Source organism: Leptodactylus fuscus, chromosome 1 (assembly GCF_031893055.1).
Source record: "Leptodactylus fuscus isolate aLepFus1 chromosome 1, aLepFus1.hap2, whole genome shotgun sequence".
NCBI classification, from domain to species: Eukaryota; Metazoa; Chordata; class Amphibia; order Anura; family Leptodactylidae; genus Leptodactylus; species Leptodactylus fuscus.
Genome location: NC_134265.1, coordinates 112,668,949 through 112,794,272, shown reverse-complemented (window position 1 = coordinate 112,794,272; position 125,324 = coordinate 112,668,949). Strand labels below are relative to the sequence as shown.

The following is a 125,324-nucleotide window of genomic DNA, read 5'->3' as shown; positions in this document are numbered from 1 at the left end:
CAGTGATCATAAACCACTCATTCCAATCTTCAATAAAGATTCATCAAAGCCACCCCCACGACTTGAACGCTGGCTACTCCGCCTGCAGAACTATCGCTTTCACTTGAGATATGAGGCAGGAGCTGGGAACCCTGCAGACTATTTTTCAAGACACCCTTCACCACAGTCTACCAAAGATGACTTGCCTGCCACTGTCTTAGCTGAGGAGCATGTAAATTTCATTGTTACACACTCTGTGCCAAGAGCAATGACCCTCGAAGAAATTAAACATGCGGTGGATTCTGATCCCCAACTTCAGTTGGTAATTGACACTGTTCGGTCTAAGAACTGGAACTCTTTTCTAGCTGAGACTCGTATTCAACCGCAGGGCCAATCAGCATATTTACAGGCCTTCTTTAATGCAAGACACTCTCTTTCTGTATCTGACTCAAACATACTACTACGTGACAACTGCCTGGTCATTCCTCAGAAACTTCAGAGTAGAGTGATCGATCTGGCCCATGAGGCCCATCAAGGTATAGTTAAAACAAAGCAATTACTTAGGGAGAAAGTATGGTTTCCTGGACTAGATAAACAAGTGGAAGCACTTATTGCCACATGTATACCTTGCCAAGCAACTACGGTGGACCATAGCCGAGCACCAGTACAAATGACACCTCTGCCAGACAATCCATGGACTGCTGTGAGTGTTGATTTCTGCACTTTGCCAGATCATTCCTATTTACTGGTTGTCATAGATGATTTTTCTAGGTTTCCAGTCATTGAACCCGTTTCCACCACCTCTGCAAGAGCTGTCATACCAAAACTGGACAAAATCTTCTCTGCATATGGCATACCTGAAACAGTGAAGACTGACAATGGGCCACCTTTCAATAGTGCAGATTTTCAGTCTTTTGCAACTTATCTTGGTTTTAACCACAGGAAAATAACTCCTTACTGGCCTCAAGCCAATGGTGAAGTGGAGCGCTTCATGCAATCAATCAACAAAACTCTTCGGATTGCTACCATGGAACACAAGGATTTGCAGCAAGAATTGTACAGGTTCCTTAGACAGTACAGAGCCACCCCACACTCTGCTACAGGAACTCCGCCAGCGACTGTGCTTTTCGGCAGGCCTTTGCGCATTAAGCTTCCAAACATCCCAGTAGTTCACGTCCAGACTCCATTGGTCCTCAATGATTCCCTTGCCAAAGGCAGGATGAAAAGATATGCAGATAAGAGAAGTTGTCGCTTCAAACAGCTGGATGTGGGAGACTGGGTCCTCGTTAAAAGGCTGAGACCCAGTGACAAGTTATCATCCCCTTATCATCCAGAACCCTTTCAAGTCACACACGTCAAAGGTACCATGGTTACTGCTCAACGCCAGGGTCATCAAGTGACACGAAATGTCTCCCATTTTAAAAAGCTTCGTGACTACAATCCAGGAGCAAGTACAGAGGAGACAGATGATGAGGAAATTTCACCAGGTACAACTGGTTCAGCAACACCAACAAGAGATACCGAAAATTCACAGACTGTTTCTGATAACGAGATGTCTCAACGCTACCCGACAAGGATAAGTCGAAGGCCACCAACGCACCTCAGGGACTATGTTCTGCAGTAAAATTTTCTTTTCAGTTCGGACCTTTTATTTATTGTTCATTTATAATAATTGCATTTTATTTTATTTTTTTTATAAGAAGGGGAGAGATGTGATGTTGTTATAAGTATGTTCTGTATGTTCTGTTCTGCTTACTTATTCTGCTTTGTCTGCCTAGCAACAGTGAGGTAGTAATGGAGGAGGGGCTGAGCTTAGGGGGAGGAGTTGTTAGACAGGGAGCCATGATGGAGCATGGAATAAAGTGTTCTGATCTACAAGAGTAACCATCTCATAGTGGAGTTATTCCAGAAGACCTGCATCCTCACTACAACACTACACAAGCGATGTGCTTGCAAACACAAAACAAGAGTCCACAGCTCAATGCATCTTATCTCATTGTACTCAGTTGCGGTTCTGTGTGCCCGAAAAAAACTTCCTCCGGTTAAGGTCACGATACAGAATCATACCTCCCAACCGTCCCGATTTCCGCGGGACAGTCACGATTTGGGTGACATGTCCCGCGGTCCCGGTTGGAGGGAGGTATGTCCCGATTTCAACTCAGATCTGCGTCCAGAGGACGCAGATCTGAGTTGAACACATATGCGGCTGAAGCAAGGAGCTGACACAGATCAGCTCCTCGCTTCGCCGCTGCCCGCCACTCTCCCTGACACATGCGGCTGAAGCTGCTCGCGTGCTCGCTTCGCCGCTGCGTCTCTCTCTCGCTGACACATGCGGCTGAAGCGAGCGAGCCGCTGCCGCCGGCGCCTGGCTTGTAGACGCAATGTGGAAGAGATGTGGGGACATGAATCTGGGGGCAGAAATGGAGAGGACATGAATCTGGGGGCAGAGATAGGGGACATGAATCTGGGGGCAGAGATGGAGGGACAGGAATCTGGGGGCAGAGATGTGGGGACATGAATCTGGGGGCAGATATGGAGGGACATGAATCTGGGGGCAGAGATGGATTGGACATGAAACTGGGGGCAGAGATGTGGGGACATGAATCTGGGGGCAGAGATGGAGGGACATGAATCTGGGGGCAGAGATGGAGTGGACATGAAACTGGGGGCAGAGATGGAGGAGGGACATGAATCTGGGGGCAGAGATGGATTGGACATGAAACTGGGGGCAAAGATGTGGGGACATGAATCTGGGGACAGAGATGGGGGGACATGAATCTGGGAGCAGAGATGGAGGGACATGAATCTGGGGGCAGAGATGTGGGGACATGAATCTGGGGGCAGAGATGGAGGGACATGAATCTGGGGGCAGAGATGGGGGGACATGAATCTGGGGGCAGAGATGGAGGGGGGACATGAAACTGGGGGCAGATGAAGGGTGTATATGAAACTGGGGGAGAGATAGAGGGGGGACATATAATTTACGAGTGACTGTAGGAGGATTATACTGTGTGCGGGCACATGAAAAATTAACGAGTGGGCGGAGTCAACACAAAAGTGGGCGGTGCTAAATTTGCCGCGGCTCCATGTGCTTACCGCGCACTGCCCGCACGAATGAATGAAACCGAGTCAGCCACGGCGTCCGCAGCTCAAGACTCACTCCTGTTTAGTCCCATTCATTCGGGCCTAATCAGTGGGATGCCGCGATGGAACGGCAATGCACTGCATCGGCATCCCGTCACAGCTAGTCGCGTGGAAGTTTACATGGTGGAAACCATTTTCTGTGAACATACCCTCATGCTCCTGTGATGTCACTTAGGAGCTGTTCGCATTATGTCTTTCAGTAGGTTCACACTGGTGTTGCCTAAGGATTGTTGTTTGGCCCATTGGAGGACCAGAACAACAGATAGGCGGACTGCATAAAAAAGCAAATATACACGAAGTCTGATGGATTTCACTGAATAAATGATAATGGGGTATGTCGTTTTAGAACTGAAACTGGTGGAGGAAAAAGTTTTCTGTGCAGGATTTTTCCTCTTGATTTTCAGGTGGACATTGAGATTCCGGCGCAGATGTGAACATAGCCCTAGCAGAGCTGCTGCTGTAACCAAATGGAAACAGGTGACCACTAGTGATGTTCCGGTTCTTTCAAGTGAACAACAGGAATCGGCTCCTGGCTGAGAACCAACTCTTTTTACTGCTTTTCTTGCTCTGCAGCCAGCTAACTCCGCCCCTATACTGTTAGTCCCGCCCCTTTTATCGGCTTTCTGCAGAACACTTTTTATTTCTTTTGCTTACTTGTATATCGCCATCTTATACAGACCTCGCCAGTCACGTAACAATGTATTAAATAAAGAGCCAATGGAGTTGTCTATTTTCAATGAGCAGAGTCGGATGATGCAGCTAAGGGCTTGTTCACATCTGCGCTCGTACTCTGTTCTGCAGGTTTCCGTTTCCTGCACAAAACAGGGGCAGAAGACGGTAACCTGCCAGCATGTTTCAATCCCATTCATTTGAATGGGTTTGAAAAGTGTCCAGCCGTGAGCGTTTTATGCGGTCCGCGGCGAAACAGTTTTTTTTAAAACCGGACACAGAGTCGGACATGCAGTACTCCGTGTCCGGTTTAAAAAAAACTGTTTAGCCGCGGACCGCATAAAACACTCACCGACGCTCACGGCTGGACTTGGCATGACAGGAACCTGAGAATGGAGTGCCGAACGCTGGTGTGATCCCAGCATCACTGTTTATAAGCTTTTTATGTTGCGACAAATGTATAGTATACTACACATACACTCACCGGCCACTTTATTAGGTACACCTGTCCAACTGCTCGTTAACACTTAATTTCTAATCAGCCAATCACATGGCGGCAACTCAGTGCATTTAGGCATGTAGACATGGTCAAGACAATCTCCTGCAGTTCAGACCGAGCATCAGTATGGGGAAGAAAGGTGATTTGAGTGCCTTTGAACGTGGCATGGTTGTTGGTGCCAGAAGGGCTGGTCTGAGTATTTCAGAAACTGCTGATCTACTGGGATTTTCACGCACAACCATCTCTAGGGTTTACAGAGAATGGTCCGAAAAAGAAAAAACATCCAGTGAGCGGCAGTTCTGTGGGCGGAAATGCGTTGTTGATGCCAGAGGTCAGAGGAGAATGGCCAGACTGGTTCGAGCTGATAGAAAGGCAACAGTGACTCAAATAGCCACCCGTTACAACCAAGGTAGCCAGAAGAGCATCTCTGAACGCACAGTACGTCGAACTTTGAGGCAGATGGGCTACAGCAGCCGAAGACCACACCGGGTGCCACTCCTTTCAGCTAAGAACAGGAAACTGAGGCTACAATTTGCACAAGCTCATCGAAATTGGACAATTGAAGATTGGAAAAACGTTGCCTGGTCTGATGAGTCTCGATTTCTGCTGCGACATTCGGATGGTAGGGTCAGAATTTGGCGTCAACAACATGAAAGCATGGATCCATCCTGCCTTGTATCAACGGTTCAGGCTGGTGGTGGTGGTGTCATGGTGTGGGAAATATTTTCTTGGCACTCTTTGGGCCCCTTGGTACCAATTGAGCATCGTTGCAACGCCAAAGCCTACCTGAGTATTGTTGCTGACCATGTCCATCCCTTTATGACCATAATGTACCCAACATCTGATGGCTACTTTCAGCAGGATAATGCGCCATGTCATAAAGCTGGAATCATCTCAGACTGGTTTCTTGAACATGACAATGAGTTCACTGTACTCCAATGGCCTCCACAGTCACCAGATCTCAATCCAATAGAGCATCTTTGGGATGTGGTGGAACGGGAGATTCGCATCATGGATGTGCAGCCGACAAATCTGCGGCAACTGTGTGATGCCATCATGTCAATATGGACCAAAATCTCTGAGGAATGCTTCCAGCACCTTGTTGAATCTATGCCACGAAGAATTGAGGCAGTTCTGAAGGCAAAAGGGGGTCCAACCCGTTACTAGCATGGTGTACCTAATAAAGTGGCCGGTGAGTGTATGTGACTGACAGGATAGACACATTATAGAAGTGACACAATCAGCCACCTGCAAGCATCTACCGCATGGATATTGCAGAGAACACAGATCAGCATTACACGAATTTATACACAGCCATATCCTATCCCTACCCTGTTACAGTGATACTCAATCTATTTTTCACCAAACAAGTTCAGTCTCCGTAGAGACTGTCAAAAATTGCCGGTGCCGGCTATATTTCAAGCCGTCACGGCGGGGTATTGGGAAAAGTTTTCAATTAGCAATAATCGCGCCTCGGATAAACCTCATTGGCTACGATACTGCCACTGCGCAAAGCTAATGATCAGTTGGCGGAGCGAGAGCCCAACTGCCCGGGGAGTGTGTTTAGATTACTGCGAGCCCCACTATACACTACTCTGCTACTGATTCATCTACTGCTACTCCCCCAGCCCGCCCGCTCGGTGTGCCGCACGAATACAACATCTAATATATCGACACAGATGATATAAAATATTATAGCGCCTTGCGGTGCATGATGGGTATTTCATGCAAATCCAGAGCCCGGCCCATGACGTCATCCGTCCCTCTTCCCGGGATTCACACGACACGGGAAGTGATAGCTGATATGGCTGACTCAACGAAATCCTCTCCACAGCGTATGAGAAGCGTGAAGACCATAATCATAGAGACGCTCGGCGCCGAGTCCGCTCACCAGAGTGTCTGTCTCCTGAATTACATTGCTGTTAATGTATGACTCTAGTCCGCTAACTAGCGCCACCTAGCGGAAAGTCAGAACACTCACCGCTGCGCGCTGCAAGTGGTTACATGTCACACAGAGTCTGTATAGATGGACGATCATTATGTAACCCGTCATAGTTACTGGATAGGAGAAGCTGGATCATAACTGGGCTGGGGTTTTACCTTTCATCTATTCTGTTATACAGACAAAATAACTAATAACTAAAAAAATAGAACTAAAGTGCTGGGACATCAATGGACCCCATCAACTATAGTAACATCAGTCTTATTCCCATTAAGGTCCTCCTTAAAGATCCAGTTAAAACCTCTCATATAGCGGTATATAGCTGAGAGCGGTGACCACGGTCTCATCGACATGACATCTTCACTGCAGCTACTCTGTATACAGTGGTGATGGTCGCCCCAGTGCAGGAACTGTATATATGAATACATTATATTCTATCCCTCCCCACCACCTGCATTTAGATGAATGATATTAATTTATGGGGGGGTCCACTTAAAGTTTGAACAGGGCCCCTTAATATATTAGAACGACCCTGTTGCTGTATTATCATATTTTATAGTAGAGCATATATCCAGGCCAGGTATGGAATCCATATGTATAGTCATATTACAGCTCCATTTCGTACAAAGACAAAATCAGGGTGTCATACATTTACGTGAGGCCTCCCTTGTACCTCCATATGCCTCCTGTTTCATACAGAGGCTTTTACTGTAAAATCCAGCAGAAAATGAGCCATTAAATTCCATATGCGCAGAGATATTCTCTAGAATTGTTTCCAGGCAAGACGCATACAGTCTAACAGAGACTATACAGGTGTGTTAGGAGGCGCCACAGAGCAAAGCATTAGCCCTAACACGTAGCTATCTATCAGTGCGGGAACTAGACGGGTACCGATGGGTAACAGCTCCACTTTTTGTCTACACAAATTGTGATAAATGAAATGTGTCTCATGTAATAAATGTCAATGGAAGTAAAAAGTGTCATGTGTTCATCTACGGTTTACAATGCAAATGCTGAAATCTAGTACCAGCCACCCAGCAATAGAGGCCGAAAGCTGCAGAAAAAAACAATGTTTTTGGCTGTTTTTCGATGCAGGTGGGCCTGTAGCAGATATCCTACAGTTAGCCTTATCCTGGTGCTTTTCCCATAAAACTATACATACCGTATATACTCGAGTATAAGCCGACCCAAATATAAGCTGAGGCCCCTAATTTTACCACAAAACTCTGGGAAACTTATTGACTCGAGTATAAGCCGAGGGGGGGAAATGAAGCAGCTATTGGAAAATTTCAAAAATTAAAATGGTCGGAGTTTTTGGGTGCAGTAAATGCTGGGGAAGGGGAGGGGTGTTTTGGTTGTCTGTCTGCCCCTTCCCTGAGCTTGAGGACTGTTTTGTTTTTTCCCCCACTTGGAATTCAGCCTGGCTGAATATAGGGTATCTGCAGTGCTCCTATTTACCCCTTCCCCACGGAACAGGAGCACTGCAGATACCCTATATTCAGAAGACCGGGCACTGTCAGGTATCACAGGATACCTAATGTGTATGTGTTTCACAGTCATTTTCTGCTTTTATATGTATTCCAGGGAAAGGAGGGATTTACAACTTTTATTTATTTATTTTTTAAATCTTTTTTTTTTTTTGCACTATTTTATGGGAGATTCTATACATTAATATTGTGGCTGGTCATAGACCCCTCCTCCAAAAAAAAAAGATTTTTTATTTTTTTTTTGCGGGCTCTAGTATTAGACGAGGGGGGCTTTTTCAGCACAAAAACTGGGCTGAAAAATTCAGCTTATACTCGAGTATATACAGTAAATCTGCTCCGCCCCTCCTGCTCTGTATTACACTGCCTGCAGATTGACTACATAGTCAATGAGACTGGATGACGGGGTGAACAGACCAAGCACTTAAGGGAGTTGGGACATCATGGGGCCACAGGCTGAAAATTGTTGATAAGGGTTTCTAGGGATTTCTAGGTATGAAAGGTGAAATGGGTTAGGGGACGTTCACACTACCGTCGGTGTCCGACATGTAGTGTCCGCTCAAAATCTGGCACGGACACTAGGAGTGGACACTAGCTGTGTCCGTGACACCTGTCATTTAATTAAATGGGCATCGGGTGCGTTCTCTTGCACTCCGTGCCCTTCCTTCCCTGTCTGCAAGTGAAGATGTCCGACTTCTCAAGCTGACAGAGGAACCCTGCATGTCGGGTTTTTCTGTCCGCTTGAGAAGTCGAACATCTTCACTTGCGGACAGGGAAGGACAGGCACGGAGTGCAAAAGAATGCACCCGATGCCCATTTAAATAAATGACAGGTGTCACGGACACAGCTAGTGTCCGCATCCTAATGTCCGTGCCAGATTTTGAGCGGACACTAGGAGCGGACACTACCTGTCGGACACCGACGGTAGTGTGAATGCCCCCTTAGGCAGTGGCCTACATATTATTTACTTGTGCGGAAGGTGTGCCATAGTGGTGGAACAGATGGAAAATAGGCTTAGCTAGTTAGTAAAGATGTGGTAGGTGGGGAGTAGTTGTGGTGTAAAAAGTAGAGGTTTGCTGAGGTTACATTCCTACTGGAGTATGCAAATGTTTCCCAGGAAGTAATTAGGAAAACAGTGCCAATGTACGCTGCCTCTAGGACAGCCCGCTTACATCATGCATGACTTTTTCAATAAGAATAATAACATGATGCGGGGTTATTGACAAACCAGTATATCCATTCCAAAAGGAACAGAATCCCAGCTGTGGACAGCGCTGTTTCTATCTGGTTGGATCTATTAGGGATAGTTCACACGGGGATTCCGTGTGTGCACATTACTTCGTGGCCTAGTCCGGAGGGTGGTGTCGCGAGGCGGACGCCAGGGCTGAATCAGCCACGGAATCCGCCTGAAGAAAGGGCAGCTCTTTTCTTTTTTCCGCTAGCAGGAACAAACCGCTAGCAGAAAGAGGAACGCTAGCGGTCTACATAGACCTCTATTGTGAGGGGGCGGATTTTGAGGAGGATTCTGCGTCAAAATCCGCCCTCTTTTGCCACGTGTGAACTAGCCCTTAGACTTATTGAAAAAGTCATGCATGATGTTAAAGGGGCTGTCCTAAGAGGTAGCGTACAGAGGCCCTGTTTTACCAATTAGATCCTGGGACACAGATTTGCATATTTCCCATAATTTTTTTATTTTTTTTGGCGCCGCCCCCCTGAGGGGCTTGGCTGCCTTGATGCAGTGCTCCAAGCTGGGAGCAAACTTTTCTTTCCTTTTCACTCTTTTTTCTCTGTATCTTCAAGAATCCTGTAACCAAGCAATCTAGCACTATGAATTAGCAACTATAAATTGAATGGAAGACCCTGTGGAATATTTCGTTCCTTTTGTTTCCATTGTAAAGCATGGACTCAAGACCTGGTTCAGCTGGTTTCCACATGTGCCTGTTACCATCCCCCCAGCTAGGACAGCATGGCTCACCATGCGGCATGGAGGAAAACCTACATGGAAGTGTGGACTTCTTCTTCAAGGAGATGATTTTTGGCGTCAATTGCTGATGTGTGAAGATGCTACAGCTGACTGGTATTTCTTTCTTTTTATTACTGTGGACACGTGGGACTCTGCTACAGCCTGGGAACCTACCATCACCCACCTACCCCAGGAGTTATGGAAGCTTGGCAAGAGAGCAGCACCATGTATACCTGGATGGTCTCTGACTTCCTTGGGGCAGTAGAACACTGTGGTAAGAAGGAAGGAGGAGGAGGAGGGCTTGTGATGAAGGACATTTGGGGCATTTTTTTGTGGTTAAAAGGACAATAGTGCTGATACAAGATACCGAACTATCAGCTGTGATCAGGAGATCTCACTACGTACCAAAGAACTGCCACATGTTATCATAATAGCTGACCATGTCCCCCACTTCTGCAAAATTTCTGCTTGTTATATCTACATGCTGTGACCCCCCTCCTCGTGTCCTACAACCAAGTCGGCTGTATTATTATTATTAACATCAATCCGCACAGAGAACTAAATGATCCTGCAGTGTGTCTGTGTTTCTTTCTTTTTTAGTTGCTCTGATTCCTAGGATTTCTCTGCCATGGGCTGTATGTGTTTCTCTCCTGTTATATACTACTGTACCATCTATGAAACTGTATCACTGAAATTTCCCCATTGTGGGACTATTAAAGGAATATCTTATCTTATCTTATCTTAATCTCCTAGTGGAGCGAATATGGCTTTATAAGCCTCCATACGTCTGCAAAGGTGCCCAATCCTCAAGGATGACTACTGGAAGTTGCACAAGACAATCCCAACCCAACCCCAGTTGGAGGTTTTTTGCACTGCTGGTTTGGTTTATTAGACTGGTTGGCCAGTGCGCAGTGCCGCTGGTGGTGACATCATACCGCCATAGCGAGTTTCACAAGCCGTACAGTGAGATAACTGGCTGGCTGGAGGTTACAAACACCACAGATGACCCCCTGGAATGTGGTTTGGCCCAGGTAGTCACTAGCAGCATCTCATAGATCCTCTTTACTATAGGAGTTCGGTGACAAGTTCCCATAGATTGGAGAGTGTTATGTTTAGGCCAGGAAAGCCGCGATCAGTGGCATAAATGAGATATTCTCACATTTTCCTATTCAGGGTGCAGGGTTGGAGAAGTGTGGCTCTGAAGATTGCAGTTTCCATACATGGGAAGGATTTGCTGGTGATCTCACACTGTCCAGTATTAAACACAATGAACAAACACTCCCCATTGAATGCATTGTGCATGACATAATTATTTAGTGGGGTGGCTGGATCCCAGCAGCTATTTGGACGGACAATATTACTATTACACCCACTGCATAGCGGAATGAAAGCTGTAATGTTTGTATATCTGTAATGATAACAAGAGACCCCCGTCCTTGCCCCTGGTGTAATGCGGCATCCCTGTGAAATCTGAGTAATTGTGTATTGAACCTCTTAACCCCATTATTCTGTAAGGGGATTTTGGATGTCTCTTCCTGTTGTAGTAAAATACTGTATATGCACTAACAATAACTACAGATGTAGCAAAGGTTAACAAGACGCAGAACACTGACACAGAGCGGTAACTGAACTCTATCAATGGCTTTCAATGCCTTCTGAGATAAGATATCAGTCTGCAGAAAGCCAAGTAAAGGGTGCTACATCTGTACGTCTGCACATAAGAGAATCGATCCTTTTTTTCCCATAGTACCACTTAAATGGAATCTGTCGCTATGTTTTACCCCACAAACCTCTGTAATGTCTGGAACTGTTTAAAAAAAAAAAAAAAAAAAAAAAAAAGACTCTCTGCAGTGCAGGACTTAGGTGCCCTCCCCATAATTTTCCCTGCTTAAAGGGATCCTATCATTGAATACCCTTTTTTTCTGACGAACACGCAGGAATAGCCTTAAGAAAGACTATTCCTCTTCTTCTTTTAGAAGTCTTCTCCGCGCCGCCGTTCGTTAGATATCCCGGTTTTCTTCATTATGCAAATTAGTTCTCTAGCAGCACTAGGGGCGGTCCCAATGCTTCGAGAGAAATCTCCAGCGACACCTCCATCTTCTTCTGGAACGCCCTCTCCCTGTGTCTTCTTCCGTCCTGGGTTTCAAGCTTCTAGGCATGCGCAGTTGGGTCTGCCATCAGGCCTCAGGCAGAGCCGACTGCATGTGCCCATGGCCACAAGAAGATGAGCATTCTTCTTTCTGATCTTTCACGTATATTTTGTATTCCATCTCCATTGTTTTCCAAATTTGCCTTAATTCATATTATGCAATTTTTTTCAGGGCATTGAATTGTATTCTGTGTGGCAGAGAAAAAACAGAGTTGACCTCTTAAGTATTTATGCAGATTATGCAGTATGGTAATAGAACTATTCCATGTACAAATTTCCACTAATTCAAATTGTAAGCCCACCATGGCAGTAGAATTGGACTTGGGGCTTATTTTGGGTCAGGTCATGACCTGTCCTAAGGAGAGGTGATGTAACGTATCTGCCTGTTCAGATCTCTGTGCCACCCTCCGCTCGCACGCTGCGGTGCAGGAGGCGTATTCAATTTGATTCTTTGCTTAGAGTTTTTTGTTGCTCTGTGTGAACACTGCTATATTTCTTCTCCTCTGTAAGTGAATTTCCACCACACCTGTCTGCTGCACCTTGTTTCCCTCTATTCATCGAATAGTTAATCTTAGCCTTGCCTGTGTGATTGAAAGCCTATCTACCAATCAAGTCTGGCAGATACTGACTTCCTATATACGGGTCATCAGCCCACACGGGTATGCTGGCTATTGTGACTCCGTCCTGTGACTTTGTCCTCACTAGCTTCATACTTACTATTACTATTGTATTACTGACCTCTGACCTCACTTGTGACTACTCTTTTCAATTATAATTTTGTATTGCTTTGTCTCTCTGGCTTTGACCCTTGGCTTGCTGACTTCAGTTCTGGGTTGTTTTGTTCTGTGACACTTATTTCTAGGAAGGGTTTTGCTGCCCAGTTGTCATCTGTTGCCTAGGACAGTTCTGGTAAGTATGTAGGGACAGGGTCTAGATCCAGTTTAGGGCTCACTGTCTCTCTCTTCCCTTCTTTCTGGTTTCACCAGTAGCTCAAGGGAATTGCACAACTAGCAATTCCCTTAGGCTTGGTTCACATCTGCATTCGGTATTCTATTCGGAGAGTCAGCTTGGGGACCCGCCTAAACGGAATACCGAACACATTAAAAAGTGGTGAGCAATGAAAGCACACAGACCCCTTACTCTATAATGGTGTCTGTGTGTTTTCCACGCGGTGTCCGCATGAATCATGCAGAGAGAAAAGTAGTGCTTTAAGTACTTTCCTCTCTGCATGATTCATGCGGACACTGTGTTGAAAACACACGAGCCCCATTATACTTTATGGGGTCCATGTGCTTTCATTGCTCACCGCTTTTTAATGCGTTTGGTATTCCATTTGGCAGGGTCCCCAAGCTGACTCTCCGAATAGAATACCGAACGCAGATGTGAACCGGGTCTTATAGGTGATTAATATTTTGATCCCTTTAACGGAAGCAACTGACTAAGGTGGGGTTACAGGTCTAATAAAGCTGACCTAAGAGTTAACATAGTGTGACCATGAGCTGATAGGTCTGTGAGCTGCACCGGAACTGATGGATCTCTACTGAAAATAATATTATTATTAAAGCCTGCTGGCTGTCTGGGTAACGACCCATCCTGTAGATGTGGAGGGCCCTGTCACTACCGCCCCCCATGCATCCTCTCATCTTCTACATAACGACCCATCCTGTAGATGTGGAGGGCCCTGTCACTACCGCCTCCCATGCATCCTCTCATCTTCTACACCACGCGTATATATAGTTGAACCAAGTCTCGAACGCCCCCTCCCCGCGCAAAGCACTGTGGGAATTGTAGTTTGTCGCTCCTATTGGCTGTCGGTACTGGGGTGAGTGTGTACTATAGGGAGTATGGTGGAGAGTGGTTGCACCTCGGGGAGAAGTCCCGGTGCAGGGTTGTGGTCGCAGGTGACACGCGGCTGCCAGGGTTCAGCCTGCTAGCATTATGGCTGGTCCCTGAGGTCGGAAGCCATGCTGACCTCTGAGGCTTTGTACGGCATGTCCTGCGGTGTCCTGTATGGTAGATCCGCGCCTGCTGCAGGGTGGGAGCGACCCCCGGAGCTGTGCAGCACGGGCCTACATGCTAGGATACTACTTCACCGCAGACCTGTCTCTAGGGCTCCTAATGCCGCCCACCAGTCTAAACCAGGAAACCCAGATACCATACAAGACCGGGAGGTGTGCAGGTTACCTCAGGCTTTGTCAGTCCAAGTACTGGACCTGTGACATTTCTCAACACGGGAGTAGTGGAGAGGGTTTCTCTATATTGCACTAGTTGCTATGGACCATCCTCAGTGTGATACATGTCCTCAAATGTGTTTTCCAACTGATTCCTGGTTTATGCGTTATAGTGAAAAACATGGTCTGATGGTTACTGACATCTCACCCTCCAACCAGTTACACCTACACTATGCTGCCATACCGTACACCTGAAAAGTGTTAGGCTATAGTCACAGAGAGAGGTGCAAGTACGATTATCTCACATTACAAAAGTAAACAAACATGACAGAAGATCGTGTCCGCCATGTTGTTTACATGAGCGTCAGTGGGATCGGACAAAGAATTAGGGGACATTCACACTACTGTTGGTGACCGTCACAAGATTTTAGCAAAGGACACTGGCTGAGCCATCACAAATCTGGTAAACATTTCAGTGGAATTTTATCTTGTGTCCTACATGTAGGACTTTTGTGTCCGTTAAAAGAAACTATTTCATGACAGATGTAAAGGGTCCGTTATCTTTTAACATTTAAGTTTATGGGTAATGGACGAGTGTCCGTTATACTGTCCATTATTACTGTCCATTTCACTCTGCGCATGCTCAGGAAGCAAACAAAAAAAGAACAGAAAAAAATGGACAGTAAAAAACGGACATTAACTGATACTAATGTCTGTTCTTTTTAACTGATCCATTTAACGGATCAGTTAAAAAAAAAAACACATTAACATCAGCTAGTGTATGTTAATGTCTGTTATGATAGGTGTCCATTTTTTTAATTTCTTTATTTTTTTTAACAAACACTATTGGATGGATATCCAATGGTAGTGTGAACCCTGTCTAGGTCTGTGACCGTTCTCTGCAACAGTTTAGGGTCAATACAGACGGAGTTTTATGGCGAGGATTTTATCGCTGAATCCACCTCAAACTCTATTGGGAGGCTTTTTTTTGGAGGTTGATTTTGAGGCGGATTCAGCGTCAAAATCCTCACCAAAAACTCATTGACCCTTAATGTCCATTTCTGTCATCCTATCACAGAAGACAGCAATGAACATTAACAACGGTAGTGTGAATGTCCCCTGTACTAGTGAAGTAGTATATTATACTTTACGTGCATTGGCACAATAACAACATAGCTCTATGCAACTGTTTGGCTGGTGTTTGGGAGGAAGCTCAGTAGCAGCAAAAGTGCTGGCCCAATTAGTCAAAGACAGGGACATAAAATATGCAGAAAACCAGTTTATTTAGAAAATAAACTGGAAAATAAATAAACCCTCAGTTCAGGCACAAATGAGCAAAACACAGCCTTAAAGGGATCCTATCATACAACACCTTTTTTTTCTGAGTAACACGTCGGAATAGCCTTAAGAAAGAAAGGCTATTCTCCTACCTTTCATTGTCTTTTCCGCGCCGCCGTTCCGTAATGCAATACTGTGCAAGCGGCCATTTTCTCGTGGCCTATGGGCATGCGTAGTCTGCTCTGCCCAAGGCCTAGAAGTTACAGGCCACCGCTGGAAGAAGAGAATGAAGAGGACGTTGCTGACGAAGATGGAGGCGGCGCTGGAGAGAGTTCTCTCGCAGCATTGGGGATACCCCCAGTGCTGTTTGAGCGCTGGGGCCCGCCGCCAGTGCTGCGGAGAACTCATTTGCATACCGACAAGAACCGGGATTCCTACGGAACAGCGGCACGGAGAAGACAATGAAAGGTAGGAGAAGAATAGCCTTTCTTAAGGCTATTCCAAAATGTTACTCAGAAAATAAAGGGGTTGTATGATAGGATCCCTTTAACTTCTGGCAAAAAAATAAAACAAAAACCTGCTCATCTGAGCAACTAACTAAGCAGAAATGATAACCTAACTATACGTGTGGCTTATTACCCGCCACATGAACAAAGCAAGAAAACAAGCACATTGTCTCACTAGAGTCAGAGTTACAGGACAGACCCCTACACCTCCTTTCACTCCCTGGATCTGCACTGGAGTACAGGATCTGCAGCCTTTTTCTGGCCTAGTAATGAGCCAAGGAATCACATCTAGAGTTGAGGCTTACTCAAGACCCGCTTTGGACCACACGTAAGTTAAAAACCAGGGGGAGATATAGCGTGATTCCAACACTCTGCCTATCACCTTCTCACACAGGATATTATCTTCATACATATCAGTCCCTGTCCCTACTGTGACTCAGTTTGATTTCCCAAACCTGGACACATATACACTAACCTACTAGTATGTTTTAGGATTATGGAAAGAAACCAGAGAAAAAATTCACAAATATGGAGAGAAGTCTTAGTCCATTGTATATGTCTTGAAAAACATAGCACTGAAGGCACTATGTACACTCACCGGCCACTTTATTAGGTACACCTGTCCAACTGCTCATTAACACTTAATTTCTAATCAGCCAATCACATGGCGGCAACTCAGTGCATTTAGGCATGTAGACATGGTCAAGACAATCTCCTGCAGTTCAAACCGAGCATTAGTATGGGGAAGAAAGGTGATTTGAGGCCTTTGAACGTGGCATGGTTGTTGGTGCCAGAAGGGCTGGTCTGAGTATTTCAGAAACTGCTGATCTACTGGGATTTTCACGCACAACCATCTCTAGGGTTTACAGAGAATGGTCCGAAAAAGAAAAAACATCCAGTGAGCGGCAGTTCTGTGGGCGGAAATGCGTTGTTGATGCCAGAGGTCAGAGGAGAATGGCCAAACTGGTTCGAGCTGATAGAAAGGCAACAGTGACTCAAATAGCCACCCGTTACAACCAAGGTAGCCAGAAGAGCATCTCCGAACGCACAGTACGTCGAACTTTGAGGCAGATGGGCTACAGCAGCAGAAGACCACACCGGGTGCCACTCCTTTCAGCTAAGAACAGGAAACTGAGGCTACAATTTGCACAAGCTCATCGAAATTGGACAATTGAAGATTGGAAAAACGTTGCCTGGTCTGATGAGTCTCGATTTCTGCTGTGACATTCGGATGGTTGGGTCAGAATTTGGCGTCAACAACATGAAAGCATGGATCCATCCTGCCTTGTATCAACGGTTCAGGCTGGTGGCGGTGGTGTCATGGTGTGGGGAATATTTTCTTGGCACTCTTAAGTCCCCTTGGTACCAATTGAGCATCGTTGCAACGCCAAAGCCTACCTGAGTATTGTTGCTGACCATGTCCATCCCTTTATGACCACAATGTACCCAACATCTGATGGCTACTTTCAGCAGGATAATGCGCCATGTCATAAAGCTGGAATCATCTCAGACTGGTTTCTTGAACATGACAATGAGTTCACTGTACTCCAATGGCCTCCACAGTCACCAGATCTCAATCCAATAGAGCATCTTTGGGATGTGGTGGAACGGGAGATTCGCATCATGGATGTGCAGCCGACAAATCTGCGGCAACTGTGTGATGCCATCATGTCAATATGGACCAAAATCTCTGAGGAATGCTTCCAGCACCTTGTTGAATCTATGCCACGAAGAATTGAGGCAGTTCTGAAGGCAAAAGGAGGTCCAACCCGTTACTAGCATGGTGTACCTAATAAAGTGGCTGGTGAGTGTATATGGCACTGTGTGTGTTTTGTACTGGTACTGTATAGCTCTATGCCAACATATTCATACATAAATATGGGCATTAATAAGATAAGACGTTTTCAGTGTCTTGTATCTACTAACCGATGCTTTGCTTCCTTTGCAGATGTATGGTCTCTAGATTTTTTTCTGCAATATCGAGTAATGTGGGTCTATGGATTGAAATGCTCCCCTGTACTTCGAATACAAAACATTGGTTTGATGAGATACAGCTCCCACCTTAGTGGGACAGAGTATGTACCAGCTTGCCCACCTACAGATGCAAATGAAGTGCAGAAACTCCAGGAGTTTGTACATCGCTCTCAGCGACTGTTTGTCATGACAGGCGCTGGAATATCTACAGAATCAGGAATTCCTGATTATCGCTCAGAGGGTGTAGGACTTTATGCCAGGACTGAACGGAAACCCATCCAGCATTCAGAGTTTGTCAGGAGTCACACTGCACGCAAACGGTACTGGGCTCGCAACTTTGTAGGGTGGCCACAATTTTCTTCCCATCAGCCCAATCTTGCACACTTGGCTTTGGCTAACTGGGAGAATACTGGGAAATTGCACTGGTTAGTGACACAGAATGTAGATGCTCTACACACTAAGGCCGGACAGCATCGCATGACTGAGTTGCATGGCTGTAATCATAGGTAGGTGTTTTTTCCCTCATGCGAATAATCACTTGCATGTTTAACATCATATGTTATCTTTCTCATCTATCCTTCATCTAACATGATATACTCTTCTTATCAGTACTCACCATGACGTATCTGCATCCTTAGGGTGGTTTGCCTTGGTTGTGGCACAGTGATTAAGAGATCTGAACTTCAAGAAAAGTTTATAGCTCTGAATCCATCTTGGAATGAGCAGGCGTATGGCGTGGCACCAGATGGTGATGTCTTCCTTACAGATGAACAAGTATCATACTTCCGTGTACCACCTTGTGGTAGGTGTGGAGGTATCCTGAAGCCACAAATGACTTTCTTTGGTGATACAGTAAGCCGTGAATTGGTGTACTCACTTTATGAGCGTCTAACTGAAGCAGATGCAATGCTTATTGCTGGATCCTCACTTCAGGTAAGTGTCAGTTTAGCAGAGCATTTGTGTACACACATGTATACTCATATATACACATAGAACTTACACATTTATTCTTACTGACTTCTCAAATTTTCCAAAAGTCTTTGTTCATATGCCAGCAGCAAAATGTCCATAGTGTTGATGTCACTAGGTTCATAACCTGACCACTAAGGCCACATATATATATATATATATATATATATATATATATATATATATATATATACAGTCCTATGAAAAAGTTTGGGCACCCCTATTAATCTTAATCATTTTTAGTTCTAAATATTTTGGTATTTGCAACAGCCATTTCAGTTTGATATATCTAATAACTGATGGACACAGTAATATTTCAGAATTGAAATGAGGTTTATTGTACTAACAGAAAATGCGCAATATGCATTAAACCAAAATTTGACCGGTGCAAAAGTATGGGCACCTCAACAGAAAAGTGACATTAATATTTAGTACATCCTCCTTTTGCAAAGATAACAGCCTCTAGTCGCTTCCTGTAGCTTTTAATCAGTTCCTGGATCCTGGATAAAGGTATTTTGGACAAACAATTCAAGTTCAGTTAAGTTAGATGGTCGCCGAGCATGGACAGCCCGCTTCAAATCATCCCACAGATGTTCAATGATATTCAGGTCTGGGGACTGGGATGGCCATTCCAGAACATTGTAATTGTTCCTCTGCATGAATGCCTGAGGATTTGGAGCGGTGTTTTGGATCATTGTCTTGCTGAAATATCCATCCCCGGCGTAACTTCAACTTCGTCACTGATTCTTGAACATTATTCTCAAGAATCTGCTGATACTGAGTGGAATCCATGCGACCCTCAACTTTAACAAGATTCCCGATGCCGGCATTGGCCACACAGCCCCAAAGCATGATGGAACCTCCACCAAATTTTACAGTGGGTAGCATGTGTTTTTCTTGGAATGCTGTTTCTTTTTGGACGCCATGCATAACGCCTTTTTTAATAACCGAACAACTCAATTTTTGTTTCCAAAATGAAGCTGCCTTGTCCAAATGTGCTTTTTCATACCTCAGGCAACTCTATTTGTGGCGTACGTGCAGAAACGGCTTTTTTCTCATCACTCTCCCATACAGCTTCTATTTGTGCAAAGTGCGCTGTATAGTTGACCGATGCACAGTGACACCATCTGCAGCAAGATGATGCTGCAGCTCTTTGGAGGTGGTCTGTGGATTGTCCTTGACTGTTCTCACCATTCTTCTTCTCTGCCTTTCTGATATTTTTCTTGGCCTGCCACTTCTGGGCTTAACAAGAACTGTCCCTGTGCTCTTCCATTTCCTTACTATGTTCCTCACAGTGGAAACTGACAGGTTAAATCTCTGAGACAACTTTTTGTATCCTTCCCCTGAACAACTATGTTGAACAATCTTTGTTTTCAGATCATTTGAGAGTTGTTTTGAGTAGCCCATGATGCCACTCTTCAGAGGAGATTCAAATAGGAGATCAACTTGCAATTGGCCACCTTAAATACCTTTTCTTATGATTGGATACATCTGGCTATGAAGTTCAAAGCTCACTGAGGTTACAAAACCAATTTTGTGCTTCAGTAAGTCAGTAAAAAGTAGTTAGGGGAATTCAAATCAATAAAATGATAAGGGTGCCCATACTTTTGCACCGGTCAAATTTTGGTTTAATGCATATTACACATTTTCTGTTAGTACAATAAACCTCATTTCAATCCTGAAATATTACTGTGTCCATCAGTTATTAGATATATCAAACTGAAATGGCTGTTGCAAACACCAAAATATTTAGAACAAAAAATGATTAAGATTAATAGGGGTGCCCAAACTTTTTCATAGGATTATATATATATATATATATATATATATATATATATATATATATATATATATATTTATTTATTTTTTATTCTTTTTTATTTTATTTTTTTCGGGTCATATTAGCTGAAATGTAAACAAAGAAGGAAGGGGAAACGTGTCTGTTTTTCACATGATTCACTTTTTTTAAAAAAAAATTTAGTACAAGGTGTGATATGGGTGTGGTATTTCCGTTTATTAATTTTTATTTATTTACACTATTTGGGAACATTTTAACATTCTTTCTTTTTGCTGATTATCCCTGTAACTTGAGCTGATAATTTATCCCCAATTACAGGAGGAATCCAGCCTCCTAACCTGAACTAAATAAATGATCTGAGTCCTCTAGAGCACTGCAGCTTCTACAGTTTCCAGCCCCTGGCAGATGATGTGACCATGGGCCAGAGGGGAGTTGTATAATGGCGACTCCCTTAGCTATGTACACCACACTCAATGGAGCACTGTATACACATAGCGATTTGGAAGGCAGGGACAGTAATAAACTGTTCCTGCCTTCTCTAGAGAAGCTTCAACTATAGTAACAGCCAGCTTCCCTGTTCTGCAACTGCACAATTTTGTCCTTGCAGGGTTACGAGTGGACCGCCCAGATATATAATCAACAGGCAGAACGGAAGTTGTTAAGGAAATTGGATTAAAGAGGAACTTTCATGTCTGTGGAGATGTTCAGTATTAAGTACCTTTAGAAAGCTGACCGTGCACTGTCAGCTTTGCTGATACACCCCACGGGTGCTGGAGATATCAATGCCATTAGATTCAGCACCGATATCCCTCCACTGTCAAAAGGGTGGGCCTTACAGCTGAGCATAATCACTATTGTCAATGGAGGGGGTGTTCCTCACCACCCAGCGATGACGCTGACCTGTAGGGCCCGCTCTTCTCACAGTGAAGGGATATCGGTGCTGAATCTAATGGCACCAATGTCTCCAGCACCCAGGCGTGTACCAGCAAAGCTGACAGTCAGCTTTCTAGTGGTATATAATATCGTTGATGTAAGAGAACATGAGAGGTCCTCTTTAATTCCAATGAAAAAGTTATACACATGCTGCTAAATCTTTCTTGTTTTTCTGAATTACTGTTGGGTTATACAAGTATTAAAATTAGTTTTTGGATGTTTTGGAAGAGAAAGTAAAGAGCACAGACTGTTTACCCAAAGGGATATTACTATATTGACAAATAACTGCTTAGATGGCAATAAATACTGTTCATACCATATTCCTAAAGATACCTCTGTACAGTTCTGCTTTATGGCAAAGCTTCTGCAATAAGGTGTCTGGTGTCACAGTGCAGTTATTATACCAAATCCATACAGATTCAAAAAAACCCTCTGTATATAAATGGATGTATACAGAGGTACACTAGTGTCCCACAGATACAACTACATAGAATTTGGGGTTATATGGAGCCATAATATGGTACTGTGCATTAGCACTAATACTAGGTCAGCAAGATATCTTTGAATTTATGTCCTGTTAATAATTGAGAATATCATAATGCTGGATGAATCAAGGACTAATGCTTATATCTGTGGCCAGCTTACATGTAATGATTATAAGCATATTTTCTTAGCATTTTTAGTGAATTCTATTAATGTATGTGTTATTATAGAATAAAGATTAAAGGTACTGTGATATACACAGGAAAGGAAGCTGTTCTGTACAGTCATTGGTGTATGCACAGTGACACAGAGTGCATCCACCTTCTGTTTTAAGACCTGGCAAGCGGGCAATTCTTTTACAAGATGTTAATTGATAACTAGTGATCTTGTTCTGATCTATGACCATCAGCTGACTACAGACTGTATTTTTTATCACACAAGTTATGCACATTGTAGCTATCTACTTTCAAAAATAAGTCTTCAAAACTCCAAAAATACTCTTGTAAACTTTTAAAATATTATTGACTTTAGACATTCACTTTAACCAAGCTGCAGTACTCCGGCGTGGCCACTATGTGGTGAACAGAGCTCTCTGTGTACAATTTCAGTGTTGGTTGCTTCTCAGGACAGCCGATCAGAGAGGAATGTCAGATATTGGGCCATTGCGGAAAAGCTTCTTTATTGCAGAATTACAAGCAGTTTTTCAGCCAAACTTAGGAGTAGCCACCAAAGGAATAGAAAATATATATAGAAGCTCTTATACTTCTCCCTTATGCTCAATTGACTCTTGGCTTTGGCTCAAAAAAGCGCAGCAAAATCTGCAACAAAAAAGCAGCTTTTATGCAACATGAGCCCTTAGCCTTAGGCTGAGGCCCCACATTGTGGAAACAGTTTTTTGTTGCAGGTTTTGCCTTGTTTGTTTGTTTTTTAACTAAAGCCAGGAGTGGATTGAGCAGAAGGAAGACATATAAGAGCTTCCTATATGTTTCCTATACCTTTTGTAGCCACAATCAGCTTTGTCTAAAAAAAACCTGCAGCAAAATCTCCAACAAAAAAACGGTTTTTCTCACATGGCGTAAATGGCACAGTTTGGCGGTGGCGGAAATGCCGCAGAAAAAAAACACTGCATTTTACAGTTACTGTAAGTTGGATGGTATTCTATCAAATCTTATCCACACCTTGCAGAAAAATATACACGGCAGACACACTGCGATTTCCATAACCGTTGTGGCTTTAGAAATAGCAGCATGTCAATTATATCTACAGAAAAGCCAGCAGTTTCCCTTTAGGAATAATGGGAGCAGAAAGTCTGTGAAATGCAGTGAGGGAAAAATTGTGATGCGTTGCTGCCACAGCCTTTTTTGGGCTTTTTGTTACTTCCTTACTTACTGCCCATGTTCTTTGTTTGTTGAATCTTGGGCTTCTAGACTGGTTCTGACACCAGGTCACTTGATTGGAACCAGCACCCTTCCCTTATACCCATATTCAGTAGTATGACTTGTATACAAGCGCTGATTTGACTATTACACCTAAAACCATTGAGCACAGAGAGTAGAAAGTAGGTTTTGATCATATGATCTATGTCTGAACCAGCTCGGAAGCCTGAGGTTCAACACATAATGAACCCAGCAAGGAAGTACATAAGAGTCCCCAGAAAACCGCTAAAATGACTTCTTTTTTTTTTTTTATTTGTCTAGGTTTATTCTGGATATCGTTTTGCACTGAAAGCCCAAGAGAAGAACATTCCTATTGCTATACTTAACATTGGAGCCACAAGAGCCGATCACCTCTCTTTGGTTAATGTTAAAGCCCGCTGTGGAGATGTTTTACCAAAAATTATGGCACTGGATCACCAGCAGAAAGAAATAGGAGTCTGAATATTCTCATGAGACTCTCCGCCTTTTACCATTGTGTTATTTTCAGGTCAAAAATGTAAAAGATAACATGCTGTGCGGCAGAGTCCACAGAAATTCGGCAGAGGATTCTAGTAATTAGTGATTCTAAGCCACTTCCTTTGCTAGGACGCCATGATGTCAACGGATTACTAAGTGTACCGTAGATGGATACCACTGTTAGCATAAAATTATATTAGACAATCTTACACAGAGCAAATAATAAAAAAAACACAAGTATGCTGAAAAAGGGTTGAAGACATTATACACAGAAGCTCCTGGGGGCGTTTTATATCTAGGATTGTAGACCGCTGATACATCTTATGTATTGCTGAAATCCAACTACCTCAGTTACTGTGTGCCCCACTTGTCTAGTATATGTCATTAGTCATAGGATAGTGATAGGATGTGACTGATATTATATTGTGAAAACATGAAAGATATGGTAACTCAAATAATATATAATAAAGGATATTCTGCAGCTGTGGATATTAGATTTGTAAATGTGTGTCTGCTTTTAATACATTCTCACGCTACATTCTGATCAGTCTGGAAGTGTAAGTTCTGCAAACATTAAAACTTCACTGGGTACAGGAAGACACTATAAAACCCCTTTCTCACATTACATTTATATGGTGTTACATGAAGGGACATAACCCCTACCAGCAGTCATATGTGGCCACATGCATATTTGATGGTTGCCTAGACAATATTAGACAATTATAGGCTACATTAATAATCATTTGTCCCCACATAGGTTTGCTTGGGACTGTGTAAAGGGCTTTTTGTTGAATGCTGATCAGCTTGTGAAAGGAGCCATAGTGTGGCTGGATTGGATTGCAGTACTGGAGGCAGGCCTCTGTTTGTGGGGAAAAAAGATTATTTGCTTTTATCTCATAATGCGCAGCACGTATCCCAAGGTGACTCCTATTGAGACTATATATACAAAATCAGGCAATAATATTAAGATGAGTAAGAGTGTAGTGGTGTAGAGTGTATTGTGTAGCTGTCATTCATTCTGTTACTTCTAGAGGATGAAACTCTGACCATGGTCATGTGATTTACGGTCCATGGTCATGTGACGAGTACAAAGGTGCAAAGCTCGTTACAGTCACAGCACAATAATCAGACATCTGCCTGGTAATCAGTTGTGCGCCTGTGTGCTCATCACATGACCATGGACCATAAATCACATGACTATGGTCAGAGTTTCATCCTCTAGAACAGGGGTAGGGAACGTACGGCTCTCCAGCTGTTGCAAAACTACAACTCCCAGCATGCATACTGGCTCTGCTGTTCTGGGAACTCCCATGGAAGTGAATGGAGCATGATGGGAGTTGTAGTTTCACAGCAGCTGGAGAGCCAAAGGTTCCCTACCCCTGCTCTAGAAGTAACAGAATAAATGACAGCAAGCAGAGATCTAGAAAACCGTGAGGAATTGATACAGAAAGTATATTGGAAAATTGTATATCTTTTTATTGTACATTTGTTTGTCAATATTTGTCTGAAAGCGGCCAACCCCTTTAAGGAATAACAGAGAATAATACATGTTATTATATGAGAGGATAAGGGTAATTTGATTAGGTCCATCAAATAATAATTTGTTTTAGAAATATGTATTTACCTTTAGCAGAAAATCTTACTGGTCATCCATGGCAGAGTTGGTAAACAAGGTGTTGGACTTACTATTCTATTAGTATGTGACATTTTATTTTATTGATGGAGGTTATTTCTAGCAATAACTGTCATGGCTTCTGCACTAACAATGGTCTAATGGACAGTCATTAACAGCCACAGGTACTACAGAAAAGGGGCTCTATACCTGTCCTTGTAGTCATGGACACATCTGTATTTCCCTCACTCTGAGTCCTATAGTGTGTTAAAAGACTGTAACAAACTCTGGGTACGTAATGGGGCTGGTGAAATGATGTCATACTGTTTCCTGCACCAGAGACTTCACATGGAAAAACCAGAAGAAGGTTTGTATGGAGAGACTTTGTATTTCATGTCCTTGCATGGGCAAAAAGTGGGAGCTGTGATATTCTGCCACTTTCACAGTTATATGCAGAGCATTTCATGAAAAATTGAACATTCTAAAGTAGTAAAAAAAATAAAATAAAACACTCTGAAAATGGGTGAAAAGCGTACTTCTTTGACTACCTTCTTAGCTAATTTCTTTTGCTATTCCTCTGTCTTCCATACAAGGGCTGCCGCTGCTACATATGACCTTGCTATCTTTTATTTTTCTTTGATAGTTGACAATATAGGTTATAACTATACCCATAACTTATAAAAAGCTGTGAAGTTTGGGTGTGTTTGCTGCAAAGATTTCCAGACTTTTACCCGGGAGGAGCATTTTAACCTCGTAAAAGAATCAAGGCCAGACTGGAAGAGAAGCTGGGGGTCAATGCTCTTAGATGAAACAAACTCTGCCTGTGGTCACATTACAGACACCAGCAAACACTCGTCTTCCAGCATGGCAGGGATAAAGCTGCTTTCCTCTCTGGTGATAGGGCTCTGTGCCTATTACTTTTACAGTACAGAGACCATAACACCTGGTGAGTATGTCTATATACAGTAGTATAGTGATAGACAACACATATTGGAATTGTAGTGTTCTATTTACTATGTCACAGCAGTTTCTGTATTCAGATAAAGGTTTATTGTAATACATTAATAGATATAACATGTATGCTGCAGTCGAGTACTGTATACATTTTATAGAGTACTGTATACAGTAGAGTACTGTACTTCTTAACTTGCAATGTATACCTCAAAGGAGATGTGATCTGACCTGCTCATGCAACACTGAAATATCAAAGTTAACGTCAGGACTTTTATGGACATTGCTGTTATGGTGCTGAGGATGGCAATTTGAGTAATTTTGCTTGGTTCGTTTAGAAATGGTAAAAGGGAAGAGAGTGCTGGTGACTGGATCAAGTACTGGAATTGGAGAACAGGTTGCATATAAATTTTCGGAAATGGGGGCTCATGTGGTGCTCACCGCCCGAAGGGCAAAACAACTAGAGGAGGTATGTTTATACAGATTCATCTTGTACATTTCATCCTACATTTTTGGTATTAAATGAGCCTCCCTGCTGACTAGATCCATTCATTTGGGCTGAATCCGCAGCTGGAAGCCACAACGGAATACCGATGTACTGCATCAGCATCCCATCACGGCTAGATCACGGGCGAAATTGCCGGTGGCGGAAAATGAAGAGGAAATCCTCTTCATTTTCACTGTGTGAACACACCCTAACATAGAAAGGTCAAGAAAAAAGACAGGGATGTACAATAAGGTAAATATTGATAGCCAACCACTGCGGTCTCAGAACTGGTTCACATCTGTGTTCAGTATTCTGCTCGGGGAGTCCGCTTGGGGACCCCTCCTGAACGGAACACCGAAGCATTGACAAGCGGGTGCTTTCATAAGTACCGCTTGTCAATGCTTTCGGTATTCCATTCGGGGGGTCCCCAAGTGGACTTCCCAAACAAAATACCGAATGCAGATGTGAACCAGAGATAATCCACTCACAGTAGATATCACCTGAGGTAACCAGGGAACAGCAAATATCACAATATAATGTTATATGTTTTATAATACCCAACCAGAGAAAATCTGATCACGGCACAGAGAAACATCAGAATTCACCTGTAAATATATGACATTATAAATCTCTATATATTTATAAACAGATAGATTATATGCCCTAATACCAGAGTAACCAGAGAGTACAGCAACCAAACCAACAGAGCATATGATACTGCATGAGAGGACCGGTTACATCTATTATAGACCCCATAGACTATAATGGGGTCCGTGTGTTTTCTGTGCAGTGTCCACACAAATCATGCTGAGAGAAAAGCATTTTTCTCTCTGCATATTTCATGTGGAAAGTTAGTGGACCCCATTATAGTCTATGGGTGTGTGTGGTTTCTTAGGTAACCACTTCCGTTCGGGAAAGGGGGGGGTCCCCAAGCGGACTCCCTGAATGGACTACCGAACACAAATATGAACCAGGCCTCACACAGCCCTGGATACAGACATAAGTTTTATATAAAATAAAAAGGACTCAGAAGAGTGAAACCTGAGCTCTTCATATGCGTAGGAAGAGACAAAAATAAATGTGAGGAGTGGTCTCTCCAGACTTATATAGGCAATTAATTAATTAATCTTAATTACTGTTTATTAACCCTTCTCTTCTGATTGTTTCCAAAGACATAATAATCCCATGTGTGTGTTGCCGATAGATGACCGGGAATAATATATTGCACATTATTTTTTGTCATGTTTTCTAGGTGGCAAACAAGTGTATGGAGTTAGGGGCAGCATCTGCTCATTATGTGGTGTCGGACATGGGGAATTTGACTTCAGCTCAGAATGTGGCCCAAGAAGCAATTGAAAAACTAGGTAAGATATTTTATATATGAACCAATACTGACTTACAATTTAAAGGAATTATTCACTTTCTAATATTGACGGCCCATCCTTTGAATCATCATTTTTAGATATGCAGGGGTCGCTCTGCTCAATTGCTGTACCTGTGCATAGGTCAATGAGCAGGGAGGGTGAGTAAGGGAATTATGATATCACCTATTGTCAATGGTTTGATCCTGACTTATCTATATAGAGGTGTTTCCTTTGTAATCCTGTCCATGATAATAATGTCACTACTGAATAGTGATCTCTACAGAATAGGATGTGTCAAACTATTTTGCTTCTCAGTAGCTGTTTGAGAATGGCAAGATTATACGGTCGGAATTTTATAATATAGATAAAACATACAATTAAATAAAAAACATTGCCAAGTAGGAAAGTATACATGCCAAACCACCGTCCCCTGCGCATTGGGTGACTTAGAGCCTTACAGGGAAAATGGATCTTGGTGTCTTCATTTGTTTCAGGATTTAATAGAGCTCCCAGAGGTGAAAACGGCACCAATCCAAATGTTATAGCTTAGCAATATCACGTTAAATAATTCTACTGAGGGGAAAGATTTACTTTTTTATTTATGCAATTTTCCTGTTTTTCTGGTTTTCCTAGAAGGCTAGCACGTATTTTGCATTGCTCAAAGCCATAAAGTAGACTATATTGCTTAATCATTGGCTTCATTTTACACTATGTACAGTAAACTCTGAAAATAAGCTGACATAGTCTAGGTCAAAGTTTTTTTTCTGAAGTTGCCTAATGTACGTTGATCCATGGTTACATCTGTTGGCCGCTTACATCATATGCGGACCTGCCAGCGGTCAGATAACATCACCGTGTCTCTCCCAGTATCAAGCGGCTGAGTGCCGCGATGTTAATAGTCTTGGCCCCTGATGATTTATAGATGAAACGCATAGGGCTTTCTTAGTAAGGGAGGTGATTGCTGTGGCTCTTATAGGCTGATATTAGAGGGCTGGTGGCTAACTCCTGTTTTGGTGATCCCTTGTTGGTGTGACATTAGGTCAGTATCCTCAAGGGACCCATAAGCAGGAGCTGCCTTGTTTGTTCTAGCCTCTATACACATCTTATTCAGCTAAGCTACAGCAACACTCCAAATTGTGGTTGAGGGAGATAGGATCTGTTGGAAGGGACAGAGTCCTGTGTGCATCCCTTTTGACACACTTGCCATACAGGCAATTGTCTCTATATATACTGACTGCAAAGTAGCGGTGTTGTGTCACCTATCTTGCATTTAGCAAAAACATTTTTTTATGGAAACTTTTTTAAACTTATTAATAAAAGTTATATTTTATATTTATTTGGATACTCTTTTGGGAGGATAAGAAATTTGTGCTTCCAAGCAGTGATTTAGTTGATTGGGTATCTGGTTTATCCTGGAAATACAGTGAGTCGTTACATCTGTTGTACTGTAAATACACACATTGATATATAGTTTCTTCTGTTCATTCATTGCAAACATTTTATTAAGGCATCGATCTTTGCGGCCGGGCACTGGTTGCAACTAGTGGCAATTTTTTGAGTTTCAGAAAAACTGATCTCATGAATCATGTTCATAGTAAATGTAAGGGGTGCTATGTGTTATATAGGTTATATTTATTTATTATAAAATGCATTTATATGAATTAAAACAAAAAGTAATAACAAAAATAAATTTCTGGTCTTAGGACTTCTATCTGTATGCATACTCATAAACCACCCACCCATATGATTGCTAAACTCAGAATATTTATAGGCCAAGTTATACTGAAGTGTTTCTGACAACACTATATATCTGTCTACTCAGCTCCTCTTGTTCTATAACATGATGCCTGCAGACTAGACTGTATTTTCATGGCAACCGGTTTACTTTAAAGGGGTTATCCAGGGACTTAAATTTATGCTACCTTATCTGGATGTATGTTGAAGTTAGACCTGGGGTCTCTAAGCTGGTTACGACTCCAGGTTATGTGATCAGAGGAGGGAAGTGGTGGAGTAACCCAGGGAACAAGGGCTGGTTCCGATCATGTGGCTTAGAGACAGAACCGTTCTGGCCATCCAAGTCCAGCTTCAACAAAAATTAAATTAAAGCTGTATAACCCCTTTAGCTGTTTTTTTATGTAAATTGACAGAATGACAGTCTGCCCTTGTGGACCACAAAAGATAATCATGAGGAGAGTCACTGACTAGGCCTACGCTTAGATTACTCGATTACTAATGTATAAATGGATGTTCTCTTACTCCTAATGAAATCTATTCATCCAATTCTTCAACCTGTTCTGACTATGCATCTGCATGTCTGAATCCAAACAGGCTGGCACATTGGGACCTGAAATTGGGATGTGATGAAATAGTGACACATAGCTTGTTCAGCAGGGCTTTATTTCTATTTCCTTGATCTAGGTGGCCTTGATTATCTGGTCTTAAATCACGTGGGAGGAGGTGGCTCATTTGGATCTTTTCAAGGCGACATGAAGGCTGTGCTGAGTTCTAACAATGTGAACTTTCTCAGTTACATCCAACTGACGTCCACGGCTCTGAAGGCTTTGTTGGAATCCCAAGGGAGCATCGTTGTTATGTCCTCACTGAGTGGTAATATGAGTGGTTTGGTTGTATAGTACAGTATTTTACTATGCATCATTTGTATTTCTTTTTATAAAAGCAATTAACCATAGAGAAAGTATCAGATCTAAAAGAACAGGCAGAATTCTGGGTGTGCACAAAAAACGCACAGATTCAAACTTTACCATCCCCCCCCCCATCCAATTTCAGCATAGCAAAGGCCCAGATTTTTATGTCCACCATCCCTGCCTTATACTGATTTTGAAGTGGAAGCTGAACAAAGGCAAGGCTGTGATGGCAGGGATTGAATATGAACCCACTTCAACGACCTTGATCACCAGGGTTCACTTAATAAACAAAGAGAACACATTAATCCATTCACTAGCCTAGGCAATGAAGGAAGATAAATTAACCCCGTCATTACCTTACCCTGATGCTGAGTCACACTGTGTGAAGTGTGTAGACAGTGTATTTATCTGACTGCTATGTGGCTACTTGGTTGTTTTCATCACCCAGCTTAGAGAGAGAAATACCCGGATCAATAACTTCCCTGCTCAATAGTTACAGAGGCAAACAAAAAATTCATGCGCAAGTAGCTATGAACATGATTAAAGTAAATTGTCCTGTGGGTTATTCGGAGGAAAATACGTTTTATGGTGGCAGGAGTAGTGGTAACAATAAAAATGTGGCAAGGAAAGGTGGAATGGAGGGGTGAATATAGTTGCATTTTTGTAGTTGTGACTGTCCCTGCCAACAGGAAACTTAGAAGTGGGAGGAAGAAGAGCTGAGTGAATTTATACAAATTTTCTGTTGCAGCTAAGAGTATGTTTTCTATCTGACCAGAGTACTTCATTGCAATCAATACAGTTAAATACTGCTAAAACTTATTATTATTTGCAGGGGCATTTATGTGTGTCACATTCTCCCTTCTTTCTCCATAGATTTCTATGTAATCTGTCTTTGAGATGCTAAGTTTCCAGTTTAGGGGACGGGGAAGGAGCAAAACAGGTTGATAAGTGGAGAAAGAAGCATTTTTCTCTGATAAAGTATATTATAAAGATTTGTATATACAGTATTTGCCTGTACTATTCATTTGCGAAAAAAATGAAGTGACAGTCAATTTTTAAATATAATACTGAATTTGTAATATAAAGGTAGGTCAGCTGGAGCATGCTGTAAATATAGCTTTTTTAATTCTTACAGGACGGATTGGGGCACCATTTACAACAAGTTACTGTGCAGCTAAGTTTGCACTGGAAGGTTTCTACAGTTCCCTCCGCAGAGAATTTATACTCAACAAGAATAATGTATCTGTTACTGTGGCTGTTCTAGGTTATATTGATACAGGTGAGGTCAATGGTAGAGATTGCTTAGTTACTAATGTGTTTGCACTTAGAATTTAGCGTAAAATGCACCAATATGGAACAAATTGTCAGAATGCCTTTGTTTACACTGACTATGCTTACCCCATAATTTTCAAACAAATGTACTAGAGCACATAGAAAATAGTAGAAGGTGCAAAAAAAGGTATATGTCACCAACACCTAAGATGCCATAACTGTTAGATTTGACATATCTTGCTAAGATTACATTGCTCAATACAAATGTATTGTAAAGTCTCGGGACCATTCATATATGGTGCATACATGTTACAGAGGCATATAGACCCTCCAGAGTAGTGGATAAGCATCCTATACATGTTACCAGTAATTGAAAGAAGTGTAAAATTCCTATCTCTCAAGGGTTGTCTCATCTCCGAAAGCCATTTTAACCACATTTTCGGACTGCCTATAAAGTATATACTTGTAGGCAAATGGGGTTTTCTTTTAACAAGTTAACTCAAAAATGGTCAAATAATGACTATAATTACACCAGAATAAAATAATAAGTGTTTAATAAATGAAAAGAGATAATACTTAGCTGTGGTTACAAAGGATGTAATAGCTCACTGGATGTGGAGCCCCACTATATATATTACTCTGATATATACCCATCGTTCGATGACTTCCAGAGGTTCATGGCGCGCAATCCTGCCGAAATGGCGAAGCTAAGTTAAGACTTTTAATTCCCTGAACCAGGGAAAATAGCCCAGTATTGTAGCATTGAAGTGGTTAATGAGCTGAGCTGTGGCAGCAATAAGTTTCCACTAACATGGATCTGATTCCCCAGACCCCAAGCAAATAGCTTATTTTGCCAAAGGAAGTTGCCATTGAAGGATGTGGCATTACATGGTGGCTTCTCAGAGATTCTATGTAATAAATTAATTTGCCAAGTCTGCTGCCTGTTAGAGACTTTTTTGGAACCAAGGGGAAGTCTCAAGTGGGAGACCCTCCCTCTCTAATAGGTATAATGTCCATATTTCCTAAAACTTATGGACATATGATAGCTTGTCCTGATAGAAGTATCTCTATAGCAATAAATAATGCCCAGCAATTCAGCTTTATTAATGGTCTTGTTGAATATTCGATGATTTCAAGTCTGCTAGTATCTGATGGGAAGACTAAGTAATATCTCTTTATTTTCCAGAGAGTGCTGTGAAGAAAGTAGGTGACAAAGTGACCATGTCAGCATCACCCAAGGAGGAATGTGCTGATGAGGTGGTTAAAGCAGCCGTCTTAAGACAGCCTGAACTCTTTTATCCTTTCTGGGGTATTAAACCATTTGTTTTGTTGCGAGATTGGGCACCAACTCTGATGGGAAAAATATTAGATAAATTCTATGTGTTAGACAATATTCAATAAGTCACCTTTGTCAATAAAATACTCCAATTTCTATATCTTCATTTTGTTAACACTTTATTAGTATAACGGTATTATGTTCAGTCATTGTCTGGTATCGTTGCTTGTGCTATCATGTTGTGTAATTCTGCTGTGAGTAGCAACATAGCAACAAATAGTCTATGGCCATCAGGCTAGGAATAAATGGCGACTTTGGCCGTGATAGGCATCGTGCATCCTAAAATCGCCATGTTGCAATGCAACATTATAACTAATATAAGTAAATGTGATAATTATTCATTTATATTAGTTGTGGTTTTCCATGGTGACACATGATGGCGCAGTGTAGGCCTACCTTGAAGGGATACGGTTGATCAGTAATAGTCTATGGCATATACAGTAAAACCATACTACATTTAATGAGTCAAAGTTGTATAAATATTTAGATGCATAGTTTCAGGGGTGTAACGTGAAGGGGCGAAGTTGCACCAGGGCTCAGGAGCCTTAGGGGGCCCATCAGCACTGGCATCAGTATTGAGATTGCAGCTTCCATCTGGCCCATAAACCAAGGAGACCCACAGATTACCCTAACCACACTAAGGTTGATTAAACTCCTTAGCACCCGTAACCATCACAATCAAGAATTATCTGTAGAGATGAGGTCAGAGGCCCCAGACAAAAGATTGCACCAGGGCCCACAAGACTTTAGTTACACCACTGCATAGCTTATTACCTATTTGCTTTCAAAGGAAGTCAATCACTATCTATTCTCCTGACTTAGAAGCAGGGGTGAACCTACCCCTTTCGCCGCCCGAGGTGAACTACAGAAAGCCGCCCCCCCCTCCCCCGGGAGGAGGGGGCGTGACGGAGTGAGGGGGAATGGCAAAGCGAAGGGGGCGTGGCGAAGCGCCGTTCGCAGGCAGAGAGCAGGCACGGAGAGGACCTGCTCTCTGCCTGAGCGTGAGGGGAGGCTGCTAGAGCAGCGCTGCTCCAGTGGCCTCCCCAAACCACCGCTCGGTGCTAAGCCAGTCCAGGACAGCTTGTCCTGGACTGGCTTAGGTAATCAGAAATGCCGCCCTCCCTGGGGTCCTGACATAGCGCCGCCTGAAGCGGTCACTTCAGGTCGCCTCATGGGAGGTGCGGCGCTGCTTAGAAGAGCTTTATTTCTTCTGACTAGCTATGGCTGTTAGCCATTTGTGAAGGAGTCAGAGGCTAAGACCCCATGTTGTGGTAACTCAGCAGAAAACAATCTTTGCATTTTACATTATCAGCAAAATGAATGTGATTTCACTGAACTCATCCACACATTGCAGAAAATAAAAGCCATGTAAAAGCTATAGAAAAACACTTTGAGGTTAAGGCTACATGTTGTGGAAATGCAGCATTTTTTGTTGAAGATTTTGCTGCGTATTTTTAACCAAAGCCAGGAGTGGATTTAACAGAAGAGAAACATCTAAGGCTAAGTTCACATCTGCGTCGTGTCTCTGTAGGAGACTGCACCGCAGATTCTGCTTATAATCGTCAGAGAGAAAAGTCCTGGGGTCTGTGGTTTTCCGCAAGTAACCACTTTTTAAGCAGTCGGGGTCTCTGTCTTTCGGGTCCTCATGTGAACCTAGAGTAAGTGTTTTCTTTTCATTTTCTATTCCTTTTGAAGCTATTCCTGACTTTGGCAAAAACAAAAAATGCAGCAAAATCTGCAACAAAAAACGATGCAATTCTGCAATGAAAAAACCCTGTGGAAAAAACACAACGCGTTTGTAGGCTAAGGCCCCACATAGTGAGCCACTGCTCAAAGACTGCGACGGAAACACATTGTGTAGGTTTCCTCTGTGGACTGTCTGCTTTTATTATAGCTATATGGAAAACGCCAGCGTTTCCGTAGGTATAATTGACATGCTACAATTTACTAAAATTAAACAGTTTTTGAAATCACAGCATTTACGATGGACTCTTTTTTTTCCTGTATGGATGTGATTAGCCAGAATCCCATCCACTTTGCAGGTACTGTAATACACAGCGTTTTTTGCCAGAAATGCTGTGGCCCAAATGCTGTATATTCACAACATGGGGCCCCCGCCTCACTGCTTTTTTCTGCTGCAATTCAGGGCCTTATGCCTGGTTAACATCTGCGTTTGGTGATCCGTTCGGGGAGTCTGCATGGGACCCCTTGAACGGACTACCGAACGCATTTGCAAGCGGTGTGCAGTGAAAGCACACGGACCCCTTAGACCATAAGAGGGTCCGTGTGTTTTCTGCGCACTGCCCGCACAAATCATGCGGACAGAAAAGTAAATCACGATGACTCATGCGGAGACTGTGTGGCAACTGTTGGCATTTAAAATCTAATAAATATGTTTGAAACATAAATTTGCAAAAGGGCCTCCTTTTTGGACTTGCTTCTTTTTCTGTGTTGATATTTTCATGCTTCCTCAGATGTGTGCACATCCCCTTCCATGCGGTTGCCTTGCACAGCTGAAAAGCTTGAATGAAATGAAATGAAATGAAAATGTCATGGAGGCCCTCAGAGGTAGACCATTTACATACCTCCTAACCATCGTGGAGTCAGCAGAACAGTTTCAGATTCTGGGTCCTGTCTCGGTTGGCGGGAGGTATGCCCTGGTACCAACTCATTTGCGTCCTCTCCGCAGACAGCTCCTGCTTCACCATTGTACTGTATGTGAAGCACATCCTTGAGTGATACAGTCCCAGGAGTTCTAGGTGCAATGTGATGACGTCACTCACATCGTGTCCCTAGCTCCTTGACTTTTATGGAGCAGAGGAGCGAGGAGAGGTGAATATCAGTGTTTTTATTATGTTAAAGTATGGGGGCAAATGGAACATTAAACTGGGGGGGGGGGGAATGAGGGGAGGACATTAAACTGGGGGACAGATGAAAGGGGGACAATAAATTAGGGGCAGATGAAGGGGGATATTAAATGAAGGAGGGTCATTAAACTGGGTGCAGATGAATGGAGTTCATTAAACTGGTTGCACATGAAGGGGGGACATTAAACTGGTGGCAGATGAAGGGGGTTCATTAAACTGGGGGCAGATAAAGGGGATTCATTAAACTGGGGGGCAGTTGAAGGGGGGCTTTACACTGGTTGCAGATGAAGGGGGGACATTAAACTGGGGGGCAGTTGAAAGGGGGCTTTACACTGGTGGCAGATGAAGGGGGACATTTAATTAGGGAAGATGAAGGGTGGCATTAAATTGGGGACTGGACTGGTGGGAGATGAAAAGGAACATTAAACTGGGGGGCAGATGGAGGGTGACAAACTGGGGGTAGCTGGAGGGGCACATTAAATAGTGGGAGTTGCTGGATGGAGACAATAAAGTGGCAGCAAATTGGAAGGGGATATTAAACCATGAGAGTAGCTGGAGGGGGACATATCTGCCTCTAGTTGCCCCCAGTTTAATGTCACCCTCCAGCTACCCCCACAGTTTTAATGTTCCTCTCTAGTTGCCCCCAGTTTAAACTGGAACATCAAGAGAGGGACTTCATACTGTGGGGAAATTGGAAGGGAACGTTATAATGTGGGGCATATAAAGCTAGGGTGACTGTAAGGAGCATTAAACTGTGTGGGGGCACATGAAAAAATGGATGAGAAAGGGCCGAGTCAATATAGAAGTGGATGTCCCTCTTTCCATCCTTTGAAAGTTGGGAGGTATACATTTATGATGTCATGCTAGGGAGCTTCATTGTGACACACACAGTGTTCCACCATACAAATTAACCTTACCGTTTTGGGTAGGGTCTGCCATTTTGGTTTTCTGTTGCCAGTATGCTCTCATCAACAGCCTCCATTTGCAGCTCACAAGAGGGAAACAAAAGCATACAGCATGAAAAATAAGCAGACAAAAGTCTGTCAAATCAGGGCAGCGCCAAAATATCTAGTGTCACACCCTTTGATAAGGGGGAATGATAATACTCAGTTATCAGATGATTTAGAATTATTCAGAAGGAGTAACAGAGGAACAACACAAAGCATTGCACATGTACATAAACTGCAGTAACTGTGTGTGATTCTCTCGGCACCGCGGGTGGCACAGCAGTTATTACACTCGCACTACAATCATTTTACTATCTCATTTCAGCATTTATTGAACTTGATGATATTATGCTGCAGGCTTCCATACTCAGCCAGCAATTGGTAATGGCACTGTCAGGATTCCTCAATGCCCTGGCTACATGAAATCATTGTATCTTCTGCCACACAAACCATTTAAAATAGGTGGATGAGAAATACGTGGAATCATTAACCATACAACTATCCATGTGACTGATGTAAGAGGCTTTCTCTCTCCAGTTTGTAGCCTTATTCAAATGTAATTTCAGGTTACGCTACGTTCACACTAACACTTGCTCTTTGTTGCTAGAGTCCATCAGGGAACCCGAACAATGGAGAGGTGGACTAATAAAACAGTGGTTACAAATGGAGTCTGGTGAACACCATTGGCCAGTGTTCATTGTTTTTAAACTGTAAATGGCAGATGAAAAAGTCTCCAACAGAGACTCCGGCACAGATGTGAACATAGCCTTACTGATCAAGTCATGGCAAATTTCTAGGATATGAATGGTGGGGCTCTGAACACTTAATAGTTTCTATAACACACATAAAACTAAATAGGGAGAGCCCACCTCTCCATTACTGACTCGTGTGAATGCAACGCCTGCCAACAATTCATTGCATGGGACAGGTATTGAGTGACCTGACCACTGTTCCCACAAATAATCCCAGAGGTGTGACCCACAGCTATCAAACATTCATTTCTGGAATACAATTTTGGAACCTTGTGGTCTCTATTAGAGATGAGCGAACACTAAAATGTTCGAGGTTCGAAATTCGATTCGAACAGCCGCTCACTGTTCGAGTGTTCGAATGGGTTTCGAACCCCATTATAGTCTATGGGGAACATAAACTCGTTAAGGGGGAAACCCAAATTCGTGTCTGGAGGGTCACCAAGTCCACTATGACACCCCAGGAAATGATACCAACACCCTGGAATGACACTGGGACAGCAGGGGAAGCATGTCTGGGGGCATAAAAGTCACTTTATTTCATGGAAATCCCTGTCAGTTTGCGATTTTCGCAAGCTAACTTTTCCCCATAGAAATGCATTGGCCAGTGCTGATTGGCCAGAGTACGGAACTCAACCAATCAGCGCTGGCTCTGCTGGAGGAGGCGGAGTCTAAGATCGCTCTACACCAGTCTCCATTCAGGTCCGACCTTAGACTCCGCCTCCTCCGGCAGAGCCAGCGCTGATTGGCCGAAGGCTGGCCAATGCATTCCTATGCGAATGCAGAGACTTAGCAGTGCTGAGTCAGTTTTGCTCAACTACACATCTGATGCACACTCGGCACTGCTACATCAGATGTAGCAATCTGATGTAGCAGAGCCGAGGGTGCACTAGAACCCCTGTGCAAACTCAGTTCACGCTAATAGAATGCATTGGCCAGCGCTGATTGGCCAATGCATTCTATTAGCCCGATGAAGTAGAGCTGAATGTGTGTGTTAAGCACACACATTCAGCACTGCTTCATCACGCCAATACAATGCATTAGCCAGTGCTGATTGGCCAGAGTACAGAATTCGGCCAATCAGCGCTGGCTCTGCTGGAGGAGGCGGAGTCTAAGGTCGGACCTGAATGGAGACTGGTGTGGAGCGATCTTAGACTCCGCCTCCTCCAGCAGAGCCAGCGCTGATTGGCCGAATTCCGTACTCTGGCCAATCAGCGCTGGCCAATGCATTCTATTAGCCCGATGAAGTAGAGCTGAATGTGTGTGCTAAGCACACACATTCAGCACTGCTTCATCACGCCAATACAATGCATTAGCCAGTGCTGATTGGCCAGAGTACGGAATTCGGCCAATCAGCGCTGGCTCTGCTGGAGGAGGCGGAGTCTAAGGTCGGACCTGAATGGAGACTGGTGTGGAGCGATCTTAGACTCCGCCTCCTCCAGCAGAGCCAGCGCTGATTGGCCGAATTCCATACTCTGGCCAATCAGTGCTGGCCAATGCATTCTATTAGCCCGATGAAGTAGAGCTGAATGTGTGTGCTTAGCACACACATTCAGCTCTACTTCATCGGGCTAATAGAATGCATTGGCCAATCAGCGCTGGCCAATGCATTCTATTAGCTTGATGAAGCAGAGTGTGCACAAGGGTTCAAGCGCACCCTCGGCTCTGATGTAGCAGAGCCGAGGGTGCACAAGGGTTCAAGTGCACCCTCGGCTCTCCTACATCAGAGCCGAGGGTGCGCTTGAACCCTTGTGCAGCCTCAGCTCTGCTACATCAGAGCCGAGGGTGCGCTTGAACCCTTGTGCACACTCTGCTTCATCAAGCTAATAGAATGCATTGGCCAGCACTGATTGGCCAGAGTACGGAATTCGGCCAATCAGCGCTGGCCAATGCATCCCTATGGGAAAAAGTTTATCTCACAAAAATCACAATTACACACCCGATAGAGCCCCAAAAAGTTATTTTTAATAACATTCCCCCCTAAATAAAGGTTATCCCTAGCTATCCCTGCCTGTACAGCTATCCCTGTCTCATAGTCACAAAGTTCACATTCTCATATGACCCGGATTTGAAATCCACTATTCGTCTAAAATGGAGGTCACCTGATTTCGGCAGCCAATGACTTTTTCCAATTTTTTTCAATGCCCCCAGTGTCGTAGTTCCTGTCCCACCTCCCCTGCGCTGTTATTGGTGCAAAAAAGGCGCCAGGGAAGGTGGGAGGGGAATCGAATTTTGGCGCACTTTACCACGCGGTGTTCGATTCGATTCGAACATGGCGAACACCCTGATATCCGATCGAACATGTGTTCGATAGAACACTGTTCGCTCATCTCTAGTCTCTATGGAAATATTGTCTCTTATATTGTCTCTGTATATTGTCTTTGTTTTATTGTCTCTGTATATTGTCTTATGTCTATATATTGTCTCTGTATTATTGTCTCTATGTATTGTTTCTGTATATTGTCTATACAGTTATGGGCTCCTTGTATCCTCTTAAAATCTCACCACATGGCACCCCCTGAAGTCCATCAGTAATTTTTAGCCATGAAGTTCATTAGCTTTAGCATCTGCCCAGTATCTAATAAACCGTATACACCTGCTGTTAAGGTAATAGGGCCACCCGCACTACTGAGCCCCTTTGCATCTGCACAGGTTGCACCAATATGTCTGCCCCTGATTTACAGGCTATATTAGACCTAAGGACCACTTGCAACCCTTGGCTCATATTTTCTATCAATGAATTATATAGTTTACGTGTAGAAAATATATAATATTCAGACCCTATATGGTAACATATAGTATGCATAATGACCTTACATTACAAGTAACAGGGAAGTTGTCATTTGAGACCCCACAGTGTCATAAGCCGACCACCAGACAGATTTGCATATTCTTCCCACCACTAGTATAGGCAAACAAAACACAGACCAGGTAGTAATTTGATGTTACCCTTTTATTTCATTTCACTACTTTATGTTACTGTCTCTTAACAGGTGGCTTTATTCAAGTTTTTGTAGCTAGGATTGTATGGAGCCTTTGAAAAGCAGATCGCAGCAGCTCGATCACAGTTGCAGATAAACTGGGAACAGGCATCACTATAAGCTGTTGGAAGACACAGAGAATAGCGAGAAAACAGGCGTTACACTATGGAGTGTACAGAGCTAGAATGCATCTAGTACTAGACATAAGATGTTATGTATGCTGATGGTTATTATATATGTGCAGCCCCATGTGTTGTATCCGTGCTGTATCCCAGTACATTGTATATTTGTGCGTAATGATTGATTCTTCATAAATCTAAAACATTTCCTTAGGGTTAAAGCAATGACAAATGTTCACACTAAACCTGCTGCAGACCATTAGGCTTCTCCATGGTAAATGGGCCCTATTGTCTACAAATGGAGAAGATTCAGGGTTGTTGCTACTGTCACTATAAGTGGACATCCTGTTAATGTCACTCCAAAATAACGGTCAGTCCTAGGAGATATGAGGAAGAACCCAAGGTTCATAGCTAAAGACCAAGAGAAGGTTTTACAAATGCTAAAAATCCGTGTTCACGTGTCCACTGTAAGGGTGCATTCACACTACGTTTACGGCAGCTTATTCTGAACGTAAAACACGTTCAGAATAAGCGGCGTATAAAGCAGCTCCATTCATTTCTATGGGAGTCGGCATACGAGCGCTCCCCATAGAAATGAATGGGCTGCTTCTTTCACTGCGAGCAGTCCCATTGAAGTGAATGGGAAGTGCTGGCGTATACGGCAAGCTCTGCTCATGCCGGAGCGTACGTGCCGGCACTCCCCATTCACTTCAATGGGAGTGCTCGCAGTGAAAGAAGCAGCCCATTCATTTCTATGGGGAGCGCTCGTATGCCGGCTCCCATAGAAATGAATGGAGCTGCTTTATACGCCGCTTATTCTGAACGTGTTTTACGTTCAGAATAAGCTGCCGTAAACGTAGTGTGAATGCACCCTAAGGAAGAAACTGAAGACTGGTGTTCATGTAAGAACTTCACAAAGGAAGTCACTGCTGGTATTGCTTTATACTTCGAGTGTGTTTGTCTAGAACTGTAACAGTCAGACCACGTTTCTTCATAAAACCAGCTCATTTTCAAAGGATTCACTTACTTGTCTTTTCACTGTAGGTTTCTCCTACTGTAGAATATACAACTTGCATCTGTTAAAATATATCACTATTCCATATAATGCACTAATATCATACTTACATGTACAGGTTATAGATGTTCCTGAGCAGGTAAAGTCGTAATTTTTGGTGTATGGATTATCTAGAAAGCCACTACAGGCTGGGTATGTTTTGACTTGACCGTAGCAGTTGTCATGGGTTTGGCAGCATCTGTAACAACCATAGAAAGAGTCCATTTTTGACATTGTTATTTGCACCAATATGTGAAGTTTCTATTATATATATATATATATATATATATATATATATATATATATATACTAGCTGCTACCCGCGACGTCGTCTGCGGTGATTGTAGAAGTGTGTAAATCGAGTCGCGGGTGAAATTTTACAATCGGGTTTATGCGGCGTTAACGCCGCGTACACGTGACCGTAAACGCGCACTGTAAATAGCGCGGCACAAACGCTCCCGTAACGTGGCGCGCGGCGTAAAAATAAGCACCAAATGAGCACCGCGTTACGCCATGTGAAAGGACCCTTACACGTGTATTTGTAGACGTGTATTTTCAGTAAATACATGGGTGTTTAGTGGGTGTGAAGGAGAGCAGGGGGTGCGCAGAATAATCCAATGCATTGCAATAGTAATGTATTGCAATGCATCCTAATAGTGTGAGAGTATGCAGGCGTAATGTTTAGTTCAGTTAGTAAAGTGGGGGATTTCGGAGGCGGGGATAGGTAATGTGTGTTTCACAGTATTGGTTTTTTGTTTTGTTTTTTTTTTTTTTTTATTTTAATGCTAATAAGGTTTGCAGGCTGCATCCAGCAGCTTGCAAAACAATACCGTTGTACACCAGCAGGGGGTGTCCTGAACAATGCAATGCATTGCAATCGTAATGTATTGCTATGTATTGCATAATTGTGCCAGTGCTATTGCAGGCTACATAGCATAGCCTGCAGCAGCCTGGACACACTGAGCTGTGTGGGAGGAGTGGGAGAGCTATAGCGGCTGCTATAGGAACCTTCGCGGCGGCAGCCTAGCCCAGTGTAGGCGGCGGAGATGAGCAGGAGGATGCCTCCGCGCGAGGGACAGACGGGAGCCGCGGGACAGGTAAGAGAAGGCGGCGGAGGACGCAAAGTTGGCAGGAACCGGAGACATGACGGGGGTAGCGCAGTGTATGCGTAATTGTGTAAGGGAAGGGCTATGGCGTACGTGAACTTACCAGTGTCGAGCTGGTGGATGGATCGTGCAGAGGAAACAGCAGGGAGGTGATAGCGGCGTCGGGTACTGTTGCGGGCTGGAGGCAGGATTTTGTGTGCTGCGGCCTAAGGTGGAGGCGCAAAATGGTGGCGTGCTGGAAAGATGTTCTTTATGTGTGCAAAGTGCGCATGCTCCTGTGAAGATAGTGGAGTAGTGTGGTGGGCGGTGCCGCGGATCCTCCCAGCAGTGAGGGTTGGCAAACATGGCTGGTCCGGAGAGTGACAATGGTAGCCTCCTGCAGTATGGTGAAGGTGAGGGTGAAAGTGGGAAAGTATAGGTGAATGTGAGTGTGTGGGGTTAGGGGCTAGGCTGTAGAGGGTAATGTGAAGTTTAGGGGCTTGCTATGGTCCAAAGTGTGTGAGATTGCAGAGATGGTGATGTCAGTTTGTTTTTTGTGGGGTTCGTGTGGAAAACGTATGTGGGTTATTGTGTTCAAAAGTAGCCTATTGCGCAATCGGGTGTATTAACTATGTTTGTGGAAAATTTCAGCCAAATCGGTGGAGCGGGTTTTGTGTGATTGACCGCCAAACATCCGAACATCCAAAGTCACAAACCCACAAACTCACAAAATTTCACATTTATAATATTAATAGGATAAAATATCAGTTTTAAATATATCATAGGTCTTCCTCTTTCTCTTCCGTTTTTCCTTAGCTGCTATGGACTCCTAGTATATCTTCTCTTCTCAGCATATGTGTGTCTACGTCTGTATTATATTACTCTGTATTATCCTGCATCTGTATTACTATGCTGCTGTAACATGCTGAAATTTCCCCAATGTGCGATTATTAAAGGATTATCTTATCTTATCTCTTATAGGTGTAAATTTTGGCAAAGTATGTGGCTGCCACGTAGAAATAAAGAGATTGACAAATCTGATAGTAGCAAAATAGGTAGCAGGGAAAACACTACTGTAATGTATCTGTCAGTGCAATCCACTCACGTGGTATTTAGGTTTACCTGTCCAGAGCATCCTTGGGAGTCCCTTGTCCTCCGAGTCCACAGTAACATCCATAATCATTAAATTCCATTAGGGGAAAACTTTGAGGAATGGCACATTTGATCAAACTGTGAAACTGCCAGAGTGCCCGATTGTTAGGAGAGGCACAGGCACAGGATACTGGGGCAAAATGATAAAGGGTTACAATAGAAGTTAAAAGACTTCAGATTACAGCAATGCTAATCTCTACACAGCCCAAATCAAATCCATATTTAAGCTAAAAAGAGAAAAGCTGGTCAAAACAATGGATTCTGACCCTTGCTATGAGGGTTGTTGATCATCTCTGCATATACTTACAGCCCATGTCTGTTGACAACCATTTTATAACATATTAAAAAAAATCGAACAAATCTCAAACATGCGCTCGAATTGTGGCTGTATGACAATCAATATCACACAAGACACTCAATAGTTGTATGGTAGTATAATGCCATCTGTTGGACAAAGTATTACTCCTGCAGTCATGTTTAATTCACGTTTTATTGATATTTTTGTTTCTTTTAAAATATATAAACTATATACAAAAATCTGACAAGGATAAGGCTAAAATCTTTCAGGGATCCTGGAGCACAGAACATGCAGTCCATTCTGCCAGTATCTTGTTATAGAACAAGAGGAACTGACTAGATTGATGTAGAGTAGCAACGATTCAGTAGAACTTGTGACATATTGTCTGAAGTTCATAGTCTTTATACTTAGGAGTCCAGTGGGCGGTCCTACTCCTCAGTGATTGACCAATAAATGACAAATTGCACTATAACTTTTCCTATAAATGACACATGAATCTTCTCAACACCTATTCTATGGTATGCTAACGTATGACTGCATTGTACATGTAAATAAGAGTCTGCATTCTTCAGGCCTATAAATCTAAGTGTAAAAACCACAATCACCATTTTTTTTCAAGTAGTCTTCCATAGCAATTCTAGCTATGGGTTGTGGCATTCCTGTGTTACTCCTCCTAGAAATATATGAAGAAAGTGAGGACAAAGTGTTACCAGTCGGGGGCATATCCACACATATTGTGATAGTGTATGCAGTGCTGCTAGTCTCAGTCTGTGCCAGTTACACAATCAGGACAATGATAACACCAGACAGTGAATTCACAGATATTCAGGTGGAATGCCAAAGGATACACCGAGTACTAAGAAAGTTATAAGTTCTATATTATAGTACTATATACACATGCTTGCAACTCAGATAAACAGGAGAAGCCTACCTGCCAGGAGAACAGCAAGGAATCGGAACATCATGGCGGTAGAGACTCAGTGCATGCTTTAACCCTACCTCTTTATATAGGGAAACACTGACCTTCACACTTCAGGGACATCAAGTTCAGAAAACAGGCTGCTGCCAAGTGCACATTTTCTCACTTTAGATGTGATAGTTAGCAGAAGTTTGGCCTTCAACTTGTTTTTTTTACTTACTAGAAGTCCTGCATTTTTATAGGAAAAAAGATAATTTTTTACCTGCAGTCTGCTTATTGTTCTAGAATAGCACACTAAGTTTTACTGTCTGTCTACCATTACCAAAAATAAATTTAGGCTAACCCCACAGGAAGTCCGGCAGCAAAAATGCGCTGCAGGAAAAACCGCAGTGGCGACGCATTGCGGTTCTATCCACAGCGCATTAGACAGAAAGTTTGCAGAGTTTTCCTCTGCGGACTTTCTGTTACAATAATACCTATGGGGAAACCGCGGCATTTCCGTAGGTATAATTGATATGCTGCAATTTCCAAAACCACTCTGGTTATGGAAATCGCGGTGTGTCTGCACCACAGATGGATTCCAGAAGTTTCAAATAAAGTCTATATGCTTGTACAGTATTACATGTGGATATGAGTACAAACTGGTTACACTGACCTCAATGCAACCAGATCCCTTATGGCTTTCTTCTGTTTCCAGCATTCTTTCAAGCTTCTCACCACAGCATCATTTTAGTAAACATTTTTATTCATTTCTATTTAGCATTGCTTTTGACGGAAGATTATTTTTCATGGATTTTATTTTGATTATGAAGCCTCAAATGACGATGCAGCCAACCTACGTTGGTAAATGAGACAGACAATAAAATGAAGTATTGTGGATTCTGCACTAAATCAAAGAATGAATTGTAAAAGACCACAGAAGAAAGACATATCCAATATCCAACACAGTCTTGCAGAAATCTTACACAAGCGGTAATTTCCTTTTGGTCCCTTCCATTGTTGTCCAGCAGGCAACTAAAAGGGCAGTGGCCAATGGGTGAGGAGGCTACCTGCTGCAGACACTTGCTTTACAGGAAGAAGCAGGCTTTATATATTTCATTGTAATATGATAATAGGAACCAACTATAAGGCTGAAGAATCATGTGAAAACACAGGGTTTTTGCCATGGCAGAAACACTGTAACAAAAAAAACGCTGTGTTTGAGGCTGGAGCCCCACATAGTATAAGGGCCGCAATTCTCCCATTTTACAGTATTTGCATGCCAGTGTCCTGCTTGATCGCGCTGCAGAGTCTACAGTGGGAGATTCGGTGGCAGAACCTGCAGTACAAGACTTAGAATGATCAGCCCCATTGTATATCTGCTTCGGCATTCCATCACCAGCTTCATGGGGCTGGCATTTGGTGAGGACTCTGAGACAGAAAACTGCCTCAAATTCCTCTCCAAACATAGTATATAATTTGTTGGTGCTGTTCATGGATTAATACTATTTGTTGGGTCATGGCATATTGATTACTATTATATTTTGATATCATCCACTATTTTATGAGATAAATATATTTTAATATGGGTGTTGTTGACATGTAGCCCCCTATGTGTGCATTGTATTACATATCATATACAGTATATGTATTTTATTTCCCCATTTATCACGACCCTTGTTTACTTTATGAATTTTAAAGTGTCTCTGTTACATGTTGTTTTTAACCATTATTTATCCTAATAAATATGACATTTACATATTCTTATAAACTTAGTGATTGTCTCTTTCTTTAGTAAAATAGGTGTTGTTACAAGTATAAAGTGAGCCTACCTAGTCTGTAAACAACACATTATAAGTAAACTGTCAGCAAGGAATGTATATGTAAAGTACATGCTGGTCTGAGTCACGCCACATGCGATATCCTCCCCCATTCCAATAACTAGTAAGATATAATACTTTAGAAGATATGGACTCTATTCTTGGAGCTGAATACGTTTAGAAAGCTGGTGTGACTTAGGATCTAATCCTCAAACCATAAGTGCTGTGTGGTGGTCTTTGGTCACTTATCTTATTGTTGTTGACATAATAGACTTATCTGTCCCCAAACCATCTGGTGTCTGGTATTCTGGTTCCCAGTTCAGCCTATCAATGATCTTGCCATTTTTTTTGAGCCAGTCATAATCAGTATTACTTCACCTGACCTCACCAGGCCTACCTCCACTCCATCCAATCCTCCTACTGTATATAGGGAACTCTTGAATTGAAGCCGACACATGAAATCCTATATCCCCTAACATACCCCACATTATATCTGTGTTCTTTTATTTTCCAACACCCAACTTTTCAGAAAAAGAATAGTTCAGTTTCTGCCATTTTGGGAATTCCTTGTTCCATGATGCTTTGCACAGTCATTACTTTGGAAGGTCAAAGGTAACTTCTATCAAAAGCTATGGCTATATAGATTATTCCATATTTGACGCAGAATGCATTTGAGCAGACTGTGCACTATGCAGAAGCTTTCATGTCATGGGCATTGCAGGCCAAGGCTAAAAGGAGCTAAGATAAGTAAATAGCCTCACATCATGTACACTCAGATTTAGTGACAATAGCAGAATACACATGATTAAGGAGAATTATTGTATTTTATTTATTGCTGTTTCTTTCTTGGATTCTCATAAGACTGTTAATTCAAACATTTAATTTGTGACAATTTAGAGTATTAGAGACTGTCTTTGTGTTCTGGATCAATAATATATGCAGTGACTCTCAAATATATAACAGACTTTTTCTGCCAAATATTTCACTGTAAGGCTATTGTCACACAGTTTTTTTGTTGCAGATTTTGCTGCAGTTTTTTGAGCCAAAGCCAAGAATGGCTACTAAAGGAATGGAAAATGTATAGAGAATTCTTATGCTTTCTGCCCCACGGGCCGGAAACGCCGACTTTTACAGTATCTACAAAGTGGATGGGATTCATATGAATCCCATGCCCACTTTGCGTTTAAAACTGAAGCATGGACACGCTGCGATTTCCAAAACCAGGGCGTTTTTGGAAATCGCAGCATGTCAATTATATCTACGGAAACGCTGCTTGCTTTCCCGTAGATATAATTGTAACAGAAAGTCCGCGGAGGAAAACTCTGTGAACTTTCTGTTCAAAGCACCGTGGGAAGAATCGCGATGCATTCACACTGCGGATTTTCCCTGCAGCACTTTAGAGCTTCAGAACGTCCCATGGGGCCTTAGCCTAAATCTGTAGCAGTTGTGGCAACAATAGGACCTGTCCTAAGTTTTGTGTCAAGCTAAGGCTGTGTTCACACGGGGTATTTTGGACTGGAACCTTAGGCGGAGGACGCCTCAGGCTCCAGTCCAAAATATGGGTAGCCGTGACTGGATGCTGGTGCAGTGCATCGGCATCCAGTTGTGCACTCTGCTCCGGATTAGGCCCAATGAATGGGCCTAGTCGGTAGGAGGGAGTATGAGAATGAGCATGTCCGTTCTTTATTCCAGGAGCCAGAACAAATGGCTCCCGGGAAAAAGAACTGACCAGCTCCCATTAATTTCAATGGGAGCCATCTTTTTGGTCAGGATTTTGAAGCGAATTCGGCCTCAAAATCCTGACCAAAAAACTCCATGTGAACTCAGCTTCACACCCCTCCACACAAACTTGTGGAAAATATGGTCGCTTATATGGGGCCGTAGAAAAGAATGAGTCAGTGTGCTATCCAGAAAGCAAACAAACAAAACATCATACTTACCAAACTTACATTTGTGTGAATGTAGCTTTAGCCCATTTTTTTTGACAGATTTGCATAAATCATGACTCTTCATGGAAGGCATGGCAGTGTTATGGTCAAATTCGTCTCAGTTTTTCATCCTGAAAAACTGGATTCATTATATGGATTCACACTTAACAACTATATGACATTGGCAGAACTCTGTGCCCTGTATATTACGGGTATTGGAAGCAACCATGCACAGCTGATCTGTTTAGGGGCCAGCTGTCCACCCCCCACCAATCAGACATCTATAGTCTATTATAAGAATAGGACATAAAGAAAAATCCAGGACAACCCCTTTAAGGCAAGAGAATGGTGATGAAGGCAGTACATTTTCAGTGCAAGACCAGGGAACATGAAGCATGATAATCTGCTCTAGTGATAGGAAAACCATGTTATACAGTGTCACACCAAACCCTGTAAAAGTAGGAGCCCATTGGAGAAGGTGCAGATTTGGGGACCTCTCATTCTGACATCCATTTATGAAATAAAACCAATGAATGTGCCCCCTATTGGTTATTGACCCACATATTATAAAATCTTAGTAACATTTAAGGCTTAAAAACACAACACAGACAGTAAAATTTATCTTTTATTTTTTTTGTAACTATCTTAAAAAAAAATTCCAGTTGCAGTAACAAACATTATTGCTTTGTACTTGCAATACAGCATTGTACTTTTCCCCTGTTCAGAATTAACTCTTCATGTACACTCACACAATCTTTGCAGGAGGAGAGAGATACAGGGCACCAACAATTTGGAATGCAATGTTTTTTTTTATTTCCTGCCCATAGGAATGCACCAACATTTTAAGTGTTTGGAGACACTTGAAATTACCAAGATTTTACACTCCTGCAAATATGGCCCAGATAGATAAATATCCGACTTTGACTTCATCACGTGACTCTATAGCAACATACAGTAGATCAGCAGCAAATTCATTTGCGTTTAGTTATATCCTGCTATTTTGCTAGGCCACTCCTCTGCAATGACAAGACGTGTGGCACGGAAAGAGTTAATCTGGACTGAGGATAATGCTGGGGCTCAGCGTTCTCCTGCACTGAAAACACCCCAGCTTATTCCAGTGGACAGAACTCAGTTGTAGTAAAAAGTTTATAAAAAAAAAAACCTGTCAATCCTTCCAGGTTTTGGGAAAATATTGCTAAGGTACGGACCCAAATTGGCGAAGGAGAAGCCGGGACCAGAGAAGACCTGGAGATGGCAGAACGATCAGTCTGCAATATTTACATATTTTACAGAGAAAAAAAATTCAACCCAGTTCTGAGAAAATTAAAATAATTTCTGTTCTACAAATAGTTTCTCATTTAGCAAAATATACATTTGTCTTGTTCTTGTGCATTGTCCACTCCATGTCATAAAAGCCGAAATTTACATAAAAAATATTTTTTTTTTAGTTAAAAATAAACAAAACACATTCCCAGACAGCCGGACATAAAATTTCATCCCCTCCCCCCCTTCAGCATGTGGTACCAGAGTATCCCTGCGTCCCACCAGAACAAAACGATCTAAAGTCATGAGAAATGTTTTCCTGACATCTATCATGAAAACACAAAACTAACAAAAAGAAGAGAAAAACAAGACAGACAAGAAATAAGAGAGAAAAAAAACAAAATAAATAAAATGTCCTGGGAGAAGGGAAAGTTATGCAGGAGGCACCAGTTACTCCGCTTGAACACAAGGTGGCGTGTGGCCGTCTGACAATCTCAGAGGAGAGGGACAGAGTCACGGACATGAATAGCTTCCAAATTGGAACCTACAAGACAGTATTACAATCTACATTAGTTACTTCTATACCTAGAATTCTTTCTTACTGCTTACATTGTTGCTAAATCTCCCCAATGGTGGCAGAAAAGTTAGATTGTAAGTTCTACTGGATGTATATTAAAAGGAATGTGGCATTAATTTTAATAACACCAAATATTGAAATATATAAGCTGTTTTCTATTCTCTGATTGTAGTGGGTTTATCTATAGAGAGGTTGTCTTGTATTGTAATACTAACTGTACTGTAAATGAGGTGATTGCTGCAAAGAAAACCTCCACAGAATTGGCAAGTGCCATAACATTATTAGGCTTAGCAGTCAGAGTGAAAATTGCGGGGTATAATTCTTTTTATAAATATAGGTAGTGACATGGAAAATAAAACATTTAATGATAAGTTAATATAGACAACATTTTGAGGATGTGAGGCTGCAATTGGGATGGCTTAATAATTTTCTTATAATATCGCACTGTATACATTTTTTTATTGTATGCCTCTGTGTAGGAATATGCAGCACACTGACACTTGCAGGCCTAGCAGCTGCCAATGGAGTTATTTTTCACATCTATCAGGTAAATATGGATCTTCAGATATTTCAGCATATGTGTTGGGAGTTTTCTTGGTACACATACCAAACATCATGTAAAAATGTAATGTGAACAGAGCCTAAGCTCTGATCTGTTCTTGCCTGTTGTATAAAGTACTTGTACTAAACAGAGAATCCGAGGTGGCAGTGTTATATTTCACCCTGTGTGTGGTACTAAATTGTTACAGTCGGTCATGTTGCTCTCACCAGATATGTAATCTACTAAAGTTTTAGAGGGGTGACTAAAGCGTGGAATTGAAATAGCAAAACCTCTCTTCCAAGGTCAGTCAGCTGTGAGTGTGGATTTCAAAGAATGTAGTGGCCCTTGTACATGGAGCAATAATAAGGCCATAATTGGCTTCAGTAAATGTACAAACAGGCACAAACATTGGCTTGTATTTCGGATGGTCGCAGAAACAATTCTAGACTGTCAGCAGCACATCACTCCGTAAGACAGTATGCTGTTGACAAACTGTACAGATAATCTGCTGAATTTAGATGAAGCAAAAGAGAAGGGAATGAACATCTGTTCCAGATCACTGCTGCTGAGCCAGCCTGTGTGAATAGGCCTCTACATTGGTCTAGTAGACCAATGATCTGTATTAGGTCTTACATTAGTTACACAGTGGAAGAACCTTTAACTATATAGAATTACTGACCTCCAATGTGACCGGTGAATTCAGTGGTATCCATTAGTAAAAGCCGTGGCAATCAGAGGACCCTGAAGAAAAATAATGACCTTCTTTAATAAACAAGCAATACTGGCCTAGATGTATACAGACAAAAACTGCGTAGACTGTGCAGAAAGCACATGGACCCCATTATAGTCTATGGGTTCTGTGTGTTTTCACTGCACACCGCTTGCCAATGGATTCGTTAGTCCATTCGGGGGTGGGAAGGGGTCCCCATGTGGACTCCCCGGAACGGATTACCGACACAGATGTGAACCAGGCGTAAGAGGCTAGGAGAACACAATATAAGGCAGTAAATCAATTAATGAGCCAGCAGGAGAATACTACTCAACCTCTCCCTTCTCCATAGAGCTCTATGTAAGAGGCTCAATACAGAGAGGGATATAATGTATATAAGCAGCCAGATTTCAAATGAGGAGTTTCTTATATGTAAAGTTGTTTATAACTCGAAGTATGTTTTAAAGGGATATTCCCATCGTAGCCAGGCATGGCTGTTCCCATTCATCCCATAGAAGTGAATAAATGTGAGCTACAGAAACAGTGTTGTACAGTGAGGTCTGCAAATAAAGGAGTCGTAGAAACAGTGGATTGCTGTGCTACGCTGTTTCTGTAACCCTTATCAGTTCCATGGAAGTTATGGAATAGTGTAATGCAGCCTCCTCGGCTGTTTCTGGAATCCCAGCCACTGCATCCATATGGGATGGGGGGACCCATTACTGAGACAGGGACCTAAAAAGTAATCAGAATTTTATGGCATATTCGGTGGATATGCCTAAAAAGCCACATGGGAATACCCCTTTGAATGAAAGTCCACTTTATATCAACAATATTTCATTTTAAATCTTCAGAAATATTAACTTTAAAAATAATTTGCATTACTTTCTCAGTCTCACTTACCCCAAGGCTGTGTCCAAAGCCAGTGCTTGGTGCGGGGCTTGCTGCACTGATGTAGCTGCTCACTGCAGATTCTTGATTGGCTGCTCCATATAGTTCTGCCATTGGACCTGGGCTGCTAGTTCCCAGAAAACCCCCTGTGCGAGTTGGAGTGGAGCCTTGTTTACAAAGTAAAAAAGTAGATCTTACAGACAGCCCCCTACACTCTGTCCCCAGCTCTGTCCCCTCCACCTGGAAATCTAGACAAATTCAGCAAGTGACCTAGACATGTTTTGTGTCCCCTCCACATATTTACCCATTCGTAATAAGAATTCTCCTGAAAATATTTAAATCAGAGATGCGGTATAGACTGATAGAAGTTCTTTCCATCAGCTTTCAATTTTTTGGCCAAAAGTAAAAATGCAGTGTGTTCTGTACCTTCTGTCTATTTTCTTAACATTGCAATCAATCATGACTGATGCAAACTGAAAGACATCCATTTGTATTAGTGATTCCGATGGTTTTACAGTTCGTTGTTCTGATCCTCTGATGGATTAAAACAATGGACTGTAAAAGTGTAATGTGAAGCTAGCCTAACCAGTCATTTTCTATAATAACACTATTTTTAATGCATTCATAATAGACTGGTTACCTCTCACCACAGCTGCAGCTGCTGCCGCTACTGGTCCATATGCAGTCAATGGAATTGCTGAAAAACACAAGACAGCTACACTTAGAAGACAGCAGGAATGTTGTAGGTAATAAAGATCAGCAAAACTAGAACCAACAGCAAGACACATGATAAGAATTTCTTCTGAAAGACATGCATGGAAGTATGACGCCACCAGACTAATGAATACTGTTAGGGTGCATTCACACTACTGATACGCTGCCTGATTCTGAACGTTAAAACACGTTCAGAATCAGCGCGTATAAAGCAGTTCCCATTCATTTCAAGGGGAGCCAGCTTATGAGCGCTCCCCATTGAAATGAATGGGCTGCTTTTTTCACTACGAGCGCTCCCATTGAAGTGAATGGGAAGTGCTCGCGTGTACGGCTAGCTCTGCTCATTCCGAGCCATACACTCGAGCACTTCCCATTCACTTCAATGGGAGCGCTCGTAGTGAAAAAAACAGCCCATTCATTTCAATGGGGAGCGCTCGTATGCCAGCTCCTATTGAAATGAATGGGAACTGCTTTATACGCCGCTGATTCTGAAGGTGTTTTAACGTTCAGAATCAGTCACGTATCCGTAGTGTGAATGCACCCTTATAGTAGATATTTATGGAACATGCAGCACAATGTACAGAAACAGATCTATACTATGGAGAATTTAGCCACAAACCTTCCCACAAAGAAAACCAAAAGCATAAGGATCTGACGAAAGGGGGAGATAATGTAATAATAAGGTGCAACGATTACATAATATGAGGACAGCCTATATGTTAGAAATCACTGAATTGCTGTATATTTTCCATCCAACTTTGTGGCTAAAAAATCTACAGCAGAAAAGAGTACCAGCCATATGTATGAGATGTAAAGAAGAACTGAAGACTGGACATTTTAGATCCACAGTATGTCAATTTTTTTCTGCAGAAAGTCCACAACTTTGCTACAGATGTTTCCCATTGAATTCAACAGTGTTGAAAAAATCTGCAAGCCAATACTATTGTTGTGGATTTTGCTGTGATGTCTGGCAGATCAGCCACATAATCCACAAGTCCTGGTTAGTTTAAAATAAAAAACACTACAGTCACCTTCCCTGACATTCCTGTGGAAATTCTCTTTTGCCCTGTCGGTCTCTATAGGCTGCAGCCAGTAATAGGCAGCGCAGGTTTTCTTGCTGTGATTACTGGATGCCAGGTTTACAAAGATCAACAGGGAACCAAGGGAGAATTACCATGGGAGGAGAGTAAGGCTAAGGTCCCAAGTTGAGGAAACGCAGCATTTTTGTTGCAGATTTTGCTGTGGTTTTTTTGAGCCAAAGTCAAGAGTGGATTTAACAGAAAGTAAACTCTAAGTGCTTCCTTTATATTCTCCATTCCTTTTCAAGCCACTCCTCAATTTGGCTAAAAAAAAAAAACCCGCAGCAAAATGTGTAACATAGAATGCAGTGTTTCTGCAACATGGGGCCTTAGTCTTAGGCTGAAGCCCCACATTGCAGAAACGCAGCTCTTTTTTTTTTTGCAGATTTTGTTAAATTTTTTTTGTGCCAAAGCCAGAAGTGGATTTAGCAGAAGGTAGAAGTATAAGAACTTCCTAGACATTCCTCATTCCTATTGTAGCCATTCTTGGCTTTGGCTCAAAGAACTGCAACAAAAAAAGCTGTGTTTTGCAGTGTGGGGCCTCAGCCTTAAGGCTAAGGCCCCACAGGACATCCCACAGCAAAAAAGCACTGTGGGAAAAACCGCAGTGTTATCGCGGTTCTTCACGCATTGCTTTAGACAGAAAATTCGCAGAGTTGTCCTCTGCGGACTTTCTGTTTCAATTATACCTACGTGGAAACTGCCGGCGTTGTCATAGGTATGATTGACATGCTGCAATTTCCAATTTGACCACACTGTGGTTTTTCCCCCAAAGTGGACATGGGATTCGCTAGAATCCCATCCACTTTGCCCTCAGTATAAAACGCCACGATGCAAGTCACGGCATTTACGTCCTTTGGAGGCCCAGCCTTAAGTGTTTTTTTTATATCTTTTAGGCTATGGTCCCATATTGTGGAAATGCAGCTTTTTTTTGTTGAAGACTTTATTGCGTTTTTTTGAGCCAAAGTCAGGAGTTGATTGAACAGAAGGTAGAAGTATAAAGCTGAGTTCACTGAGTGTTTTGGACCAGATTTTGACGCCGGAATCTGCTGCAAAAAACACCTCTCGTGGCTAGCCGTGACCCGCTCCAGATTAGGCCCAAATGAATGGGCCTAGTCGGGAGGGAGTGTTGCACCGCGGAATCAGCAGCAAGATAGGGCAGCTCGCCGGCCTCTGTCTTCTTCTGGCACGCCTCCCCGCGATGTCTTCTTCGTTTGGCTTCTTCTGGACTTGAAATTCACGCATGTGCAGACGGCTCTGCGCATGTCTGCGGCCATTTTCTTGTGGCCACTTACACAGTACGCTAGTGTAAGCGGCCACAAGAAAATGGCCAAGGACACGCGCAGTCGGCTCTGCCCAATGGAAGAGTCGACTGCTCATGCGTGAATTTTAAATCCAGAAGAAGATGATGGAAGAAGACATCGCAGGGAGGCATGCCAGAAGAACACAGAGGCCAGCACTGGAGAGTTTTCTCGCAGCACTGGGGACACCCCCCAGTGCTGTGAGAGAACTCATTTACATACCGAATAAAACCGTGACATCTACAGAACAGCAGCGCAGAGAAGACTTCTAAAGGTAGGAGAAGAATAGCCCTTCTTAAGGCTATTCCTACGTTTTAGGGAGAAAAAATGGGACTCAAATGATTGAATCCCTTTAAAAGTACCGCCAAAGCTGAATTTCTAGTACTACCATATTTTTTTTACTGTTCAAACAACAGAATCCTACTAAATAATATAATTATTAACTGAGGACTTATAGTCTGCTCCAGAAATAGAGCACACACAGGAAATGTAGAAAGTCTAATAATTCATAAGACATAATTTTCTGCATGAAATATTTTGCTAACGTGTAAAAGGCGACACCTGAAAATTTGTGCACATGTCCCCAGACATAGAGAAAGGTGACCACTATCGGATGAGAATCTGTTAGGAGCTTCATGCTGCCCCATCAATAGGCAGCATGAAATACTGATACTCTCCCTCAACAGACTAGAGCCAAACAGGCAAGAATCACAGCAGGTTATAGCCGCCACAAACTTGCCGAAGGCTAACTGGCTGCAAACTACCATAGCAGTATTGTGGATGAACCTAAAGAAAAAAAAAAAATCTCACCCACGTGCTGCAACTAAAAAACACAAGCATAATGTGACCTCCACTATGAGCTTTTAAACCTGCGGTGCCAATTATTTCTTGGGGTTCGCCTACGGCTTTCAACCTTTGCAACGCAGTACTGATTCCTGCAGGTTATACCGTACCATATTTTGGGTGTTTTTTCCCATGGCAGATTGCAGAGGAACATGTTGCCAAATTTCCCTGACAGAAATCGCCATCCTTACTGTAAAATTCTGCATTGTTTCAAGGAAAATAAGGTTTAACAAGAAAACAGAAATAGGGTGAAGTGTCCCAGATGTGGTTTTCCCCTCTGACATGGCTGTATGATTCAGTCCCTCATAAGGAGAGATCTGTGAATCAAGCCGAGATGAGCAGGTAGAGACAGTAGGGGAGCCGGCTGGTGGACAGTTCTCCCCATTCTCCACTTGTTTCTAAACTATGTTTTCTCTGAAATGAAAAGTAAAAGAAAAGAAAGTAAGAAAAATTACTCCACATGCCCCCGAAATCTGTAGATGGAAGTCTGAAAAACAACACTAATTCACCCAAACAAGGAAAATACTATTGTGAGTACCTGGAAATTTCATGGAACATCTACAATAAAATATCCTGGACGAGATGATAACTTATCCTGCTAAAAGTGAAGTGCCAGATGCAGTCCACATTAGCCACAGAGCAGGGCTGGCAGCAGCTCACACTCTGCTTATGATGTTCTCCTCATTTGTGAGGTTTAGGAAGTTAATGGGACTGACCTGTTAGTTCTGGGAGGACGGGGGTGCCCGGGAGAGGGGTTCTCTCTACACGAAATTCTAAAACGAAACGTGAAACAGCTTAGGAATGGCTAGAAGCCCAGCCTACAGAGGTGACTGGCAAAGAGTATGGAATAGATGACCAAAACCACCCAGTACCAATGAAAAACCAGAAAATATTAATCATTGCTGACACTCCCAATCCTTGAATGGACATATGAGCTGACAAAAGCAGTCAAGCCTTTACACTAATCTGCCACCATTAGTCCACACAAGTCCTCAGCAGGGAAGCAACATACACAGTAAAGACACAAAGCACTGTATAATGGTACAAGTGACTTACCTGGAAACTGGTAGGTATATCCTGGTGCAATGCCCGTATAGCTGCGACTAGCATAGGTAGCTGCTTGGAAACCAGGATATCCTAAAAAATAAATAAATAAATAAGACAGCCTGATGCTTACAGGGTTATATGTTTTTACAATGGCAAGTAATGAACTACTAATATATGACAGTACAGAGGTAATAGTAGTATTTAGTGATATTAGACATGGTACATATGAATAAAGCATATAACTTCAAAGGAAGCAAGATGACCTAGCTGACCCCAAAATAATTTTCAGCCTCTTAATGCAAACTATACACATATATACTATTAGAAATTATATATTTTTAGTCTGTGCACATTTTTTCTGCAGATATATGATTTTATACAAAGAGTACACACCTCTATACTGACCCTGTGTCTGTCCCGCAATATTCTAGGGCTGATTATTCTTTAATAATTACTTTATGGACTTTATTTGTTATATTAATCGTGACATAGCCAAATGTTAGAAGCTAAATAGAACCGGATTTTAAGCTAGATAAACGTATAATTTACACCACAAACAGAAAAAATGTCTAGTTTTTGAAGTGTAGTAACCACTTGTGACCAGTAGAGGGTTTACCAGTTACACAGTTCAGTCTCCGTCTACAATTACCTAGCATGCCAATTCCCAGCATAAAGGCGTCCATTCCATATGGCATCACTCGAGATCGTCCCCGTACAGAGCCTGTTGGTGACATCACCTCCTTCGGCTGTGCCTTCTTACATTCAACCTACAAATAAGATTGATTACGTATTCACAAGTGAGACAAAATGGAAATATAAGTCTTTGTGTGAACTCTCTATTATATTATGCCTGTATAGCTAAAACAAGTGATGTCCCCAGCTGTCCCAGAATCCTGAATGTTAAGTCTATTTATGTCGACCCTCATTGTTACATGTCATAAACTTTTAAAGGATTTGTGCTTACCATTTTATTGTTGATCTCATGAAAGTGAATCTCGCAGACCTTCTCAACTATGTCTTCCCCTTCAAAGGTCACAAAACCAAATCCTGCAAACGTAACCAGACATTAGACAGACTGTACAGTGCTCATAGAACAGACAGTACTGAATTAGAAGGAAATCTCATTGCGCTTTGATGCAAAACAATAGCCTGTGGTTCCATGCTTCACCGATTCTGAGGTCTCCATTATTGTAAATCGTCAGATCATGGATAACTACCCAAAACAGTTTCAACTTTCTGTTTCTTTTACAGATGAAGACTATTCACACATGGCTGTCATATCATAGTTTTCACGGTCATTTTCACAAGATCACTGCAAGACACCAGAGTTTGTGAAAATGGTGATATAAATGTGATTAGACTGGACTATGTGAATAAGCTCTTAGGATAAGTTCACACAGGATGGTTATGTTGCACATTTTTACCATATTCCATATGCAGACTGTGGTATCAGCACATAAACTAACCTGTGTGCCTGTCAATTTATGCGGCAGACTTTCATCACAGATTTCAACAATTCTCTATGAGCACCGTGATATCACAGGCATACAGCATATGTCCTATGTGAACGTACTCTTATTCCTGAACCTACATTCTTTTGGTCTGCCTGTCTAGGCAGAGGTCTCTCCTGATCCCATTCACACTAGTCTCAGTCTTAGTCATCTCAGTATTTCTAGACATAGAACTCCATAATAGATTCTGTAGATCAAGTAACAGCTGCCTGGAGCAATGGATTTTCATATACAATAATCTAGATTGCTACTTATTTATCATGGCTGTAGAGTCAGAGTTGTGGAGTTGAAGCCAAAACCTATTTTAGGTGGAGTCGGAGTCAGAAAAAGTTATAGACTCTGTCTTCAGATTATTTTTAATTATATTATACATTTATGAATATTGTGAAATGAAATAGATGCCTAGTTTGTTGCGTATTTACTTTCCTAGGAATTCAATCCCTAGCTTCTTTATGAATCGGAGGATCTTTAATGATTCTGTCTGGCCACGGCCAATCCCTAGCTTCTTAATGAATTGGAGGATCTTTACTGATTCTGTCTGGGCACGGCCTGCCAACTCAACAGCACAGATTTTTATACTGTAGTTACTCACATGCTATTGTATTGTATCGTAGGTGACACCTTTTTTTATTTTTGCAATAATACATATAATAATACAATCCGAATAAGGTGAAATCATTTCAATGCCAACAGACTTTATTCACCACATCACCCCTTGGCTATGTTCATACTACCGTCACTACACTCTATCCATCATTGGATGACAGCATCGGACATTACGGTAGTAGAGTAATGGACACACACGGAGCTCCTTTGTCCAATGATTATAATGTAAAAAACACGATGGACGCTATCTTCACTCATGTGTGTTTACTTTTGTATTGGAAAAAAAAGCCCTGCCAGAAAAGTAGAAGATGTGTTTTTTTTACATGTGGGTCAATGCAGTTGGACACCCGATGGAGGGGGCCCATATGCATCTGTCTTTTAATGTCCATTGCCCCCATCCTGATGGATGAGTGTCATGGACATTAAATAACAGTAGTGTGAACCCTCCCTTAGCAGTGCCTAATAGGAAGTAGTGTGAAATTCAGCATGAGCAAGGATGCCAAATCAAAGGGGAATGAACCCTTTTATTGCCATAGACCAGCAGGCATTTAACCAATATAGAAGTGTTATTTGAATACTGTTTATTGATATTATTTATCATAGTATGGTGGGCATTGAACATCTCAATTGTGTGGGCTGTATAAGACTGTCCTATAGATGTTCCTGTATAGATAATTCTAATTTACCAGTTCTCAATTCTACTTGACATTGCAGCCTCACTTTTTCTCTATACACCTAGGATCAATTCTGTGATTTGTGCTCAGTAGCACAAGTATCATACATGATCAGACTTCATTGTGCAGATTGGTTATTGTGACAAGCGCTCAGCATATGGGACCGTGTCAGAACCTCCTGCTGTTAGAAACAATGGCACCATTATACACTTATATAATAGAGACAACTCTCGCTGCATTCAGAGCAATGCCTAGTACTCAGGTCCAGTGCTGAATATTTTATCTTGGAACATTTCATACATTCCTACATCTAAAAGAGGATTTAAAACCTTGCAACTATTTTCTACCTCAACACGAGACATGGCTCACAAGCACAATTCACTAGTCAACTCCAGCTCATGGCAGGTTTTCTAACCCCAGCTTTCTAAACCAATATACAATCCAATTCATGATACACTGATAACAAATCAGAAATAGGATAATGGATCTGAAAGGGCAGGCTATATTTTCCAGTATAGTTTTCAATATTATTCTAAGGGCTGATGTCATTTAACACAGTCCCTTGTTATACAGTATATCTGTAAGCATCTACTTAGAAAATATACAGTAATTGCTAAAAATAATGGGAATCTTTAGTCCTTAGCACATAGCTTCATTTAAATTTTTTTTACAAAAATCAATATAATACCTGTGTGTTGTATTTCTAAGCAAGTGTGGTGTGCACTAAGTCAGATGATGGCATACTAACCTGGGAGTGGGTTCCACAACGATCCACCCAAAGACTCCAGAATGAAAGAAGAGTACACGTCACCACCAATACAACAAATTACTGATGCACAGTTGACTTTGCTCACATTCTTCATACTTATTCATAGTGGTGGTATCGTGGATTCTTCTTTGCTTTATAACATTGTGCCGTTTTCTGGTTATTCTTCTTAGATATGTATGAATATGATGACAAATAGGTGGTACCATCTGTGGGTGTCCCTACATTATCCCTAACAGGGCGAACACTATGTAGTCACCCTCTCCTTTTACAAATGGAATGGTAATACCTAGTTGTCACTTTACTAATAAATATTAAGGAGGAATAACATAGGAATGGCACAATGCAGTGTTATGGCAACAGACAACCCAGAATTGTCTAATGGGGAACAACATATATTAAAACAGACAATATAGGAGATAGGTCCACTTTAAAAATGACCGTTCATGTCCTCTAAGACACAGCATATTATATATCCTTACAAAGCTGTCAGTACGCTGAATTCAGCGACTTCCACATTAGTCTGTAGGTTCCCAAATTCTTGAGATATTAGTGCAGTTAGTTTTGGTTACTGATATCCCTGTACTTGCTGGGAGGCTCAGCATCATCTATGGGTGGGAGGAAATGTCCCCTAACAGAACAGTTGCATAGTCCTGTACTGTGAAGACGGGCACTCCCGACCGCCCAGCATCAACATTGAGCCGTAAGGCATATCGGTAGCTGAAACAAACGACACCAATATCTTAGGAGTCATAGAATCTACAAATAAAACTGAAATCTTTGTAATGATATATAACATGACTTGTCTTAATGGATTTGAAGGTCTCCTTTAAGTAATACAGTGCAGGTCCCACTACAATCCACCCTTCTTGTGATAAGCAGTCGCTGCAGTATTGTTTAAAGAAAACAACCCCTTTAAAGATGCCCATACTCCTTCAAGATCTATCCACAAAATGCTCATTCAGAAAACAACTATTCCACCATACATATGAATGCTATTCCAACTGACTTTTCCATATACATGGACACATGGATCTCAGGGAATAAAGGATCGAAATGACCTAAACACGTAGTACAGGTGGTGTGAACTTCCGAAAATTGATGCTTTTGGATGACTTTTATTTTATATATTGGAGGGTCTTAAGGGGAACCTATCACAATGCACATACTGTCCTATCTGTGAGCATCATGTTATAGAACAGGAAGACTAATATACAGTTCTGTGGGAAGAGATGCTGTATTTTATTCATTTAAATCCCTATATTTTTAGCTATTTCTGTATGTGCAGCCATTCTTTCAATTACTGAACAGCTCCACCCACATGACTACTAAGATTAGAATAAATAATGAAACAGTAGATCTACTGTATCTCTTCCCACAGAACAGTATACCCTTTGCGCCTCTCCTCCTACTCTATGATAAGTGATCTACCATGCTCAACCGCAGAGGTTCCCTTTAAGCAATTAAAAGCAAAGCCTCAAACATGATGGAAACATACTGTAACTACATATCGTTCTTATTTCTTACAAAGATATAGGAAGTATTTTTCTCACTGATTGAAATGGAATTGCCCATTCAGGCCCGCACTATATACTAGTGTTCTTTAATAGCAGGGCCAAAAAGGGGCATAAGAATATCTACAAACCAGGGGGCAATAGATACAAAGCAACCAAAAAGACAGATGTTTTGCTAAATTATCTTTCCTTGTTTTAAGTAGAAAGAAATGATTATCTGCTGTGGTTGTCTTGTAAAACACATTGTGACCCTAAGGAACCCCATGTAAATCATTTGAAATCTTGTTAGTACTTCTTAGGATCTGTAGGAAAAAGTCTAATTATCATGGACCCTACCTTTAAATTTCACCAGGCACAAGGCACTTGCACCAGACATCGGTATACTGACAATCTAATATAGGTCCAATATCTATTGCAGAGAGTATTGTAGAGTGCCATGGACTATAAATGCCACAGCAATTTGCCCTTGCAATGTGCCAATCCATTCAAACAGGGAATACAGAACTCTATTCTCAGGAATGGTGGGGTCCCCTGCTGATCAGCAAGTTATCACTTATCACGTGGATAGGTCATAACTTGCCTTAAAGGCCTAACTTCTTTCAATCTGATTTTACCTTTTCTGAATTTGTTTTAGTTTTGTTTTTTAAAGAAGCAACCCAGTGCAAACTTTCTTCCCTCAAAGCCTTAGAAACAGGTCTGATATTTATAATAGTCTGAAAAAAACGGGACATTGTCAGCCTAAAGATAGTCCATAGGCATTATTCACACCACCATGAAAAACAATGAGAGTGAATGGAACATCTGAGTTACATTGGTTGGATCAGTGGGTTGGGTCAAAAATAAAAGACCAATGCAAATAAAAACAGATGCAAAACTGATGACGCTCAGCCATCAAAAACAGAATGGATGCAAAGCGACTGCCAAGAACGGCAGTCAGCTTGGCTGAGCATGCATGTGCTCTAGGAGGGAGAGGAGAATAAGCCATTGGACTTAGATGAATTAGCCGAGGATTTGTAAGGTTTCCAGGCATCTGTTTTATTAAACTGTATTCCCCATAATATACCAATTCTGTGGCATCTTCTTTTACAGCTTTACCTTGCGCTGTTCCTCTGTTATGCCTCCTAGAAAGTTATTAATATGATTTATGAACTGACAACTGAGTGTTACCATTTTCCTTGTCAAGGTGTATGTCTCATATTGTCATAAGTGAAAGGGCAGTGCAGACTTTACAGAGACACTCCCAAATCTGTAACACCCAGTTGTCAATTCATTCATGATTTTCTAGGAGGATTAACAGAGGGACATCCTTTCCTATTACTCTGCACCACTGTTGTTTTAAGGAGGATACAATAATTTACTAAAACAGACATGTCTAGAGAGGTGACAGATCCTTCTGAAACACTACAGGCGCAGCTTCTGGTACTCCAGAATCTAATACCTGGGGAAAGCTGGTAAACACGCTTCCCTATTGTAAACATCTATAAGCAGTAATAGGAAATATGGACAAGGGCTGGCTCAGTTAAACAAATCCTTTAAGATGCTAGTACATGTTACTCTATCACAGTCAGTTCTGGGCAAGTGTCCGATATCACAGGATGTGTGAGCTCACAAGTACAGATAGTGAAGCTTTGAATCTGAACGGGTCATTATTGAACAGGATGGAAAATGTGGTAAACACATGATATCCAAGAGTTTTTTACTGATCCGGGTGCTTTCATTATATTACAGTGAAACTAGACCATATACTATGAGAAATGTAATATAAAGCTGACTTATAGTACTAGAACCAGTGACTGACTTGACTGAATCAGTCATGTGACATGTGTATAACTAGATATATAGTATATGTCTGCACTTCAGTGTGTATATATATATATATATATATATATATATATTTGTGTGCGTGTATGTTACTGTATATGCGTCTACTCTATTTCATTGTTTTGAGTCTTTTATCATCAAAAACGGGAATTTATCTCAGTAAAGACATGGGAAAACATTCCCAAAACTTTCATTTATAAATGGTTTCTCTTGTTTTCTCTTCTGGGATCTGATCCCAATTTTAATGAGAAAAAAAAGCAGACGAGAGAACATATACTTGTGACGCTAGTGGGGTCTGAGCTCAATGAAGAAACTAAAAGATAATGTGATTTGTAAACCATTTTTAAGGAGCAGTTTTGGACTGACCTTGATACAAATAATAGACATAAAATATATGTTAGACATAAAATCTGTTTATACCTATAGATTACAAGGACATGATTTTACCCTATCTGAATATGTGTATGGCCAAACAATAGCTGCATAAGTACCCCTAATTCTTCGCTTGCCCTAAGGGATACATGTAAATGTGATGTCTGCCTGATGACCTTATCATGTGACTGATCAGATAAAGACGTATAATCTTCCTACAGCACCGCCATATGCAAGCGCACCCAGAAAATCAGAGCAATGACTCGGCATCAGGAGAGAATGTAGGCAGCAGAAAGAGGATGGACAGGTATTCAGAGTCAGGAAGGGAGAGAACAATGAAGCTGTGTCCAGCTCAGCACGGACCACATGCTGAACACTCATCCCCAGGAACTTTACCATTTTTATACACACACAAGCCTCTGCAAAGAGGATTATCACATCACAAGAAGCAGATCTGGGTAGACACATTTCTGTTACATGTCTAAAGCCCAGCAAGGAGACTTACCTCTGTGCCTGTTTGTTGTTTTATCAAACATTAACATAGCGTCATCAACCTGTACGAGAGAATGGGGACAGGGGGGAATCAGTCCCATGTAAACGTATTACAAGATATGAGTGAAAAAGTTAAGGGCATAAATCTTAATAAATGGTTACATTTCAGTAGATTGGAAATGACACAGGTGGATCACGTAGAGGAAGCATGCAGGAAAAGGGGGGCATTGAAACTCTGCATTGTGTGAAGAATAGGGGGCGAGGAGGCCTACAGTGAAGGGCAGGGAGCAGGCACAAGAAAAGAAGGAGAAGGAGGCCACACAGGGACTTCAGAATGAGGGGGAACACAGAGAAAAGAAAGGCATGAGGTACACAAGAAGCTAAGGGGAGCAAATGGAAGCTGCGAGAAAGCCAGCCGTTACGGGATTGTGTGTGTCCTGCTAGTTCCAGGCTCTAAGATCTATGAGATATTTATTTACTCATCAGGTCAAACAGTTTCTTGCCTTTCAAAGAAAACCGTTTGGTTCCCTGGAGAATCAGAGGCTCTGGGAGCCCTGTCCTGTTACTATGACTGCAGCTTAGTATGTCCTGAGCCGCAGGGGAGAGGGAAAGAGGCAAAAGCTTTTGTGTGCAACTGAAAAGATGGGGGGAGGGGGGAGGGCCCCACCAGATATCAGGGGGAGAGGGAGTATGAGATGCAAGGAAAGACAGAGATGTAGCAAGAAGAAACAAAGACAAAAGTAGACAAGAAAAATAAAAGTAACAAGAATTAAACTAGATACAATACAAAAATACAAGGTTACACTTTAAAGCCATGCATGCAGCGTTGCACTTTTCTTCTATAAACAGAGTATCTGGACAGGTGAAATGTCAATTTGGAGTCTATAAATATCTGCTGTTATAAATTGTGTTCCTGTCATATGTGTGTAATGTACATTCACCTCCCCCCACCCCCACTACACTGTAGTAGATAATCTGCAGCCGATGGGAGAGAAATCCGAGTCATCCAGTGATCTCTCCAACCTCCTAATTAAATGGGGATCTAATCGCCTTATAACAAGGCTTGTTCGTCAGTATCGGTGAGGGGTTTATAATGGGGGGAGGGCCATCCTCAGGTGTCATGGACAGAGAAGGGAAGCCATACTTTGTAATAATCTGATTATCACTGCAGAATTGCAACTTTTCATATGCCTGTTGTATTTAGCAATTCTTCTCAACAAAAAGGAAACAAGGAAATGTGTACTGCTTTATTCACTTAATCCCCAAATCTACAGGCTTCTTTTGAAATCTCCCCACGTGCTGACCAGCGACTTACTGACGCGGATGAGAATGCTTTCCCAGCTGTCATAGAGACCACAGGCCTCCATTAACATCATGCTCCATCATGATGATGGATATTCGGCTAATTACCAAACATCTCCATCAATAATATCTGCCCAAAACTTTATCATGACATAACCATTGCTGCCCCTCCCTACCATACACACTCACCTTTCCAAATTGCTCAAAATATTGTTTTACATCCTCAACAGTCGTATTCACAGACAGTCCGCCCACAAAAATCTTCTTTGTCCGTGTCACCATCTGTAACAATTAAGAGTAGTTAGGTGACGTGTGCGGACAAAAGACTGACCAGGGGACACAAGGCAGAAGTGAACACGGGTGCTGCTTCTGTGTATCATGGCAGAGGTTATACTTTTTCTTGCCCCCAAGAAGGCTGTTTATGTGGGGTGTAGAAAAGTAGTCTAGTTCTTATGAAAACCTCAGCCTGTGCTATGGGAAAGCAGAGTGAAATGAATCCCGTAAGGCACTTGCCAGACTATATAAAGACATACATCACATAAAACCATCAGACAAAAACAATCACAGCAACTAATAAAATGAGCCTTGTTTGAGGGTCTCCCAGCTGCCCCTAATTACCCTGGCGCTAAGCTTCCTGGCTCTGACACCAAGATGCCGTCTGTCAACAAACTACTTAAGGGAATTAACCCAGTTCTGCCGGTGTTTGCAGGACCCAATTCTGATCCACCTGCTAGTTATTGGACATAAGCCGATTTCCTTCCAATAGTTACATCTCCCTTCTAGCCCTCTCCCCTGCTGCTTTAACTGATTGTGCCCAACTATCTCCACCACTGTGCTTCCAGGAATTCTGAAAGAAACTCATTTACTTGCATTAACAATATCTGACTATTGAAACCCACATACTGATGATCCTAAACTTACCTTGGGCTGAGCTCTACGTGGAAAAGCTACTTTTGGGTCAATCTGAAAAGAAAAATAAGTAAATGTTAAACTTTTGGACAACTGTAGAACTACAGAGAACAAAAGCTACTGAGACGTAATATATATAAAAGTATCTAATACCTAGACAACCGTACAATAAGACACAAAGACATAAAAATCTGCTGAGTGATACAAAAAGAATTGTAAACCATTGGCTAGTGACCATTTAAAAAAAATAAAAAATAAAGTAAAGGGGGTCCTCAAAGACATCAGATTCTCAGTCAATCCTAGTAAAACTGTCGGGATATGCTGAGAAGTATATACAATCTCGGACCACCTTAATACAGATATTGCGGAAAGCAAACTAATCCTCAGCCATACTATGCAAGCATACACCTATACACCTGCCAGTGACATAAAAAGTAATGCTGCAAAAGGTATACGTGTGTCTGAATAGCCAGGCCAGGAAAATGCTGTGCAAATAGAAAGACAGAAGTCTAGAATTTGATACCTGACGCACAGATTAACACAACATACGTTATGAATCATGAATCACTGTTATTATTGCGGTATTATATGTTTGATATACAAAATTTACTAGAGCCTCCCAGTCCAAATAAGGATCACGCTATATACAGCACGTCAGAACAATTCAGAATGACGCAGACTTAAGTACAAGACCAAGTATAACAAACAACCAGATTAATTTTTTATTATTATTATTATGTTATTTAACATGTGGTTCACATGCCTTTTTTTAACTCAATGTGAACACGGAGGGGGGAATGCTGGCTATTCAATATAATGGAACTGCATTATAATATAAATAAATAAAAAACAAACATAAAAACACAATACAACTATCAATCAAAACAATATAGAAATATTATTTTAAAAAACTACTTTTTAAAGTCACCAATAATTTGCTGTTCGGTTACGAATAAAGCAAGAAAACGAAACACGTCGTAAGGCCTACAAAAAAAATATATAAAAATGCTACTAACATAAACTTTGTAATATTCAAGCATAGTAGCAAGTAATATAGTTAAAGGGCTATTACCATCTCAGACATACTGTAGCATATATACGACTGTGAAGGAATAACCCTGGATACAAACGTTTGCAATAGTTTTCCGTAAATAACAAAGTGGTTATTTTCTTTTTTTATAATAATCGTACAAGGTTTAGTGGTTTTTTTTATTATTAATCACTAAGACCACACCATATATAATGCTCAAGTCTATATCTTTTTATGTAAGGTAGAAAATAACTTAAAAGCAAAAGATTCCTCAAAATGAATTACAAGGGGCTCATCATATGGATACACGACATGGGTCTGTTGTAAAATATATGCGCCTTAGGAAAGATGTCTTGTACACATCCTATATCAACGTAGTGACACCCAGGTTGCCATGGTTACTGTAAACAGTCACTCCAGGAGCGCTGCTCAGTTCATAATACTTTAACTGCAGAGGAGATAAACTCATACAGAAAGCTGGTGTCTTGCGGCTTTCATGTCAAGCCATTGTACTTGCTTGGCCAGAGTAAATTTATTGGTCAGTATAGTAATAATTACAATGCAGATGGCGATGGTTTTCTGGTTGTAAACTCATCCAGGCAGCCCCATCTAAATATGATTATTGCTACCAGGACAGCAGGTCTGCAGGGACGGTGGAGGCTTAACAGGGGTCAGATTTGGCAAAGTGTCTGCAGCCCTCGCCGACTAGTCATGAACTGGGGAATGTTTGTGCTTCTGGGCATCAAGGGAGAGAAATCAAAACAGGAGATAGAATATCCCAACAATACCCCTTTGTCATGACATTCCTCTGTGCTATGTCAGCAAAGGCCAGGAAGATGCTATTAACTGAGAAAGCTGCAGCTCAGAGCAGGAGGGAATGCACCAACTTCACATCACTAAACACAAGTCACTATTGTTACAGGTAAATGGCACAGACACCTGTAGCATTCAGTAGCAGAAGAAGAGACAGGAAGAGTACAGACAGACAGAGACGGCATTAGAGGGCATTCTGAACTTAAAAACGACTTCATTCCCACATGGGTCCTGTTACATGCACATAGAAGGTAATGATCTACATGCAGCTTGAAAAACATAAAAAGTACAATTCACCAAAGCAGCAGCCTCCGGATTACTCCCATCTACCAATATCATCTCCGGAGATAATTATGCCAGAGTCGGCCATATTATATACACTCAACACTGAAAGAGTTGTGTACAGGTGTGCAGATACACATGTATACAAGGTAAGAGTACCTAGAACTAGTTCTACTAAACACATGTTCTACTATTATTAATATTATCTATTGTAATTCATTAAAGTGTATATTCTTTTTACACTACAAATAAAAATAACAATTCCTTAAACAGTTTTATCATTTAGAGTATGGTGACAGTGTGGGAAAGGGGTGCAGAAGGTTATTGCTTGTTCCTGATAAAACTGTTGGTACTGTTCTGAAATCCTATAAAGTCCTGAAAACCTACAACACATGAAAAAGCGTAATAATAGAATCTGATGAGTAAGGGTGCACTCACACGGAGAGAAATGGTGCGGAATCCGCATGGATTTGCGCCATAATCCGTACAGAATCCGTGCAATTTCCCTCAGTGTGAATGCACCCTAAGACATGCACGATGTATGGAGTCATATTCATAGGTTTAGTCAATTGACTAATAGCAGACATATATCTAATTAATAAAATGTACACAACCTCAAAAATTAATATAATAGAAAAAAACTTAATATACCTCATACAACCATGCAAAATATCCACGGCCTATCAAACCCCAATTTAATTCACAATGAAAACTTTTACATCACAGTCTATTTTACCGCCTCATTGAAAACAACCTCCCCCAATTTTGATAACAGAAATCTTTCCGGTTCCAACCAAGCCCTCTACTCCTCCAACCGCAGCTAAATTATAAAGTGTCCACATTTGCATCTCTTCTGTTTCCAACTGCTCTTTGTATGAAACACACACTTGTCCCCTCCCAGGTAACAAAAGAAACTTCCCATCCAAGAAGATGGGGACAGCAGCATGAGCTGCACTACTCCCCCTCCCCCTGAGTCTGCAGAGACACAGTCCCCAGAGCCGCACAGCAATGGCTGATAAACAAGAGCCCACCGACTGGGACTTGCTGCAATAAACTGAATGGAAAGTGCCAGGGAGTCAGCAGAATGGCTGCACAAGTTATGTATTCCAAATAATCATCCATCAATAGCAAGATGAAAAAGAAGTAAAAAAATGTTATCTTTGAAGCTGGCCTATTTACAACAATGTATCTGGGTATGTAGCATATATAAGAACAATGAGACCTGTGATTTGTTTTATTTATTTTTTTTAACATACAATCAAAGGTGACACCTTTTCTAGTGATATCACTAGAATACATTCTTTGTATAGTGCACAATATGAGAAATAATAAAGTCTTGTATACAGGAAAGTGTAACGCACATACTGATATTAACAGGAGCCTGCTGATCCCTGTGCACAGATTTCTACCTGTTGTAAATCCTCCAGGGAGAAGTGATAATGATAATGACAACCTGACGAAAGCTCCTCCCGCTACCTGAAATGTTCTGTAAAGATTGCATGGTGAAATTCTCTCCTTCCCTGAGTCGTAGTGGATTCAATTCTAATCTTGCTCACCTCAAGCAACTATGTTTATGAACCTGCCACCTAGCTTTAATGTGTAATTGTATAAATTAATTCAATCTAAAATTTACCAGTAATGTAATTTTTGATGTTGCTCACTAATCATCCTTTGATTATATACCAATAAATAAATACGTCTTTTGTGTTACATCTGGTAATCGCTCCTGACACGTCTGCTGTACCACAGATGATGCTTGGAAATATTGCTAGGTGTCTTGGGAGTTGCAGTGTGCACGTAAGCCAGTCTATTTATATGGTAAGATAAAACCTTCTTCATCAAATAAAGCAATCTTGAATAAAACATATAGCCATCAATGTCATTGATGTAGTCTAGATCTACAGCTGCTCATAGTATAAAAATAGGTAAAAACAGCACGACAACATTGCAGTAAAGTACTACTGATAACTAAAGATTTATAATAAACAATTGATTTCATTTCAGAGAAAATGTCAAAGAATCATAAAGCAAACACACAAACATATACATCTTAGAAGGAAAAAAATGATAGAATAAATAACTAAAAAGCTAAGAGACATTAATGGATATGTGACAGGAAAGCAGTTGTACAAACTGACGACCTTCTAAGATCTGGTTTCCAGTACTGAACACAGCAGTCTAACTAGGTTCTTTTTAGTGATCTAGTATGTGGCATCACTAATGGGAATGACACAACCTATACAACACGGTATCATACCTGCTTTCCCCCACATGCTGTCTAAATTGCTTGCCTGCTAAACAAAAAAGATACTTTACTTTTCACACAAATGACCAGTAAGTCTGTACTATCTGCAGCAGTTGACGCCACCGCGCCACTAATGCTGGAGATCACCTATGAACTTTGCACTGGCTGTAATTCACCTACAGTCTGTGCAAAGTGTCCACCATTGTTTGGACCCAAACATCTCAATAATCACTTTGGGAATAATGGGTAGTGGACCGTAGGCCTTCAGAGATTACTCACTCTAACATTGTGAAATATTTTCCACAACTCCCAACACCATCTTTTATACAACAAATATAATTGTAATGACAAACACTACAACAATGTTATGTACTAAGTCAAATGCAAATAACACATATTATTCCACACGGTCTCCATATAACGTCTTACAGACTTTCAGTACTAAATGAAGAAGTGGTTTCCATACCGTCTTTGAGTCCAGTTCATGTCTAGATTGAGCAAGGACTTTGTCTACGCCGGCCTGGTCCATAAAAGTAACGAATCCAAAACCCCTAATGAAGAGCAAAGTGTGGGAGAATGAGACCAGTGACCTGCGTATACTTTAGAGACAGCACACCATATCCTTAGTCATTCCGAACCTCACCTGGATCTCTTGGTTAATGGATCTCTCATGACAAGACACTCCTTCACGTCCCCGAATTGACTGAAATACTCTCGCAGGCCCTCTAGAAACACAAGAGCAGCCTATCACAACCAAGCGAGGCAGACGGATCCCAGAATGCAACAGAAAATCCAATCACATCGTGTCCAAGCAAAGGGAGAGGGAGAGGACGCGATGGAGGGAGGGTGCACATATGAGGGAGAAAGAAAGAAAAGGGTGGAGAACACAAGGAAGAAAAAAGGGGTGAAAAAGTACAGGGGTGCTAACAATCCAGAACCCGCACATTCTGCCCACCCCACTCTCAGGATACACTACGTGCAATGATCCACTCACCTTGTGTAGTCTGCCAGCTCAGTCCCCCGATGAACATTTTGCTGGAAGGACAAAAAGGAACACGAAAAAAGCGTCAGGAAAGACAAACAAAAGGCAAACGCCAAGTCATAACTTATTTGCATGAATATGTATATAACGCAACATGAACGGCAGCAGAGACGTCTCGCCAGATGTAGAAATGGCAGGACACTGCAAAAATATCTGAATGAAGAATATTATTAAAAAAAAACAAAAAACCTGGGACAAGAGCTGCGGATAAAAAGAGCGGGCCTCAGAGCCACTGCTGTGCCAACCGGCTGAATATACCATTCCATAATATTTATCTATACTAGTGTGAATAACGTTGTAACAAAGGCACCACATACATATATAAAAAGCACAATAGAAGAAGAAGTAGCAAAGTAAACCATCCAAAGTTAGAAATCGGGGGCATTACATAAAAGTACTTCAATCCCTACAGTCCTCTGTAAACGATTCCTAAATGGTTCAATGGACATCACCTGACTAAGATACTCTATATTTATATACACACTAGAATACACATAATAAACATACATAATATAATAATATATAGATATTACACACACATCTTAAGACTACAGAGATGGTCGTAGTTACAATTGTTGTGAGTTGTGAGACCAGAAGAGAACTTCAGGGGCGATATTAACACCCCCAGGGGGGCGACGATGAGATTTTGCACATTTTTCTGAACTTTGTGAATTTGCAGAAGAGATGACTTAGCAGGTAGTAAACCATACTCTATAGGAGCAGACGTATAGGTTAAGGTATGGCCAAGAAAGCGAAGGTGGGCATAGGATGAGTGATGCCCAGAGTTACAGGGGCTCAGGGCACAGGTCAGTGATGTGGAAAGAGGTGAGGAAATATAGTGCTGAGCAGATGGCACACACAAGAGAGGACATGCCAGGCTGAGGGTGCAATAATCAAAGTGCCACTTAAACTTTGACTGAACAAGAGACTCCAGAGACCTGGCAGCCATAGTCACAAGTGCTGCACTGTACATCACTCCTCCTGCATCCCCATAGGGTGGCAACAAAGCTGCCCCTGAGAACTACTACTACTATCATCGCTGTGGCCTCTTCTGCCTCACGTCCCTGACCCCGCACACAAGGTCCCTATGTACCCAGGTACCTCCTCACGCAGGATGCCCTCCTGCGGCCACCACAGCACTGAGCACAGTGGGGAGACCCCGGCACCTGAGAAGAGCTCTGCCCCTTACCAAGGATCGTGCGCAGAGTCCGGGGGCGACAGTCCGGGCTGGGGCGCTTCTGTCTCCATTCGGTCTCTGGCGGCTCCTGAGAACGGAGGCAGCTCCCGGGACAAGAGGATGGAAGGGGGCGTGGTGGCCCCGCCCACCAGCACCCCGCCACACCTCCTTTGGGACAGAACCTAGCGGTTTATCCCGAAAAGGAAACGCCTCCCCGCTCTCAGACCCCGCCCTCACTGTGGCGTTACGTCACGCCCCCTGTCCTGGAGCCCTCCCTGACACCTGCCCCCACCCCCCCACTGAGCCAGCTTGCCACTGACTGTCCCTAAAGCCACTGCAAATGTGGTGGGGGTGGGGATGACATTCCACCCGGACTACATATAAAGAATTAACTATGAATCACAAGCTCTATAAAAAGTGGTTTCCAGTAACCTGTCACCATGTAGTGCCCAGCTGTGCTGGTGATGACCTAGGACTGGCATCATCAGTGTGTGAGACTAGATCATGCCACATGCAGCCCTGTAAGGATAGCTTGTCTCCATGTGCTCACCCTTTACAATACACATCATCATCATCTTCAGTCTAGTTTGAGAAGTTTCCACAGTCCTGCCTGTCAGTCCATTGTCCTGGCAGAGGCACAGCCTGGGCATCAGATCAGCATCAATGTACAGTGATGGAGATGTATATAGTATAAGTATAATATAGGAGGAGGATGTGCCAGTCAGACATCTATACATCAGATAGGTGCAGGATGACTGAGGAGAAACTAAAGTCTGGACCACAACTACAGCTCCAGCTATGGAGTCCAGCTCTTGTATGGTCACGTATAAAGCTGGCCATACACATTAGACTTTAGACTGCCATTACTCGTCTGACATGAACTGTGGTTGATGGTTTGTATGGTCAACTGTCCAAAACGCAGGAACAAGCATGGACCTTCCAACCAACGTTCAATTATCCCTTGAACACTTGGAAAATGAAAAGATGAAAGTCTTTAGTCCTAATGAAATGCTAGAAACAGAAAATGACAGACACGTTATGGTGTGTTAATAATACAAACACATGCCAACAATACAAATATCTCCCACAGGTCTGGTCAAGGGAAACTCAACTGGTGGACTGCAGTCTGAACGTGGACTACGGCTGCCAACAGCCGGGAGAAACATTCTGACCGCTGTCCCCCAAGCCCTGATCCCCTATAATAATGGCAGTTGGGATCAGTAATCATCTCTGCTGCCTTCACAAGTGAATGTTCTTGCACAGGCAGCAGGGACGATTGCCGATCCCTGCTGCTGCTAGTCTAAGGCCCGGTTCACATCTGCGTTCGGTATTCCATTCGGGGAGTCTGCTTGGGGACCCCCCGAATGGAAACCTATACACATTAAGGACCACATAGACTATAATGGGTCGCATTTCTCGCTGCATTTTTCATGCAGAGAGGGAAATGGCATCCCTGTACAGACATTGGACGCAGATGTGAACTGAGCCTAAGTTGCCCCCGCACAGTAAAATGCCATGTTAGTCACCCCCACACACAGTAAAATGCCACATTAGTTGCCCCACACACAGTAAAATGCCACATCAGTTGCCCCACACACAGTATAATGCCACATTAGTTGCCCCCCACACACAGTATAATGCCACATTAGTTGCCACACACACACAGTATAATGCCACTAGTTAGTGACATTGATCCATCTACTCCATTTGACTATTAGGGAAGGTTACATTAGCATTAAATATTTTTTCTAGATTTTTTGGGGTAAACCTGGGAGGCGATTTTTTCTCTGTAAAAAATAACAGATGTTCAGCTCTGACTTTTACATGATTCCAGAACCTGGTCAATGGACCTTTACTAAAAGTAGTTGAGTACCTGGTCTAGCCCATGCACAACAGATCCTGCCAGGAAAAATCGAACACAACACAAAGATTTTGGTTCTGACCAAACTGTCGCAGGTTTACAGTATGTCCGACTTGCCAAAAGCAGACAGTCCAAAATCTTCCACTACAGCAGTCTAAAATCTAATATGTATGGCCAGCTTAAGACTTCTTGCCCCAATGTAAATATAAAGTCCTGATAATTCATTTGAATAAACCCACATCAAAGATTATTACAAAAAAAAAATCGCCAGCAGTCACTTACGTGATTCACTACATTTGTGTGGTAGGAATATGTTCTCAGTGGCCAAGAGCAGCTCAGTCACTTAGCAAGCAACATGGTAGTTATTTTTTTACCTTTACCATATCAAGAAATTAGTTTTAATTTATATAATGATCAGACATGACCCCTAAAATCATCCATATGGCCTTGGCCTTATTAGGACAACTGACTGAGCTGCACATTTTCACAGTGGGATTTATCACTAGGACGGGAACAGGGTTTACCGGGGAGAATATTTTCCTTTTTCGCGAAATAAAAGTCTCATATATCCCAGAATGGAGACTTTTCTAAAGTTTACAAATTACACTTATAACAATGGCAATGAATACTAGGGGAAAAGACTGTTTTGCTCATTTACTGTACACACAATGTGAATAGTCCTGCTGTGTATTGTATGGGCGGCAGACACAATAGGTTTACCTCCTACCCAAAAAAACAGATAAGACGATTAGTGATAACTATTGATGATGGAAGAGAATATAGAAAACTGAATGAGCCTTCAGTACTTTACTGGGACATCATAATGTATGAATGTGACACCATTATAATTATTTTCTTCATATACTGTGATGTCACAGTGTACATAGCTCTCTTTTTGTGTGTATTATTCTTGTGCTATGATGTCATAATGCCATTACCCCTGTACTCTGACATCACTGTGTGCATTACCCCTGTACTGTGACATCACTGTGTGTTACCCCTGTACTGTGACATCACTGTGTGCATTAACCCTGTACTGTGACATCACTGTGTGCATTACCCCTGTACTGTGACATCACTGTGTGCATTACCCCTGTACTGTGACATCACTGTGTGCATTACCCCTGTACTGTGACATCACTGTGTGCATTACCGCTGTACTGTGACATCACTGTGTGCGTTAACCCAGTACTGTGAAATCACTGTGTGCGTTAACCCAGTACTGTGACATTACTGTGTGCACTACCCCTATACTGTGACATCACTGGGTGCATTACCCCTGTACTGTGACATCACTGTGTTCATTACCCCTTTACTGTCACATCACTGTGTGCATTACCGCTTTACTGTGACATCACTGTGTTTGTTATTGCTGTGTATAAGACTAGAGCAACTGTGCATGTCTGAAGTTTTGAACTTACTGACTAAGGTGGTACTGGAAGTGTGGGGCCTCAATGCAAGTTTTGCTATGGGGCTCCATAATTACTTATCATGGCTCCTGAATGGGAGCCGCTCACAAAGTTTCAAGGCAGAAACCCAGTTTCTCACATGGATGTAGACTCTGCAAGAAAAATAAGTCATCTGCCAGAATCTTAAAATGATAAAGCATCAGTATACTACATACTGATGGATATGATAGATAAAAAAAAAATAGATAGAACTTAGGCAGTTGGTTTGTCAGATTTTCACAGGCAATGTGATATATACAAGTCCAGTTTGCCTTATAATAAGTCAATGGGGTGCACTGTGCAGTAGTAGTATTCATCATACTACAGATTTGGAGGAAGATGAGCCACAGATGTAAAACACACACCTTAAAGGGGCTGTCCAGTTTCTGATAAACACTGAGAGACAAATATTATTTGTATAAGGAAATGTTAAATTATTTTACAATATACTTTCTGTATCAACTCCTCATGGTTTTCTAGATCTCTGCTTCCTGTCGTTCATTCTGCTTACGTAGGCCCGGTTCACATTTGCCTTCGATATTCTGCTCAGGGGGTTCGCTTGGGGACCCCTTGAACGAAATACTGAATGCATTAAAAAGAGGTGAGCAATGAAAGCACACGGCTCCCATAGACTATAATGGGTCCGTGTATTTTCCGCACGGTGTCCGCACAAATCATGCGAAGATAAAAGTGTTGCTTGAATACTATTCTTTCCGCATGATTCATGTGGACACTGCGCAGAAAACACATGGACCCATTATAGTCTATGGGGGCCGTGTGCTTTCATTGCTCACCGCTTTTTAATGCGTTTGGTATTCCATTCGGAGGGTCCCCAAACAAACTACCCGAATGGAATATAGAACACAGTTATGAACCAGGCCTTAAAGTGGATAAAAATGAGTCTATGGTCATGTGATCAACAGTCCATGGTCATGTGATGGACACACAGATGCACAACTTGTTACCAGGCAGATGATTACTGTGCTGTAACAAGCTGTGCACCTATGTGTACATCACATGACCATGGACTGTATTTCACATGACCATGAACTGATTTTCATCCACTGAAAGTAAGCAGAATGAATGAAAGGAAGCAGAAAGCAAATCTAGAAAATTGTGAGCAATTGATAAAAAAGTATATTGGAAAATAGTATAACTTTTCATTATACAAATAATAACATTCATCTCTCAATATTTGTATAATACTGGACAACCCCTTTAAATATCTGTAGATTACTTAAACTATAATGTACTATAGTACCTAGCCATCCTCTTTATCAGTGCAAATTGCAAAGTGAAATAATAGAGTAGCTGTTGAATGTTTGGTCCAAGCATGTATGAGTAGAATGTGGGCCTCGGTGGTGACAGGGGCCCCTGTGAATCAATCCTGTTTATGTATTGATGCAATATAAATAACACAGAATAAAGATGTATATTCAAGTAGCCTTATAACATTTTAGCTATAGGAGACTTTTTATACTGCTGCAGCAATAAGTAATGGAGTTTTTCGAGTCTGTACAAATTAATGGAGGATGAGTTCAGAGTTTGTGACATTTATTCTGTCCTGAGAGTGGATCTGGGGAAAGCACTGTTTGTGCACAACCATAGCGGGGTCGAGGGATACATGCATAGTATGTCTGAAAAGTGTTTGAGGCACTGATAAAAGTCAGAACCAAAATGCTAAGATCCAGAAGCTGACATCTCTTGTGTTTGTGCACGATGCTGCTATTACTACTAGAAATGAAGGTGAGCTGGGTTTTGTAATAGCACATAGCTTTCAATAGAATGTTAAGCCATATCCCTTATTCCATCACCAGGCTAAGCCCCTCAAGGGAATGACTACTTACAACAGTAGTGATGGAAGCTGTAGTTTTCCATACACCTTTTTACATGCATCAGAACATAGCAAACCACTAGAGATTTCCAAAGAAAACTTGAATCCTGATGGAAACTACACATAACTGTAAGAATTCTGTTGGATTTTAAGAGGGGTACTCAAGTCACTACTGCAACTAAAAGTGATAACAGTCTTCTTTACACCCCATCCCCCACCAGAAATACATATATTACCTACATCCATCTCTGCAACTGACTCATCTTTGCATGCTTCAACTCTATTCCCTATGGAGTACATCCATCATTCCAATTTGTGTCTGCTTGTGTTTGTGTATGTCCCCAAATAGACTTTACCTCCATAAGTATAATTCTACCAAAGTACTTAGTGTACAGAAAGGCAAGACAGAGTAAGGCTGAGGTCCCATGTTGTGAAAATGCAGCATTTTTTTGTTGCAGATTTTGATGGTGTTTAGAGCCAAAGCCAGGAGTGTCTTAAAAAGAAATGGAAAACAGAAAGCAAACACTTAGACATTTCCTCCTGCCTTGGCTCATAAAAACGTAGCAAATTCTGCAGCAATAAAAACGGTGCGTTTTTGTAACATGGGGCGTCCCGCAGCAAAAAAGTGCTGTGGGAAAAACCACAGTGACAATGCATCATGGTTCTTCCCGCAACGCTTTAGACAGAAAGCTCTCAGAGGTTTCCTCTGTGGACTTTTTGTTTCAATTATACCAATGGGAAACCATCAGCATTTCTGTAGGTATATTTGATATGCTGCGATATCAAAAACGAAGCTTGTTTTGGAAATCACAGAATTTTCGCATTGCAAAGTAGGCGTGGGATTTGCTAGAATCCTATCCACTTTATCCTGACTGTAAAATGACGTGATATAGAAAAACAAGAATTAGTGAAATTATAGTTATTCTACAGGTGTGTATACATATAAGTGGTAAGGATAAGCAGGTGTAAACAAACATACATGACCACAGAGCCAGCGATGGTTGGTTTAATAGAAAACAAAGCAATAAGGGAGTGTTCAGGATGTCCGACTTTTCAAGCGGACAGCAAAACCCGACATGTAGGTTTTTGCTGTCCGCTTGAAAAGACGGACATCTTTACAAACGGACAGTTAAGGACAGGCACGGAGTGCAAAAGAACGCACCCGATTACCATTTAAATGAATGAAAAGTGTCACGGACACAGCTAGTGTCCGGCTGCTAATGTCCGTGCGAGATTTTGTACGGACACTAGGAGCGGACACTACCTGTCGGACAATGACGGTAGTGTGAACGCCCCCTAAGAAAGGAGTGTCCCTGCTTTCCGTTTTTAGGCTACACATAGCGTTTTTTCCCATAATGCTTTTCACAGAATGTCTGCAGAGTTTTCCTCTGCGGACTTTCTGCTTCAATTATACCTATAGGAAAATGGCATTTCCGTAGGTATAATTCTGCGAATTCCAAAAATGCAACGTTTGTGTATATTTTCTGCAATATGTGGATGGGATTCACTAGAAACTCATCCACTTTGAAGGGACTGTAAAACACCATGGTATTTGATGTGACATTACCGCTACGGTCAAACCGAAGTGTTTATGCCCCTGGGGACCCGGCCTTTAAGAGCTTTTTCTCTTTTATTTTTCATTTTATCCTATATTATATTGAAATATAGTGCCCAAGAAATATCCTGTATCCAATATAACGTCTCTCTTTAAGAATCTATATTGTACCAACCTGCAGTTCACAAGCAATACTACAATTCAATTCCCAAGTTCACCTTTGGGTTTCTGGTCTTCAAGGGCTCATTGGAAACAAGAACCATAGTCAACTATCTTGTTTGCTATTTCCTAAGGGCTCGTTCACATCTGCGTTCTGCTCTCCGTACTGCAGGTTTCCGTTTCCTGCATAAAACAGAGCAGGAGACGGAAACCTGCAGGAGTCTTTCTCACTCATTCATTTGAATGGGTGAGAAATATGTCCGGCCATGTGTGGTGGTGAGCGTTTTGCGCTCTCCGCCACGAAACCGGGTTTTTTAATCCGGACACAGAGTCGGACATGCAGTACTCTGTGTCCGGATTAAAACATCCGGTTTCGCGACGGAGAGCATAAAACATAGCATGCAGAAGACGGAAAGCACAGAACGGAGAGTAGAAAGCAGGTGTGAACCTAGCGTAATCCTGTATTCCCGAGATGTCACCTCATGGATCAAAGTTAAAGTTAGTGGTGCATTAATGCAAAGATGTGGAGGCATTTGCTTCATATATGGGACAAAACTGTTTGATACATTTCTAAGATTCTGCTCACTACAATGTGATATTTGCACACAATGTAACAAATGTATGGCATATAAAATAAAGATATAATGTTTCTTATCGTTTTATCTTGATGAATAGAAAGATACTTGTGAACGTCTGCACAATTTTCCTTAGGGAAAATGATCTGGATCATTGCAGATATTGCTAAATGTACGCTAAGAATCCCTATTGTGAAAAACACTGGCTGGAGTGAGTGTTAATTTCCTATGTATGGCTAGAGACAGATGGATGGACGGATAGATAGATAGATAGATAGATAGATAGATAGATAGATAGATAGATAATAGCCATGAAATAACATGACATCCAACACTCCTACTGCTATAGCAATGTTTGTAAAATATTATTGAGTATTATCACCTAAAACACTATTTCCTCCAAATTAAACTATAGAAAAGCTTTCCTGTCTGCTTCCATTTATTGGCTTTAGGAACCTCACAGTCATGGCAATTTAAGTGTTTGCCTCATCCGAACAAGCATTGCTAAGCCATTAAAGTATATTGCAGATTATTTCAGCAGGTAAAAAGTAATGAATCTCTAAGGGTGAAATAAAACCTGAAATAACCATCTGAATAGCAGTTCCTACTCTTTGAACATTTTTGCCTAGTCTCATGCTACAACTTGCTGAAACCAAAGCAGAAATATATGATAAGGCGGCATACTGCTGTCATGTATGGCCCTTGAGGCCTAGATGAATTCAAGTTTTTCTTATTGGTCTGATAAAGCTTGACCATATTTGTTACTCAATAAAGTGTACTTACAATTCTGGACATAAATGTATATAACATTCATACAATTGTATATTATGAAAAAGATAGAATATTGAAGTAACAATAAAGTATGTGGTCACGGCTATAAGAAACCCAAGTTGAATGGTTTGATAGAAAGGTCATACAGGTTTTTTATGACAGGGTTTTTCCCTTCGCACATTGCATTTAGTACTTAAAGGGTCATACAGAGTCTACAGTATGTCAGCCTCCCTCTTAAAGAGTCTCATCCTCCTACTTCGCACAACTGTCCACGTCTTGGGACGTTATGGCCAGACAGACACACTCTTTCCTATGTGTCCTGCTAACAGGTCCCTTTCCAGTTCCCTCTCAGCTTAGCAAAGTGAAATTAACTCGTGCCTGGCATAAGAATTCCAGAGGGTAAGAGGGACCTGCCGAGATTACAGGGAGGGCCTCAATAGAAGCTTTTATTCCAGACAACAAGAGCAGGGAGGGCTTTGTGAGCTCATGTGGGAAGCAGAGGCGCATTCATAAGAATTCATTGACTCACAGGTGGGGGAGCTGGGTCTAAAGTATCAGGATTTAGGATTTTCTCATGAGCCAACAAAACTTACACTCTTAGAATATTCATTTTTATGTGGCCTTATGTAGGGCAGCAGGCTTTTGTATTTATATATAGCTATGGCCTATGATTATTTTCAGCGATTAGCAATGTGGATTTCTCCGCACAGTATGAACTGCACTACAGCTTGGCTATGGAGTCTCTACCTGCAAGATCACCTGGTCAAGCAGGGATGTTCTCCCACTTCCTCCTTCCCTCCCATTGCCCTCCCCCTCTCCCCCACACACTGTATCTCTGTATCACTATGTGCTGTTCTTGGTCCCCTCTGTTACAAGCTGTTTCCATCCATCTCACGGTGACCTATATACTCTGTTTGTGGAGATGCTGCATCGATTTAAGGTCAGTCCCCTCCTCCCAGTTGATGTAATCAGCTAAAGAAGGAGGCTGGAAATTGGATTGAAAAGCCCAGCGTTAGTGCAGGATGAAGAGGATCTGCAGGGATTGTTATGCTAATCAGCTGAGCTCAGCACTTCCAGTGTCCTTCAAGCTCAGGGAACATACTAGAGCCCCCCAGAAAGCCTCCCCACAAAGACCCCAATCTTAGCACGTCACATTACATCTCATTAGGAACTCGAAAAGAAAGATCCACATCAGTGCTGTTGGCACAATAACTGCCCGATGCCACTTCAATGTATTTTTTTTTTTCAGAAAACATAATTCATTTTTCATTATGTGGTATCAGTCTTCAGCATGCAATATGTTGTATGAGCTAATGTCCTTATGGTCTGCTTTCTAAAGATGCTAACATGTCTGCAACTGGACAGTGGGTAAATGGCACAGGTTGGTGCCCAAAAGGTGGGGGTTGTGGTGAAGTTATTGAGGGCAGCTGCAGCTTGGCAACATGATTCTGACAATGGGAGTACAGGAGGCGGAATGTTTCCACATGCCTGATCAATGGGAGCGGAGAGCAAACAGGAGCTGGGAAAGAGACCCACAGGCATAGCCCAGCGCCTCCCATCTATCACTCACTTGGTACAAACTGCAGAGGCCACTTCCAGGGAACTCTTATAACCCAGTTTGTCCAAATTTTTCACCCAACCAACCTCCAGAGGCAATAAGTCTTGAGCACTTACATCCCATGTCTTAACCAGGCAGAGAAGTCTATGGTTCTCATCTTAATGATGTAATATCCTCCATTTATTTACTGATGCTAGTAATGGGACCCATACTTGCAATGACAATTCAACATGGCATGATGTGTATAAAACTAACTCATAAACAGTGAATATAGTCTTATGTAATGTATAAAGATGCAATATTATCACTAGAGTCACTGTTTAAGAGTTAGTTTCATATACAGATGGAGCAAAGCTTATTTTGAAATAATGCATTAACAACATTGTGGCACAGCGTGTTAACTCAACTCTTTCAATGGTTTCAATGGCTTTTGTTGTCTTCAATGTTAAGATATCATGAAGAAGAAAGTTGTCACGCTGCAGAAAGTTAAGTTAGACACAGATACATACATATATATATATATATATATATATATATATATATATACCAAACAAACACACAGACATATATGCAGAGACAAAGAGAGAGAGAGAGCGTTATTAACTATAGTTTGTCCAGCAAAAAAGTTTTGGTAAATGGATCAATAGGTATCTAATACTAGTTTCATATGAAGTACAGTAGAGTTCTACCCGAACAGTCCTCCCTCTCAGTTTCTGTCCTTTCCCCCCACAGTATTGCTCCTCCCCATAGGTCTGGCTCTCTCTGAATCTAAACTGGGTCATGAGGTTTGAGTGAATACAGCCTTTTCTAAAAGGTGAAATAAATCTGCTTCTTCCAACAGAAGCTACGTCACTGTAATTCAGGTGTATAAATAACTCACTGTGACGGGAAGGAGGGCCTGTCCTGTCTGACCTGTAATTAGAAACTCTGCCACTCAATGGCACTTTATAGAGACAAAGAGTAGAGGAAGGAGGGACCTGTTCAGAGACTCAACTATTTTGTTCCTAATAAATAATTCAGGATTTGGAAAGCTGATCCAAGCGCCCATCTGTTAGGAGCCAGCTCCATGTGAGCCAGGGGATCCCCATGGGCACTGCACCCAGATGTGGCTAGGAAGGAGAGGCACTGTCCTATCACAGTCAAACAGCGCACCCATTTACCTCTTTATACATGATTTCTAGAACTCATACAAAATAGTAGAAATAGAAAGTAGAGTAAAAACATATATAATAATAGCATAAACTTTATTACAGGGCTGTGACAGAAGAAACTGGTTAAATATATTAATTATAGCACAGGAAACATGCAAAACCATAAGGAATAGTTCATGCGTAGACAAGAACAGTGACAATTGTAGACACAACAGTAACAGAGAGGTACATAATGAGAGGGCGACGGGCAGGCAGGTGCAGATGACAAGGCAGCAGGAGGCAGGTACCTGAAGAACCAGATTGCATAGCAATGAGTGAAAGATGCAGACAGGTGCAGATAACATTAAGGGGATAAACACATAAAGGTGAATTTAATATACCACAGCTACAGTGAACAGACTATAATGTTAGATACATAGGGAAAACTAAGGGAAAAGCGGTAAACAAACAAACATGGGGTTAATAAAACTGCATGTAACAAGCAAGCATAGGATTCAATAAAGGATTGATCAAAGGTAATTTATTATGGTTATGGTCCATACGCTTATTTATGATTGTAATTTTAATTTTCCAGTGTACTTTAAAAGCACAAAATGATCAACAGTAAAACTATATGTTGTATATAGTATATATTGTATATATTGTACGTAGCTGTATATACATGTAAATGCAGCATTAGTCAGTACAGTGGAACAAAACCTATTCCCATAATAAAATCATCCAAAATCTCTTGATATACTGAAGCTTTAAGATCTCCCTTCACTGGAACCTAGAGCGTAGGCTAACCCCTGGAAAACAACCCTATAGCATTATCCCTCGTCCATGAACTTTACAGTTGGCACAATGCAGTTTAGTGGTTAAGATTCTCCTGGTATCGTTCCCCAACCCAACCCATTAAACTGCAAAATAATGAAGAATGATCACTCCAAAGAACATGTTTCCCATACTCCAGAGTTTGTTGGTGAAGAGCTTTACACCACTCCATCTAGGCAATGTTTTCAGTGATATGAGGGTCCATTCACACAGAGTAAATGCGCGCTCATTTTGTCACAATACACATGTATTGTGTACAAACGCGTCACGTTTTTTGGTGCGTTTTTTTTACACATGTAAAAAAAACGTCATTGAAGTCAATGGGAGTCTTATCTTTACACATGTATTCTTTACACGGTTATTGTGCCAAAATGAGCGCACGTTTACTCCGTGTGAATGGACCCTTAGGCCTGTATGCAGCTGCACGGCCATAGAAACTCATACCATGAAGCGCCTGGTGCACAGCTTTTGTGCTTATGTTAACACTAGAGGTTTGGTGCTACATTTAGCAGAGCGTTGGCACCGTTTATACTTTATGCACCTCAGCACTTGGTGACCCCACTTTGTACCTTGTGGTAATTGTAATGAACAAAACACTTGAATTCATAAGAGGTATTTTCCATTACTTTTTCCATATACTGTAAGTGTATCCAATGATTACTTAGGGCTAGTAATAAATAGTAGTAGTAGCAGCAATAGTACTTGTAGGATGTGTTCAGATATGTTTGGTGGTCCCCCCAGTGTGGCTGCATCAGATAAATAAAATATGTTGTGTCAACAAGATAAACCACTCTACTCCGCAGAATGCAAGTGTATTGAGACCTTAGTCAGGTTGCACGGAAACCCCCGACTGCATAGGGGAAGTAGAACCACATTTATCCAAAAAAGATTTTTTCCAGCAGACCATAGGTATTAAAACTTAACCTTTACTAAAAATATATAAAACATGGAGATTACATCACCATTAGAAGAACACGAGCATAGTTGAACAGCTGACGCGTTTTCAGAACCGAGATATTATGGTCCCTTACTCATAACTTTTTCCATATACTGTAAGTGTATCCAATGATTACTTAGGGCTAGTAATAAATAGTAGTAGTAGCAGCAATAGTACTTGTAGGATGTGTTCAGATATGTTTGGTGGTCCCCCCAGTGTGGCTGCATCAGATAAAAAAAATATGTTGACTGCAGTGTTTTTCAATCCAGGTTGTTTACAGGTCCATTTTCATGCTCCGTTTTAGGCTACGGAGTGCCAGATAGAGCATTGTATAGCCAAATTGTCATGAGTTATATCTGGCTCAGCCATAAGACAGTTGGCCCAACACAAGTGACATGAACCAAACCTCAGAGAAAAGTGGTAGATCTTCCATTCTCTGCTTACACATATAAAGTATTGTTACAGTCTAACTGACAATTGATGCATGTAAGTGGTAAGACTAAAGATGAGCGGAATGCACAAAAAATACATCAATAAATAATTGTAAGGTTTTACTCTGCTACAATGGCAAATATGTGCTATTCCCCTCTCTCTCCTCTATCTTTATATTTCAATAACACCTTTCTTGCAATGTGCTTGTGAGGCACAAGGGGAAAATGCTTCTAGTATCATGCTATCCACGTAATGGGTTTACATGCTGACTATGAGCCTAACTAAGGTCTGCTGGTCAAACTTGTCCGTAAGCTCAATATAATAGGCTAAAGATGACCTGGCAGTTTTCTATGTCTCTTAGTAGTTCCTAGTATGTTCCCCATGATATGGAAAGGTTCCCCCAGAGTATCTAGCTAGGGTAACACAGCCCCCCTTACTCCTTTTTAGGGATGATAATTATCTTTGGTATTTATGGTTATTTTTGTGGTTTTGCTGCCCCTCTCCCTTCCTTGTTTTATTTGGTTAGAGGTACTTACCTGTTGGATTCCCACATGGTCAGTAGTGCATGGGCATGAGCTGGTTCTAGAGCCTTCTCTCTATATCTGAGTAGAAATCTCCCCTGGTAACAGCTGATTGGGCAGCAGGTAAATGGGCCTTTATTGTAAGGTGGTCTCTGCCATTGTCAAGCACTTTGTGCTGAAGATTGAAGACCTGCATCCCTCCCTCCTAAATTCAAGAAGAGGGGGCTAATGCTGGGTGGATTCCATCTATCTGATTGGTTAATGCTGTGTTACCCTTAATAAAGCATTGTGGTCTTATTTATGCAAAAAAGAGAATTTGGTCTGTGTCTTAAAGCTCCTTCTACCATACTCTAGAACCTAGGATCACAGCATGTCATTCCTCACAGCAATGTATGAACAAATCTATCACTGGATGTTACTACTTTCCTTATCTAGAGGGCGCGTCCTTACATACACACACACACTATCCAATTAATGCTGGCAGCATCCAATTGTGTAGGGATATCCTAATGATAACATCAAGTTTATTCATACATTTCCAGGTGGAATAAGAGAGTAATGACCTCTAAGAGAATATCTTTCACCATATCCAACAAGTCCAGTTCCTTACATATTTTAATAGGGGCTGCTCCACTGATTCTGGCACAGTTGGAATTGTTCTTCTGCCTCTCCTTCTGCCACCTAACTCTGCATTAAGTGACCCACTCCCCTCGACTTCTACTATTTGTACATATAGTACAGTGGGGTTGGTGACTTAACCAAGAATTGGAGTGTTAGCAGAGAAGGCAGTGGAATGAGACTTCAAGTAGCTGAACAACATTATTTCAAGTCGCCATACCTGCAACATATTGTAAAATACTCTTGTTAACTACTGAAAAAAAATCCTTTTGATCATATGTTACAACTGACTTGCAGTATAGAGTAATTAAAAGTCAGGGAGTCCAAATCTTCTTGTGAAAGAGTTATTTAAAAGGTGTGCCCAGAACCCAGCATATCAACCCAACCATGCAGATAGATAGGTTAGGCTTGCCTGAATCTGGTGGTGTTTTGTCCTTGTGAACTAGGGAGCCTTCACACGGAGTTTACGCTCCGCTCATTCTGAACATAAAACTCGTTCAGAATGAGCGCGTAAAAACAGATCCCATTGACTTGAATGGGTGTCAGCATACGCGCGCTACCCATTGAAATCAATGGGAGGCTTTTTTCCCTATTGCTTTCAATGTGATACATGCGTATCACCCATTCAAGTCAATGGGAGCTGTTTTTTACGTGCTCATTCTGAACGAGTTTTACGTTCATAATGAGTGGAGCTCCGTGTGAAGGCTCCCTTAGTTCCTTGGTTGCCAAGATATCGCTTTATATCAATATGAAAAAGGGGCTCTTTGAAGCAATGTGTATGTTGCCACTTGCTTCTTTGGAGCAACAACAATTCTCTCATTGCTGCAAAAATATTGCAAAAACACTGCAATTTGGCAGCAAAGTGGATGGGATTTTTGCAGTACCTGTAATGTGGATTGGATTCTTGCTTATCTCATCCACACATTATAGAAAAATATGCTCAACGGAAATGCTACCGTTGCATTTTTGTAAATTGCAGCTTGTCAGTTATACCTACGGAATGCTAGTTTTCGTGTAGGTACAGAATAGACAGAAAATCTCGGGAGAAAAACTGCAATGCGTTTTCGTCACAGTCTTTTCCACAGTGCTTTTTGGCTGCGGCTTGCTACTTGGGGTCTTGGCCTAAAAGTTTAGAGTCAATGCTAGGTGCAATCTTGTTTTAAATTACAGTCAGGCCTTCTATCTACAAAAGTACACCCAGATCCACCCATGTTCATAGTGAACTGCATTTTTTAACATAGTAAAATTTCTCAATGGGCAAAATATAAATGAAGGACATACATTTGACATATACATCAGAAAAGTATATACCAAAAGTACCGCAATAAAAAGTTTCATCCCATATTCATGAACGGGGAATGTACCTTCTTAATGCATCTAGTGCAAGCTACACGGGGAAAGATACTGATGCATTACTTGAATCAGAATCTGATCACTCTACATTATTGAAATACAATATATTTCATTTCCAGAAAATATATTATAGTCTGGTGCCTGCTAGGTCTTCAAGATTTGTGTTATGTTTTTCTGAAATAATACCAGGAATACATAAAATCACAAGTCTCTCTAGACATTTTTCATTTTCAGTGCTGATAGTTACAACGAACTGATGAAAAATCTGCACATATACAGGGAGAGAAAGAAACTACTTTAGGGCTCGCGCATTTCCAAAAAGCAAATCAAAGAATCCCACTGATTTTAATGGAGATATGGTCACGCATATATGGGCCATCACTACTGAAACCGAGTAGAGTTATCAAAGCCAAAAAGTAAAAGCACAAGTCAAAGGCCAAGGAAAGATAAAGGAATTTAGAATATTTTGGTTCCTTGTATTTTTATCTGTCTTAAAATCTGCATTTTTTTTATATCTTTTGTGAAAGCAAAGGAAAATAATTGTGCAAATAACATAATTCCATTGTAGCCGTGATCACATAGCCAATGAGTACATTAAAAAATTGTGTATCTTACACGGATATGTATTTATTATTATTTTTGGTAAATTTGGTGTATTTTCTTGATGGTGACTGCAATACATGAACGGTACGGGATAGACAAGTTAGAACATGTTTGATGTGTTAGCCTTCCGCGTGATGAACCAGTTAATGTGTTAGCTCATTAAAACAGAATATAACGCTTTCTACAATCTCAAACGGAATAGGAAATCTACAGAGCTAAGAACCACTAAGCAACTGCAGCAAAGGACAAATTATGGAATTTTATCTTATAGTTTTATTAGTACTTTTCTTGTAGCCATTGTACATCACCAGTTTCAAGGTTCTATAGTTACTGCTAAATAAAACAGGGGGGAACCACTAACTCTGCTGTGCCTACTGCCTCTGACTATACTATGGAGATGTCAAGATCTCATCACAATACAGGACCGATATCTGAGGTTGATTTATTAACCCTTTAAGGACACAGGCAATGGCATAACTAGGAATGGCAGGAGTCCCGTGGCAAACTTTTGTCTGAAAAGACCCCCTGATTTTAATGATACTGGTGTTTGAGGTGATCGGGGCCCGTGGCCTTACTTACTGATCCCGGCTCCTACTCACAGCCACCTCCACAGAAGGGGAAGCGCTGGTGGCCATGAGCAGGAGCCAGGAATGGTAAGTAAATAGGACTTATGCAAGATCTTGCGTGTCTTTGAGGAGTCAACCATGAGGGTCAGCTGTGACGACGCATTCGTGAGTGTCACAGTCCTGCTCCTGTGTGTGATGCGAGAATCCCTCATCGCCATCAGGGATAACACATTGGACACTGAGGAGTCAGACATAGGAGCAAAACCATCCCAGCAGGATAGTCAGGGCACACTCCTGTCCGCTTGATAACGTATATTGAGTTAGGAGGTGGAGGATGACGAAGTGGCAGATCTTATTGTCACACAGGAGGCTAGTGGGGAAGTTGATTGCGTCCCATTGCTGCAGCATGGTTGGGGGATGGAGGAGGAGGAGGAGGAAATGGAGAGTGACCATTCCGGTGGGGGCAGCCAAGTGATGCCAAGTAACACTCTGGCACATATGGCTGAATACATGTTGGAGTGCTTTTCAACTGTCAAAATCCTGGAGAGCAACAACTACTGGATTTTTGCAATCCTCGACCCCCGGTATAAAAATAATGTTTGTAATTTTATTCCGGTAGAGGGGAGGGCCAATCGCATCAGTGATTGCCACAAGCAACTGGTGCAGAATATGATGGAGATGTTTCCATCAACTCTTGTTGGCAGCACACAGGAGAGTTCCTCCAACAGGCGAACAACTGTCATCCGGTCCACACCCGGCAGGGACACACTCTCCAAGGTCTGGGACACGTTAATGGCACCCCGTGGCCAAACTACCGCCACTGAGGGGCCTAGTGTCACCAGGAGGGACAAGTATAAGCGCATGTTGCGGGAGTACCTGGCCGACACCAGCCCTGTCCTCTCCAATCCCTCTGTTCCCTATACTTATTGGGTCTCCAAGTTGGATTTGTGGCTGGAACTTGCGCTGTACGCATTGGAGGTCCTTTCCTACCCTGCCGCCAGCGTGCTTTCGAAAAGGTTCTTCAGTGCAGCCAGTGGCATAATTACGGATAAGCGCAGCTGGCTGTCAGTTGGCTGTCAGCTGACTGTGCTGACCGGCTGACGCTGATAAAAACAGCCACTGGATAAACCCATCATTTTCATGTCCACCGGTGTCAAGCACCCTGACATGAAGTTTCATGTGTGTGCTCACCGTCTACAATTCCTCCTCCTCCTCATACTCCTTCACCTTCAGCGTTGCACAATTTTGCTCCTACTAGGCTCAATTCACCCTGATTCCCCCCAACTCTGCTGGTTAGAGTCTCAATCCACCCTGATTCCCCCCAACTCTGCTGGTTAGAGTCTCAATCCACCCTGATTCCCCCCAACTCTGCTGGTTAGAGTCTCAATCCACTTTGATTCCCCGCAACTCTGCTGGTTAGAGTCTCAATCCACCCTGATTTTCCCCAACTCTGCTGGTTAGAGTCTCAATCCACCCTGATTCCGCCAACTCTGCTGGTTAGAGGCTCAACTCACTCCAAGGGCCAAAAACACTGCCGCTGCAAGGCTCTACTCACTGCAAGGGCCAAAAACACTGATTTTTAGAGGCTCTACTCACTCTAAGGGCCTAAAACTCTGCTGGTAAAAGGCTGAAGTCACCTAAAGGGCCTCAATCTCTGCTGGTAGCTCAGCTTAAGGGCCTGTAACTTAATTTTGAAGGGCTCACGTTAAGGGCCATAAAAGTGAATTTTGGAAGGTCTTACCACATCACACACACACATACACATCCACAATGACAGTTCAGGGTGGGTACTATTGGATTTCCCATTGCCTATTTCATCTGTGGTTGTCATGGGTAACGTGATTTAAAGGGGTGCTTGTTAATGTTTCTTTAGCTTGAATTTGGGTTTCTGTCCATCCAATTGGGGAAGAAAGAAGGTTTCTAGGTATTTTCCCACTTTGATAGAGGTTTTTTTGAGTGTGGAAAGTGTGTAGTTGATAGACTGTGATGGTGGGGTAAAACTGTGACTTGTGGACTTGTTAGATGCCCCCAGGCATGCTTCCCCTGCTGTCCCAGTTGCATTGCAAAGGTGTTGGCATCATTTCCTGAGGTGTCATTGTGGACTTGGTGACCCTCCTGAGTCGAATGGTGGGTTCCCCTGAAACAAAGCATTTTTCCCCATAGACTATAATGGGGTTCGATATTCGATCGAATAGTCGAATATTGAGCGGCTATTCGAAACGAATAACAAATATTGAATATTTTACTGTTCACTCATCTCTAATAGATAACACTGAGTCCATTCTGTACAAGCATCTGCATATTATCTGATCTGTATAAGTGTTGTGAGACTTATCCAGCCGTTTAGTAAGAGGGAGGAGAAATACAAGAAGTGAGATGAAAAGACTGCAGGGAGCTTGCTGAAAAACTGAGATGGGAAAACTCTTTAAGTTCAAAGGTCCCGGACGTCATTAAAGAAGGCAGACACCACCGAGGACTGCAGCGGAGCAGGAGATAGGTAAGTAACATTGTTTTTTTATGTTTGTGTCCCCTCTCGGTCTCCGATTATTATACTCTGGGGTCTGAAAAGACCTCAGAGCATAATAATTGTTCATGGGTGTTTACAATGGGGCATAATGCTGTGTGCAGGGATCACTATGGGACATAATACTGTGTACAGGGACTACTATGGGGGATAATACTGTGTGCAGGGGCCACTATGTGCATAATACTGTGTGCAGGGGCCACTATGGAGCATAGTACTGTGTGCAGGGGCCATTATGGGCATAATACTGTGTGCAGGGGCCACTATGGGGCATAATACTGTGTGCAGGGGCCATTATGGGGCATAATACTGTGTGCAGAACCACTATGGGGCATAATAGAGCGTGCTGGAATGCGGGGGGGGGGGGGGGGTTGGTCAGGGTTTTCAGTGGGCGTCGGTCGGAGGGGGGGGGGCATGTCAAAAGTTTGCCGATTCTAGTTACACCACTGAAAGGGTGCTTAGGATGGGTCATCAATATCAGATCAGTGATTGTTTGATACCTAGCACTCGCATTAGCTGATGTTAGCAGCCCCCACTGGTGGAGCTATACAGTGTATGATGACAAAAGCAGGAAACTTGAATGGATACAGAGCTGAACTCTGGTCTGGCATGGCTATAACACAGTGTACAGAGAAACTCAGAACCACCCCCATCACACAAGCCCTTTCACCACCTCCACCTACTCCAGCTCTTCGCATTCTTTAATAGGCTGTACACCACTGATTCGAGTTTTGATATTTGCAGTGATGGGAAAAGCAAGTCAGGTGAATGCCACATACTGTGAGTTTAAACATGACCCATCCACACTGCAGAAAAAAATCCGTATAGCAAAGTGTTACAATGCAAAAGTTGTAACCTTGGTAAGCCACATTGGAAACTGTCCATGAAACCCATAGCACAAACCAGCCACTTTTGCCTGTTTTTGTTGCCAGGGGTAGATTCGCTGTGGGATATTTGCTGTAGCCATCCCACTGCGAACACACAATGTGTGGCCTTATCCTAAGCAAGGTGAAAAACTGATATCACCTAGAAACAGGGATGTAGCTAAGAACCCGGAAAGTGTCCACATCTACCAATGCACCCGCAACATTTTGTGTTGCTTCCCATGGGACATGTCAATCTTTCTATTCAATTGGCAACACTGGACATAAGTATATAGGTGCTTTGGAAGATCTTGTGTCCACTCCTTGGATACACAAAATAGATAATTTGCATATGTAATAAATTTGATTTCATCAGCAGCAAGATTGCAGTTTGACACAAAGAAAAAAAAGTGCAAATAGTAAAGTAGAGCAACAGTAAGGTCTCTCTGCCACATGGGGATATGCCAGAATTATAAATGGCAAATAGTAGGTGCGGAGAGGTTTTGTTCACTGCTATTCTGCAACATAAAAATGATGTGAACATATCTGAATCCATATAAACAGTCTGGCAGTCCACTAGTGCTATTTTCTAAATCTGAGGTCTTTAGTCCAAGGTCAGCATGTAGGCAATGGCAAAGATAAAAGCAGCCAACTCATCAATGATATGTAAGAATACTACATAGGTATAATTCACAGCCACATCACGGTGAAGATGACAGCTCATTGCATATACAACATCTACAAATAGCATTCATAACAAGTCATAGTGAAAAGCCTAACAAGTCCTAACCAGAATGACAACAGATCCAATATTTTGTTAATCAACACAGGATTCTTTTAAGGGTATGTTCACATGGTGGAAACCAAATTCCGCTCTGTGAACTTCCACGCGGCTAGCCACAACAGGATGCAGATGCAGTGCATTGGCATTCCGCTGCGGCATCCCGCTCCTGATTAGGCCCGCATGAATGGGCCTAAACAGTAGCGTGTCTCGAGCCTCGGACGCTGTGGCTGAGTCAGCCGTGGAATACGCGGCAAGATAGGTTCTTCTGCTCTGGCTGCATCTCCCAGGTCTCTTCCAGAGTTCCACTGTAGCCACTGATTGGCCAATCAACGGCCTCAGGAAGAGGACCTGTCATGTCACAGGTAATGACATTGCAGGCCCTTCACTGGTTGGCCTCAGCGGTCACGTGACCACTGAGGCCAATCAGTGGCTTCAGCTGAACTCCGGAAGACGCTGCAGGAGCAGAAGAACCAAGACTTGTGGGAGGACACTGGAGCAACAGGGACAGGTGAGTGTGTATTTTTTTAATTTTTTTCACTGCACCCAACTGATTTACACGATATAAGGGTTGTCCATTTTTGCCTAGACAACCCATTTAAAGCCATCCTTGAGAACTGTAATACTAATGGTCTAATAAAGTAAAAGTTTATCCATCAACACAATCAAACAACGAACAAGATGTTGGTCTGGTGCGAGCACTGCAGCCCCTTCAGTGTACTCAAAAGAAGATCCTGGAGGTCAGCCCCACATCTCACATAGTGATGCTCTAAATTTGTAAATAATACAGTCCTGGAAAACCCCTTTAGGGATAAAATGAGTCTACCAACTCTCCCAAGCATATTCAATTGTCACCACCATGTTATAGAGCACATTACAGTGATAAATACTATACCTTTGTTATGTATGTCACTTTAGTAGATTTGGAGAAGAACTATTTGAAGTCTTATGTAAATGAGGCACTTAGTACACTGGGGGTGGGTCTTTAGCCCTGGGAGCATTGTACTGCTCAAGTAGGATTGATGATGTAATAGCAATAGGAGAATCAAATCTCACTGCATAGGGTGGCTCAGGAAGAAGATAGTAGTGGTCTGATTGGCAACGCCAATGCTTCAGGGAGCTAAAGGCCCACCCCCAGTGTGTCAACTTTAAGGCCTAAAAATTGGTTTTCTCCAGATCTATAAAAGTGACATAGATTACTTAACAAAGGTATGTTGTTTATCACTGTAATACACTGTGTAATGCAGATGTTGCAGTTGAATGTGCTTGAGAAAATGATAAAAACTTTTAATTTGCAAAAATCCATGCACATGCTGCAGAAACATTTCTGATTTTCAATCACAGAAACTTAGCAACATGAACGGGAGAATACTTACATCCAGTCCCCCTTGGTGGTCAAGCTGGTGCAGGAACCTGACAAAGATTGGGTTTGGCATGGTTCTCACATGACTATTGAAGAAACATGGTCTCAGTTCGCATGCAGCCAGAGCAAGGGAGGACTTGCTGTATGATCTGGGAGCATGGCCTAAGGTAGACCCAGCTGGAATTCCCAGAGAGGAGGCAAGAGCACTGGGTCCTTTCCAGAGACATGGGTGTGAATTTAGTAGTACTGACGGCAGAGACAGTGCCAGCAACCGTGAGAGGTCATTGATCGGTGCAAGGGGAAGGAGGCCTTCTTGGGAACGGGAGAGCTCTGCTGATGAGAAATGGCACAGGTACCCATAGTTCCCTCCTACCACCGAATGATCAAATTGATGGCACCACTATTATGTTCCAGGTAGAAAAAGGAAGACTCCCTTTTGAGAGGCCAAGCGACTGAAGATGGGGATCTTGTTATTGAACTGTTTGTCTACTGTTCTAAGTTGTTCATCTGTTCTATCAAATTAGGGCTAGTTCACACGTAGTTATTTGGTCCGGATTTTGACGCGGAATCTGCGTCAAAATCCAGGTCAAAAAACAGCCTCCCATTGAATTAAATGGGAGATGGCCGTTTCCTTTTTCCGCTCATGGAAAAAAGAAGTGACCTGCCCTATCTGGACACAGATTCTGCGTCGGAAACTGCCGTGGCGTCCACGTCAAGACAATCCCTTCGGACTAGGTCCATTCAGACTGTCAAAAGCCGCGACAGTCGCGGCTAGCCGCGGCAGTCGCATTTTGGTCTGGATTCTGAGGCAGCTTCAAAATCCGGACCAAATAACTACGTGTAAATTAGCCCTTACAATACGTACTAAACCATTACACTGGTTGTTGGTTTTATGTCCAACCCTGCACATGTTACAAACATGTCCTAGAACTTTCGAGGTAAGAAATCTATTTGGCTATATAGCCAAGAGCATAATGATTACAGATACTAAAACGTTGGCATTTGCACACAGAGAGATGAAATAAATGTTCCCACTTTACATAAATTAAGATGTAAGAAATGATTTCCTGTTCTAGACAATATCCTGTACTTTATATTGGTGTCAGTAGGTGCAGGGAACATAAAGTAAATGTTTATCGTTGTCTATTCAACCTCTCTCCACCTTTTCACAAATGCACTCCACAGAGAAGGCGTTTAGACCCCCCCCCCCCTTGCTAAGAGCAGCTCTATCCTGTGACCTTTTAATTACAAAAGAAGTGACCCATTCAGTCATGGCCCCTCCTGAAACCCTCCCCTTTAATGACCATTAACTCAAAAGTTCCTGAAAATTGAAGATCACAATTCATAGCATTAAAAAGTATATTGTCACAAGACTTTGGTATAAGGTGGCTTTATGAACTCCAATGCATAAGAAGTAAGCAACCAAACTAAGTTACAAAGGGAGAACTTTGGAAATCACAATTTGTAACTTGTTAAGTCTTGATCACACTGTGCTTTTAGAAATCATGAGGTCTTAACCTCTTACTGACGCCATCCTTTTTCTGGCAGTCACTAGGGGGGGCTTAATTTTGATGCATATACCTTTTGATGGTGCGTGTATCAGCATTCGAAACAGAGGTTTCTTTTAGGGTGAAGATAGTGCTAGGCATCTGGTCTTAGCACCTAGGATTGGAAAAACCCAGATTCTGAGCGTTTAACCCTTTAGATGTTACAGTCAAGCTCCAGCGAAAACAATTATAAGGTACAGATTGTGTTATATGGCAGTTGGGGACCTACTGAAGGTCCGTCCCCAGGTCTGCCCAGGGGTAACGCCATTACAGAGCCTGTCAGCCTCATTACCGACCGCATAATACATTGAACCACATAAATAGTGCAAGTCCACACAAGTCCAGGTGCGCTAGGGGGGAATAGAAAATGAGTCTAAAAATTTTAAAATAAAAACTAATATGAGATAATAGAAACAATGTAGTCAAATATATAAAATGTTTTGTTTACAAAATGTCCACCACCAAAAGAACGTTACAAAAAATCTCTCAAAAATTGCCTCATCCTCAAAATATGAGCAATAAAAATGTTCCTACAAAAAAAAAAAAAAAAAGTCCTCACGCAGTTCTATTGACAGAAAAAAAAAAAAATCTGGTTTTGCAAGGTGGTAACACAAAAATTTTTATATAAGAAAAAAGTTTTTATTGTGCAGAAGTAGTAATATTTAAGAAATGTACAGAAATTTGGTATCACTGTAATCATATGAATGTAATAAATTTATCATGTTATTTAATCCACACAGTGAACAGCACAAAATGTAAAACTGAAAAAGACAATGAAACAAGGGCAAAGGTCCAGTTCAGATATCCCACACATCTCGCTGCACGGAGAAACGCAGGGTCAGCGTTTTGCACATTCCTGAACAAATAAAGAGCTCCAACCAATGGTAAAAGGAACTTCAACTTTAATAATTCACATGAAATCCAAATACTACATGACATCAGCAGGACTAGTTTACGCGTTTCAGGTTTACAACAAAGCAAAATCATTGGTATAACTAATAGAGATGAGCAAACAGTGAAATATTCGATATTCGTTTCGAAAAGCCGCTCAATATTCGACTATTCAAACGAATATCGAACCCTATTATAGTCTATGGGAGAAAATGCTTCGTTTCAGAGGAACCTACAATTCGACTCAGGAGGGTCACCAAGTCCACTATGACACCTCAGCAAATGATGCCAACACCTCTGGAATGCAACTGGGACAGCAGGGGAAGCATGTCTGGGGGTATCTAACAAGCCCAAGTCACAGTTTTATCTCACCATCACAGCCTATCAACTACACACTTTCCACACTCAAAAAAAACCTTTATGAAAGTGGGAAAATACCTGGAAACCTTCTTTCATCCCCAATTGGATGGACAGAAACCCAAATTTTAAGCTAAAGAAACATTACCAAGCACCCCTTTAAATTACGTTGCCCATGACAACCACAGATGGAATAGGCAATGGGAAATCTAACAGTACCCACCCAGGGGTGAACCTACCTTCTCTGCCGCCCGAGGCGGGGAGGGGGCAGAGCGGGGCGAAGGGGGCGTGGCGGAGCGGCGTTAGCAGGCAGGAAGAGGACCTGCTCTCTGCCTGAGTGTGAGGGGAGGCCGCTGGAGCAGCGCTGCGTCCACAGGGCCTCCCCAATCCACCGCTCGGTGACGGTGACGCTAAGCCAGTCTAGGACAGCTTGTCCTGGACTGGCTTAGGTAAGCAAAAATGCCGCCCTCCCCGGGGCCCTGGCATCGCTTCAGGTCGCCTCATGGGAGGTGCGGCGCTGTACCCACCCTTAACTGTCATTGTGTGTGTGATGTGGTAAGACCTTCAAAAATTCACTTTTCTGGCCCTTAACGTGAGCCCTTCCAAATTAAGTTAGACGCCCTTAAGCTGAGCTACCAGCAGAGATTGAGGCCCTTTAGGTGACTTCAGCCTCTTACCAGCAGAGTTTTAGGCCCTTTAACTTAGTTGAGCCTTGCACCAGCAGAGTTTTTTGCCCTTTGGGTGAGTTGAGCCTTGCACCAGCAGAGTGTTAGCCCCTTTAAAATTGTTAGCCCCTAAAACGGTGGTTCCAGAACCATCACTCTCATTGTGTTGGATTGATGCAGTGGATTGGACTGAGGACCCAGGCATTGACCTTGATTTTGTTTGGGAAATTGATAACATTTTGGCATCAAGTCCTGGGGGGTAACTTTTATTTAGAGGACCGCAAAGGGGGAGAATTGGCTGCAACCATTACTACCGGTAATGGTCCTCTAATATTGGACTCTACATTACCTATACAGGGTTTTGATCAGGTGTTAATAGTTCAAACAACATGCTCCAGTACTTTAGATGTAGATCAGAAACCATTTTCCCTTCCGACACCAGATTTAACCAAGCTTCACCATCATAATCCTGCTGAGATGGAGCCACTAAAGGAAACCTTGCCTTCAAAGGCATGTCCTGGAGCTGCGACTGAGCCAAATCTAAACACAGAGTCCTTTGGAACGGAACAAAATTCACCAGCAGTGTTTTTGGCCCTTAGGGTGAGTTGAGCCTTGCACCAGTGTGTGTCCCGTAACATCAGGCCCTAAGTTCTGTGCTAAGTTGCACAAAGTTCCACTTGACCACTGACGCGTGGACAAGTGCATGCGGCCAGGGACGCTGCATCTCAATAGCGGCACACTGGCTGAATGTAGTTGAGGCTGGGACCAGGTCGCAAACTGTGGCGGCCTGCCTTGTCTCCCCGCCCAATATTCCTGGCAGGAGTGCTGAAACAAAAAACAAGCGCTCACATTACTGGAAAAATACAAAAGTTTTCATATGTGACAAAGGTACATTATGGGGCAGAATAGACTGGTACGTAAAGGATTTTTCCAGCCCCAAATCAATTTTTCATACTGATGACCTTAGGGGATCCTTGCTGGTTTTTTTTTTTCTTTATAAATAGGCCGTTACAGGCTGGAGTAACCCCAGAAGATAACAGGCCCTATTTACTTATCAATCCCCATTCCTGCTCAGGTCCACCTCCGCTTTTTCTGGAGGAGTATTTCTTGAGCTAACCCCAACAAATACTGTTATTATTATACTCTGGGGTCTCTTCAGACAACAGAGTACAATGATTCGAGGCCTGGGGAAGGTGAGCAAGTATAAAAACCACTGTTACTCTCCTCTCCAGTACGACTCCATGCTATTTTCACCCTCTGTAGTAACATCACAAATGTTATGTTGGTCAGGCCAGCGTTGCGATGCATAACCCACCACGGACTTGAAGAAAGGAAAGCCGAATGCTATTGTGAACCTAGTATTAGCTGTACAGTCATGGCCAAAAGTTTTGAGAATGATACAAATATTAATTTTTACAAAGTCTACTGGTTCAGTTTTCCTAATGGCAATTTGCATATACTCCATAATGTTATAAAGAGTGATCAGCTTAACAGTAATTACTTGCAAAGTCAATATTTGCCTAGAAAATGAACTTTATCCCCCAAAACACATTTCAACATCATTACAGCCCTGCCTTAAAAGGACCAGCTAACATTGTTTCAGTGATTGCTCCATTAACACAGGTGTGGGTGTTGATGAGGACTGGGCTGGAGATCAATCTGTCATGATTAAGTAAGAATGACACCACTGGACACTTTAAAAGAAGGCTGGTGCTTGGCATCATTGTTTCTCTTCTGTTAACCATGGTTATCTCTAAAGAAACATGTGCAGTCATCATTGCACTGCACAAAAATGGCCTAACAGAGAAGAGTATCGCAGCTAGAAAGATTGCACCTCAGTCAACAATCTATCGCATCATCAAGAACTTCAAGGAGAGAGGTTCCATTGTTGGCAAAAAGGCTCCAGGGCGCCCAAGCAAGACCAGCAAGCGCCAGGACCGTCTCTTAAAAGTGTTTCAGCTGCGGGATTGGGCTACCCGCAGTGCAGAGCTTGCTCAGGAATGGCAGCAGGCAGGTGTGAGTGTCTGCACGCACTGTGAGGCGGAGACTCTTGGAGCAAGGCCTGGTCTCAAGGAGGGCAGCAAAGAAGCCACTTCTCTCCAGAAAAAAACATCAGGGACAGACTGATATTCTGCAAAAGGTACAGGGAGTGGACTGCTGAGGACTGGGGTAAAGTCATTTTCTCTGATGAATCCCCTTTTTGATTGTTTGGGACATCTGGAAAACAGCTTATTCAGAGAAGACGAGGTGAGCACTACCACCAGTCTTGTCTCATGCCAACTGTAAAGCATCCTGAAACCATTCATGTGTGGGGTTGCTTCTTAGCCAAGCGAATCGGCTCTCTCACAGTCTTGCCTAAAAACACAGCCATGAATAAAGAATGGTACCAGAATATCCTCCAAGATCAACTTCTCCCAACCGTCCAAGAGCAGTTTGGCGATCAACAATGCCTTTTCCAGCATGATGGAGCACCTTGCCATAAAGCAAAGGTGATAACTAAATGGCTCAGGGAACAAAACATAGAGATTTTGGGTCCATGGCCTGGAAACTCCCCAGATCTTAATCCCATTGAGAACTTGTTGGCAATCATCAAGAGACGGGTGGACAAACAAAACCTACAAATCCTGACAAAATGCAAGCATTGATTGTGTAAGAATGGACTGCTATCAGTCAGGATTTGGTCCAGAAGTTGATTGCGAGCATGCCAGGGAGAATTGCAGAGGTCCTGAAGAAGAAGGGTCTAAGAACCCTGCATGCCGGGTTTTTCTGTCCGCTTGAGAAGTCGGACATCTTCACTTGCGGACAGGGAAGCACAGGCACGGAGTGCAAAAGAACGCACCCGATGCCCATTTAAATAAATGAGAGGTGTCACGGACACAGCTAGTGTCCGCTCCTAATGTCCGTGCCAGATTTTGAGCGGACACTAGGAGCGGACACTACCTGTCGGACACCGACGGTAGTGTGAACGCTCCCTATGTGATAAAAACATCTGACAAACACACATAAAAAACAGAGGGCAGCAGATCATGTGAAAATATATTTGTGTCATTCTCAAAACTTTTGGCCATGACTGTACATAGGAATCAATTTCCACTGCTTATACGGGCTCAAGGGGTTGAGTGATAATAACTAGCAAGGGTGCATGGTCAGGTATCCCATGTGTTGGGTATTTCCACTTTAGTGAACTGTGAGAGTAGGTCTATATTTACAAAGACCAAGTCAGTTCTTGACAAGAAATCGGCTGAGGCAGAGTAACTTGAGAACTACTGCTGGTGACGATGGAACCATCTCAAGACCTCAATTAGGTTATTGGCTTAGGTCCAATATGAATAATCTTGACATGACAGGGATGTGGGGGAACAAAGTCTATCCACACTATGGTCTAGTGTAAAGTTTAAGTCTCCTACCAAGAGAAGTGGGGCAGGAGGCAGCATTGCCAGACACACCATGATATTGTCTAGAACCTTCCTCTAAAATGGTGGAGGAACATGCTGATCAACCCAAACGATTGTAACTTGAAGAATAACGTATCTCCCATTTCTATCAAGATGAAGTGAGGTCAATTGAAAGTTGAGGGTTATATTCACCAATACCAAGACTCCACCAGCATACTTTGATTATATAGTATGGTACAGTCTCTTAAAGACCAGTACCTTTTGGCCCTAAAGGTGTGTCTACTGCAGTAAGGCCTTCAAATAGTTGATCACCAGAGATTGTTTTATCTCACAGTTGAGGCCCCTCACATATCAGGAGACTACCTTGAAAACAGCCATAGTAACCTGCAAATATCTTCCACATGACCAAGGTGGTGCACACATTCACTCCAAAAAACTGCAACTGTTATAGTCAAACAACCTTACTACCCACAACAAGAACAATCAAAGAAACAAAATGCAGAAAAACATAAGATTATATGCAGTAACTAAGAAGAGATAGCTCCTGAAAAAAAGGGCATATTGTCATTAAGTCATAAACTTTAACACATTCCACCCCCTCATTCATCATCTACATACAATGAAGTTTCCTCCTAAAATACATCACAACATAAAAGGGTATAAAGAGTTGAGAACAAATTCCTGTTCACAGCGCATCTCCATATGTTCCTGAAGAGGTCTGCTCTAGTGGAGTCTGCCTGGATGGTAGCAGTCAATCCAGTCAGAGGCTTCCATGGCTTCATTAAAAAACAGAAGATTGGTTGCTCCATCCTGTACTTTCAGTCTTGTTGTGTATAGCATCACATATTTGACTTGTAGGCTCCATGGCCTGGTTCTCACATGTAAACTGTCCCCTTTTATTTTAGACTTTGGCCGTCAGGGTTTAAAGGGATTCTACCACTAAAACACTTTTTTTTCTAGTTACCACGTCGGAATAGCCTTTAAAAAGGCTATTCGTCTCTTACCTGTGGAAGTGCTCTCCGCCGCGCCGTTCATTCAAAATACCGGTTTGTACCGGCATGCTAATGAGTTCTCTCACAGCGATGGGGGCGTCCCCATCGCAGGAGCAGCGATGGGGGCGTCCCCATTGCAGCTCGAAAACTGACCGCAGCGCCGCCTCTCTGGTCTTCGGTGTCCTCCCCTTGCTTCTTCAGCGTACTGTCGGACGCCTGCGCAGTACACTCTGTTCGACGAAGATTGCCGAATGTACTGCGCATGCGCGAAATTGCGATCCCAGCCATAGTGCGGGCACCGAACTTTCGCGCATGCGCAGTACGTTCGGCAATCTTCGCCGAACAGAGAGCATACTGCGCAGGCGTCCGACAGACGCTGAAGAGGTAAGGGGAGGACACCGAAGACCGGAGAGGCGGCGCTGCGGTGAGTTTTCGAGCTGCAATGGGGACGCCCCCATCGCTGCTCCTGCGATGGGGACGCCCCCATCGCTGCGAGAGAACTCATTAGCATACCGGTACAAACCGGTATTTTGAACGAACGGCGCGGCGGAGAGCACTTCCACAGGTAAGAGACGAATAGCCTTTTTAAAGGCTATTCCGACGTGGTAACTAGAAAAAAAAGTGTTTTAGTGGTAGAATCCCTTTAAAGAAAGTCTAGTATTTTCATAATTGATCTACCCCATCCACAGCTGACAATATTACATCTCAGTCCCTGTAGTTTAGGACTTCCATGTTAAAGAGCCCTTTCAATTATAAAACAGGGGTCAAAAGTTCACAGATTAGCGGTCTCCACCCATTTTGGGAGGACTAGGATATGCTACGTCATTTTGTACGTTGCGGTTTTCCACATCCTCCGCTCTAGCCTGCAGAGTTTTAAAGGGAGTCTGTCAGCATGAGAATCAATATTAATCTACTCACATGACCTTGTAGGGAGTCTGAAACTGCTTCCAGGAGGAGAATGATGTCAATGGGAACGTGCATTACATTCAGTACTTCCCGAACCCCATAAAAAGGGCTTTAGGAGCATTTAACTTTTTCAACTCATTAGTGGAATTATAAAACAAGTAAATTTTCAGGAATGGAATCGTAGTCAAAGACATAGGCATATTTGGAAACCCTACAAGGTGTTATGAGTAGATTAATGTTGATTTTCCTGCTGACAGACTCCCTTTAACTTGTTTCTGGAGAGCATACACTGCACCTATACCCCCAATGTGCTGAGTCCTTGACGTCTTAGGCTGTATTCACACAGAGTAACGCCAGGCGTTTTTTGTGTGTTTTTTGCACATAGCGCCGCGTTTACGCCGCGTAGCGCCGCGTTAACGCCGCGTATACGCCGCGTTAACGCCGCGCTATTTAGCGGTGGCGTTGCCCGGCGTTAACGCGGCGTATACGCGGCGTTAACGCGGCGCTACGCGGCGTAAACGCGGCGCTATGTGCAAAAAACACACAAAAAACGCCTGGCGTTACTCTGTGTGAATACAGCCTTAAAGTCTATGCTCCACCTCAGCAGTTTTTTCTCGTATCTTATCAATATCATGCCTGAGGCAATTGAGATCAGACTGCAATTGGTCCATTTTGGCCATCAAAGTCACCTGGCATGCACTTTTCTCTTTGCATGTTTCATGCGGAAATCAGTGGAAACCACGTGGACCCCATTATAGCCTATGATGAGGTTTGTGTGGTTTCCTTAGGTAACTGCTTTTTAATGCATATAGGTTTACGTTTGGGGTGGGGACTGCTCAAATGGAAACCCAAACACAGATGTGAATAGGACCTAAAATCCATCATGCAAGCTGAGAGACTTTTGGTACTTAGGATTTTTTGGTGCATCCTGAAATCCCAGACTTGTATATTTTAAACTATAAGCAAATTTAGTGTTCAGTGATATTACCTTTATATAAACCCCACTACTGCTTTATGTCTCTTGTAAGTCTCTCAGCAAAGCTATAGCTACGTAATATCACAAGTAGACACTGAAAAAGAGCAAGTAGACTGCAAAACTGCTGTATTAGCATAACCTGCTCTCTGCTGCATCAGTAACGCTGCTGTGTCTGTAGATGTCATCATGCAGCTTTAGCCTGAATGCTACTAGTGCTACTACAGTACAGTGTATCAGGCCCCATCCTTATCTGAATTATGAGATAAATTGATTTGCATTCACTCTGGTGCGCACTGATCTGATCACATTGATTGTAGGGATCAGAACTGTAGCAACTATCTCAGTCTGATTCCCTGTCATTGTTTTGGCAATGAATCTGTAACCAACAAGCAATGCTGTTACAGCAGGGAATAGCACTGTAAACTGAAGGCAGTCCATAGGGTGCGAGTTGCGCATGTTTTGTTTTGTTAATTTTTGTGACAAACCTCTGTCTTTTTGATTATGGATCCATTTATTCCGCATCCTCCAGGAATGACTAGAATACTCTTCAGCATGATGCCATTTAGAATGTGGGAACTTCTTTTCATACGTGTAATGTACTAAATTTATAGTAATATCATAAGGTCATTTATAACATGACAGACAAGTTGAAGTCACCTAGTAATATTAGTCTTCCCCAGATTATGAGAATGGCTTAAAGAGAGATGGGAGGGGCAAATACTTTTATTTTATTGAGACAATTTTAAAATAAATTTAGAATAAAATATACTGGAGGCATAATGATCTTTTACTGATAACATTTTATGTATGGCTGAAAGATGAGATGTCTTTGCTATACCAGTCAGAAGAGTACTTCCGAAATTCTGACCCCTAGTGGCAGATGTAAAAACTGCAATAATTTATCTTCGAGACCTACGGTATACAAATATTCTTTCAAGAAAACCAGTACAATATAAAGCACAATGAGATGGTGGATTCCTTATCTTTATAATCATTATATTTGTTCACCTTACATGGGAGATGTAAAAAATTCTTTGAATATTTACCAGGTGCCAATAATATTTTATAGAAGATGGCTAAATATAACAAGCTAGCATAGGTAATAATATAATATCAATTAATATGTTAGCATGTTAAAGTCTTGCTAGCAGTATGATGGATTGAGTAGTATGGGAATCAATAATATATATATAGTGGGGAAGGTAGCTCGATAGAAGCAGTGGTGTGGACCCTACCAGTCAGAGGCTGGGACACAAATCTTGCAGCAAAAATCTATTTATTTAAAAAGCAGCAATATAAATAAATCTCTACGTCAGGCACATGATAAACAAAATAAAATACAGCCTTAACTTCAGGCAAAAAGGCAAAACAAAACCTGCTCGTCTGGGCGCTAACTAAACAGAAAATACTAACTGTACGTGTGGCTTACTACCAGCCACCCGAATCAGCCAAAACAACACCGTACTGCACACAAAGCTCTCAGTATCAGGACAGACCCAGCTACTTCCTCTCCTCCCAGGATCTGCCCTGAAGTGCAGGCTCTGCAGCCTTTTAAGGCCCAGTAACAAGCCTATGAACCACACATGCGGCTGAGGCCTACACAAGATCCGCACTGGACCACACGTATGTCAGGAATCTGGGGGAGATATAGCATAACTCCAAAACTCTGCCTGTCACCTTCTCGCTACATACAGACCGCACACAAATTCTTAGTAGTACATTCTGCAATACACTACTACAGTCCATTTTGTGGAGTACACAGACTTAGGGACCATTGCAGATAACTGTCTCTGACAGCCTTCTGGTCCATCTCCTCATAGAGACTGAATATACAGTACAGACCAAAAGTTTGGACACACCTTCTCATTCAAAGTTTTTTTCTGTATTTACATGACTATGAAAATTGTAGATTCACACTGAAGGCATCAAAACTATGAATTAACACATGTGGAATTATATACTTAACAAAAAAGTGTGAAACAACTGAAAATCTGTCTTATATTCTAGGTTCTTCAAAGTAGCCACCTTTTTCTTTGATTCCTGCTTTGCACACTCTTGGCATTATCTTAATGAGCTTCAAGAGGTAGTCACCGGAAATGGTTTTCACTTCACAGGTGTGCCCTGTCAGGTTTAATAAGTGGGATTTCTTGCCTTATAAATGGGGTTGGGACCATCAGTTGTGTTGTGCAGATGTCAGGTGGATTCACAGCTGATAGTCCTACTAAATAGACAGGGAGTTACGCCTCCGTGCTTTTTGTCCATTTTACACGTGTAAAAATACACGTGTAAAATGTAGTTAGCCATTGAGTTCAACGTGTGTCTTTTTGCGCCCGCAAAAAGATGCGCGTTATACGAAAAAAATATTGAACTCAATGGCTTACTACATTTTACACGTGTATTTATATACATGTAAAACGTAGCAAAAAGCGCAGAGCGTAACTCCGTGTGAAGGTACCCTTAGAATTTGTATTATGGCAAGAAAGAAGCAGCTAAGTAAAGAAAAACAAGGGGCTATCATTACTTTAAGAAATGAAGGTCAGTCAGTCTGAAAAATTGGGAAAACTTTGAAAGTGTCCCCAAGTGCAGTTGCAAAAACCATCAAGCGCTACAAAGAAACTGGCTCACATGAGGACCGCCCCAGGAAAGGAAGACCAGGAGTCACCTCTGCTGTAGAGGATAAGTTCAATCGAGTCACCAGGATCAGATATCACAGGTTAACAGCAGGTCAATACCACACAGAGTTCTAGCTGCAGACACATCTCTACAACAACTGTTAGGAGGAGACTTTGTGCAGCAGGCCTTCATGGTAAAATAGCTGCTAGAAAACCACTGCTAAGGACAGGCAACAAGCAGAAGAGACTTGTTTGGGCTAAAAAAACACAAGGAATGGACATAAGACCAGTGGAAATCTGTGCTTTGGTCTGATGAGTGCAAATTTGAGATCTTTGGTTCCAACCACCGTGTCTTTGTGCAACGCAGAGAAGGTGAACGGATGGACTCTACTTGCCTGGTTCCCACCATGAAGCATGAAGGAGGAGGTGTGATGCTGTGGGGGTGCTTTGCTGGTGACACTGTTTTGGGGATTTATTCAAAATTGAAGGCATACTGAACCAGCATGGCTACCACAGCATCTTGCAGTGGCATGCTATTCCATCCAGTTTGCGTATAGTTGGACCATCATTTATTTTTCAACAGGACAATGACCCCAAACACACCTCCAGGCTGTGTAAGGGCTATTTGACCAAGAAGGAGAGTGATGGGGTGCTATGCCAGATGACCTGGCCTCCACAGTCACCAGACCTGAACCCAATCGAGATGGTTTGGGGTAAGATGGACCGCAGAGTGAAGGCAAAAGCACCAACAAGTGCTAAGCATCTCTGGGAACTCCTTCAAGACCGTGAGTCTAATGTAAGGCCCCATCTAGTGGGCTGCAGCAAAAAAGCGCTGGGGGAAAAAAATGCGATGGAAATAAATCAAGGTTTTTGCTGCAGCACTTTTCACAGAAAGTCAGCTGTTTTCTTTTGCGGACTTTCTGCTTCTATTATACCTACAGGGAAACCACCAGCACTCGCATAGTTATAAATGACATCAATAGTGTAATTACCGGGGTAGTAGCGGTAGCGGCTGCCACAGAGCCCAGGACATTAGGGGGCCCAGCGATACTGGCAGGGGCCAAGATTGGTAAGTGACACCGCGGGCCCCACAAGCACCATTATACTTGGGGGTCTTTTCGTACCACCGTGTATAATGATCGGAGGCCCATGAGGTAATAGAACATAAAAAACAGTGTTACTTACCTGTCCGTGCTCCGGGCATGCTTTGGGTCTACTTGCGTGACGTCACATGACGTCCATATACCCCCTGGTCACATGACGTTCTGGATGTCATTGAAGATGGTCAACAGCAGCGGAGAGTGCAGCAGAGCCTGGAGATAGGTAAGTAACAGAGGTATTTTATGCTTTTATCTCCTTTGGATCTCCAATTATTATACTCTGGGGTCTGAAAAATACCCGAGAGTATAATAATTGTTCATGGATGTCCATAATGGAGATTAATACTGAGTGCAAGGGCCACTATGGGGCATAATACTATGTGCAGGGGCCACTATGGGGCATAATACTATGTGCAGGGGCCACTATGGGGCATAAGGGTGAATTCACACTGAGTAAACGCTAGCTTATTCTGAACGTAAAACACGTTCAGAATAAGCGGCGTCTAAAGCAGCTCCATTCATCTCTATGGGAGCCAGCATACGAGCGCTCCCCATAGAAATGAATGGGATGCTGCTTTCACTCCGAGCAGTCCCATTGAAGTGAATGGGGAGTGCCGGCGTGTACGCTCCGGCATGAGCAGAGCTTGCCGTATACGCCGGCACTCCCCATTCACTTCAATGGGACTGCTCGGAGTGAAAGCAGCATCCCATTCATTTCTATGGGGAGCGCTCGTATGCTGGCTCCCATAGAGATGAATGGAGCTGCTTTAGACGCCGCTTATTCTGAACGTGTTTTACGTTCAGAATAAGCTAGCGTTTACTCAGTGTGAATGCACCCTAATACTGTGTGCAGGGGCCACTATGGGGCATAATACTGTGTGCAGGGGCCACTATGGGGAATTATAGTGTGCGCAGAAATGCAGGGGGGGGGGGGGGGTCACTTGGTCGAGGTCTTTGGCGGGGGGGGGGGGGGGCATGTCGTAAGTTCGCTACAGGGCCTCGCCATTCCTAGTCACGCTGTTGAGGGAATGACCTCCGCCAGAATACGGGTCACTTTCAGTGGTCAGTCACCTGCTCCAAATCAATCATGCATGTGCGCGCTGGCTAGAATGAATCCCGACACACTGAGTCAGTTTTCATCTCAGTCCATGCATAGGGCGTGATGCCTGCTCACACAGTACTGAGGTTTATTGAGGAAGTTACAGTTTTTATACAGGAATGCAAGAAAGATAAGATAACGGCAGGCTGTAAGCATATACGTCTTGTATCCGAATACACTGGCGATCAGTCATTGGCTCTCAAATTTCAACATCTCTTAGCTTTCGATTTCCCGAGAAATGATACTGTCTTTCTTGTAAACCACATGACGATCGTGTGCGTCAGCATCTGGGTGCGGTACTGAATACAGGCGCCATCTTAATGTGTAAACGTTGCACAAAGAAAAATATGATTTCTTAAGCAGTATAAAGCATGTATAAAAATAAGAATGGACATGGTCTACCTTCACAACGCCACTGAATGACATGCTGCGATTTCCACTTTGAGTGGACTAAATGTGTCCAAAATGTGTCGTTTATGCTATGTGGGGTCCTGGCCTTGAAGAGGTATTCTCATCTCAGGTTTTTCATGGCTGCGAAGAGAATACCCATGTCTCCACCATCTTGAGGTGGCTGAGAGTCATGGAAAAGCTACCAAGGATGTAGAGTCAGAGATACAGTTGTAAAGTCTAAGTCAGGACTAATTTTGGGTGTTGCAATTGGAAAAAAGTTAGCAACTCCTGCTTAATATTAAAATGATTAATTATTTGTAATTAAATTATACAATTATTACTATTGTATAATGAATTAGATGCCTAGTCTGTTACATATTTACATTCATAGGAACTACTGTTTTACTGAATTAGAGGAGATTTACGTAATGAGGGATTCAGAGTTGGGGTTGGAAGGCGTCAGAGTCGGAAGGAGTCGGAGTTGGGTTGTGGAAGAATCGAGGAGTTGCTGTATTTGCTTGCCAACTGCACAGCCCTGGCGGTTACGGAAACAGTATAGCATAGCGCGCGCATTTTTTCAGTGCTCACAATACTGTTTCCTAATTTCCTATTTACTTCTATTGGTGATTACAGTGTAGGACAGCCACATTCGGCCTCGTAGTTGAAAAATAGAGTCCTGTAATCCCATCTCAGCCATGACTGGCTAAGATGGAAAAAACATTTAACCCATGTTGATAATGTGAGATTTGATAGTTTTGGTGCAGGTTTTCATTGTGCTATTCTTCTGCTATACGTGAGCATAGCTGTAAGTTTCTGGGCAGTGAAGGAATGTGGTGCCTGAGCCGTAATGGAATGAAATGTTTTGTCACTATGTTTTTTCTTCCTTTTCGTTGCAGTACAGAGATGCTGAGCATAATCAGTATGAAGAAAATGGGAAATACCGTACCTGCTTAGCCAGAAGAACTTGTGAGAGTTGGATGTGTCTATTCAGGTAATGACTGTTTGGTCAGCATTGCTATTACTGCGGCTCTCACTATGAGGCACTTCAATCTGGGAAGCTGGAGCATGATTAACACATGAAAGGAGCCTTCTCCTATTCACAGGCCCAAAAAGTAAAGAAAGACAGGAGCTGAAAGGCAGCAGTTTTGTGTACTTTCAGGCTGAGTGTGGGGCCCTGCTGAGGGGCAGGAGCTGCATTAAACTCGCAGACACATAAAACTTCAACAGAAAATAAGGACCGCTTAGAACTGAACACCGGGTTGTGGCTATTTTACTAATTCACTCTGGATGTACAGCATCCATTTCCCATATCCAATATACGACAAAAACGGAGTCTTACACCCCGACTTATAACAAACAGAAAACTGTTTTATAATCAGCTCCGTGAAAAAGAAAGATGGTTTTCAGTTGATTCCTATATCATAACTCATCATATTTTATACAGTTATTGGAGTCCGATGAATGGGGGGCATAAGAAGGGGACATTATTAAGATACTGCCAGGGTGTTCAGTGAAAGATACGATGGGTAAATGACGTGATCTCTCAGGCTATGAATCTGGGGCATTGTGGGTCAAGCGGTAGGGGCAGAAGAGGCAAAACCACAGAACTTGGGGATAGTTGGAAAGCAGCAGTTGTACAAGGTTTCATGGAGTGGAGTGTAAGAGAAATAAGTGGAGGGAACACAATGAAGTGGCAAACAACTACTGAATACTGGAGCCGAGCGGACGGTTGTTAGTACAAGAACACAGACAAGTGTGTGCGTCATAACAGACAGTCTGAATGAGGGACAAAGTCAGATCTGAGTTTCTCAAGGTTTAGTACAATGACAGATATTACAATGCAATGGGGATGTGAAAAAGTGGGACAACAATAGTTGCTGATAAGAAGCTGACAAGCTGCATTCCCTGCAATATTACCATCAACCCCAAAATTGAAAAAAACCCAACTATATAAAATAGGTATCACTGTATTGACCCACACAACAAAGGTAACGTGTTACTTATGTTATATGCTGCGTGGAAAAAAATTAAAAGGTAAAAAGCTATGTCAAAATTGATGTTTAGTTTGTTTTTTAATCTACCAGAAAAAAAAACTGAAAAAATATAGCTAGCAAAATGTGAAGACAGAAACCCTAAAAATCGCCAAATCAGTAGAACAAAACTGGCAGGCAGGGAATGTATAAGCACACCTCAGATGTTCAAATGCAGTTTTCAAAATGGTCACTCCCTAGGGAATTTCACTTTACTGGTAGAAGAGGTTTATGCTAATATGACATGGTGCCCAAATACCAAACATCTAAATCTATGCTCCAAAAGCCACATAACCCTCCTTCACATCTGCACCCTGCTGTATACCCAAACAACAGTTTATGCCAACATGTACAACACTGTTGTACCCAGGATAATGTACATGATGTCATATGTGGGTATAAACTGCTGTTTGGGCACAACCCGGCACAAAAGGGAAGGAGCACCGCCTGGTTTTTGGAGCACAGACTTAGATGGTTTGGTTTTTGGACATCATGACACTTTTGCAGAGCCTGGAAATGCCAGTGGAGTGGAATCCCTTGACATGTGACCCCATTTTGGAAACTACACCCCTTAAGGAATTTATCCAGGGGTACAGTGAGCATTTTTAATCCTCAAGTGTTGCAATAGTTTATCTTCCAGAAATGAATATTCATCTGATGGCGAAAGGTGAAAATGGTAATTTTTCCAGGAATACATAATTTCAGTGTGCAATATGTTGTGCCCAGCTTGTATCTGAGACAAAAGCTCCAAAAGATGTTGTGCCCACGATACCCCCTTAACGGTTTTTGGCGTGTGTGTCTCTGCTGACACAAGCTGGGCACAACATATGCACTAAAACTGCATATCTCTAGAAAAATTGCAATTTTCAGTTTTCATTAACAGATGTGCATTCATTTCGGGAAAACAAATGAATGCAATGCTCAAGGGTTATATATGCTCACTACGCAACTTCTACTTTACTGGCAGATCAAGGGCTCTGCAAAAGTGGCATGATGTTCAAAAAACATACTATGCTCCAAAAGCCAAAATAGTGCTCCTTCCATTCTCTGCTTGACTGTACCCAAACAGCAGTTTATACCTACATGTGGCATTAAGTACATTATTCTGGGTACAACAGTGTCATACATGTGGGCATAAACTGCCGTTTGGGCACACAGTAGGGTGCAGATGTGTGCTTTTGGAGCGCAGAATTAGATTGTTGATTTTTGGACACCATGTCACATTTGCAGATACTAAAATTGCCCATACAAAATGATGTCACTTCTTGAGGAAATCCAATTTACTGGCACCTTCATGGCTCTGCAAAAACAACATGGCGTCCAGAAAGTCTCTCTAAATCTATACTCCAAAAGCAAAACAGCACAGTGCTCCTTCCCTTCCGAGCCGTAATGTGTGCCCAAGCAGCAGTTTACCACCCACATATAGAATTTTTTGTACCTGAGATAGACCACTTAAAGGGGCTCTATCACTGGTTTTTCGCTATTTTAGATAAATATATACTTGAATCGCCTTTAGTAAGGCGATTCAAGTCCTGTTAATCGTTTGTTAAAAGACCCCCCCCCCTGTTTTAATGAATTATCTGTTAAACATATATATAAATGAGTCGTCCATGCACGGTGGGCGTTCCCGTGCACCCCTCACGTCATACTCTGTTCACACCCTCCTCTGTGGTTCTTGTATGCAAGTCCCTCCTCCTGCTTTCGATTCACAGCCTCTTCCCTGCTAGTGGTACAGGACCTGTGATGATGTCACTACTGCTTGGTGATTGGCTTGTCCCTGTGATGACATCACTACAAGGTCCTTCTGAGTAGTGATTATGCAGAGCAGGGGCTGCAGCTCCCTGTGTCTATCATAGATCTCCATGTGTACAGTAGATCTATGCTAGTATAGAAAAGGGAGCTGCAGCCCCTGCTCTGCATAATCACTACTTAGAAGGACCTTGTAGTGACGTCCTCACAGGGACAAGCCAGTGACATCATCACAGGTTCTGTGCCACTAGCAGGGAAGAGACAGTTGTAAGGCTGTGAATCGAAAACAGGAGGAGGGACTTACATACAAGAACCACAGAGAAGGGCGTGTACAGAGTATGACGTGAGGGGAGAACGGGAACGCCCACAGTGTGCGGAGGGCTCATTTACATATACGTGTAAACGGTAATTCATTAAACCGGGGGGTCTTTTAACAAATGATTTGCAGGACTTGAATCACCTTTTTAAAGGCTATTCAGGCATATGTTTATCTAAAATAGCGAAAATCCAGTGATAGAGCCCCTTTAATAAATTTAGGCGTGCACAAAGTGGATACAACGTATTGGGCACTGAAATTACATATTTCTTTAAAAATTTCAATTTTCACTTTTACATTTATTTTTGGGAAGCACTATTAGTCTTAGAATAATAATACCCCTTGATAAATTCTATGAGGGGTGTAGTTTCAAACATGGGGTAACCTTTTGGGGGTTTCCATTGTACTGGTACTTTAGGGGCTCTGCAAATATGACATTGTGCCCAAAAAAGTATTCCAGCAAAATCTGCCCTCCAAAAGTCAAATAGCGCTCTTTCCATTCTCAGCCCCACTATGTACCCATACAGCAGATTACGACCACATATGAGGTGTTGCCGTGTGCAGGAGCAATTGTTAAAAAAAACCTCGCTTCTCGGCCTTTTGGCTAAGATCAAGTGTAATATCTGTTCTTATCAGAAACAGAAAGTACGTGAAACTGCCGGAGGTGCTGGACTAGGGCCCACCGTACAGGAGTAGACCGAAATCTGGGGAGATGAGAATGGAGAACCACTTGCTGCATGTTGATGGGGGATATGGTCAGTAACTAGTTCCACCAGTGGAGGTGATGGACCCACTGTAGGGAGCTAGCAGAACGCCACTGACGCTGTCAACATGACCACCAGGGGGACAGGATGCTCCCTGGGGATCTTACCACTGGCCGGGGAAGCGCTCGAAGGTCTCGTGGTGTCGTGCCCTGGGGGTTTGAGTGGCCCCTGGGGTGCCTTAAATCACTGGACGTGGGAAACCCACTGATTTGGGCACATTGCGTGGCACTGGATCTACACCTTTCTGAGCACACACTCCTTTATGCCTGGTTTTCCAGCATGGGAGAATTTTTATAGATCTGGCGGTAAACCAGGCTCGTAAGGGCACTTTACCACTTATATAGATGTTTTCACTTCTTTTTGTCACTCGTCACCTTTTTTGTGTGTCAACGAAGGGATGCTGTACCCTTTTGGGACGCTTCCTGACGGTTGTCTGGAGACGAGGCCTGTAATGGGCCTCCCTCCTCTGTCAGTTGACCTGTCCTGGGTAACCGGGGCAGGCGCAGACCTTTTGCCTGAGTCCAGGAGTATCTCTGGTGGTGGCAGCCCGGAGAGAAACTAGATGACTGGTAGTCTTGAGTACCCTCGGTGGTGGCAGCCCAAGGGGAAAACGGACGTTGGGGACCTCCTGCTTCGGCAGTTGGTCCATTGGTACTCGACCCCACTCGGTCACCTTTTGGTCTTTGTGGGGAAGAGTTAGTCAGGAACCCTCTTCCCTGTAGGGAAAGGGTGCATTTTTTGGCAAGCATCCTGGGCACGTTTTTTTTTAGTGTGGCACCCACGCTTTTTTTTGTGCACTTGGTGTGATTGATTTGGCACAGACAGAGACCTTCGAAAAAAAAAAAATTGTTAAAAAAAACTATTGGGTGCTTTTTCTCTTTGGTGTTTTATTAATTTTTAATTTAGACATTCCAATGTTAATAAAATCTGTGAAACAAGTGTGGGGTCAAAATGCTCAGCATACCTTAAAGGGATACCTTAAAGGGATTCTACCATTAAAATGCTTTTTTTTCTTGATAACATATAGGAATAGCTTTAAGAAAGTCTATTCTTCTCCTACCTTTAGATGTCTTCTCCACACCACTGTTCGGTAGAAATACCAGTTGTCTTTGGTATGCAGCACTGGGGACGTCTCTAATGCTGCAAGAGAACTCTCCATCGCCGCCTCCATCTTCTTCAGGAACCCGCCTCCCTGCGCGTCTTCTTCCGGAGCTGGGTTGCAATCTTCTAGGCTTCGGACAGAGCAGACTGCGTATGCTCGCGGCCACAAAAAATAGGCCGCTTACGCTTACTGTTTCAGTGCTGGGGACTGCCCCCCCAGTGCTGCAAGAGAACTCATTTGCATACCAAAGAAAACCCGGGATTTCAACCGAATGGAGGCACGGAGAAGACTTCTAAAGGTAGGAGAAGAATAGCCTTTCTTAAGGCTATTCCTACATGTTATCGAGAGAAAAAAAGCATTTTAATAGTAGAATCCCTTTAATAAATTCTGTCAGAGGTGTAGTTTCCAAAATGGGGTAAATTTTGGTGGGTTTCCATTGTATAGGTACTTTAGGGGTTCTGCAAATAAGACATGGCACCTGAAAACATTCCAGCAAAATTTTCTTTTCAAGTGCCCAGTAATGCTCCTTCCCTTCCATGTACTGCCGTCTGCCCAAACATCAGTTTACACCCACATGTGGGGTATTTCTGTGTTTGGGAGAAATTGCATAACAAAATGTGAGATGTATTTTCTCCTTTAACCTCTTATACTTTAAAGAGGACCTTTCACCATATCTGGGCACAGGCAGTGTTATATACTGCCAGAAAGCTGACAGTGCGCTGAATTCAGCGCACTGTCGGCTTTCCCGATCCGTGCCCGGTGTAAAGCGCTATCGGTCCCGGTACCATAGCGCTTTACAGTCAGAAGGGCGTTTCTGACCATTAGCCAGAGACGTCCTTCTGCCTCGCGGCGCCAATCGCGCTGTGCTGTGGAGCCGGGAGGAACTCCCCCCTCCCGCTCCTGATAATGCTCGTCTACGGACGAGCTGTGTGAGCAGAGGGAGGGGGCGTTCCTCCCGGCTCCACAGCACAGCGCGATTGGCGCCGCGAGGCAGAAGGACGTCTCTGGCTAATGGTCAGAAACACCCTTCTGACCATAGAAGAGCTACGGTACCGGGCCGTAAGCTCTTCACACCGGGCACAGATCGGGAAAGCCGACAGTGCGCTGAATTCAGTGCACTGTCAGCTTTCCGGCAGTATATAACACTGCCTGTGCCCGGATATGGTGAAAGGTTCTCTTTAACTTATGTCGCTGAAGTATTCCCTGCTAAGGGCTCGTTCACACGTGAGCACAGGGGAGGTTTTTGACAGCGGATTTCGCGTCAAAAACCTCCCCTTTACAATGGTGGTCTATGCAGACCGCCAGGCTTCTTTTCTCCGCTAGCGGCGGGCTGCTGCTAGCGGAGAAAAGAAGCGACATGCCCTTTCTTCAGGCAGAAGCCGCACGGGCTGAGCCGCGTGGCTTCCACTCCCGGCAGCACCCTCCTATGTCGGCTCATTCATTTGAGCCGACAGCGGAGGGGAAAGCCGCGACCGCGATGGTCGCAGCAGGCGGGTTTTGACCAGAGAGAGACGCGGCTCGACGCGGCTCTCTCGGTGTCAAAACCCGCGCGGGCAGTTCACGTGTGAACTAGCCCTTACACAGGAAGATGTTCTGCCGTTAATCATTTTGGCAGTTGGTGACAAACAAGATTAAAATCTCGCACATGCGCTGTACGTGACTAACTACTCTGGAAGCAGTGAAGAGGCGTAGAAGGAGGGATAGTTTTTCAAGAAGGGGGAAGTGAGAAACAGAGCTGATGATGCAGGGGTGCTCCATGAAGATTAATTTGCATATGAAGAAAACATTAAAAACAGCTGCGAAGATCAAGAAAAGACAGGTATGCCTAGAATAGCCTTTCTAAAGGCTAAGTAAAGATATGCTTATTTAAAAAACGATCTAGGGAACGATAGACTCCCTTTAAGGAGAATATGAGGGCTTTGCAACTAGATTTTTGTTAAAAGAAAAATAAAGCAAGACTTGAGACTGATGACTTATTCTTGCACTCTACCGATCAGCTGCCATAACCAATGGATCTATACAGTGTACTTTGGTAATCACATTGTTGTCACATGGGCTGTTGGTATTGAGCAGTTCCCAACAACTATGATTTAAGGAAAGGGAAAATATGCAGGAATGGCCATTTATTAAAAACACTTGCTGCTTCATGAGAGGAGACTAACTGCATGGAAATTGGATTTGTGATCCCAGAGTACAGCATAAAATCAAGTGAGCAAGTTTTCTGTGGATCAGTTGGATTATTGCATTCAACTTCGCCATTAACAGGCATGCCTCTCTTAGGTCAGGGTGTATGTTTATTTTAATAAAAAGAATGTAAGCCCAGAAGGCTAGACTCCTCTAACAGCGGCTTATCTACCACAGGAACAAAGGATTGGACATATTAAAATCCAGCATCTCTGAATCCCATAACTTTTACATATATTTAGATAATTTTTATCTAATACATATGGCCAGCATAACTAAACTACTGACTTAATGGGGTTGAGCAGGACTTCGAAAACATGGCTGCTTTCTTCTTCTCAGGAAGTGAACACACATCCATTGGTCACATTGCAATTCCACAGCTCCATCCCATTAAAGGGGTTCTCCCATCTCAGCCTTTCAGCCAGGCTGCCTGCAGTGTCTGCTTCTCACTTCCTGGAAATATGGATTGTAGACGGTGGTCTTTTTCTAGTAGTGGATGTAATTTGTGTGTGATTCCTCTCAACGTCTCCAGGTGTGGGTTATATGTGACGACCAAAAAGATCACCATCTAAAATCCATATTTCCAGACCCCCCTCTCCTAGCTACAGTCAGCCACCAAACCTCAGGAATATAGTTGTTAGCAGCTCACTGTCACCTCCAACTAACACAGGAACATTTCCATGCGGACAGAAAAGGTGCAAAACCTGCCCTCACATACTGACCACTAACAGGATAGAGATACCAAACTCTAACAGGGAATATCAAATCCGAGGTATGTTCACCTGTAACACACCTAATGTAGTGTATTTAATAATGTGCACCAAATGTCCCACTGAAAATCTGTATCTTGGAGAGACCGGACAGCGGCTTAGAATGCGTATGGATTCACATTGCCATACAATTAAAGAATGAAGAATGGACCTTCCCTTGTCAAAACATTTCTGCAATGAGGATCATAATATCATCGATCACATGAAAATTTTGGTTTTAAGAGGGAATTTTAAATCAAGGAAAGAGCGACGGATTTATGAGTATAAACTTATGACCCTGCTTCAAACACTGGAGAAGGGGTTAAATCTGTCACATGGGTTTATGGCATCTTACAGAAATCACTGACCTCAGACCCTGAGAACTGATAAGAACCTGGAATTGTTTACATTCTGTCTACCAATAACTAATAACCCTCTACCCCACCCTTCCTCCTAGAATTCTATCCCTATGTGTCCTTTTGTACATAAAAATGCATCCTTCAGAATGGTTTTAAGAAGGAGCCTAGAGTTCCGAAACTTTGTAATCTGTCATCATTATTAGTTAGCCATTAAAAAGGTATCAACTACTGAAGACTATCAAGTTTTTTTTAAATTTTTTTATATATTTCCTACACACTGGCTAACACGGTACGAGAACAAACATTTTCCTTATAGGCTATATCAGCAAACTGCAATTAGCTGAATGGATTGTCCTGCCGACACTGAGTACGTGACGTCACTTGTCCTATCTCCCAGATCCGTGGTTATAGCAACGCAAGGTCACATTGCAGGCAAACAAAGCAGTATTTGTGAAGCAATATAATTTGAAAAAGGCCTCAATTTACATAAGTTACCAGTATAGATATGGATCCTTGAGATGGAACAACCCCTATAAAATGAATGGGATTGAGCTGAAGCATAGCCATGTGACCAATGGACATGATGTCACTTCCAGAGCAGAAGAAAGCAGCCACAGTCCTGCACAGCCCCTTTAAAGAGGACCTATCACCTCCACCACCATATCCAGTTCTTTTCATCATTGAATAGGCACCGCTCCACTGATTCCAGCACAGGTGCATTTATAAATTCACATTAAAATGGGAAAAATTAGCAATCGCCACAAATTTGATAGAGGAATGGTTATTGATGTTAAGTCAGTATTCCTAGAACAGCCAACCTTATGGAGTTTTTTCATTCGATGTTAACAGAATATGAACAATGATGTAATCAAATTAAAAAAAACACTACATGAAAAATACATCTTGTGGACATGAACAGCTCATCGACCAAATGCGTCAGAAGAGGATTTTACTAGATAGACATGACTCTGGTTGAAAACAGACAAGAAAGATGGACGTTATTCACAGCGTTTTTTAATCCAATGGGCACCTGTTTTCACAGGTCCCTTATACATTTCAATGTATTGAGGAATTTGTGAAAATTGACAAAGATAGGACATGACCTATTTTTACACGGTCTGTTAAAACAGATTGTCAAAAAATCAGTTATGTGAATAGTCTCCATTAAGCTATAGTGAATTTAATTCAGTCGTGTGGTGGACGATTTTCACTGTCGTGTGAATCTAGTTTTATTCTGATGAACAAGGAATACACAGTCAAGCAAACTGCAGACGAATACAACACTGGAGCTCCAAGTAACATGTCCAAATGCACAGCTCCTTAGCACAGATGGGCTACAACAGCAGACGATCACTTCAAGTGCCATTGCTGTCTAATGGAAACAGAAAGGCAAGACTATAGTGGGCAAAAGAACTCAATAATTGGATCAGTGATCAGTAAAAAAAATGTCATCTGGTCAGATGAATCCAGATTTCTGTTGTGCCATGCTGGCGGGATGGGCAGAATATGGGCAAGGGGCATTAATTGATGTCAGGTGTCCACAGTTCAGGCTGCTGCAGTAATAGTGTATGGTACAATGTTTTTATGGGTCCTCCGATACCTGGATGGTACCTATGTATGCCATAATGAATTGCTGTGGTTCTGAAGGTAAAGGAGGTCCAACACACTACTACATGTGTTTCTCTAATAAATGATTATTTTGTGTACATAGAAGAAATGGCATATAACAGAAAAAGACAACTCTGATGAGAGCTCTTCTTTAGTCATGTACTAAAATGGCAGGATGATCATCAGTTATTGTGTCTTTTATATCCATACCTACAACTGGAGCTAAAGTCTGACACCTTGTGGATAGAAAGCGAACTGTAGTAACAAACAAGGCAGGAATAGAACAAGCATGTCATAGAACAGTGCGTCTCAACTTTTTCATGTGAAGTTACCCCTAGTGAGAAATGTCCCAACCTTGTAACCCTAAAATAGCAATTACTTATAAATATCAACAAAATAAAGCTTCATTTGGAGTCTTCTTCAACAGTTATGCCCGTGCCCCCATGTGTAGTATAATAATCTCAATGCTCCCACATGTATAATGAAACGTGTAAATGATACCCTAATCTAAGCAAAACAGTCTCAAAAACCAATATAATTACACCAAAAAGAAAAGACAAAGAGACCAAACTATAATAAAAATAGAGAAATATGGGGCCACATTGTGGCTCAGTGGTTAGCACTGCAGCCTTGCAGCGCTGGAGTCCTGGTGTTCAAATCACGCCAAGGGCAAAAAAACATCTGCAAGGAGTTTGTATATTCTCCCCGTGTTTGCATGGATTTCCATCCCATATTCCAAAGACATTCTGATAGGGAAAAAATGTACATTGTGAGCTCTATGTGGGGCTCACAATCTACAAAAAAAAAAATAAAAAAAAAAATAGAGAAATATATTTATTAAATATCAGCTAATAATAAAGTTAAAACACAACACATGGGGAGACAAAGGAAGGTCCACCACAAGTAGCGGACAATACCGCAAACCTCTCCATATACAATGCCAGAAGTACCAAAATGTTTAAAGAGTAATAGCTATAGATACATACATATAGTCAGTAATGTATATGTGGCCAGCCATATATAATGAATGTGCATAGATAAATAAATTGGCATAAGGCCACATGTAAAGTAGCGTACTGTGGGCTGAGAAACTACACAACACATCTAAATCGCGTTCCAAATTATTCTGCAAATTATATTTTTCTATGATTTTATTGCAAATGATAGTCAGTATTATGTTCAAATATTCAACCTGTAAAGTATAAATCAAATTTTATTGGACAAACCTACTCATAATAATATTTTTTATTCGCAAATCAAAAGCCAATGTTTCAAATTATTATGCAAAACAGAGTTTCAAAACATTTCTTTTGATATCACCTTCACAATTCTTGCATCTATTTAACTTGTGAGTTTTTGGATAGTTTCTGCTTGAATTTCTTTGTGGGTTGTCATAAAGGCCTCCCAGTGACATTGTTCGATGTGAACTGCCGCCTACTCTCATAGATCTTTTACTTGAGGACACTCCAAAGGTTCTCAATAGGGTTGAAATTAGAGGAAGATGGAGGTCACACCATGAGTTTCTTTCATTTTATGCCCATAGCAGCCAATGGCTCAGAGGTATTCTTTGCTGCATGAGATGGTGCATTGTCATGCATGAAGATGATTTGCTAACTCTCTCCCCACGATTCCGGCCAAAAACATGACTCTGACAACTCCTTGCTGATCTTGCAGCCTTGTTGGGACATGGTGGCCATCCACCAACCATCCACTACTTCATCCACCTGTACCATCCAAGGTTGCACAGAACTTACCTGTTTCAAAATTAGTCTTCTAATTCTTGTATGTCTGGACCCACTGCAACCATTTCTACTTGTGAGCACTGCTTAGGGGTGGTCAAATATTAGGTTAATGAACAACTGCAAGTGTCTGGAGGATCCTACCCTTGAGGTTCGAGGGACTCCAGAGGCACCAGCAGATTAAAATACATGGCTGCTGCTTTGTAATGGTATTTTAGTAGCTGTTCTCTTAATCCCATGAGTTTGTCAGAAACCTTTCCCATTATGCCTTTATCTGCACAAACCCATCTGGCCTCTGAATTAGCCACATATCTTTTCATAGTATAATGATCACGCTTAAGTTCTCATGAAATATCTAATGTTTTTATACCTTGCATTGCACTATTTGATGCTTTTCAGCAGCAGAGAGATCCTTTCTAGAGATGAGCGAGTACTATTCGAAACTGCCTTTTCGAATAGCACGCTCCCATAGGAATGAATGGACGCAGCAGGCACGCAGCCGGGCTGGCGTCCGGCCGCTTACCCCCTGCGCGCCGGCCACTCACCCCCTGCGCGCCGGCCACTCCCATTCATTCCTATGGGAGCGTGCTAC

The 125,324-nt window shown here is 42.4% G+C and overlaps 4 protein-coding genes, 1 non-coding gene and 1 pseudogene across 10 annotated transcripts; 3 read left to right on the top strand and 3 right to left on the bottom strand.

Moving 5' to 3' along the window:
• Positions 1-5,667: 5,667 nt before the first annotated feature.
• Positions 5,668-5,808, bottom strand: LOC142190776 (U4 spliceosomal RNA). The gene has a single exon (XR_012714430.1). It is a non-coding gene; the product is annotated as a U4 spliceosomal RNA (small nuclear RNA).
• A 7,836-nt stretch (positions 5,809-13,644) lies between these two features.
• On the top strand, positions 13,645-24,295 carry SIRT4 (sirtuin 4). Its single transcript, XM_075276514.1, has 4 exons — positions 13,645-13,651; positions 17,733-18,264; positions 18,397-18,691; positions 23,639-24,295. The coding sequence occupies exons 2-4, from the start codon at positions 17,771-17,773 to the stop codon at positions 23,816-23,818; spliced, it is 969 nt and encodes a 322-aa protein (XP_075132615.1). The 5' UTR covers positions 13,645-13,651; positions 17,733-17,770; the 3' UTR covers positions 23,819-24,295.
• A 1,987-nt stretch (positions 24,296-26,282) lies between these two features.
• LOC142193731 (hydroxysteroid 11-beta-dehydrogenase 1-like protein A) lies at positions 26,283-33,565 on the top strand. Its single transcript, XM_075262732.1, has 6 exons — positions 26,283-26,391; positions 26,735-26,865; positions 28,136-28,247; positions 30,666-30,854; positions 32,028-32,171; positions 33,351-33,565. Exons 1-6 carry the CDS (start codon positions 26,310-26,312, stop codon positions 33,563-33,565), a joined length of 873 nt encoding a protein of 290 aa, XP_075118833.1. The 5' UTR covers positions 26,283-26,309.
• A 7,484-nt stretch (positions 33,566-41,049) lies between these two features.
• PLA2G1B (phospholipase A2 group IB) lies at positions 41,050-44,660 on the bottom strand. The gene is made up of 3 exons (XM_075262719.1): positions 44,425-44,660; positions 42,289-42,416; positions 41,050-41,165 (listed from the first exon to the last, which is right to left on the bottom strand). Exons 1-3 carry the CDS (start codon positions 44,493-44,495, stop codon positions 41,050-41,052), a joined length of 315 nt encoding a protein of 104 aa, XP_075118820.1. The 5' UTR covers positions 44,496-44,660.
• Positions 44,661-50,005: 5,345 nt separating this feature from the next.
• On the bottom strand, positions 50,006-75,079 carry MSI1 (musashi RNA binding protein 1). 6 transcript variants are annotated; one of them, XM_075276501.1, is made up of 15 exons: positions 74,929-75,079; positions 73,692-73,732; positions 73,341-73,422; positions 73,164-73,248; positions 68,340-68,381; positions 67,608-67,700; positions 66,130-66,178; positions 59,325-59,407; positions 59,010-59,127; positions 58,370-58,450; positions 58,030-58,086; positions 54,017-54,073; positions 53,389-53,543; positions 52,459-52,520; positions 50,006-51,205 (listed from the first exon to the last, which is right to left on the bottom strand). In XM_075276501.1, exons 1-14 carry the CDS (start codon positions 74,985-74,987, stop codon positions 52,479-52,481), a joined length of 1,044 nt encoding a protein of 347 aa, XP_075132602.1. In that variant the 5' UTR covers positions 74,988-75,079; the 3' UTR covers positions 50,006-51,205; positions 52,459-52,478. The 6 variants fall into 6 exon arrangements, with proteins under 6 accessions (XP_075132602.1, XP_075132609.1, XP_075132610.1 ...); XM_075276508.1 differs by having other exon boundaries at positions 53,389-53,522; XM_075276509.1 differs by lacking the exon at positions 58,030-58,086 and having other exon boundaries at positions 74,929-75,078.
• A 41,732-nt stretch (positions 75,080-116,811) lies between these two features.
• On the top strand, positions 116,812-116,915 carry LOC142190766 (U2 spliceosomal RNA; annotated as a pseudogene).
• Positions 116,916-125,324: the final 8,409 nt, after the last annotated feature.

Bases quoted from the DNA above. Each gene is read 5' to 3' on its own strand.
- SIRT4 (XM_075276514.1), top strand. From the start codon at position 17,771: ATGTGGGTCTATGGATTGAAATGCTCCCCTGTACTTCGAATACAAAAC. The intron at 18,265-18,396 runs GTAGGTGTTTTT...CTGCATCCTTAG, and splicing joins TTGCATGGCTGTAATCATAG to GGTGGTTTGCCTTGGTTGTG. The intron at 18,692-23,638 runs GTAAGTGTCAGT...TTATTTGTCTAG, and splicing joins TTGCTGGATCCTCACTTCAG to GTTTATTCTGGATATCGTTT.
- LOC142193731 (XM_075262732.1), top strand. From the start codon at position 26,310: ATGGCAGGGATAAAGCTGCTTTCCTCTCTGGTGATAGGGCTCTGTGCC. The intron at 26,392-26,734 runs GTGAGTATGTCT...TGGTTCGTTTAG, and splicing joins TACAGAGACCATAACACCTG to AAATGGTAAAAGGGAAGAGA. The intron at 28,248-30,665 runs GTAAGATATTTT...TCCTTGATCTAG, and splicing joins AGAAGCAATTGAAAAACTAG to GTGGCCTTGATTATCTGGTC.
- PLA2G1B (XM_075262719.1), bottom strand. From the start codon at position 44,495: ATGGAATTTAATGATTATGGATGTTACTGTGGACTCGGAGGACAAGGG. The intron at 42,417-44,424 runs GTAAACCTAAAT...TGGTTGTTACAG, and splicing joins CCCAAGGATGCTCTGGACAG to ATGCTGCCAAACCCATGACA. The intron at 41,166-42,288 runs GTAAGTATGATA...GTCTTCCAACAG, and splicing joins AACATCTATAACCTGTACAT to CTTATAGTGATGCCTGTTCC.
- MSI1 (XM_075276501.1), bottom strand. From the start codon at position 74,987: ATGGAGACAGAAGCGCCCCAGCCCGGACTGTCGCCCCCGGACTCTGCG. The intron at 59,408-66,129 runs GTAAGTCTCCTT...TTACGTTTGCAG, and splicing joins AACAACAAACAGGCACAGAG to GATTTGGTTTTGTGACCTTT. The intron at 53,544-54,016 runs GTAACCAGTCTA...TTTGTAAACAAG, and splicing joins AGCTGCAGCTGTGGTGAGAG to GCTCCACTCCAACTCGCACA.